Source organism: Bombina bombina, chromosome 2 (genome assembly GCF_027579735.1).
Source record: "Bombina bombina isolate aBomBom1 chromosome 2, aBomBom1.pri, whole genome shotgun sequence".
Lineage (NCBI taxonomy): Eukaryota > Metazoa > Chordata > Amphibia > Anura > Bombinatoridae > Bombina > Bombina bombina.
The window spans coordinates 1,430,006,247-1,430,150,425 of NC_069500.1; the positions used below are offsets into that span (position 1 = coordinate 1,430,006,247).

At 38.9% G+C, this 144,179-nt stretch overlaps 1 protein-coding gene across 1 annotated transcript; it reads left to right on the forward strand.

Annotated features, from left to right (window-relative positions):
- The first annotated feature begins 11,635 nt into the window (after nucleotides 1-11,635).
- On the forward strand, nucleotides 11,636-109,071 carry LOC128647601 (vomeronasal type-2 receptor 26-like). The gene is made up of 3 exons (XM_053700357.1): nucleotides 11,636-11,668; nucleotides 13,999-14,122; nucleotides 108,164-109,071. Exons 1-3 carry the CDS (start codon nucleotides 11,636-11,638, stop codon nucleotides 109,069-109,071), a joined length of 1,065 nt encoding a protein of 354 aa, XP_053556332.1.
- Nucleotides 109,072-144,179: the final 35,108 nt, after the last annotated feature.

Sequence of the window (144,179 nt, forward strand, 5' to 3'; positions counted from 1 at the left end):
GGTAGATTGTAGGGTTAACTTTAGCTTTAGTGTAGAGATCAGTCTCCCACCTGACACATCCCCCCCTGATTCCTCCCTGACCCCTCACAAACAGCTCTATTCCCTCCCCCATCCCACAATTGTCACTGCCATCTTAAGTACTGGCAGAAAGCCTGCCAGTACTAAAATAAAAGCCTTTTTTTTTGTAAACATTTTTTTTAAATACATTCACATTCATAGTTTCTGCAGTGTAGGTTCCCCCCCTAAGCCCCCAACCTCCACAATCCCCCCCAAACAGCTCTCTTTACCTCCCCCTCTTCCTATTTGTGGCCATTTTAGGTACTGGCAGCTTTTTTTTTTTCATTTAACCCCATTTTTCTGTAGTGTAGCTGCGCCCCCCTCAATATAGTACCTCCTACCCCTCCCAGATCCCCTTTACAAAGAAATATTTCCCCTCTAACTCCCTCTCCCTCATCCCTCTCCCATAGAAATATGAGTGATCGTGCACTCCCCTCGTGCACGCGCATACACGCGCACGCAAGCCTTACACGCTCCCGCCCACCTTGCCGGAACTAGTCCAGGGATGGGCCGCCCACCCACCTCCCTGCAGCTGCTCCCACCCACCAACGATCGGCACCATTGCTGGCCGATGCAGAGAGGGCCAGAAGTCTTCATCGAATCCGGGCAGAAAAGGTCCTCCAAGCGGCAGAAGTCTTCATCCAAGCGGCATCTTCTATCTTCATCCATCCGGAGCAGAGCGGGTCCATCTTCAATCCAGCCGACGCAGAGCCATCCTCTTCAAACGACGTCCTAACACTGAATGACGGTTCCTTTAAATGACATCATCCAAGATGGTGTCCCTTGAATTCCGATTGGCTGATCGGAACAGCCAATAGAATGCAAGGTCAATCCTATTGGCTGATTGGATCAACCAATTGGATTGAACTTAAATCCGATTGGTTGATTGCATCAGCCAATCAGATTTTTTCTACCTTAATTCCGATTGGCTGATAGAATCCTATCAGCCAATCGGAATTCAAGGGACGCCATCTTGGATGACGTCATTTAAAGGAACCGTCATTCAGTATTAGGACGTTGTTTGAAGAGGATGGCTCCACATCAGCTGGATTGAAGATGGACCCGCTCCGCTCCGGATGGATGAAGATAGAAGATGTCGCTTGGATGAAGACTTCTGCCACGTGGAGGACCTCTTCTGCCCGGATTTGATGAAGACTTCTGGCCGGATCAGATGAAGACTTCTGCCTGGCTGGGTGAAGACGGCTCAAGGTAGGGTGATCTTCAAGGGGGTAGTGTTAGGTTTTTTTAAGGGGGATTTGGGTGGGTTTTAGAGTAGGGTTGGGTGTGTGGGTGGTGGGTTTTAATGTTGGGGGGTTGTATTTCTTTTTTTTTCAAGTAAAAGAGCTGATTACTTTGAGGCAATGCCCCGCAAAAGGCCCTTTTAAGGGCTATTTGTAATTTAGTTTAGGGTATGGAATTTTATTATTTGGGTTGGCTTTTTTATTTTATTAGTGGGCTTAGTTTAGGTGTAATTCGTTTAAAATTCTTGTAATTTTTTTTTATTTTTCTGTAATTTAGTGGGGGTTTTTTTTGTACTTTAGTTAATTTTAGTTAATTTTAGTTAATGTTAGGTAATTTTAGTTAATTCATTTAATTTATTTAATGATAGTGTAGTGTTAGGTGTAATCGTAACTTAGGTTAGGATTTATTTTACAGGTAATTTTATTTTAGCTAGGTAGCTATTAAATAGTTAATAATTATTTAATAGCTATTATACCTAGTTAAAATAAATACAAAGTTTCCTGTAAAATAAAAATAAACCCTAAGATAGATACAAATGTAACTATTAGTTATATTGTAGCTATTGTAGGGTTTATTTTATAGGTAAGTATTTAGTTTTAAATAGGAATAATTTAGGTAATAATATTAAATTTATTTAGATGTATTTAAAATATATTTAAGTTAGGGGGTGTTAGGGTTAGGGTTAGACTTATGTTTAGGGGTTAATTAATTTAATATAGTGGTGGCGGTGTAGGGGGGGGGCAGATTAGGGGTTAATAAATGTAATGTAGGTGGCGGCTTGATGTTATACATCATACAATGTATAACATCAAGCCTGATTGATAACTAGTTGGATGACAAAAAAAAATGGGGGCTGGATTAGTGACCAGTTCTTGTATGGCCGTTGTTGATAGGTGGCTTAGGAAGGGGATTTGTGTGCACGTGTCTGATTGGCCAAATATGATCTTCACACATATATGCTTATTATCCGTTTTTTCACAATATTTATGGCTCATTTTCAGTTAAACTACCAGTTGACAGTTGCCTCTCTGTGAACCCAGAATGTTGGTTTTGGTTTTATTTACACAAATTTTACACAAAGCTAACACCGTTCTGCTCATTTTCATTTACACTCATTGTATATATAATCACTTACGGTTTTTAGCCTATCAGGCGTGACTTAACAGAATCACAATCCTATCAGGAGACTTGTTTCTTCTGTCCTCATACACTGATCACATCCATTGGTTCACAAGACAGGGGAGGGTTTCACTTGCCTTTATAAGGTTGCCATTTTTGATTGTTGTTTGTCAGAGGAAGGGACTGTTTGGTTGCCTCAAAACGTCACAAATAAATTATTTTTTTCACAGATGACTGAAGCCCAGTGAGTGCTTATTCTATTTTTGAAACTATATATATATATATATATATATATATATATATATATATATATATATATATATATACATACATATATATACACACACACTATATATAATAGTACTAAATATCTAAATAGAGGAGACAAGGAATGAAGCTAGTAATCCAATGTTCCACAAGGGAGATATAAAAAGTAAAATGTGACAGTAAATCAGAATCTCAAAGATGCTCACTGTCTTGTCGAAATACAAGAGGAGTATCTTCCGATATAACACAGGGTGGGCCCCAATACGGCAGATCTTCTATAATGTCTGGCCACAAACTCGAAAACTACAAAACAAATAAAATATAATGCGCCTCATAGGGTAGACCAACCATACAAATGGAAAGTTAGTTCAGCAGGTGGTAACTATACTCACATAGAGGAAAGAACACTCAGCCCATCTCCAGTGATTACACTGCCGGTAATACTTCCAGGCTTCCTCAAGAAGAAAACAGATGGAGCACAATCCACATTAGGTGCTTTTCAGAATGAATTACAAAAGCCCTCAAAAGGTCCTTTTGTATAGCATTTCCCCAAAGTGATCTTAGCTGTCTTTTGTTTTGTTTTTTAAAGTTACAAAACCCCCCACCTACTTTAAAGTAAATCCCAAATAACAAAATCCAGCTAAAAACACCTAGCTTACAAAATAAACCCTATCTAACCACAAAAGTTTTACTCTTGATCTGACGTTGGGCCCTCATTATCCAAGGTTCAGGTGACAGGGGCCCATTTTCAAAGCAGAGGCAGATTTCCGCTGCCATTTCCATCACCTCCACTCTGCAAATCTTCTGTACTTTTGTTTTATTTTTTATTTTTTTTTATAAACCAACTTTATTGATTGTCCAAATTGGTCAAAGTACAATGCCATTAATTTTGAGACACGGCTCAATAAATATAACAGACTTCACACAGTTATTTTTCACAAACAATAATACCTAATTTGTGGTTATATATCTGGATGTGTAAACATAAAAAAGGAAAAAAAGAAAGGAAAAAAAAAAATCAACCGGTTCTCCTGGGAGTCATGGGGAAATATTAACCCCTTAATGACCAGACCATTTTTCAATTTTCTTACTCTTAATGACAAAGGCTATGTTTACATTTCTGCTGTGTTTGTGTTTAGCTGTAATTTTCCTCTTATTCATTTACTGTACCCACACATATTATATACCGTTTTTCTCGCCATTAAATGGACTTTCTAAAGATACCATTATTTTCATCATATCTTATAATTTCCTATAAAAAAATTATAAAACATGAGGAAAAAATGGAAAAAAACACACTTTTTCTTTGACACACTTTGACACCCAAAATCTGTTACACATCTACAACCACCAAAAAACACCCATGCTAAATAGTTTCTAAATTTTGTCCTGAGTTTAGAAATACTCAATGTTTGCATTTTCTTTGATTTTTTGCAAGTTATAGGGCAATAAATACAAGTAGCACTTTGCTATTTCCAAACCATTTATTTTTTCACAATTAGCACTAGTTACATTGGAACCCTGATATCTGTTAGGAAAACCTGAATAACCCTTGACATGTATATATTTTTTTTAGAAGACATCCCAAAGTATTGATCTAGGTCCATTTTGGTATATTTCATGCCACCATTTCACAGCCAAATGCAAGCAAATAAAAAAAAAAATCATTTTTCACAACTTTAGGTTTCTCACTGAAAGCATTTACAAACAGCGGCCTAGATTTAGAGTTCGGCGGTAGCCGTCAAAACCAGCGTTAGAGGCTCCTAACGCTGGTTTTGGGCGCCCGCTGGTATTTGGAGTCAGTGATTAAAGGGTCTAACGCTCACTTTTCAGCCGCGACTTTTCCATACCGCAGATCCCCCTACGCCATTTGCGTAGCCTATCTTTTCAATGGGATCTTTCTAACGCTGGTATTTAGAGTCGTTTCTGCAGTGAGCGTTAGAGCTCTAACGACAAGATTCCAGCCGCCTGAAAATAGCAGGAGTTAAGAGCTTTCTGGCTAACGCCGGTTTATAAAGCTCTTAACTACTGTACCCTAAAGTACACTAACACAAATAAACTACCTATGTACCCCTAAACCGAGCTACCCCCACACCGCCGCCACTCAATTAAAATTTTTAACCCCTAATCTGCCGACCGCCACCTACGTTATACTTATGTACCCCTAATCTGCTGCCCCTAACCCCGCCGACCCCTGTATTATATTTATTCACCCCTAACCTGCCCCCCACAACGTCGCCGCCAGCTACTTACAATAATTAACCCCTAATCTTCCGACCGCAAATCGCCGCCACCTACGTTATCCCTATGTACCCCTAATCTGCTGCCCCTAACCCCGCCGACCCCTATATTATATTTATTAACCCCTAATCTGCCCCCCTCAACGTCGCCGACACCTGCCTACACTTATTAACCCCTAATCTGCCGAGCGGACCTGAGCGCTACTATAATAAAGTTATTAACCCCTAATCCGCCTCACTAACCCGATCATAAATAGTATTAACCCCTAATCTGCCCTCCCTAACATCGCCGACACCTACCTTCAATTATTAACCCCTAAACTTCCGATCGGAGCTCACCGCTATTCTAATAAATGGATTAACCCCTAAAGCTAAGTCTAACCCTAACACTAACACCCCCCTAAGTTAAATATAATTTTTATCTAACGAAATTAATTAACTCTTATTAAATAAATTATTCCTATTTAAAGCTAAATACTTACCTGTAAAATAAATCCTAATATAGCTACAATATAAATTATAATTATATTATAGCTATTTTAGGATTAATATTTATTTTACAGGCAACTTTGTAATTATTTTAACCAGGTACAATAGCTATTAAATAGTTAAGAACTATTTAATAGTTACCTAGTTAAAATAATAACAAATTTACCTGTAAAATAAATCCTAACCTAAGTTATAATTAAACCTAACACTACCCTATCAATAAAATAATTAAATAAACTACCTACAATTACCTACAATTAACCTAACACTACACTATCAATAAATAAATTAAACACAATTGCTACAAATAAATACAATTAAATAAACTAGCTAAAGTACAAAAAATACAAAAGAACTAAGTTACAGAAAATAAAAAAATATTTACAAACATAAGAAAAATATTACAACAATTTTAAACTAATTACACCTACTCTAAGCCCCCTAATAAAATAACAAAGCCCCCCAAAATAAAAAATTCCCTACCCTATTCTAAATTAAAAAAGTTACAAGCTCTTTTACCTTACCAGCCCTGAACAGGGCCCTTTGCGGGGCATGCCCCAAGAATTTCAGCTCTTTTGCCTGTAAAAGAATAAATACAATACCCCCCCCCCCCCCAACATTACAACCCACCACCCACATACCCCTAATCTAACCCAAACCCCCCTTAAATAAACCTAACACTAAGCCCCTGAAGATCTTCCTACCTTGTCTTCACCATCCAGGTATCACCGATCCGTCCTGGCTCCAAGATCTTCATCCAACCCAAGCGGGGGTTGGCGATCCATAATCCGGTCCAGAAGAGGCTCCAAAGTCTTCCTCCTATCCGGCAAGAAGAGGACATCCGGACCGGCAAACATCTTCTCCAAGCGGCATCTTCGATCTTCTTCCATCCGGTGCGGAGCGGGTCCATCTTGAAGCAGGCGACGCGGATCCATCCTCTTCTTCCGATGTCTCCCGACTAATGACGGTTCCTTTAAGGGACGTCATCCAAGATGGCGTCCCTCGAATTCCGATTGGCTGATAGGATTCTATCAGCCAATCGGAATTAAGGTAGGAATTTTCTGATTGGCTGATGGAATCAGCCAATCAGAATCAAGTTCAATCCGATTGGCTGATCCAATCAGCCAATCAGATTGAGCTCGCATTCTATTGGCTGTTCCGATCAGCCAATAGAATGCAAGCTCAATCTGATTGGCTGATGGGATCGGCCAATCGGATTGAACTTGATTCTGATTGGCTGATTCCATCAGCCAATCAGAAAATTCCTACCTTAATTCCGATTGGCTGATAGAATCCTATCAGCCAATCGGAATTCGAGGGACGCCATCTTGGATGACGTCCCTTAAAGGAACCGTCATTAGTCGGGAGACATCGGAAGAAGAGGATGGATCCGCGTCGCCTGCTTCAAGATGGACCCGCTCCGCACCGGATGGAAGAAGATCGAAGATGCCGCTTGGAGAAGATGTTTGCCGGTCCGGATGTCCTCTTCTTGCCGGATAGGAGGAAGACTTTGGAGCCTCTTCTGGACCGGATTATGGATCGCCAACCCCCGCTTGGGTTGGATGAAGATCTTGGAGCCAGGACGGATCGGTGATACCTGGATGGTGAAGACAAGGTAGGAAGATCTTCAGGGGCTTAGTGTTAGGTTTATTTAAGGGGGGTTTGGGTTAGATTAGGGGTATGTGGGTGGTGTGTTGTAATGTTGGGGGGGTATTGTATTTATTCTTTTACAGGCAAAAGAGCTGAAATTCTTGGGGCATGCCCCGCAAAGGGCCCTGTTCAGGGCTGGTAAGGTAAAAGAGCTTGTAACTTTTTTAATTTAGAATAGGGTAGGGAATTTTTTATTTTGGGGGGCTTTGTTATTTTATTAGGGGGCTTAGAGTAGGTGTAATTAGTTTAAAATTGTTGTAATATTTTTCTTATGTTTGTAAATATTTTTTTATTTTCTGTAACTTAGTTCTTTTTTATTTTTTGTACTTTAGCTAGTTTATTTAATTGTATTTATTTGTAGCAATTGTGTTTAATTTATTTATTGATAGTGTAGTGTTAGGTTAATTGTAGGTAATTGTAGGTAGTTTATTTAATTATTTTATTGATAGGGTAGTATTAGGTTTAATTATAACTTAGGTTAGGATTTATTTTACAGGTAAATTTGTTATTATTTTAACTAGGTAACTATTAAATAGTTCTTAACTATTTAATAGCTATTGTACCTGGTTAAAATAATTACAAAGTTGCCTGTAAAATAAATATTAATCCTAAAATAGCTATAATATAATTATAATTTATATTGTAGCTATATTAGGATTTATTTTACAGGTAAGTATTTAGCTTTAAATAGGAATAATTTATTTAATAAGAGTTAATTAATTTCGTTAGATAAAAATTATATTTAACTTAGGGGGGTGTTAGTGTTAGGGTTAGACTTAGCTTTAGGGGTTAATCCATTTATTAGAATAGCGGTGAGCTCCGATCGGAAGTTTAGGGGTTAATAATTGAAGGTAGGTGTCGGCGATGTTAGGGAGGGCAGATTAGGGGTTAATACTATTTATGATAGGGTTAGTGAGGCGGATTAGGGGTTAATAACTTTATTATAGTAGCGCTCAGGTCCGCTCGGCAGATTAGGGGTTAATAAGTGTAGGTAGGTGTCGGCGACGTTGTGGGGGGCAGATTAGGGGTTAATAAATATAACATAGGGGTCGGCGATGTTAGGGCAGCAGATTAGGGGTACATAGGGATAACGTAGGTGGCGGCGTTTTACGGAGCGGCAGATTAGGGGTTAAAAAAAATATGCAGGGGTCAGCGATAGCGGGGCGGCAGATTAGGGGTTAATAAGTGTAAGATTAGGGGTGTTTAGACTCGGGGTACATGTTAGGGTGTTAGGTGCAGACGTAGGAAGTGTTTCCCCATAGGAATCAATGGGGCTGCGTTAGGAGCTGAACGCTGCTTTTTTGCAGGTGTTAGGTTTTTTTTCAGCTCAAACAGTCCCATTGTTTCCTATGGGAGAATCGTGCACGAGCACGTTTTTGAGGCCGGCCGCGTCCGTAAGCAACTCTGGTATCGAGAGTTGCATTTGCGGTAAAAATGCTCTACGCTCCTTTTTTGGAGCCTAACGCAGCATTTGTTTTAACTCTCGATACCAGAGTTAAATTTATGGTGCGGCCAGAAAAAAGCCCGCGGAGCGTTAACAGCCCTTTTACCGCCGAACTCCAAATCTAGGCCAGCTTGTGCTATTATGGCACAAATTGTTGTAAAAGCTTCTTTGGGATCCCCTTTGTTCAGAAATAGACTTATATGGCTTTGGCATTGCTTTTTGGTAATTAGAAGGCAGCTAAATTCTGCTGCGCACCACACGTAAATTATGTCCAGCAGTGCAGGGGTTAATTAGGTAGCTTGTAGGGAGCTTGCAGGGTTAATTTTAGCTATAGGGTAGAGATCAGCCTCCCACCTGACACATCCCAAACCCTGATCCCTCCCAAACAGCTCTCTTCCCTCCCCCACCCCACAATTGTCCCCGCCATCTTAAGTACTGGCAGAAAGTCTGCCAGTACTAAATATAAGGAGTTTTTTTAATAAAAAAAAATATTTTAGCTATGATGGACCCCTGCCTTAGCCCCAATCTCCCTGCCCCCCCCCCCAGCTCTCTAACCCTCTCCCCTACCTAATTGCCGCCATCTTGGGCACTGGCAGCTGTCTGCCAGTACCCAACTTGCCCCAAAAACAAAAGTATTTTTTTTTCTTTTGCAATTTGTAATGTTTTCTGTAGTGTAGCAGCCCCCCACAATACCCCATCCCCCTCCCCCTTCCAGATCCTTTTATATTAAATTTTTTTAAATCTTTTTTCCCCCTCTTTCCTCCTCATTGGTGTCAGTGGCTAATGCGCCCGCGTGCGCACACACTCATGCACGCGTGCGCGCCCCCCGCACGCTCCCGGGACCCGGCGTGCACATTGCATTTACAGGAACCGGATGCTGGGTAGCGATGGGCCGCCCATCCGCCTCCCTGTTACACTCCCACCCACCAACGAACGGCACCATCGCTACCGGTGCAGAGAGGGCCACAGAGTGGCTCTCTCTGCATCTGAGTCTTCTAAAAAGGTATTGCAGGATGCCTCCATATCGAGGCATCACTGCAATACCCTGAGAGCTGCTGGAAGCGATTGCGATCACTTCCAGCACTCTGTTAGACAACTGACGTACCAGGTACGTCTATTGTCATTGACTGGTTGTTTTTGCATGACTTACCTGGTACATCAGTTGTCATTAAGGGCTTAAGCCTTATTCAGCCACTGTTGTGGAAACACCTCTTCAATAATCAAAATCCTTAACGGTACCAAATGCTGAAAAGGCATTATGAATTGATTCTAGGTTGCCGCTGGCCAAGCTTGTATTAATTTTAACCACTTAGAAAAAACTTTCTAAGATGTCTTTCAATAATGAGTTTACATTTTGCCTCTCAACCATCTTCTGTGGTCTCATAGTCTGCATAAATTCAGATATAGTGGGAGGATAGGATGACTTCCATTGTTTAAATATTAAATTTCACGCTGCCATGATCAACATATTAACCTTATGTTGATCACCGAAACCTGTATAGTCCATATACAAAAAAAAATAAAAAATGGTTTGAGCTCAATCCTGATTTGGAGGACTTTGTTCAGCCAGTAACTTATTTTTCCCCAGAATTGCATTATTTTTGGACATGATCATAATCAGTGTAGGATGTCTGCCTTTTCTGCCTTGCATTTAAAGCATCTACATTTTTTTTTTATCTGCTTGGGCCCATTTGTTGATTCTATCTGGGATAAAATAGTAGTTACTTATCAATTTTACATGTGATTCCTTCCAGACAATAGTTCCTGTTGCGGATTCTGCCACAGTTATACTTTTAATAAAGTCTCGATCCTGTATATTCGTGAAATATCTCTGAAGGTTCTCCTTTAAATTGCTTATGTGTTTGCAGCCCAGCTTTGTATATAAGGCTCTATACCAATGTGAAATTGATCTTAGACCAGCATCATAAATTCTAAGGATTGACTCTACTTCCTGTAAATCCCAGACAATGGGGCCGATTTATTAAGCCCCGTTTGGAGCTTGATGCCCCTGTTTCTGCGCGAGCCTCCAGGCTTGCCGGAAACAGAAGCTATGAAGCAGAGGTCTAAAGACCGCTGCTTCATAACTTGTCCGCAAATCTGCAGGGGGAGGCATTGCACAAGCAGTTCACAAGAACTGTTGGTGCAATGATAAATGCTACATCGTATCATGTCCGCTCGCACTATGATAAATCTACCCCATCATCTCTAGTAGGACAAATTTGTAAAAGATAACTTCTCGTCTGTAAGTATGCATAAACATTTTTTGGAGGCAGATGATATGTATTGGAAAGTTCTTCATATGTTTGTATTACATTTGTATTCTCATGTATCAATTGTGAGAAATACATTTTTCCTCGATTTTGCCATTCTCTAAATACTGCATTGTGTAAGCCAGGAGTAAAATCTGGGGTTCCCACAATTAGCAGGAAACAAGATTTTTGAAAGTCTACTCCCATTATCCTACGATACTTTTGAAAGGCGAATATAATGTTTGAAAATGTCAATAACCATCTGATATTATGAGGGTAATTTGCTAAACATGTGGTGTAAAGCAGCTTTTAAACTAAGTGGTGCTGTTAAATCTGATTCAAGTGATATATTCCGATTCTGTTACCCAATTTTAGCTAATGTTATCCAATTATAGTATTTTAGGTTAGGTAATGAGAACCCACCGTATCTTTTGGGTATGAATAACTTTTCAACTGCTAACCGAGACAAAGAAAATCCACACATGCTCTATTATATCTGTTGATATCTTGTTTCAATATAAATAATGGTAGATTTTGTAATAAAAACAAAGGGAAGAATATTGTTTTAATCAGCATGATTTTTGCTGAGAGAGATAAGGAGTATATATTCCATCTATTCATTTCAGAAGGCAAGTTTGTGAAAAATTCAAGATAAGTCTCTGGACTAGAGGATGTATACAGAGGATAGTTAATACAATGATATAATACCTTTTGCTGCCACTACACTACCGCTATTACTAGGATTACAGTTACAGGGAAAGCAGTTACTGGTGGACAGAGCACACAGGATAGAGCCTAGCAGGCCAGTATCTGATAGAAACACTCGCCCTAGAATGGTCATGATTAAATACTTACACTTTCAAGATAAGTTGATGATCATGAGGCAGTATAGGAAAAATAATTTGATAGCGGTAAATGATAAACAGATCCTTTTATTTCAATATTATTCTTCAGAAACATCTGCTAAAAGAAAATAAATGGCCCCATATTGTACTGGCTTGATTAAAGCTGGGATGAAGGCTAACCTAAGATATCCAGCTAAAATAGTAACTGAGGATAGTGATGGGTCTTTTACATTAAACTCTGCAGCAGAGGCTAAAGCTTTTTGTATAAAAAATAACATCAAGATATGAACTCTCTGCAGGCTGATGTGTATTACATTAGGAGACATGGGGCCCTTGTGCGTGCTATTAGCACAATTTATATAAATAATGTTACACTTTTTTTAATCTGTATTGCTACAGTATGTATAACAATGATGATAGATGGAATTTTCCCCATTTTGTTTTCTCTCCCCCTTGCCTTCTCTTCTGGGGGCCTGTCGGTACTGGAAAGTACATTTTATTTAGATTTTAAATAAATGAATATTAATTTTAAAATAATTTATTGGAAAGTGGGTGGAATAACTTCCAAGATTAAGCGTAAACGTATCTTAAAGAGGCTCATAACAGTAAACCCAGACATAATCTTCTTACAAGAATTACACTTGAAGAACAAGAGATTGCAAAATTAACAGCTAATTGGTATTGAAAATAATAGCTACTCTATGTATAAATAGGAAATGGGGAGTAGCGATACTTTTTTTTTCCCTATAACAACAATCCCCACACTATCCATATCTCACTATCCCTTCTCTCATCCACTATTCTGTCCTTTCATCTACTACTATGTTTCTATAGAAACACTTTCCCCCTCTAACTCTCCTGTGTCTAGTCATATGGGCTCCTACAAATCTCACTCTCACTGCTACTACTGCTTGCTGCTTTTGACGTCTCTCCTAACCCTGGCCCTGCAGCAATCACCAAACTTTTACACTGTTGCTCTGTCTCCCACTGCAAAAACTCTAGGTCAGGCAATACCAGCAATCTCATCTCCATTAACACACAGCGCTTATCCCCTCTCTTTTCTTGTGCCCTCTGGAATGCTCGCTCCGTCTGTAACAAACTTACAACTGTTCACGACCTGTTTGTTTCCAACTCTTTCAACCTGTTAGCTATTACTGAAACCTGGCTATCTTCCTCTGACACTGCTTCCATTGCTGTTCTCACACACGGTGGTCTTCACTTTAGCCACACACCTAGGCCAGGTGAGAGACATGGTGGTGGTGTTGGCATCTTATCTCCCTCCTGCTCCTATCAGTACCTATCTCCATTTCCATCTCTCTCCTTTTCTTCTTTTGAAGTCCACTGCATTCACCTGTTCTCCCCCCTCTCTCTATCGCCCCCCGCCCCCCCGGGCCAACCTCCCAATTCCTTGTCAACTTTGCTGCCTGGCTTCCTTACTTTCTCTCTACAAATACACCTACTCTAATTCTGGGGGACCTCAACATCCCCATTGACAACCCATCTGCCTCTGCTGCCTCTAAACTTTTAGGCCTTCAGCCTCTCACAATCCACCCTATTCCCTACCCACCACGATGGACACTCTATTGATCTGGAATTCTCCTATCTCTGCTCTTTCGCTCTGATGTTGCCTGTTGCCCATTTCAAATTTAAGACCACAATCTACTCACTATTAATATTAATATACAGGCTAAACCTGCTCCCCCCCCCTCGCCCCCACACCTGTAGAAATCTGCACACTGTGGACCCTCCCCAACTCTCCAACCTTATTCTGATACGACTCCCCCACCCTTCCACGATACCCTGCCTTGACCGTGCTATAACCCACTATAACAATACTCTCTCCTCTGCACTTGACACTCTCGCTCTGCCCCAACTTCACAAAGACCCACATCATCAGCTCCAGCCCTGGCAATCCCAGCAAACATGCCACCAACAAAAATGCTCCCGCACTGCTGAACATGCCTGGAGGAAATCCCGCTCTGAACCTGATTTTATACACTGTAAGTTCATTCTTTTCTCTTAAACCTCGGCTCTTCACTTAGCTAAGCAAACCTACTTATCTTCTTATATATCCACTCACTCCTCAAACCCTAAAAGACTCTTCTCCATTTTTAACTCTCTCCTCTACCCACCTGCACTACCCCTCTCATCTGCATTCATTGAATTCTATAGGGGAATACGTGAAAATGCACGCAATATTCTAAGTTCGTCTTTTCGTGCTCTTCAGGTTAGCGCAAGAGCAAAAACAGTTTACTTTAAGATCATTAAATGAGTGCAACCCAATGTGCACAAAAGCTTACTTCTAGCGCATGTAACGCTCTAGCGGAAGTGTTAATTAGCGCTGCATTTGTAATCTGGCCCATTGTGTTTTATGTCTATTATTTTTTTCTGTTTAGATTCCAGTCTCCAAATGCTCAGAAAACTGTCTTCCTGGTTACAGAAAAGCTCAGATACGTGGTCAGCCAGCGTTCTGCTATGACTGTGTCCCTTGTGAGAATGGAGAGATTTCCAATGAAACAGGTGGCAATCAGTTTGTAATGCTCTGTCTCTCTATCTGAAAATGAGCTCCTGCACTGATCTAAGTATTAGCAATAACTGTGTAGCGTGAAGCAGCATCCGGCAAATTGCTGTATACTTAATAATAGTATTTATCCTATAATTAAAACAAATGTATCTGTTACTTTGTTGCAGATGACACAAAGTTATCTGTAGGTTTATACTCACCTATAGTGCGCTGGGGGAGCCGCACTAATCCTTACCCTTCTTTACAGAGTGGGGGCCGTAATAACAGGAGGCTGAGTGTGGCTGGATACCAGAGCCTTCTTCTTTAGCGCAGGCACTGGGATCTGCCTCACTAATCCTCCTATTAGTGCGGCCCTGGACTCTGGGAAGAAGGGTTGGTATTTGCTCCCCCAGTGAGCTATACGTTAGTTTATTTCCTCTAAAAGCTAATTTAAAGGGTAGTGAATATAAACTAATGAATGCCATTTTTATATATTTGTTTTTCTTTATATTATCAGATATTTGTTTAGTCACAAAAAAAGCATTTGTAATGCAGCACACGTCTGGTTCCTGATTAGTGATAACATATTTATCATTTTCATAGGAAGTCATTGCTGAAGGGTTTTATACATTCAACAGCCAGCTACGGGCTGGATTACCAGTGGTGTGCTATTTAGTGCTGTTGCTCGAGTGCTAACACCACCATTAGTAAAGATTTTGCGCACATGTGTTAGCGAGCGAATTACAAGTTAAAAGTAAAACTTTTTCTTTTGAGCAAAACAAGATGATCGCTAACTTTAGGACATCACAACCGTGCTAACTTATTCTCCCCATAGATTTCAATAGAGAGCGCTAACCTGACAGGAATTATTAATATTTCACATTACAATGTTCTTCACATACAGGAATATTTTATTTTTATTTTAAATAAATATTTTGATGTTTACCTATATATCTATTCGTATAGTTATATAGGTATAAATATATATTTTACATTAACATTATCAGATATAAAGAAATATATATTTTACATTAACATTATCAGATATATAGAAATATATATTTTAAATAAAAACTTTTTTTTTTATGAGAAATATGTGGAATGGTTTTTGGGCCAGATTGTGAGTGGTGCATCGACAGTTACACACAAGAAAGAAGGGTTTTATCGCGGGTGCTTGCACGTGTCGGGGTTACCGCTCATATTACAAGGTGAAAGCAAATGTAATCGCTTGAGCACAATTGTGATTTACGCTAGAATGAATACAGCATCCATCCTCAGAGTGCTGGTTAAATGACAAAAATAGTAGCGTAAGGAGCTGAAAACTCCAGTACTAACTAAGGGGTGCTCCACTTATGAACAATTTTCCTATATTATGATTGAATATAAATTATTATATAAAAGTATAATTACAGCTTTTCAAAAGATGGTTAACAGCTAGATATAAACAAATATCATACAATATGAATATAATCAAATTGAATTTGTAGTATATACAGTAAATACCAATCCCAAATGATTTATGCAGTACACAGTCTCTTTAAATACTCCAAGGAGATCAAAATTGATGGCACAAAAAATACTTCACGGCTGCTCTCTGGGTAAGCTCGTCAAATATCCTGGAATTTCCCTGGAAGTAGGAAAAATACAGAGGCGCCTCTAAGTGTAGTAACATCAACACAACATTGATTCAGCAAACAAAGCTCTATGCCAATGTACTCACATTTAGCAAAGTACACTGTAGTGCAAATGGGGCAGACTGAGACTTCTGAGACGCTCGGCTGACTCTAAATCAATGGTATACACAGCAGGCTGATGTGACGTATTCTCCTCGTAGTGATCCACTTGTTAGACCGCCCAAGGGAGATTCAACATACAGGTGCCGATATTGTAAGGTGCAAGGTGTAGTGACTTCCAATTAGTCAAATATACAGTGGTAGAAAGTATAAAATGCTTTAATTAAAATACTTATAAAAACATCTCAGACAGTGACGCGTTTCTCGGTGTGCAACGCCGTTTCCTCAGACTGTATTGTTAAAAACTACTGCTGACCATTTAAACCTATTATGACCAATCAATGAATTCCTAGAAGCTGACCACACCTCCTTTATGACATCACACAATTGTATCACATGATCAATGTTTCCAATAAATGGATACTAAAATATATATATATATATATATATATACACACACATTGTGCCATAGTATAATACATATACAGTATATTGCATATACTTAAAAAACACAGCCATAAGCATAATATATTCACAGTGTATTCTATATACAGTCAATTGCGATGTCAGTATATCAACATCTATTTAAATACGGTAATCATTAGTTCCTAAACAATGTGCTCCTAAACAATGTGTTCAGCACATCTTAATATTGACAGAACCACATTCATGGTTTGTAAACATGTATATATTTATGATGATTATCTGAAGTTCAAAGATATATATATATATATATATATATATATATAACAATTGATGTCTCAATCGGTGAAACTGATATCCATCAACAAATACATGTGTCAAAATCACACGCTGTGTTCACAAAAACTCCAACCTATAATAAGCCATAGGGGAACTCTCGTTTATAGATATCTCATATTCTAAACAATATATAAATATAGATATAAAATATAAATAAGAACACACCAGTGATACCCTATAAATTATCTATATATAAAAAATAATAACTAACCTCAAATACTGATAAATAATATTATCATCCATGGTGAGGTTATCAACCTCAAATGTGTATAGTGAGAAAATATAAATAATTTAATAATCTAAAGTGTATTCACTCTATGTGTGCATAAAGAGTATATGTACGCATATATGATGGAATAAATTACCTCAAACATTAATAACTTCCCACATAACAAATTATAGGGTATCACTGGTCATTGTTATATATATATTTATATCTTTGAACTTCAGATAATCATCATAAATATATACATGTTTACAAACCTTGAATGTGGTTCTGTCAATATTAAGATGTGCTGAACACATTGTTTAGGAGCACATTGTTTAGGAACTAATGACTACCGTATTTAAATAGATGTTGATATACTGACATCGTAATTGAGTGTATATAGAATACACATTGTAAATATATTATGCTTATGGCTGTGGTTTTTGAAGTATATGCAATATATATGTATTATACTATGGCACAATGTGTGTGTATATATATATATATATATATATATATATATATATTTAGTATCCATTTAATGGAAACATTGATCATGTGATACAATTGTGTGATGTCATAAAGGAGGTGTGGTCAGCTTCTAGGAATTCATTGATTGTTCATGATAGGTTTAAATGGTCAGCAGTAGTTTTTAACAATACAGTCTGAGGAAACGGCATTGCCCGCCAAGAAACGCGTCACTGTCTGAGATGTTTTTATAAGTATTTTAATTAAAGAATGTTATACTTTCTACCGCTGTATATTTGACTAATTGGAAGTCACTACACCTTGCACCTTACAATATCGGCACCTGTATGTTGAATATCCCTTGGGCGGTCTAACAAGTTGATCACTATGAGGAGAATACGTCACATCAGCCTGCTGTGTTTACCATTGATTTAGAGTCAGCCGAGTGGCTCAGAAGTCTCGGTCTGTCCCATTTGCATTACAGTGTGCTTTGCTAAATGTGAGTACATTGACATAGAGCTTTGTTTGCTGAATCGATGTTGTGTTGATGTTATTACACTTAGAGGCGCCTCTGTATTTGTCCTACTTCCAGGGAAATTCCAGGATGCTGGTTAAATGTTTCACAAAACAAAAAAAGTATAAAAAAAACACATAACAAATTCATTACAAGCAAGCTTACAATCATAAAAACACTAATAAAATGTATTTTAAAAAATATTGCACAACATTGTTATAAGGGCTCAAAGATATGAGGTCTCATGTGTTAGAAGAAAAGGGTACGAAGGGCTTTAACATAGAGATATATACATATAGATGGCTAAATATGTATATATGTACCTGTATATATAAATGTGTGTGTTTATATGTGTATTAATGTATTTATATGTGTGTATATGTATTATTAGGCTATATCTGAATATCCCACTTGCAATAAAATTCTATCAGATGTAGTAGAGAAATCCTCTGATGAAATTGTACAAATCAAACATACAACGTTTTTGAGAGATTGGACTGATTACCAAACAAATAATATACATATATGGCAGATAAAAGATAGGCTCAATCGTAACAACAATGGAAGGAATTTCAGACGCAGAGGTAAAAACTCTAAAAGTAAAAAAACTGTAACCTTTTCTGATACAGAAGCTGAATCCACAGATGATAATAGTGGTGATAATGAGACACACGTTACAGAGGTGCTAGCAGGTCCCACGACTAATAGTAGCACTAATGTCTCACATGTGTAATCAGCAACTGTTAAGAAAAATAGTTTTTCCAAAAAAAATGCATTACACATGTGTGATAAGCAAGAGAAAACAGAAGATGGAGCTAGAAATAGATTTGATGAGGCTTTTTTAGTCCCAATGACAATATTAAAACAACCACCAGGCAATGCAATACAGCATGGAGTGAGAGGGAGGGGAAAAACTCAACCTCAACTAAACAGGTACACTCTAAGAACAAAAAAGGACTAGGGGCTAAGAGTAACAGGATAGTGATCAATCTCTCAGATGTGTGCCTTACAAAAGATAAAGTGCTTAATTATGGTTTAAACGTTGTTCCTAGTGCTGGATTCAATCTCTTTAGCACAATTGTGGATGTGAACAGAATGGTGAGGAATATCACGGTTAAGAAACATTTTTTTTACCAGTAAAGGGGAGATTGAACCTAGTACTATGCAAAACAGAACAGCTACCTCTTTACAACATATAGATTTTTCAGATGCTTGCACTAGAGAAACACTGTTAACAATACAGAGTCAAGAACTTCCAGAATCCCTAGGAGAAACTGTATCCCATAAAGGTTTTAGAACAAAGTCCTCTTTTTATCCAGTGCAATCTATAGGTGAGGTTTTGAACTTTTTCAAGAAAGGATGTAAAGTATTTGGAGACTTTGTATTCGGATAAGAAAAAACAACGTTCTAATAATCTCTCTTATAGAGAAAATCGAGCAATGAATGAATTAGAGGAGAATCCCAATATAGTTATTGGTAAATTTGATAAAGGGGGTAGTATAGTTGTGCTTAACAGGGTACACTATGACAAAGAGATAAGACAAGTTTCAGATACCAACACATATGCTAAATTGCCCAAAAATCCTATGAAAGACTTTAAGCTACAATTGTCACACCTATTAGATGAAGGATTACATAACGGTTTCATAGACAAATCTACATATGAATTTTTATGGGTTACTCATCCACAAAACCCAGTATTTCATGTGTTTCCGATATTTCACAAGAGCTTAACTAATGTTATAGTCCATCCCATTGTGTCTGGGATTGGTTCCCTACTTGAGCCTCTGTAATGATTTAGTAGAGAGTGAGGATGGATCACAACTGCAGAGTATGCAAAATAAATGATTTGTATCACTTTTGGCAAATGGACTATTGAACAGCATAGACCAAGCTGCTTTAAGTGAAGTTGTTATTCTCAAGTAATTGAATTGCAGATCAGAAACTTGTCTGGCAACGAATGATGTAAATCACATATGCTGTTGAATGTCACAGCAATAGTATAAACATAAACAAAGGCTGGATCAGAAGAAATGTAAAAAATAAAACAATTTCTTAGTAGCAAACTTTAGTGTTCAGCTAGCTCCCAGTATGATAAATCTTGATAAAGAAAAGCAGAGTTCCAGAAAGCAGGTAGTGTTGCTATTAGTGCTGGAGTAAGATATAACAGTTCAGTGTGAAGTGTAACTCTCAGTTTTAGACACTGTTAGTTAGTTTGTCTCAGAATGGTATACACATGTGCTGATAGTCTTGCGGTCAGTAGAGCAGCAGGGAAAAGCAAAGTTCAAGGTTTATTTGTACAGCACAGCTTAAAGTAACTACAGTGCTTACCCCCAGTCACCGGATGGTGTGAAATAGAAGCAGAATTAATTCTGAGATGTCCTTGTACTTAGTCCGTGGGAGGTTGTTTGTAGATGAGTTGCACTGTGTTGCAGTGGAAGAGAGATTGAAGTCCGCTGTGTGAGAAAAGCTTCAGTGGCTCAAATGAGATAGCAACTCAGAGGGAGAAGGCAGCAAACACACTGCAGTATGAAATAAGTCTCTGTTGTAGCGTGCACGCTTAAAAGAAAAACTCGCCTCTGTAAAAGTTTATGTAGGCAAAATGAGCATATGAACCGGCAGTAAAAATAAGTAATCCCAAGGTAGTAGCTGGTTCAGAAATTGGAAGAAAAGCAGACTGGTTTGTTTTCAGAAAAAACACACAGCAAGTGGAAAACAGACAGACTTCAGAGCTAAGAAAAAGAGAGAATGGCACTAGCACTACACTAATGTTAATACAGGGTTGCTCGAATTAGATTAGATTAATATGTGTTTGTGTACGTATATATTTATCTATGCATATGCATATATCTGTACACGTGTTCAAATCTGAATCTATATCGATCTTAATAGTGTAGCTTGTGGTGAGCTGGGGTGCTTGTGCACAATAACAACTTTTAGGATTGAGTCTAGAGCCCAAAAGAAGGGATCAAGACTGGAAATAGTGCACTTGAGTAGCACTCCCGTCCCTGATTTGAGTGAATAATAATAATGAACTCGCATTCAGGACCAAAAAGTTTCTATTCAAAAAGGATTTACTTAAAACATAACTTTTATTGGACAATAACTATAAAATCAATATGTGTGTGTGTGTGCTTTAAAAACACATAGGAACTGGATTGTAAATATTGGCTAATGGTCAATTTGGCAACCTAGTTATACTGTTGTAAGGGGCACCTCTAAGGGGTCCCGCTTTATTTATATATATATATATAGGTGCTTGTTTATATTCCGATTTACTAAACAAGCCGACACCTAACTCTAATAGATACTGTTTGTGTGTGGTTTCACAATTTACTTAATTCTATAAGTTGGCAATCCGGCAAAGATCAATGTATATATATATAGTCACATTGGCTACAGATACTGTTTGAGAATCTCTACAAGACTCGTATCACGCTATTTCAGCATACAGCATTCCAAACAGTACGAGTGCTATATGATATCAATATCAAGTCAATGCTAACTACAAACTTAACTAAGCATATTGTATTCAAGTAATCGTACACTGACCCCTATGGTATTCTGACAATTGTGCTACACGCCAGTGATATAATAGATGTAAAGGACACACAAACTTGAACTGGAATTTAGATTAAATTTATTACCAACAAGGCCAAAATAAGGCCTCTCTCAAGACACAGTTTCTTCTTTTCCCATTATTTCAGAAAATTAACATATAAGCTAAACAGCCACCTAGACCAGTTATAACACGCACAGACAATTACTGCAAGATTTAGCTGTAATAATAATGTATCTTTAATTCAAAAACAGCTAAACAGATAAAGGGTATTGTATGTGGGTAATCTGAATTAAGCCACATTTATGAGGTGAATGTCAGGTGATGTCACACAGACTTAACCTGTAAGCACACTTGCCAAAATAAGGCAATCACTAAATCGCCTATACAAAAATAAAGAATTTTAAAAAATTAAAAAATAAAAAAATAAAATCATTACAGTTTTACAACAGTCAAATACAAGACTTAAAATCTGAAATTTCACACTAAACACCCTAAGATGTGGATTAAATAACAGGTCATTTCAGATCATATATGTTAATAGATATCAAAACCAGAAATTGATACATAATACACAAAGAAAAAAGAAGGAAAAATATATTGCACCAAGCAAATTCCAGTTTAATCAAGTAAATTCAATCCTTCATCTTAAAATGTATATGTCTTACAGCTGTAAATAAGGCACAACGTAGACCCTGTGTACCATTTGGAAGCTAGTATTATAATTATTCCAACTAAATCTGCTATCAAACCCATTGGTATTATTATTAACTGACTGCACTTGAAATAAAAGTGACAAAGACCTCTAGGCACCATCAGTATTACATGCCTTAACAAGTTGTAAAAGATACTCCAATTTAATTCCTGGCTCATATATCTCTACCCATAAGACATAAAGTCTAAAAGTATTCTATGAGATATTAGGGCACTCACAAAAGCCTAATAACCAACGTATAATTTATCATATTACCAGAGAGTCTGAAGTCAAATATACTAAACCAGACCGGAGTAGAAGGTCTGGAAAAAGTCAATTTGACAACTATTATATCAGACATCCCATATGCAAAACCTGAATTATACATTTGACTAGCCTAACCACAAACCCAGTAAGTGCCATATACAGCACCTAGGTGTGAACTCATCGTGAAACACTCCAATCCACCCCTAGCGTATGATACAAAATATAAACAAGCACCTATATATATATAAATAAAGCGGGACCCCTTAGAGGTGCCCCTTACAACAGTATAACTAGGTTGCCAAATTGACCATTAGCCATTATTTACAATCCAGTTCCTATGTGTTTTTAAAGCACACACACACACATATTGATTTTATAGTTATTGTCCAATAAAAGTTATGTTTTAAGTAAATCCTTTTGGAATAGAAACTTTTTGGTCCTGAATGCGAGTTCATTATTATTATTCACTCAAATCAGGGATGGGAGTGTTACTCAAGTGCACTATTTCCAGTCTTGATCCCTTCTTTTGGGCTCTAGACTCAATCCTAAAAGACTTCAGAGCTAGTCTAGAAACTTAATAATTAAGCACCTGTCTGCAGTCAGCTGATGCCTTAAGTACAGGTAAGGCTGAAGTCAGGTGAATGGGAAAGGCATAGGTAAAACATGGAGTGGAATCCATACATAAGGTGAATGGGAAAGGCATAGGTAAAACATGAAGCGGAATCCTTACATACGCCCCCCTTCAAGCAAGACGATCCTCGGCTTGATGTTTAGGTCTAAGAGGATATTGTCTGTGGAAACGGGAGATGAGTCTAGGTGCATCTATATTGGTATAAGGCTCCTGTGTCAATTATAGCTTCTTTCGTCATGCGATTGCTGTCCCACTGTAAAGAGAGGGTTAAAGTACAGTGAATTGGTTTATCATGTTCAATCATTGAAGTCAAATGTAAGAGAGACTTATTATTTTTATTTTTACGTAGGGAGGGGCATTCGCGGATAGGATGGTTTGGACTTCCACAATACATACACAGTCCTTTTGATTTTCTTCTAAACCTTTCTTCAGAGGTCAATGGACCCCTCCTAAAGCCTATATCCATAGGTTCAGGCACACTTGATGAAGAAGCAGTTGGAGGAGGATGGAATGATCTCTTGTAAGAAGAATCCCCAATTTGACGCTCTGACTTCCTTTCGCGAAGCCTTCTATCTATTTGCATTGAGAGCTTCATGAGGCCGTCTAAGGAGTCAGGGAGATCAGTTCGGGCTAGCTCATCTTTAACTGCTTCCGAGAGTCCTAGGCGAAATTGGTTTCTTAAGGCAATCACGTTCCATTGGGAATCAATGGCATGTTGTTTAAACTCCCTTATATAAACTTCAACAGGACGGTTGCCTTGCTTTAGTTTCCGCATCTTGCTTTCTGCAGTCAATTGTAAATTTGAGTCTGAATAAAGTTCATCCATGACTGCTAGAAAAGACTGTAGGGATGATAGAATAGGATCGTTGGTTTCAAAGAGCATGTCTGCCCAGATTCGGGGTTCACCCCGTAGATAGGTAATCATTGTGAGCACTTTAATCTTATCATTAGGATATGTGAGTGGCTTAAGGTTGAAAGTGAGGAGGCAGGCATTCCTATATTGGCGATAGAGACTCCTATCACCATTGAACAAATCAGGTGCTGCAATCTGTGGTTCCACAATAGATTCAGCAGCTTTTGCTTTGGGAGGAGTTGTCTCTCTTATAACCTTAGTTAAAGTCTCATTTTCAATCTTTAGATCTCTAAGGCCTTGACTGAGTTCATCTACTCTTTTAGACAGGTTGTAAACGAATTGGGGCAAATCTGCTGGATCCATATTTTTTAGGCTTAATTATTCTGTAATGATTTAGTAGAGAGTGAGGATGGATCACAACTGCAGAGTATGCAAAATAAATGATTTGTATCACTTTTGGCAAATGGACTATTGAACAGCATAGACCAAGCTGCTTTAAGTGAAGTTGTTATTCTCAAGCAATTGAATTGCAGATCAGAAACTTGTCTGGCAACGAATGATGTAAATCACATATGCTGTTGAATGTCACAGCAATAGTATAAACATAAACAAAGGCTGGATCAGAAGAAATGTAAAAAATAAAACAATATCTTAGTAGCAAACTTTAGTGTTCAGCTAGCTCCCAGTATGATAAATCTTGATAAAGAAAAGCAGAGTTCCAGAAAGGAGGTAGTGTTGCTATTAGTGCTGGAGTAAGATATAACAGTTCAGTGTGAAGTGTAACTCTCAGTTTTAGACACTGTTAGTTAGTTTGTCTCAGAATGGTATACACATGTGCTGATAGTCTTGCGGTCAGTAGAGCAGCAGGGAAAAGCAAAGTTCAAGGTTTATTTGTACAGCACAGCTTAAAGTAACTACAGTGCTTACCCCCAGTCACCGGATGGTGTGAAATAGAAGCAGAATTAATTCTGAGATGTCCTTGTACTTAGTCCGTGGGAGGTTGTTTGTAGATGAGTTGCACTGTGTTGCAGTGGAAGAGAGATTGAAGTCCGCTGTGTGAGAAAAGCTTCAGTGGCTCAAATGAGATAGCAACTCAGAGGGAGAAGGCAGCAAACACACTGCAGTATGAAATAAGTCTCTGTTGTAGCGTGCACGCTTAAAAGAAAAACTCGCCTCTGTAAAAGTTTATGTAGGCAAAATGAGCATATGAACCGGCAGTAAAAATAAGTAATCCCAAGGTAGTAGCTGGTTCAGAAATTGGAAGAAAAGCAGACTGGTTTGTTTTCAGAAAAAACACACAGCAAGTGGAAAACAGACAGACTTCAGAGCTAGTCTAGAAACTTAATAATTAAGCACCTGTCTGCAGTCAGCTGATGCCTTAAGTACAGGTAAGGCTGAAGTCAGGTGAATGGGAAAGGCATAGGTAAAACATGGAGTGGAATCCATACATAAGGTGAATGGGAAAGGCATAGGTAAAACATGAAGCGGAATCCTTACAGCCTCTGTCTGAAAGAGTTGATTCCATTTAACAACCTTTGGTCCTTGAACTAGCGAGTTATCTGAGAGACTCAAAACAGTTAATACAGTTACTAGAGAATCAAAAATGGACTACCTTGTCCAGATGGGTCACTATGGATGTGGTGTCCGTTTACAGTTGTATACCCCATGATAAGGGATTACAGGCAGTTGGGTATTTCTTGTCACATAGAAGTAAGCTTAGTCAGAACATGCAGGAATATGTTTTGAAAGTTTTTGAATATCTTTTGACCCATAATTATTTTTGTTATGTGGGTGATTGTTATCTCCAGAGATGCTGCACAGTGATGGAGGCAAAGTTTACCCCCTCCTACGCCAACCTCTTTATCGGGTGGTGGGAGCTGTGCTGCATCTTTGGAGATGACAATCCTTTTAAACAGCATATCTCAATGTTTAAACTGTACATTGACAATCTCATTGTCATATGGGAAGGAGATGAGATAGAATTAGACAATTTTCCAAACTATATTAAAACCACAGATAGTGTGATAACATGCACACATTAGTCTCAAAACACATGTATTGATTATTTGGATCTAACACTTGTGGGAAACATTGACAAATTAAACATTGAAACCAAATTGTATAAGAAACCTATTTTAAAAAAAATGTTATTACATACAAAAAGTAATCATCCTATCATACATTTAAAGCAATTGCAAAGGGTCAACATCTCCATGTTAAACAGAGTTGTACTGATTCATTGGTTTATACCAAAGAGGCTACACAATTAGACAGAGAGTTACGAGAGAGAGGATACAGTATCTATGTGATTAAGGATGCACGTCTCTCAGTGGCCAAAATGGACAGGAAGGATTTACTTAAATATAAGGGAAAAAACAACCACAGACACAAACAAATAGAGAGTAAGGACATCCAGTTTGTTACCGAATATTCTAATCAATACAAAGAAGTGTGTGATATTATTAAAAAAACAACTTCCTATTCTATCTGCAGAAGAATGTTTTCGACATAATTCCCAAAAGCATGTACGTTTCTCCTATAGGAGAGGTCAAACAATTGGCAACATTGTGTCACCATTTGCTCCAGCTACCCCAAAGAGTCAGTCATCTTGGTTACAGGTTAAAGGGTTACATAAATGTGGCTTTTCTGATTGCAAAGCCTGTAAACACGCAACAGTTGGTAACACTTTTATCTCCGCTTCAAAAGGTGATACGTTCAATATTGACAGCTATGTTAGTTGTAGGACTAAAGGGGCAATATATTTGATAGAATGTCACCAATGTAATTTACAAGTAAGGACCCATATTAGGCGCGAAGTGACTCCATCTTCAAGACATCCGGCGTGGAGCATGCTCTTCTTTCGACGTCTTCTTCCGAATGAAGCCAATAGAATCCAAGCCCAATCCAATCAGCCAATAGGATTTTTTCAACCTTAATTCCCATTGGCTGATAGAAATCTATCAGCCAATCGGAATCTAAGGGACGCCATCTTGGATGATGTCATTTAAAGGAACCTTCATTCAGAAGAAGACAACATCGAAAGAAGAGGATGCTCCGCGCCGGATGTCTTGAAGATGGAGCCACTTTGCGCCGGTTAGATCAAGATAGAAGATGCCGTCTAGATGAAGACTTTTTAGATTAGGTTTTTATTTGGGGGGTTTGGTTGTGTGGGTGGTGGGTTTTACTGTTTGGGGGTTGTTTGTATTTTTTTTACAGGTAAAAGAGCTGATTTATTTGGGGCAATGCCCCGCAAAAGGCCCTTTTAAGGGCCATTGTTAGTTTATTGTAGGCTGCGGGGGGGGGGGGGTATTTTTGGGGGGCTTTTTTATTTTCATAGGGCTCTTAGATTAGGTGGTGTAATTAGTTTAAATATTTCATACTTTATTGTTTATTTTGTGTAACTTAGTGTTTATTTTATTTTGTAACTTTGTGTTTGTTATTTTGTGTAACTTAGTTGTTAGTTTTTTGTAACTTTGTAATTTTTTATAGTAGATTTAAATTATTTGAGTAGGGTTAGGTTTTTAACTATATAATATATTTAATTTAATTTAATTTAATTTGTAGTTTAATGTAATCTTAATATAACAGTTAGGGTAGATTGATTAATAGTTTAATATAGTTTAAAATAATTGTAGGATAAGAGTTAGGGTAGATTAATTTATAGTTTAATATAGTTTAATTTAATTGTAGGATAATAGTTAGGGTAGATTAATTAATAGTTTAATATAGTTTAATTTAAATCTAAAGGTAAGTTTAAATTTATTATAAGATAGGGATGATGTAATATTTAATGTAAAGTTAAGGGGTTGTTAAGTTTAGGGGTTAATAGCTTAATTTAGTTTATGGTGATGTGGGGGGCTGGTGGTTTAGGGGTTAATAGGTTTAGTAAGTGGTAGTGATGTGGGAGGCCAGGAATTGTATTTAGTTGCGGTGGGCTCCAGGAGCGTCGGGATAGGGGTTAATGCATTTATTTAGTTGCAGTGGGCTCCGGGAGTGGCAGGATAGGGGTTAATACATTTATTTAGTTGCAGTGGGCTCTGGGAGTGGTGGAACAGGGGTTAATAACATTATGTAGGTGGCGGCGATGTCGCAGCGGCAAATTAGGGGTGTTAGGACTCGGGGGAACATGTTGGGTGTTAGGTGTAAACATAACTTTTATTCTCCCATAGGAATCAATGGGATATCGGGCAGCAGTGAACATAGCTTCCGCTGCTTTCAGACTCCCATTGATTCCTATGGCATCAGCTGCTTCCAGGGCTGTGGATTGAAAAGCAAGTACCCTGGGCCGGAATAGTGGCGAGCGTACCTGGTAGCAGTTTGATAACTAGCAAAAGTAGTTAGATAGTTCCGAATTTGCATCCAAGCCGGCAGAAGTCTTCATCCAGACGGCATCTTCTATCTTCATCCATCTGGCGTGAAGCGTTGCAATCAGCCAATAGGATTGAGCTTTCATCCTATTGGCTGATCCAATCAGCCAATAGGATTGAGCTTGCATTCTATTGGCTGAATGGAATAGACAATAGAATGCGAGCTCAATCCTATGGGCTGATTGGATCAGCCAATAGGATTTTTTCAACCTTAATTCCGATTGGCTGATAGAGATCTATCAGCCAATCGGAATCTAAGGGATTCCATCTTGGATGACATCATTTAAAGGAACCTTCATTCGGAAGAAGACGTCAAATGAAGAGTATGCTCCCTGCCGGATGTCTTGAAGATGGAGCCGCTCCAAGCCGGATGTATGAAGATAGAAGATGCCGTCTGGATGAAGACTTCTGCCGGCTTGGATAAAGACTTCAGCCCGCTTGGATGAAGACTTCTGCCGGCTTCTATGAGGACTTCTGCCACTTCATTGAGGATGGATGTCGGGTCTTCAGAAACTGTAAGTGGAACTTCGGGGGTTAGTGTTAGGTTTTTTTAAGGGTTTATTGGGTAGGTTTTAATTTTGGATTAGGGTCTGGGCAGTAAAAGAGCTAAATACCCTTTTCAGGGCAATGCCCATACAAATGCCCTTTTCAGGGCAATGGGGAGCTTAGGATTTTTTAGATTAGGATTTTATTTGGGGAGTTTGGTTGTGTGGGTGGTGTGTAATTTAGTGTTTATTTTTTTTGTAATTTATGGCAAGATTACGAGTTTTGTGGTAACAGGGGTGCGTGGCTAATGAGTAGTTTATGCTCACCGCTCACTTACATACAACGCTGGTATTACAGGTTTTTATAAACCCGGCATTAACAGACAAAAAGTGAGCGTAGAGCAAATTTTTTCTCCACACTTCACTCCAATACCAGCGCTGCTTAAGTCAGTGGTGAGCTGGTCGTACATGCTTGCGCACGATTTTCCCATAGAAATCAATGGGGAGAAACACCTGTAAAAAAGCAGTGTTTAGCTCCTAACGCAGCCCCATTGATTCCTATGGGGAAAATAAATTTATTTCTACACCTAACATGAACCCAGAGTCTAAACACCCCTAATCGTACACTTATTAACCCCTAATCTGCCACCCCCAACATCGCCGACACCTACATAATGTTATTAACCCCAAATCTGCCGCTCCAGACACCGCCGCCACCTACATTATACTTATGAACCCTTAATCTGCTGCCCCCAACATCTCCGACACCTACATTATATTTATTAACCCCTAATCTGCCACCTACAATGTCACCGCAACCTATCTAAATGTATAAACCCCTAATCTGCCGCCCCCAACATTGCTGCCACTATAATAAACATATTAACCCCATAAACCGCTGAACTCCCGCCTCACAAACATTAGTTAAATATTATTAACCCCTAATCTGCCATCCCTAACATCGCCGGCACCTACCTACATTTATTAACCTCTAATCTGCCGTCCCCAACGTCGCCGCCACTATATTAAAGTTATTAACCCCTAAATCTAAGTCTAACCCTAACACCCCCCTAACTTAAATATAAATTAAAGAAATCTAACTAAAAATTCCTATCATTAACTAAATTATTCCTATTTAAAACTAAATACTTACTTGTAAAATAAACCTAACATAGCTACAATATAATTAATAGTTACATTGTATCTAGCTTAAGGTTTATTTTTATTTTACAGGCAATTTTGTATTTATTTTAACTAGGTAGAATAGTTACTAAATAGTTATTAACTATTTACTAACTACCTAGCTAAAATAAATCCAAAAGTAACTGTAAAATAAAACCTAACCTAAGTTACACTAACACCTAATACTACACTATAATTAAATAAATTAACTAAATTAAATACAATCACCTAAATTAAATTAGCTAGAAAAACAAAAAAAAATCAAACACTAAATTACAGAAAATAATAAACAAATTACAGATATTTAAACTAATTACACCTAATCTAATAGCCCTATCCAAATAAAAAAAGCCCCCCCAAAATAAAAAAAACCCTAGCCTAAACTAAACTACCAACAGCCCTTAAAAGGGCCTTTTGCAGGGCATTGCCCCAAATAAATCAGCTTTTTCCTGTTAAAAAAAATACAAACAACCACCCCCAACAGTAAAACCCACCACCAACACAACCAACCCCCCAAATAAAATACTAACTAAAAAAACCTAAACTTCCCATTGCCCTGAAAAGGGCATTTGGATGGGCATTGCCCTTAAAAGGGCAGTTAGCTCTTTTGCAGGCCCAAAGTCCCTAACCTAAAAATAAAACCCACCCAATACACCCTTAAAAAAAACCTAACAATAACCCCCTGAAGATCGACTTACCGGGAGATGTCTTCATCCAAGCCGGGCGAAGTCCTCAACGAAGCCGGGTGAAGTCTTCATCCAAGCCAGGTGAAGTGGTCCTCCAGATGGGCAGAAGTCTTCATCCAGACGGCACGGAACGGGTTCATCTTCAAGACATCCGACGCGGAGCATCCTCTTCATCCGACGACTAAAGCTGAATGAAGGTACCTTTAAGTGACGTCATCCAAGATGGCATCCCTTAGATTCTGATTGGCTGATAGAATTCTATCAGCCAATCAGAATTACGGTAGAAAAAATCCTATTGGCTGATGCAATCAGCCAATAAGATTGAGCTTGCATTCTATTGGCTGTTCCAATCAGCCAATAGAATGCAAGCTCAATCCTATTGGCTTATTGGGTCAGCTAATAGGATTTTTTCTACCGTAATTCCGATTAGCTGATTTAATTCTATCAGCCAATCGGATGGATGAAGATAGAAGATGCAGTCTGGATGAAGACTTCTGCCCGTCTGGAGGACCACTTCGCCCAGCTTGGATGAAGACTTCTCCCAGGTTCGACCCGTCTTGGATGAAGACTTCTCCCGGTAAGTCGATCTTCAGGGGGTTAGTGTTAGGTTTATTTAAGGGTGTATTGGGTGGGTTATATTTTTAGGTTAGGGACTTTGGACCTGCAAAAGAGCTAACTGCCTATTTAAGGGCAATGCCCATCCAAATGCCCTTTTCAGGGCAATGGGGAGCTTAGGTATTTTTAGTTAGTATTTTATTTGGGGGGTTGGTTGTATGGGTGGTGGGTTTTACTGTCAGGGGTGGTTGTTTGTATTTTTTTTAACAGGAAAAAGAGCTGATTTCTTTGGGGCAATGCCCTGCAAAAGGCCCTTTTAAGGGCTATTGGTAGTTTAGGCTAGGGTTTTTTTTTTATTTTGGGGGGCTTTTTTATTTGGATAGGGCTATTAGATTATGTGTAATTAGTTTAAATATCTGTAATTTGTTTATTATTTTCTGTAATTTAGTGTTTGATTTTTTTTGTTACTTTAGCTAATTTAATTTAATTTAGGTAATTGTATTTAATTTAGTTAATTTATTTAATTATAGTGTAGTGTTAGGTGTTAGTGTAACTTAGGTTAGGTTTTATTTTACAGGTACTTTTGGATTTCTTTTAGCTAGGTAGTTATTAAATAGTTAATAACTATTTAGTAACTATTCTACCTAGTTAAAATAAATACAAACTTGCCTGTAAAATAAAAATAAACCTATTAGTTATATTGTAGCTATCTTAGGTTTATTTTACAGGTAAGTATTTAGTTTTAAATAGGAATAATTTAGTTAATGATAGGAATTTTTATTTAGATTTATTTAATTATATTTAAGTTAGGGGGTGTTAGGGTTAGGGTTAGACTTAGATTTAGGTGTTAATAACTTTAATATAGTGGCGGCGACGTTGGGGACGGCAGATTAGGGGTTAATAAATGTAGGTAGGTGGTGGCGATGTTAGGGATGGCAGATTATGGGTTAATAATATTTAACTAGTGTTTTGCGAGGCGGGAGTGCGACGGTTTAGGGGTTAATATATTTATAATAGTGGCGACGATGTCCGGTTCAGCAGATCAGGGGATAATATTTTTATTATAGTGTTTGCTATGCGGGAGGGCCTCAGTTTAGGGGTTAATAGGTAGTTTATGGGTGTTAGTGTACTTTTGAGCACTTTATTTAAGAGTTTTATGCTACGGCTTTGTAGTGTAAAACTCTTAACTACTGACTTTAAAATGAGGTACCAATCTTGACAGGAGAGGGTCTAACGCTCACTTTTTGGCAGACTCATAATACCGGCGTTATGCAAGTCCTATTGAAAAAATAGGGTACCCAATTTACGTAAGTGGATTTGCAACATTTCCAAGTCTGGCCAAAGCTTACCGCAAAACTAGTAATCTAACCGTTAGTGTTTGTTATTTTGTGTAACTTAGTTGTTAGTTTTGTGTAACTTTGTAATTTTTTTATAGTAGATTTAAATTATTTGAGTAGGGTTAGGTTTTTAACTATATAATATATTTAATTTAATTTGTAGTTTAATGTAATCTTAGTATAACAGTTAGGGTAGATTAATTAATAGTTTAATATAGTTTAATGTAATTGGAGGATAAGAGTTAGGGTAGATTAATTAATAGTTGAATATAGTTTAATTTAATTGTAGGATAATAGTTAGGGTAGATTAATTAATAGTTTAATATAGTTTAATTTAAATCTAAAGGTAAGTTTAAATTTATTATAAGATAGGGATGAGGTAATATTTAATGTAAAGTTAAGGGGTTGTTAGGTTTAGGGGTTAATAGCTTAATTTAGTTTATGGCGATGTGGGGGGCTGGTGGTTTAGGGGTTAATAGGTTTAGTAATTGGTAGTGTTGTGGGAGGCCAGGAGTTTAGGGGTTAATACATGTATTTAGTTGCGGTGGGCTCCGGGAGCGGCGGGATAGGGGTTAATACATTTATTTTGTTGCAGTGGGCTCCGGGAGCTGAGGAATAGGGGTTAATAACATTATGTAGGTGGCGGCGATGTCGGGGCGGCAGATTAGGGGTGTTAGGACTCGGGGAACATGTTAGGGTGTTAGGTGTATACATAACTTTTATTCTCCTATAGGAATCAATGGGATATCAGGCAGCAGCGAACATAGCATTCGCTGCTTTCAGACTCCCATTGATTCCTATGGCAACCGCGGGCTCCAGGGCGGTGGATTGAAAAGCAGGTACACTGGGCCAGAATAGTGGCGAGCGTACCTGGTAGCAGTTTGATAACTATCAAAAGTAGTCAGATAGTGCCGAATTTGCATTCGGAACATCTGAAATGACGTAAGGATCAATCTGTGTCGGACTGAGACCGACGGATCTCAACTTTTGCCAGTCTGTAGGCTTTGATAAATGAGGCGAATCAGGCTTGCCACAATTACACTGTGGAATTCCAGCGTATTTGCGGTTGACGGCTTGATAAATAGGCCCCAAACTCTTAAGCAAAAGAGAAGTATATTGAATATACCGCTTAAAAACTAGAACACCAGGGGGTTTCAATTCTAGATTTGACTTAATCAATTACTGGCAATAGTTTACCTTCAACAATAATTGATTATCTTTTTCTTTTCTTTTCTTACACCTACCTAAATCTAGGAATAAAACCTAAATCAGACATAGCCCGATAACAATTTGATGAAAGAATCTTAAGCCCCTTAACAATATACATTTTAATATTAAAATCCATTATGGATTCATATGAACAGAAGTTTGTCTGATTGTAAAACAGTATATTACCCCTTATGAGTATTACATAGCCCATGACTGGATATAGGTGGTCCTTTTTGGACCATTGTATGGGTTTTCTTTTTCTTTAGGGATTCTTTATTTTGATTTTTCTATTCCCCATTAGCATCAACTAGCATGATAGCCAAAAAATAATGAATCTTTATATTCTGGATTGTTTAATCTAATGTTCATATGTCATGTGAAAACATTTATGGGTACTATTAATAATAACGTTTTACACATACCTTTTTCATACCGTTTGGGCTTTTACCCATAATATCATAATTAATATATTTTTGGTGTTTTTTAGGCACTTGTTGTAATGCTCGTGGAATACTTCTCTATCAGACCTAACTCGGCCAGTAGTCTTGTTATCCCGGCGTCGAGCCATAAAGATAGGGAATATCCCAGAGCAGAGAAAGTTAGCAAGATAAGGGAAGTAGCACTCACCCCAGTCAGGGTAGTCTTCAGCGGCAATGGTAGAGCAGTCCAAGGTAAACCACTAGAATGGTCAGACAGGCAGGGTTTGGCAACAGTAAAGCAGTCCAAGGGCAAACCACTAGAATGGTCAGACAGGCAGGGTTTGGCAACAGAGAGACAATCCAGAATAATAGGGGTTAATAGGCAGAGTAGTCAGGTGAGCAGAGTTCAGCAGCAGTAAATCGATCCAGCAATTTAGGGGTTAACAAGCAGAGTAGTCAGACAAGCAGAGTTCAGCAGCAGTATATCAATCAAGCAATTAAGGGGTATAACAGGCAGAGTAGTCAGACAGGCAGGGTTCAAACACAATAAGGCAATATAGCAGTAACAATCTATTACACCCAGGAGCACACAAAGTAACACCTATACTTGGGCAGTGATAGATCATTTTGAAAATACTTAAATAGGCGCAGGATTCACGCCAAAGGTGTCTGGACTGGCATTAGTGAAAGAAGAGTGTGCAGCAATGACATCAGTGCCACACGCAACCGGACCTGACACATCCCCTGGCAACTAGCAGGGAAGGAGACGCCATGCCCCTAGCAACGGCTAGAGTGGCGTGGCGTGACATAGCCCCCTTCTCAAGGGTTCCCTCTGGGAATCAGAGCCGGCCTCAAAGGATGAGCAGCATGGAATATGGAGACCAAAGATAGAGCATGCACATCACGGGCAGGAACCCAGGAATGATCTGCCACAGAGTAACCCTTCCAATGTATCAGATACTGCATTTGTCTGTGCCTGTATCTGTAGTCTAGGATCTTAGCTACCTCATATTCAGGGTCACCACGGACCAGGAGTGGAGGAGGAGAAGCTTGGAGCCGGGTATATCTATTCTTTATGTAAGGCTTGAGTAGTGAGATGTGGAAGACTGGGTGTATGTGCAGGGTTTTGGGTAAGGCCACTTTGTAGGCAATAGGAGACAGTCTTTTCAGGACCTTGTAAGGGCCGATAAACCTAGGTCCCAATTTGTGACAGGGTTGACGTAGACGAATATGTCGAGTAGAGACCCAAACACGTTCACCCATTGGCTCTATGACGATCAGCAAACTTTTTACATCTAGAGACAGCTAAATTTAGCTGAGAGCAAATATCTTGCCACTGAGTGGTGAGTTCAGTAACATGTCGTTCTGCAGCAGGAACCCCAGTGCACAGAGCAGAAATAGGGAAGACACGAGGTTGATACCCTGCTGTGGCTTGAAATGGAGAATATCGAAGAGAAGAGTGCCAATGAGTGTTTCTTGCCAGCTCAGCTAGAGGTAACAACTTAGACCAGTTGGTATGGCGAGCATTGACAAAGGCTCTAAGGTAGGCTTCAAGATCCTGGTTTACTCTCTCAGTTAGTCCATTGGTCTGAGGATGGTAGTCAGAAGACAAGGAACCAGTGGTTCCAATCCACTTACAAAAGGCTCTTCAAAATGTAGAGATGAACTGTGGACCTCTGTCAGAAACAATATTCACAGGAATGCCATGAAGTCATACCAGATGCAAGAGAAAAAGAGACGATAATTCTTGGGCAGAAGGCAGTTTGGTTAGGGGTACAAAATGAGCCAGTCTGGAAAAGTAAAGAGATCCACCACAACCCAGATAACTGTATGGTGGTCAGAAGGAGGAAGGTCCACAATGAAATACATTGTTACGTGTGTCCATAGTTGTATGGGGAAGGACAATGGTTGGAACAAGCCAGGAGGCAATGATCAGGGAGTTTTGTTGGCAGCACAAGTTGTGCAGTTGTGATCAAGGGAATGGGATAGCGATTCTTGATAGTTATGTTGTTCAAGGCCCTGTAATCTATGCAGAGCCTGAGCCCACCATCCTTCTTACTGACGAAAAGGAAGCCTGCCCCAGCAGGAGAGGAGGGAGGGATGAATGAAACCTTTAGCTAGGTTCTCTTGGATGTACTCCTTCATGGATTTGGTTTCAGCTTTGGAGAGTGGATAAGTCCTCCCTTTAGGAAAGAGGTCAATTTTGCAGTCATAATGACGGTGGGGTGGCAGCAGGTCGGATGTTTTTTTCTCAGCAGTGAAGTCCACGTATTCTGAGGGAAGGTTTGGAGGAGTCTGTATACTGGCTATGGGGATGCAGAGCAGAGGAGTGACTTTAGCAAGGCAGAAGTGGAAACAGGAGGTACCCCAGGAGGCCAGTTGTGTATCCAAAGCCAAGGAAGACCAAGGATGACAGGCTGTGCTGGGGAATGAATGACCTCGAACTGCAGCTGTTTGGTATGAAGGACTCCCACAGTCAGGGTCAGGGGTGCTGATTTAAAATGGATCAACCCTAAACCAAGGGGGTTGCCATCCAGAGTAGTAATTTTAAGACAATGTTTAAGAGGCAAGCCAACTTGAATCATAAAATGGTGATCCAGAAAGTTTCCAGCTGCTCCTGAATCAATGAAGACTTGAATGTGGACTGTATTCTGAAGGAAGGTAAGGGTTACAGGTACCAGAATTCAAGTGGAATGAGGGGATTTAGTAGTGATCATGCTTAGAGGTACCCCAGTGTTATCTCCTAAGCATTGGCTTTTCCCAGATGAATGTCACAGTCCTTTATTTGGTGGGAGTTGGAACCACAATAAAGGTATAGTCTCAATCTTCTTCTTATCTGTCTTTAAGACTCTGTGGGTTTGAAAGAGGAAAGACCCATGGGTTCCTCTACTGGGGTGGCTAGAGAAGTTGAAGGGGTAGAGGATACTGCCGAAACCGGATGAATAGGAGAACGGGAGGGAAGGACCCTCCTAGTTCTGTCTCTTTCGGCTTGTCTCTCTTGAAAGCGAGAGTCCAGACTGATACAAAGCATTATAAAGTTATCCAAAGAAAAAGGAACATCACGATAAGTGAGTTCATCTTTGATGCGTTCATGCAGACCCCTCCTATAGGCCGCCTTGAGAGCACTGCCATCCCAAATGGTTTCAAGTGCCAAGGTGCAAAACTTGATGGCGAATTGTGCCACAGTTCTATTGCCCTGGCGGAGGTCCAGGAGAGAAAATTCTGCAGCAGAGGTACGGCCAGAAGTCCTAAACACAGAAGATAATGCAGAAACAAAATCATCAGCACCATGCAGGAGTGGAGCGTTCTGTTCCAAAAGGGGAGAGACCCAGGCTAGGGCCTTGTCCTTCAGTAAGGAAATGATAAAGGTGACCCTTGACGGGTAAGACTGAAAGGTGTGAGGATCATTGTGGAAGTGCAGCCTGCATTGGTTAAGAAAATCCCTGCAATCAGTAGTACCTTCGTATTTGTCAGGCAATGGTATATGGGGTATACTTCCAGAAGCAGAGGAAGAAGCCACAGTACTAGGAGTAGAGACTGGCAGTACAACAACAGGAGCAGAATTCCTCGCCGTAACTAGTAAGGAGAGTTGAGTGGTAATAGCCTCTAGTTTGGAATCCATATTCTGCAACTGTGTGGTATGGGTTCCCAACATCTGTCCCTGAAGATAAACTGCTCGTGCCACCTCATCTGGCTCAATGGCCGAAGTATAATGTAATACTTGTGGGATACTCTTCTATCAGACCGATCTCAGCCAGTAGGTTTGTTATCTTGATGGAAAGATAGGGAATATCCCAGAGCAGAGAAAATTAGCAAGATAAGGGAAGTAGAACTTACCACAGTCAGGGTAGTCTTCAGCGGCAATGGTAGAGCAGTCCAAGGTAAGCCACTAGAATAGTCATGCAGGCAGGGTTTGGCAACAGAGAGGCAATCCAGAATAATAGGGGTTAATAGGCAGAGTAGTCAGGCAAACAGAGTTCAGCTGCAGCAAATCAATCCAGCAATTTAGGGATAAACAAGCTGAGTAGTCAGACAAGCAGAGTTCAGCAGCAGTATATCAATCCAGCAATTCAGGGGTATAACAGGCAGAGTAGTCAGACAGGCAGGGTTCAAACACAATAAGGCAATATAGCAGTAACAATCTATCACACCCAGGAGCAAACAAAGTAACACCTATACTTGGGCAGTGATAGATCATTTTGAATAGACTTACATAGGCGCAGGATTCCCGCCACAGGTGTCCGGACCAGCATCAGTGAGAGAGGAGTGTGCGGCGATGAAGTCAGCACCACATGCATCCAGACCCGACACAGCCCCTGGCAACAAGCAGGGAAGGAGACGCCGCACCCCTAGCAATGGCTAGAGCATCGCGGCATGACATGTGTGATACATTTTTAGGATCTAACATAATTCTTTAGTAAGGCTATTTTGTAACTTTGCAATTATATATTCTTTACAGCCAGAATTTTCCATACCATTTAATTGATTACTAGGAAATGGTTAAACATGATGTTTTTTGCTGATTACAAATGTTTTTAATTAATTAATGAATGTGTATAAATAGGCTATTAAGACAGAGCATCCATAGGTCTATGAGTACGGCTCTGATGAGCTGAAACATGTCAGACTTGGATGTTACTGTCAGCATTTTTAACCTTGGATTACCCTGGCTTGTATGCCGTTGATTTTAGGTTTGTTAAGAAAATGTACCTTTTACTGGAACTCTAAATACTCTTTCCTTTGTTTGCTTGTTAACAGACATATATACACAAAGAAACAAATACATACATTTGAATGTATTTGTAGATATAGATATATATAGGTGCATTAGAGCCCTTTACACTCAAGTAGATGAAAATATGAAAAAACATAGTTATGCAATTTATTTAATAAAGTGTTATGCTGTGTATTTACTGAAATTATTTCACATTACAATGTTATCCACATAGAAGAATATGTTCTATGTATCTTTAAATAGATATTTATATATGTATCTCTATATATCTAGACCTATATATGATTACATATAAATATAGGTATAGATATATAACTTACCATAATACCATTGCACAGGGGGGTGCATTGTTTGGGCAGTATGCATTGTCATAATAGCATACTATATGTTCACATTTTTAAAGTGAACATTTTATAAGTGAGGCACTCAGATAAAAATTATACAAGATTTGTACTCTCTATTCATGACAGTGCTGATTATTAAGACAAAATTCTGCCTATTGATATCTGCTGAAGAAATTCATACTACTAGAAACGAATAGACAGCAAAAAAGACTGACAGATCTAAATAAAGTCTTCAACACAAATCATTCAGTGACATCGGGTAGTAACAAAGATCAAATGGAACAAACACTGAGAGATATTCATAAATTATTCTATAACCAAGACAAAGTTTGGTGGAATAAACACTTTTTTGATAAATATATAGAAAGGAAATTGATTCCCAGAGGTTTGCGAATCCAACTATTTCCCGCGTATGAATTTAAAAATCCTGAACACAGTAAAGAATGGGAGGATGCCCTCTCAGAGTGCTCACACAAATTGATAAAAATGCTAATTAAAAGTGATACTGCCCAATATGACAGGTTAGAAGCAGAAATAGAAGAACTGTCCACTAAACTTAAAACTTTTGAAAACTTCTCAGAATTTGAAGTAAGATATAAAAAGTACCAATCAGAATTAGACAAATATGAAGCAGAAATAAAACAAAACAAACAAGTAAAGTTGAATACAGACATTGCTGATTTCAAAGAAAACAAAGTGTACAAATGGGGAAATAGGTTCAATAAAAATCCTTTAAGAAACACCAGAGTACATGTGATAGACAGTGATGCATCAGATCTAGAAGGTTGTGAATCAGATACCACTGACACAGAAAATAACACACCAAATACTTCCAGTCACATGATAACAAGACAGGAAAAGAAGAAACGTAAGGATTTTTTAGGGGACAATATTTCTGGACAAGAAGACCCTCCAGAAGAGGGGGCAGACACAAATCCAAAAACAACAAAGATCACAAACAAACAAAAACAGGGCAACAAAAGGTGGAAACCCTACAAAAGACCACCAAGCCCTTTCTCGAGGATGAAACTAACTTAATGCAGGTGATCAATTTATCGGACAAAATCCTGTCCACAGAACACAAATAAGTCCTAAAAAAGGGCCTTTCTTTTTGTCCCTCAGGCCATTTAGACAAATTTGAAACAATAAAAGACATTTAACTTTACCTACGTAAAATACTACTGAAACTTCAATTTACTAAAAATAATGACCCTACATGTGAAATGCCAGCTATTAACACCAATTGGACAGCAGAAGAACAAAAAAAACATTCAAATAATGCAAGATCTATTAGAAGACCTAAAGATTCAGATTGGAGAGAATTAATAAGAAATAAATCAAAATATATACCTCAGTTTAATCAATCTAGACATGCAGAAATCTTGAATGAAGTGGTAGCTAAAGAAATCTCAGAACTCCATTTGAATCATCCTGATAAAAACTTGACCAAGTCAGATACAAAAGCATTACATGAAATACAAAAATGGGAAGAGGTGTTAATTAAAAATTCGGATAAGGTGTGAAATGTGGTGATTTGGCCTAAGGACATGTACCTTCGTGAAATAAATAAACAACTAAGAAATAAAGATTGCTACTCCAGACTTCTATTGGATCCTACAAAAAAATTCATGGAACAATACAATAGAATTATTAATACTGCGTTGAAAGACCAAATTATAACATCTAAGGAGTACAAATTCTTATCAGTACAGAAACCGAAAGTTGCTACTTTTTATGCAATTCCTAAAATCCATAAAAATCCAACCACCCCTCCTGGACGACCTATAGTCTCGGGTATTAACAATCTTACAGAGAAGGCAAGTCAATATGCTGACTTTAGACTAAGGGAGTTTGTAATTCAACTACCCTCATTTGTTAAAGATACAATGGAGGTTCTTCAATATGTTGGCGAGATACATCTTTCAGAAAGTAGTATTCTAGTGACTGCTGATGTAAAAGCACTCTACACAAGTATTGACCATCATTTGGGAATTAAGGCTGTACAATTCTTCCTAGAATCTGCATCTAAGGATGAAAAAGCACATGATCAATTTATTTTAGATCTACTTCAATTTATTCTACAGCATAACTATTTTGTCTTTGACCAACATTTCTACCTACAAATAAGAGGAAAAGCAATGGGCACAGCCTGTGCACCAACCTACGCAAATCTTTTTCTAGGCTGGTGGGAACAGCAAATGGTATTCTCTGATGATAATGAAACATTTACAAATCATGTCCCTCTATGGTTAAGATACATAGACAATGTGTTCTTCCTGTGCGACGGACCCTTAGACATGTTGAAAGAATTCCTAACAAAATTTAACAAAAACAATTTAAATATCAAACTTACATATGAATACAATACCACAGAAGTGACATTCCTAGATCTAAAAATATTCAGAGGTGAATTAGGAAAATTAAAAACTGACCTATTCCATAAAAAGACGGCAACAAATAACATCTTACATGCTACTAGTGGTCATTCACCAAACACAATTAGAGCTTTACCTATAGGTGAATTTTTACGAATCAAAAGAAAATGTTCAGACGAGAAACTATACAAACAACGTGCAGATGAACTACAACAACGATTAAAACAAAGAGGTTACAACAATCGTAGCATCAAAAAAGCCAGACAAAGAGCTAATCAGACAGACAAACAAAATCTGTTACACAAAAAGAATAAGAATAAAGATGGTACTACACGTCTGATCCTCACATATTCTGCACATTCCTATGAAGTAATCCGTATTTTACATAAACACCTACATATTCTACAATCTGACCCAAAACTCAAAAACATCATTGGTGATCATATACCAATAGGTTATAGACGAAGTAAAAATCTTAAGGACATGCTTAGTCCCAGTCACTTTGAAAGGAAAAAAACAAAATGTATCCCAATAGCGGCAGGGAATTTTAAATGTAGAAGCTGTTCAATCAGCACACATTTATTGCCTGTAAAATCAGTAACAGATAGATTTGGTCACATACACAAAATACAAACACATATAAATTGCAATACAGAAAGTATTATATATGCAGTTACATGCAGTTGTGACCAATATTACATTGGAATGTCTTCCAGGAAACTACTCATTAGGATGCTGGAGCGCCTCAGCAATATAAGAAATGCTGAAAGAGATTAAAAAAATCACAAGAACATTACAACTGTGGCAGCTCACTTCCTAAACCATCATCAAGGCCAAACATCAGCATTTCGCTGTTTCGGTCTAGAAAAAATATCATTAGGTATTAGAAAAGGAAATTTAGAAGAAATGCTTCTAAAAAAGGAAAGTCGATGGATATATTTGATGAACTCAATCTCTCCTTATGGCATGAATGAGAATATTAATTTCTTCCCATACTTGTAACTTGACACATTCGTAAAGAAAAGTAAAATACAGGGAGTGCAGAATTATTAGGCAAATAAGTATTTTGACCACATCATCCTCTTTATGCATGTTGTCTTACTCCAAGCTGTATAGGCTCGAAAGCCTACTACCAATTAAGCATATTAGGTGATGTGCATCTCTGTAATGAGAAGGGGTGTGGTCTAATGACATCAACACCCTATATCAGGTGTGCATAATTATTAGGCAACTTCCTTTCCTTTGGCAAAATGGGTCAAAAGAAGGACTTGACAGGCTCAGAAAAGTCAAAAATAGTGAGATATCTTGCAGAGGGATGCAGAACTTTTAAAATTGCAAAGCTTCTGAAGCGTGATCATCGAACAATCAAGCGTTTCATTAAAAATAGTCAACAGGGTCGCAAGAAGCGTGTGGAAAAACCAAGGCGCAAAATAACTGCCCATGAACTGAGAAAAGTCAAGCGTGCAGCTGCCAAGATGCCACTTGCCACCAGTTTGGCCATATTTCAGAGCTGCAACATCATTGGAGTGCCCAAAAGCACAAGGTGTGCAATACTCAGAGACATGGCCAAGGTAAGAAAGGCTGAAAGACGACCACCACTGAACAAGACACACAAGCTGAAACGTCAAGACTGGGCCAAGAAATATCTCAAGACTGATTTTTCTAAGGTTTTATGGACTGATGAAATGAGAGTGAGTCTTGATGGGCCAGATGGATGGGCCCGTGGCTGGATTGGTAAAGGGCAGAGAGCTCCAGTCCGACTCAGAATCCAGCAAGGTGGAGGTGGAGTACTGGTTTGGGCTGGTATCATCAAAGATGAGCTTGTGGGGCCTTTTCGGGTTGAGGATGGAGTCAAGCTCAACTCCCAGTCCTACTGCCAGTTTCTGGAAGACACCTTCTTCAAGCAGTGGTAAAGGAAGAAGTCTGCATCCTTCAAGAAAAACATGATTTTCATGCAGGACAATGCTCCATCACACGCGTCCAAGTACTCCACAGCGTGGCTGGCAAGAAAGGGTATAAAAGAAGAAAATCTAATGACATGGCCTCCTTGTTCACCTGATTTGAACCCCATTGAGAACCTGTGGTCCATCATCAAATGTGAGATTTACAAGGAGGGAAAACAGTACACCTCTCTGAACAGTGTCTGGGAGGCTGTGGTTGCTGCTGCACGCAATGTTGATGGTGAACAGATCAAAACACTAACAGAATCCATGGATGGCAGGCTTTTGAGTGTCCTTGCAAAGAAAGGTGGCTATATTGGTCACTGATTTGTTTTTGTTTTGTTTTTGAATGTCAGAAATGTATATTTGTGAATGTTGAGATGTTATATTGGTTTCACTGGTAAAAATAAATAATTGAAATGGGTATATATTTGTTTTTTGTTAAGTTGCCTAATAATTATGCACAGTAATAGTCACCTGCACACACAGATATCCCCCTAAAATAGCTATAACTAAAAACAAACTAAAAACTACTTCCAAAACTATTCAGCTTTGATATTAATTAGTTTTTTGGGTTCATTGAGAACATGGTTGTTGTTCAATAATAAAATTAATCCTCAAAAATACAACTTGCCTAATAATTCTGCACTCCCTGTATTACTGTAAATATGGCATCAATGATTTTTTACAAATAGGATCTGTATTTAGGGAGCAGAACATCTATCTTGCCGATTTAATTTGCCATACATTTTTATACAACAACAAATTAGAAAGTTATAACAAGTTATAAAGTTGGTGTTCTCTTATAGCAATACTGAAAATAAGAACTTATCCTTTAACGTTAAAGATGCTATAGTATTTACTACTGCCTATTCTAAACAATATGATGAGGTGGTTAAAATATTAAAAAAAACATTTGCATATCTTGTCAGGTGATGAGGTTTTAAAAACATTTATTAATAATATTAGGTTTGTGCCTAAAAAATCCATGACCTTAGGACAAAAATTGTCACCAAGTTTAGTAACTAGAAGCAACAAAATTGGCTATACAAAACTGGCAATTTCAGATGTAGAAAACGTAACTGCCATATGTGTGCACATATACAGGAGGGTAGTCAGTTCTCTAGTAGTAGCACAGGGGATGTTTATAATACACACTTTTATGCAAACTGTGGCACCACTTTTGTGGTTTACTTGCTCACCTGTAATTTATGTCAGTTGCAATATACAGGTCAAACCTCCAGGGAGATCCGCAAAAAGTTTAATGAACAAGGGATGTCAAGAATTACAATAAGAGTTCAGCAGTTGCCAATCATTTCAATGGATATCACTTTACTAATGTAGCAAATATGAACATAAAAATAATTGATGTTGCCACTATTCCTATTAGAGGAGGAAACAAATTCAAAATGTTGGAAAAGAAAGAGTTGTCTTGGATGCTTAAGTTGCATACTTGTTCCCCATCTGGTATGAATCGTGATTGCGACTAGGGATGGGCGAATGTGTTTATATCCGAATTCGAATGTTAGAACAAATGTTATTGTAGAAATTCGATTTACATAATAGAATGTTGATAAGAACGAATATTCTTAAAAATGTGATTTTTGAATGTTATTTACAGTTTTCAAATGTCACATTCGAATCCGAATATTACATTTATAAAACACAATTGTAGACTAGAAACACTATTTTGAATGTCACATTCGAATCGAATATCACATTGGAATCGAATGTCACATTCAAATTCGAATTTTACATTTATAAAACACAGTATTAGACTAGAAATACTATTTCGAATTTGAATGTCAGATTCAAATCGAATATCACATTCAAATTGAATATCACATTTAAAACACAGTGTTAGACTAGAAATACTGTTTCAAATTCGAATGTGACATTCAAATTCGAATGTAGCATTCAAATTCGAATATTACCTTTATTAAACACAGTTGTAGACTAGAAATACTATTTCAAATTTGAATATCACATTCGAATTCGAATATTACATTTCAAAATCGAATGAATACATACAAATTCTATTATTCAAACGAATATTTTCGAATTTTATTGAAAAATTCAAAAATGAAAATTCGAAAATAGAATGTTAGAATGTTATATAAACATTTAAAATTCGATTTGAATGAACGAATGTATCAAAATTCATTTTAAATTTCAAATTTTTAGAAACATTTGCCCATCCCTAATTGCGACATCAATTATTTTATAGACATCTAATAGTTCTTGTATCCATGTTTATTTTTGTCTGTTTTTTTCATTATTTTTTGAATATTTTTGTATGTTATTTATTTTGCCCCTTTTTTCATATATTACTATACATATAGGTGGTATTAATTTATTTATGTATATTTTTTGTGGTGCACACTTATCCATGTTAAGACATTTATTAACACTTTTATTATGTCTCACTGCAAAATATATTGTAATGTTTATATAGGTTAGGTTCCTTTTGTTTTTAACTTATATTAGTGGGTGTGTAGTATAGGTGGTTTAATTAAGGTCTATATAAGAAGCAGCTGTTGGCTTAAAATGAGTATATTGATTAATTAATCATGAGCTGGCTTCCCCTTTTTAAAGTATCCACCTACCACATCCCATATGTCTATGAATAAGCGTCGTGGGAAGAGGACGTGAAACTAGTCAGACATCAGTGTCAGTTTGTCTACCTGCCTTGTTCACCCTTTTTTTTTGTGCACTCAGCGTATGTAGCTGCTTTTTGTATTTTTTAATCTTTTGTCATTAAAAATCTTTTTTTTTTTTTTTTTTTTCCAAGAAGCAAAGTTTTACTTTTCAACAAAATTTTTTAACAAACAAATATATGAACCTTTATAAACAGAAGATTCAAATTAAAAACGACCCGCACACACCGGGTGTAAGGAATAAGAAAAACGTGTTTTCTAGGAGGGGGGGGGGGGGAGAAAGGGTCTTTAAGGGGGAGACAGAAGGTAGAGGGGGAAGAAGAAAGAAAAAAAAAAAAATTCCCTAATCATGTAGAGGTTAGGTTTTTACTTAAATGTCAATAATTATATAGTCTACTGAGGGGGGGGGGGGGGTGGGTTCCAGATGGTCATCATCATATCGTATGTGACCATCTGGTTGCTCTTGATGTAGTGCAACTTTTCTAAAGATAGTAGCTCATCTACAGCAGATCACCACTCTAAAGGGGAGGCACGTCCCTCGATTTCCAGAGTCTGGGAATAAGCCTTTTTGCTCCTGTAAGCATGATCAAAAGAAGGGCCCGTTTCTGCCTGTCCTCAACCTCGGGAAGGTGCAGGAATAGGATGGTTTCGGGTGTAACTGGAATATGTGTGTTTAGTTTGTCTGACATCTCCCCAAGAACAGTCGTCCAATAATTCAAAAGTCTAGGACAGTCCCACCATATGTGAATGAGTGTACCTACTTCTCCACATCCCCTCCAACATGTGGCAGAAGCCGTTGGGAAGATTTGGTGCATTCTAGAGGGTGTGTAATACCATCTGGTAAGTAATTTGAGTTGTATTTCCTGGACAGTTGCTGATACAGAGGAGCGTTTAATCAATCGTAAGGCTTTGAGCCATTCCTCTTCCTCAATTGCATTATTGAGGTCCCTGTTCCATGCCCTGGTGTATGTCGGTAACTGCATGTCTGGTGGTGTGATTAGCAGTTTGTATATTTTTGAGATTAGTCTCCTTTGAGGGGTGAGTCCCGTGCACAGGGTTTCAAATGGGGTGAGTTCTCTAAAAAAGTTGCATTTGTTTTTGTGGTGCATTAGAAAGTGGGATAGTTGGTGGTATCTCAACCAAGAAGAGAAAATGTCCCCAAACTGTTCCGCCATTTCTTGTTGTGGACGCAGTCTGCCCCCGGCGAGTGCAAAGTGCAAAGTACCTAGTCTCAAGCTATATGAGTTGCATGTACGTTTGTTCATTTCATAATAAGGTATTTCGGGGTTTTCTAGGATTGGGATCAATGGTGAGGTGATTTTAGAAATATGCGTGCTGGTGGAGATTGTTCTGTCCCACTCCGAAAGAGTTTCGGTTATTAAGTGGTATTTATACAATATTTTGGGACGCTTAGTTATAGGGATCCAGGCTAGGGAAGCCACATTATTGAGATGAAGTATCTGACCGTCAATCCTGACCCATTGCTTTTGTGTAGTGTTATGCAACCATTCAGTTAATCTCTGTAAGAGTATGGCCCTTCTGTATAATGCTAAATCAGGAAAGCCCAGCCCCCCCCCCCCTGTCTCTGGGTAGATAAAGTGTTTTTTTGGGGTATTCTAGGTTTCACACCTGTCCAGACGAACCTTTCCAAGGTCACCTGAAGGGCAGGAAGGGAATCTGTAGGTAGGTGAATAGGGACAGTTTGCATTACATATAGTATGCGTGGTAAAATATTCATTTTAATTAGTCCTATTCTTCCCAGCCAAGATAGAGACTTATTCCCCCACGAGGAGAGATCATTAATTATTTCTTTCCGTAGGGTAAGGTAGTTATTTTTATAAAGTTCAGATAAGTTTGCAGACAGGTAAATACCTAGGTATTTCAATTTGGTGGGTGCTATGGGGACTTTGTAATAAGATGCTAAGAATTGAATATGTTCAGGGGAGGAATTGATGTTAAGGAGTTCAGATTTTGAAAGATTTAGATGGAAATTAGAAAGTTGTCCATAATCCTTAAGTTCTGTGAGAAGCTCTGGGATCGATGAATCAATGCTGGACAGAGTGTATAGAACGTCATCAGCGTATAACGCCTGTTTGTGTTCTACATCACCAATTCTGACTCACCTGATGTTAGGATTAAGACGTATCTTTTGTGCAAGTGCTTCAATTGAGAGGGCGAAAAGTAATGGGGACAACGGGCACCCCTGTCAGGTCCCGTTTGATATAGAGAAAGTGTTTGACAGGGTTCCATTAATTCTAATCCGGGCGTTTGGGGCCGAGTAAAGAGCGAAGACCATATTAAGAAAGGGATCTCCAAAATTCATGGCCTTCATGACCTGACGCAGAAAAAGCCAATCGACCCGTTCGAAGGCCTTCTCTGCGTCGGTCGAGAAGAGTGCCATTGGCACTCCCTCAGCTTGCACAAAATTTAATATCTGGATCACCTTAGTGGTATTGTCGCGTGCCTCCCTGTCCGGCACAAAGCCTACTTGATCAGAGGAAACAAGACTTGGGAGATATTTGTTGAGGCGGTTTGCTAATATTTTGGCCAGAATTTTAATGTCCAGATTTAATAAGGAAATGGGTCTGAAGTTTGCTGGGGAGTTGGGGGGCTTTCCCGGCTTGGGCAAAACTGTGATATGCGCCTCTAGCATTGTGCCAGAGAGTGCTGGTTTTTCTATCAGGGAATTAAAAAGTTGAAGCATCAATGGCCCCAGTGTGTCTTTAAATGACTTATAGTACTTTAGGGAGAACCCATCTGGGCCTGGGCTTTTTCCACTAGGAAAATCCTTAATGGCCTGCATTAATTATTCTGCAGTTATGTGTGCATCCAGACTATCTCTCTGCGCTGAGTCAAATTGTGGTAAGGCTAGTGCCGCTAGATATTGGTCTATCTGTGGCTTCCTAACAGATGTACCTACATGGTGGGCCAATGAGTCAGAAGTTTGGCCTATATTATATAATGTCTGATATTAGGAATGGAATGAGTTAGCTATTTGTTTGCTGCTTTTACATTCAGAGCCATCTGGGTTTTGTATTAGATGTATGTGCGTTTTTAATTGTTTTCTGCGTACAGCCCTGGCCAGCAGTTTTCCGGGTTTGTTGCCTCCCTCGTAGTATTGCTGCTTTATATTTAGAGTTTTACGGTGGTAGGCTTCTAAAAGATGTGCTTTAAGGTCTTTTCTAGCGGTATCTAGTAATTTCTTGGTATCTATGTCTAATGGGTTTCCCTTATGCTTCTCTTCTAAATGTGTAATAGTGTGTAGTAGATTGGCATGCTTTAATCTGTATTGTTTGGTAAGACGCGCTTTGTGTTTGAGAAATTCTCCCGGTATGACACATTTGTGTGCTTCCCAGACATTTATGAATGAAGTGTGTAGTGGGCTATTATGCGTTAAGTAATCATCCAATGATTTTTGGATTTCTAGTTTTATGATAGGGTCATTCAGTAAAAAATCGTCTAGTCTCCAGGTATATGTCGTGGGGGGAAGGTCAGGCCATTGGACCGAACATGTGACCGGTGCGTGATCTGACCAGGTTATGGGTCCAATAGAGCAGTCGGTGATCATGTCCAGTCCGTTTGAGTCTGTGTAGAATTAATCTATACGGGAATATTTGTTGTGTGGTGGGGAGAAGTATGTGTAGTCCTTATGCGTCGGGTGTAGAGTGCGCCAAATGTCATGGAGTTGGAGGTTAAGAATTGTATTTTTAACAGATTTAATTACTTTGGTTGAGGTGCTAGCAGTGTTGTTCGACGTGTCTAATTGGGCATCCATAGCTAGATTAAAGTCACCAGAAAGGAAAACCGGGCCCTTCGCAAGATCCAAAAGAAGCTTTGAGATTTTAGACATAAAAGTATGTTGTTCAGTATTTGGGCTATATAAGGTGGCAAGCGTTATTGGGTGCTCATATAGGAGACCCGTTACAATCAAGTATCTGCCTTCCGGATCCCTCTCAATGTGAGAGATCTTTAGGGGTACTGAGTGATGGATTAGAATGCCTACGCCTCCTTTTTTAACTTTCCCAGAGGCAAATAGGGCCGTAGGGTATTGTGAATTAAACCATTTCGGTTCTCTTCCCTTTCGAAAATGTGTTTCTTGAAAAAACAATACATGGCTATACAAACTTTTTAGCGCCTTAAAGGCTATTGACCTTTTACCTGGGTTGTTCAGACCTTTGGCATTAATAGTGGTCAACGTCAGACCGTGAGAACCAAATTTGCTCGTTCGTCTATACATCCAAAAAAAAAGGTTAAAGGAGAAGGGGAGAAGGGGAAGAGGTAAGTAGGAGGAGGGGAAGAAAAGGGTGGGGAGGGGAGAGTATAGGGGGGGAATAGGTAGAAGAGGAAGGGAGGGGATAGGCAAAGGAGGGTGAAAGGGAGGGGGGTGGAAAGGATAGGGTAGGAGGGGGAGAAAATGGGAAGGGGAAGAATGAGGAAGGAAAATAGAGGGGGGGGAAGGGGAGGAGGGGGGGAGGGGGGAGGGGAGGAGGGTGGGAGGAAGAGGGTAAAGAGGGGGGAAGGGGGGAGAGGGGGAGAACGGGTGAGAGGAGAGGGGGAGGAAGGAAGGGGAGGGAGAGGGGGGAGGGGAGGGGTGAGGAGGGGAAGAGGGGAAGGGATGCAATGGTAGGGGGTGGATGGTAAATGAAAGGGGGAAAGTTGACTTATACAGGGTGTTGTCTAAGCGAAATATAGAGCCTCGGGCCCTCATGTGAAAACCTGTAAGGGAATCATTATTAGAGCAGCCGTGTAGTAAGTACAGAAGGCAAAACATGAAAAACTTTTTAGAACAATAAAACTGAGAAAAGTTAAAAGTTCGTGGTAACTGATGTCAACATCATGAAGAGTAACTACATTACCCTGGCGAAGCAGCAGTACAGTCTGTGACACAGTGAACAGTCAATTATTTAAAGAGTAAGTGTCTTTGATTTTTTTTTTTTCCCCCTGTAAACTCATTGCAACTCCCATATTCGATGAGTCTTTCAGTTCTGCAACCACACCCACACCCACGGCCTCCCGTAAGTGCGGAGGTAAGTGCACTTATGTATAATGACCAACCTGCACTACATAACAGTTTGCTAAACTATACTTAAAAGGATACAGCGGGAAACCGTCCAGACAAGGAACCTTGAAGTCCATTTGGTAGGGATGCGTATAAGAGCTGCAGTTTATTTTGGACTAAGAGTTGTGGGGGGGGGCACATTCTTGGGTCTCTCCCAAGGGGATCCCGCATTATCATTGTGCCAAGGGGTGGTCGGCTTTTATGGGAGGGTGCCCAAGTGGAGGCCAGTGCATATGCATTGGCACGCAGCCGATAGTCCCCAGAAAAGTTCTCGGGCGCAGTTCAACAGAAAAAAAAGGATACAGTGGTGACCTTTCCCAGTTGAGGGTCTTGATGTTTTCCATGGCGAGTTAGTCTCCAATGTCAAATGTTTGTTCGTGAGTTTGAGAGAACATTATCAGGAGCTGTGTTCCGGCAGGAGTGATCTTCATCAATTGAAAGTCCTGAGTAGAAGGCCCGTTCGTCTGAGCCTGGGTGATAGACTGCAGATTTGTTCTGATGTGTGGCCACTATTGATATGGGGAAGCCCCAGCGGTACTGGATCTTATGTGCTCTTAGTTTGGCGGTAATGTGGCCCAGTTCCCTTTTTTTCTGGAGGGTAGTAGGTGATAAGTCAGAGAATATTTGTATCTCTTCTCCTGCGTGATGTACTGGGTGTTTGAGACGTGCGTGTCTGAGGATCTCTTCCTTGTCTTTGTAGTTTAAAAATCGAACGATGATGTCTCTGGGGGGGGGGCCTTGGGTGAAGGTTTTGCTCTAAGCACTCTATGTGCGCGTTCCAGAATTATATCTGGAGAGGAGGGAGAGTCCTTCAGGGTACGGAACAGGCTTTGTAAATATCCGTCTATAGCTGGGGGATGAACAGATTCTGGTACCCCTCTGAAGCGTAAATTGTTTCTTCTGCCCCAATTATCTAGGTCTTCGATTTTGTCAGTTAGCTGTTGTATTTTGAACCTCTGTGATGATTGCTTTTTCTGAAGCTGAATGCTCTTGTTGTTTAGCTTCTACCTGCAAGACTCTCGTGTCTAGGGCTGATATATCCCTCCTGAGTTCGTTAAATAGGTTGCACATTTCTTGGACTGCGTCCCTAATGTCTTCCTTAGAAGAGAGATGTTTTAGATCTTCTTTTGTAATTAACTGTTGAGCTTGTGTATCTACGCCTTTTTGATGTGTATTATCAGCCTGTGGGTTGATTTCCATGTTGTCCGGTGTCGCTGGGGGGGTAGGGTCTATCTGCTTCAGGTATTTGTTAATCGTGCCTGCAGGGATATTTTTTTCTGCTTTTTGCTGCCTTTTGAAAGGCATCCCTTAGCTCTCTCTCCAGTAAGTGGGTAAAAAGTCAGTGAATGTGGCCTTGTAGTGGGTTCATCACTTCTCAGGTGTAACTTTATGTGAGTATCAGTGAGGTGGGTAGGAACGGCAACACCAGGGTGATTTTGTGTTTAAGGTGGATAGGTATTTATAAGGCACGAAGCTGCAATATATCAGATGTTATGTCCTGCAGCAAAGTGGCCAATTCAGTCCCAATTTGGATGTGTTTGGAATGTGTCCTTTATATAGTTACTTATCCATGTGGGTTCCTAAATGTGGAATCATCACCCCCCGCAGACCTCTGTGTTTGTTTTGCAGAGGTTGCTATAAAGAGTGGATATAGTCCGTTAAGTGAATTAGAAGTCTGAAAGGAATGCCCAATATAACCCTAGAGACTGAGCTTGTTGTTGATATTTATGGAGTTACGGTCTTTCTCCCCCCTTTCTTCAAGTCACAGCCCTGAGTGTCGCCCCCTCCCTGTTCAGATTAGACTGCGGTGCTTGGTATCTTTATTATATTCGATTCTCTATTGCCCCTGATCTCTGTGTGTTTCTGAGGGGGCCCAGACACCTAACACTTCTTTAGGTAAGGTCGCGCTGAGTTATAGCGACCCGGCGTATGTTTTTTTTTTGTTTTTGTATTGTACATGAGCGGAGTGGTGTGTGGCGCACTTAGGCCTAACTGCTTGTACTGTGTTACGGGAGCCCGTGTGGGCAATTGGCTTACCCTGCTTGTTACCGGTATCTCCTCGGGCTCCCAGTTGGGTCTAGTAGCAACTGGTGAGCGGTTCCTTGCTTCTGTGTGGCAGCGGGTTAGGAGGGTTTGGAAAAGGCTGCCGCTTTGTGAATACAGGTTCTCCGTCTCTGTGTTAGTAACGGGTATGGCGCTACTACCGCTTCTGCTTTTGTGTCCTGGTTAGGGCTCTTGCGGTTTTTATCCAGGCTTGGCAAGGTGAAGTGGGATGCTTCAGTGCTCCATTAATTAGATAATATTAAATAAAAAGAAAAAGGAGTATTATTGTGACTTTTAAATATAACGTACAGCTTGAGGGTTGAAGAGCTCTAATGAAACACAGCCATCTGCCTGCGTGGCTTGGCTCTGCCCCCCATTAAAAATCTTTTTATCTGGATTCCTGTGTGCAGAACCTGCCTCTCTCCTTTTGCACTAAGAACTTATCCTTATCTGAAGAACACTATGTATAGTAAAGATTCTATAAAACCTACATATTTTAAATTGTTACATTGAATTACACAAATTATGTTTACATAAAACATTAAGTAGATTTCATAACTATTAAAGTCTAAAATGTAAGCATCAAGATAAACTAAATATATTTATATATCAGTATAAATAACCTAATAAAATGTAGTATATTAGGAGTCTATTCAATAAATATTTACTTTAAATTAAATAAATTAATAATTTATCACAGTGTACTAATTTACTATTATAATTTAATTTTCACCGTTTTCAAGAAAACCCTCACCTTTTGTCCCTTCACTTCACCCTTCCCTTCCTCTCAAGGATCAGATTAAAAGACAAAAACACAAGAGAGGCGCCCAAATGTGTGTATCCGTAGCAAACTGTGATATGAAGATGCGATACGTTTTAACACAAACTACTCACAATTTGAAAGAGCACACTTATGTGCTTGTAGTATCAGGCTGGCTATCTGAGCTACCCAGCTGGCTCCCTCCGGTCTCCACTCACTCCCAGTCTGTAAATACAAACACGCCCAAATGTGTGTATCTGTGATAGTATAAACAATTAGCACCAAACTTTCCACACAGGGTACTCACAATTTGTTAGAGCACACCTATGTGCTTGTAGACGCAGGCTGGTTATTTAGAGCTAACCAGCTGGCTCAACTACCTGCATAATCGTGTGCACAGCTGATCTGAGCTCCATTGATGCGAGCATTCTTTACATATAATGCTAGGCGGAGCTATGTTACCTTTATATCCGTGGACTATGTCCCGTATGTTACTGGTATACCATTTTCTCGTGTATGGCTCATATATATATATATGTGTACATGATCATATATAAAATTTATATACACATATATATATATAAATATAGATATGTTTACATCGCTCCTAGCTTATTTAAAAATGCTAAATTTAAAATTAATAATAAATAACTATAATTATAAATAGCTAAAATAACTCTAATATAAAAAATTGTATATCTGTAGACAATTGCTATACTTGAAGGGTCAAGAGTCTATATTTCAATTTCACCGATTCTGAAGGCTAATAAGTGTAATGTATGTATATGTATCCTTGTAAAGATGTGGTCACTAATTTCCTAGTTTGTATATTGCTGCGTGACCTTTACGATAAAACTAAAGGATTTAGTTATTGACCTATTGCGCCTTAATTTCTAACCTAGAAAATGGACGGCCCATATTACTTTTAATATGTATTATTACTAATGATATACTATGCACTATATAGTGCTGATCCATGAATTTACAGTATTAGCTAATGTACCTTGCTTTTCTGTATTTTAACGTAACTGTTGTACCTTACTTATTCTTTCTTATTATGCTAATATATATACAATATTGTTATAACGATGAATATTACTTGTGGTTTGGTGTAGAATATATTATCCCTTACTAGGTGATCTTGAAGTGTATTACACCATTTTGTGAATAGTGAGTTTAAGAAGTGATGTTAAAACATTTAAAATCCCTAATACTACTGCATAGTGACCTCGAATATACTAAATGTACTTGCAATATTTAATCTATGTGACTCTATATTTTTCCTAATGTGAATACCTATAGTTATGAATATTATATTCGGGACATTCCTAATATAAATACCTATAGTCATAAATTCTATACATTGTCATTATAGTGTAAATCATAATGTAAAAAGTATTTAATAGTGTGTTAATGATTAATACAATCTTTAGCATGTGAACTAATGATTATGGTGAATAGATATGTGCAGTGATACTACGTAAATGAAGTTAACTTCCTTTATTAGTGAGAATTGATAAATAATAATGATAGTGATCCTAATTTTGTGTGATATTAGAACAAATTATATTCCCATGTGTGGCTGTGATTTTGGTCTGATTATTATTTTTATTTTTATGATACTCTATGCTCTATCCTAATAGTATTAAATGGTATTAAGGTGGTATTGGACCAATACCTTCATCTAATATTCAATAGATAATCGTATTAAGATATATCTACTATATAACCTAAGGGGATAACCCCCTTTAATGATGCCATTTTTAGGACTAAAATTACTTATATATATAGGTCTATATCTTCCTTTCCTAACATGTCTATCCATGAGGTTTTAATACAATATATCTATTGAAATGTATCTATTTAAAAGGCTGCAGAATCAATCACTTCATTGAGCCCATTGGGGAACAATGTACCAAACTTATAAATCCAAAAGGTTTCGCGTTGGCGCAACTTCGTGAATATATTATATTTATTGGACCCTGGAATGCTTTCTATTGGTGTGATGTTAAATGTGCACTTTTCACGTTTGTGTTCTAACATAGAATGTCTTGACACACTGTGTTTGTCTGATAAATTCTTAATATTCCGAAGATGCTCACTCCACCTCATACGTATATTTCACGTCGTGCGTCCCAAATATTGTATCCCACATCTACAGGACAGCACATAAATTACAAAGTTGGAGCTGCAGTTCAAATATGCTCCAATCTGGAATATTTCTCCAGTGCTATGGGCCTTGATGCTTTTAGTGCCATGTGTTATATATTTGCACATAAAACATCTAGTTTTTCCACATCTATAAGTGCCTATCCTCCCCTTGTTGTTCTTGATGGAATTATTTACAATGGCTTTTTTTGAAATTACCACTTTACTAGGGGCTAAGGTCTGTTTTACCGTGGGTGCCCTTCTGAAAATTACATTTGGTGAATTACTTAGGTTTTTCTTTAGGATGGGATCCCTTAATAGAATCGGCCAATGTTTATGAAGTACTTTTTTAATGGATTTATGATTAGAGTTGAACTGGGTTACAAAGCAAGGTTGATCCATCTTGTTGTTTGTCTTTCTGTTACCCAATTCATCTGACTTCTTTTTGCTTACAAGTAGAGAAGATCTATCGATTGTACATGCTTTTTTATATCCCTCTGTAATTATTTCTAGAGGGTATCCTTTTTCCTTAAATCTTTCTATCAGTATCTCAGATTGTTCACGGAATTTGGCATCTGTACTGCAATTTCTTTTTATTCTGCAGAATTGACTATACGGTATTGTATTCTTCCACTGTCTATGGTGATTGCTTGTATAATGTAAAAATTTTTTGCAATCAACTGTTTTGAAATACGTTGAAGTACAGATGTTAAAATCCTCGTCTGTAGTTAGAATTAAATCTAAATATTCTATAGATTTGGTTTGTATATTGTAGGTAAATTGGATCCCCATTGAATTATCGTTAAGGAAAGAACAAAAATCAGTGGCTTCTTCTCGTGTCCCTTTAAATATAAACAACAAATCGTCTATATATCGGCCATAGAACGCCAGGTTGCCCCTCCAGCTAGAGTTATATATATATTTGTTCTCAAAATAACCCATAAATAAATTTGCAAAGCTGGGGGCAAACCTGGTGCCCATGGCCGTACCCTTGGTTTGCAAGTAAAAATTATCTAAAAATTTTAAATAATTATGCTTTAAAATAAACTCAATTAGTCTTAAAATATATTCTTTTTTGTAGCGGAGGCATGTATATGTCCTCTTCCAAAAAGTGCCTAACAGTGAACAGACCTAATTCATGAGCTATATTTGAGTACAATGCACTAACATCTGCAGATACCCAAATCATATCTCTTTCACATTTTATATCTTTTAATTTATATAGTAGATCTGTAGTATCTCTAATAAAAGAAGGTAGGTTTTGGACATATTTCTGTAGAAAACTATCAATGTATTCAGAGAGTTTATCAGTAAGGCTATTTATGCCTGCAATAATAGGTCTACCCGGCAACCTGGTGTTCTATGGCCGATATATAGATGATTTGTTGTTTATATTTAAAGGGACACGAGAAGAAGCCACTGATTTTTGTTCTTTCCTTAACGATAATTCAATGGGGATCCAATTTACCTACAATATACAAACCAAATCTATAGAATATTTAGATTTAATTCTAACTACAGACGAGGATTTTAACATCTGTACTTCAACGTATTTCAAAACAGTTGATTGCACCAATTTTTTACATTATACAAGCAATCACCATAGACAGTGGAAGAATACAATACCGTATAGTCAATTCTGCAGAATAAAAAGAAATTGCAGTACAGATGCCAAATTCCGTGAACAATCTGAGATACTGATAGAAAGATTTAAGGAAAAAGGATACCCTCTAGAAATAATTACAGAGGGATATAAAAAAGCATGTACAATCAATAGATCCTCTCTACTTGTAAGCAAAAAGAAGTCAGATGAATTGGGTAACAGAAAGACAAACAACAAGATGGATCAACCTTGCTTTGTAACCCAGTTCAACTCTAATCATAAATCCATTAAAAAAGTACTTCATAAACATTGGCCGATTCTATTAAGGGATCCCATCCTAAAGAAAAACCTAAGTAATTCACCAAATGTAATTTTCAGAAGGGCACCCACGGTAAAACAGACCTTAGCCCCTAGTAAAGTGGTAATTTCAAAAAAAGCCATTGTAAATAATTCCATCAAGAACAACAAGGGGAGGATAGGCACTTATAGATGTGGAAAAACTAGATGTTTTATGTGCAAATATATAACACATGGCACTAAAAGCATCAAGGCCCATAGCACTGGAGAAATATTCCAGATTGGAGCATATTTGAACTGCAGCTCCAACTTTGTAATTTATGTACTGTCCTGTAGATGTGGGATACAATATTTGGGATGCACAACGCGAAATATACGTACGAGGTGGAGTGAGCATCTTCGGAATATTAAGAATTTATCAGACAAACACAGTGTGTCAAGACATTCTATGTTAGAACACAAAGGTGAAAAGTGCACATTTAACATCACACCAATAGAAAGCATTCCAGGGTCCAATAAATATAATAGATTCACGAAGTTGCGCCAACGCGAAACCTTTTGGATTTATAAGTTTGGTACATTGTTCCCCAATGGACTCAATGAAGTGATTGATTCTGCAGCCTTTTAAATAGATACATTTCAATAGATATATTGTATCAAAACCTCATGGATAGACATGTTAGGAAAGGAAGATATAGACCTATATATATAAGTAATTTTAGTCCTAAAAATGGCATCATTAAAGGGGGTTATCCCCTTAGGTTATATAGTAGATATATCTTAATATGATTATCTATTGAATATTAGATGAAGGTATTGGTCCAATACCACCTTAATACCATTTAATACTATTAGGATAGAGCATAGAGTATCATAAAAATAAAAATAATAATCAGACCAAAATCACAGCCACACATGGGAATATAATTTGTTCTAATATCACACAAAATTAGGATCACTATCATTATTATTTATCAATTCTCACTAATAAAGGAAGTTAACTTCATTTACGTAGTATCACTGCACATATCTATTCACCATAATCATTAGTTCACATGCTAAAGATTGTATTAATCATTAACACACTATTAAATACTTTTTACATTATGATTTACACTATAATGACAATGTATAGAATTTATGACTATAGGTATTTATATTAGGAATGTCCCGAATATAATATTCATAACTATAGGTATTCACATTAGGAAAAATATAGAGTCACATAGATTAAATATTGCAAGTACATTTAGTATATTTGAGGTCACTATGCAGTAGTATTAGGGATTTTAAATGTTTTAACATCACTTCTTAAACTCACTATTCACAAAATGGTGTAATACACTTCAAGATCACCTAGTAAGGGATAATATATTCTACACCAAACCACAAGTAATATTCATCGTTATAACAATATTGTATATATATTAGCATAATAAGAAAGAATAAGTAAGGTACAACAGTTACGTTAAAATACAGAAAAGCAAGGTACATTAGCTAATACTGTAAATTCATGGATCAGCACTATATAGTGCATAGTATATCATTAGTAATAATACATATTAAAAGTAATATGGGCCGTCCATTTTCTAGGTTAGAAATTAAGGCGCAATAGGTCAATAACTAAATCCTTAATTTTATCGTAAAGGGTCACGCAGCAATATACAAACTAGGAAATTAGTGACCACATCTTTACAAGGATACATATACATACATTACACTTATTAGCCTTCGGAATCGGTGAAATTGAAATATAGACTCTTGACCCTTCAAGTATAGCAATTGTCTACAGATATACAATTTTTTATATTAGAGTAATTTTAGCTATTTATAATTATAGTTATTTATTATTAATTTTAAATTTAGCATTTTTAAATAAGCTAGGAGCGATGTAAACATATCTATATTTATATATGTGTATATAAATTTTATATACGATCATGTACACATATATATATATGAGTCATACACGAGAAAATGGTATACCAGTAACATACGGGACATAGTCCACGGATATAAAGGTAACATAGCTCCGCCTAGCATTATATGTAAAGAATGCTCGCATCAATGGAGCTCAGATCAGCTGTGCACACGATTATGCAGGTAGTTGAGTTTAGAGCTACACACACCCAGTATAACTGGTGAATCAGAGCACAAGGTACGAACATAAGAGATAGGGATTGGTTAATTACTCCACACACCCTTGTTTTGGGGGAGGTTTCTTTTATGCAGGATGTATGGTAATTACGGCTATAAAAGCCGAAGAGTGTTTGATTTAAAATATGCCTGATGAAACGGCCGTCAGAGCCGAGAAACGCGTAGCATATTTCTTTATGCCCACCCATACAAAGTATTGTATCATAGCCATTATTGTTACAAGAATAAAATACTTTGTTTTTATCTATTGACTTGGATACTCATTGGGTGAGCCCAGTATTACCATGCACCTGCAGTGGAGGAGTTCTGAGACCGGAGGGAGCCAGCTGGTTAGCTCTAAATAACCAGCCTGCGTCTACAAGCACATAGGTGTGCTCTAACAAATTGTGAGTACCCTGTGTGGAAAGTTTGGTGCTAATTGTTTATACTATCACAGATACACACATTTGGGCGTGTTTGTATTTACAGACTGGGAGTGAGTGGAGACTGGAGGGAGCCAGCTGGGTAGCTCAGATAGCCAGCCTGATACTACAAGCACATAAGTGTGCTCTTTCAAATTGTGAGTAGTTTGTGTTAAAACGTATCGCATCTTCATATCACAGTTTGCTACGGATACACACATTTGGGAGCCTCTCTTGTGTTTTTGTCTTTTTAGAGCTACTACCACACAGTGGAGGAAGGGAGAGAGCAGCCTGGGTGTTCGGTATACAAGCCCCAAAGTGTGAAACCAACTCTGCAATTTGGACTTTGAAACAAGACTTTGGGCTTTTTTTACCATAAACTGGACAGATTTAATTTCCTTGAGGGATATTGTATGTATTTAGCATATATATTTGTATGTTTTTTGTGATTTAGGGTTATATAGGAATCTGTGTAAAGCTCATAGTGCCCTCTGGTGTATGGCCTAGGTTATACACCATCTGGTTAAGGATCAGATTAATTAGTTTTTATTTTAATTTAATGTTTAGTTTCATAACTTAATATCAATGTACACAACCTATTATGAATCACTACAATAACACCAACTTATAAAATCTGTATGGTAGAAAATACATAGTGACGATATAAAAACCGATCCAGGTTTACTATATCAACGTGCTCTATTATTCTGATCAAGTTAAGATACAGTGTTATATCACTTTGATCAAATTATAATATACTAGTCCTAAAGCCCATTCACACGGGCCATTTTTTTGCAGCACAGCGGTCCCACCCCTTGCTCTCTCTTTCTCCTCCATCTCTTTTGCACTCTCTCTCCCCCTCTCTTTTGAGCTCTCTCTCTCTCCCCCTCTATTTTGAGCTCTCTCTCTCCCCCTCTTTCTCTCCCTCTCTCCTCTCTCTCTCCCCTCCTCTCTCTCCCCCTCTCTCTCCCCTCTCTCTCTCTCTCTCTCCCCCTCTCTCTATTGTGCTCTCTCTCCCCCTCTTTTGCTCTCTCTCTCCCCTCTCTTTTATGCTCTCTCTCTCCCCCCCTCTTTTGCGCTCTCTCTCATCCTCTCTTTTGCGCTCTCTCCCCCTCTCTTTTGCGCTCTCTCCCTCCTCTCTTTTGCTCTCTCTCCCCCTCTCTTTTGTGCTCTCTCTCTCCTCCCTCTTTTGCTCTCTCTCTCTCTCCCCCTCTCTTTTGCTCTCTCTCTCTCTCCCCCCTCTCTTTTGCACTCTCTCTCTCCCCCCTCTCTTTTGCGCTCTCTCTCTCCCCTCTCTTTTGCGCTTTCTCTCTCCCCCTCTCTTTTGCGCTCTCTCTCTCCCCCTCTCTTTTTCGCTCTCTCCCCCCTCTCTTCACACTCTCTCCCCCCTCTCTTTTGCTCTCTCTCTCCCCCATCTCTTTTGCGCTCTCTCCCCCATCTATTTTGCTCTCTCTCCCCCTCTCTTTTGAGCTCTCTCTCTCCCCATCTCTTTTATGCTCTCTCTCCCCCTCTCTTTTGAGCTCTATCTCTCCCCCCTCTCTCTCCCCCCCTTTCTCTCTCCCTCCCCTCTCTCTCTCCCCCCTCCTCTCTCTCTCCCTCCCCTTTCTCTCTCTCTCTCTCTCTCTCTCTCTCCCCCTCCTCTCTCTCTCTCCCCCATCTCTCTCTCCTGCCCCTCTCCTCCCCTCTCTCTCTCCCTCCCCTCTCTCTCTGGCTCCTCCTCTCTCTCTCCCCCTCCTCTCTCTCTCTCTCCCCCCTCCTCTCTCTCTCTCCCTCCTCCTCTATCTCTCTCCCCTCCTCCTTTCTCTCTCTCCCCCCTCCTCTCTGTCTCTTCCCCCTCTTGTTTGCGCTCTCCCCCCCTCTCTTTTGCTCTCTCCCCCCTCTCTTTTGTGCTCTCTCTCTCTCTCCCCTTCTCTTTTGCGCTCTCTCCCCCTCTCTTCACGCTCTCCACCCCCTCTATTTTGCTTTCTCTCTCTCCCCCATCTCTTTTGCGCTCTCTATCCCCCTCTCTTTTGAGCTCTCTCTCTCCCCATCTCTTTTGCGCTCTCTCCCCCTCTCTTTTGTGCTCTCTCTCTCCCCCCTCTTTTGCTCTCTCTCCCCCCTCTCTTTGCGCTCTCTCTTTCCCCCTCTCTTTTGTGCTCTCTCCCCCCTCTCTTCTCGCTCTCTCCCCCCCTCTCTTTTGCTCTCTCTCTCTCCCCCATCTCTTTTGCGCTCTCTATCCCCCTATCTTTTGCTCTCTCTCCCCCATCTCTTTTGCGGTCTTTATCCCCCTCTCTTTTGAACTCTCTCTCTCCCCATCTCTTCTGTGCTCTCTCTCCCTCTCTCTTTTGAGCTCTCTTCCCCCTCTCTCTCTCCCCCTATCCTCTCTCTCTCTCCCCTCCTCTCTCTCTCTCTCCCCTCTTCTCTCTCTCCCCCTCTCTCCCCCCTCTCTCTCTCCCCCTCTCTCCCCCCTCTCATCTCTCTCTCCCCTCTCTCTCCTCTCTCCACTCCTCTCTCTCCCCTCCTCTCTCTCTCCCCTCCGTGCCCGACCACGCCCCCTTCATGCTTGGCCACGCCCCCTTCATGGCCATTCCCGCCCGCTCTTTCCCCCCTCTCTTCGTGCTCTCTCCCCCCTCTCTTTTGCTCTCTCTCTCTCCCCCATCTATTCTGCGCTCTCTATCCCCTCTCTTTTGCTCTCTCTCCCCATCTCTTTTGCGCTCTCTCTTCCCCTCTCTTTTGAGCTCTCTCTCTCCCCCCCTCTCTCCACCTATCCTCTCTCTCTCCCCTATCCTCTCTCTCCCCCTCTCTCCCCCCTCTCCTCTCTCTTTCTCCCCCCTCTCCTCTATCTCTCTCCCCCCCCCCTCTCTCTCTCTCTCTCCCTCCCTCTCCTCTCTCTCTCCCCCCTCTCCTCTCTCCCCCCTCTCCTCTCTCCCCTCCTCTCTCTCCCCTCCTCTCTCTCTATCTCTCCCCCCTCTCTATCTTTCTCCCATCACTATCTCCTGACCGCGCCCGGCCACGCCCCCTTCATGCTTGACCACGCCCCTTTCACAGTCATTCCACCAGTCATGCCCCCTTCACGTCAGTCACGCCCCCGTTCATGTCCGGCCACGTCCACTTCTGCCAAGGCGGAAGATCAGCTAGTTAGGGAGCAGGACTCAAAGGCCAGGTGTGTTTGTCCTCGTGCTGTCTCTACTGCGCATGACAGCTTCGGACAAACACACTTGGCCTTTTATATAATAGGATAGAACATTAACCTGCATTGATAACCGCTATTATTTTAACACTATAATACAATCATAACAAGTACTGGCATTCTGTTACGGTAAAATATGGCAAGTAAACCTCATAGACAATTTTAACCATAGATGATCCAAATGTAACAGTTAAAGTAACACTCCCAGTTAGTAGTAAAATTACAAGTATGAACAATATCAGACATAGAAGGATACACAGTATAAACAGATAATATGAGAGTGATCTGAAGGCACAAGATGTAACAACATAATGATGACTGAATCAATACACTCTGTCATTTCCTTACTGTTTAGAATTTGGTTAACGGAGACCTTCAAAACTGCTGCAATACTATCACAAAAGATCATGTAAATTCCCAGAGTGCTATACATCGGTAACAGGATAACACTAACATATGCCTCTGACACTGTATTTGTAATGACACGACTCAATGATTTTATAACCATTATTAGAATCAATTGTGATACAAAGGATGAAAGTATAACAGCACATATGTTTATTATAGATATACAGTATATAAACTCTACGTAGTACACATATGTTTATTATAGATATATATAAACTCTACGTAGTACACAAATGTTTATTATTGATATATATAAACTCTATGTAGTACACATATGTTTATTATTGATATATATAAACTCTACGTAGTACACAAATGTTTACTATAGATAAATATAAACTCTACATAGTGCACAAATGTTTATTATTGATATATATAAACTCTACGTAGTACACAAATGTTTATTATAGAAATATATAAACTCTACGTAGTACACAAATGTTTATTATAGATAAATATAAACTCTACTTAGTATACATATGTTTATTATTGATATATATATAAACTCTACGTAGTACACAAATGTTTATTATAGAAATATATAAACTCTACGTAGTACACAAATGTTTATTATAGATAAATATAAACTCTACGTAGTACACAAATGTTTATTATTGATATATATAAACTCTACGTAGTACACAAATGTTTATTATAGATAAATATAAACTCTACGTAGTACACAAATGTTTATTATAGATAAATATAAACTCTATGTAGTATACATATGTTTATTATTGATATATATAAACTCTACGTAGTACACAAATGTTTATTATAGATATATATAAACTCTACGGAGTACACAAATGTTCCAAGACATCTACATTAAGAAATGAGAAACTTCATAATGGTCTATGATCCTGATTAGACAACAGATCAGGGAGTAATCTGATTTGCCAATTCAAATAGATAGGTGTGATAACATATCATAAAAAGTCGCCAAACCGCAGCGCCCCCGCCTTTGAAAAAGCCGGAGTTGCCGGCGAAACATATCAGGGGAAAGGGCTCTTGGGACTCTTCAATTTTAATGTTCTAAATGCAGTATAAGTCTAATAATTATTGATGTCTGTGCTGACGCTTGTGTATACTCAGACTTCGTTAGCAAGCAATACATTCAAGATACAACTAACGGACAGAAACTGTCAGTTTCATTAGTGCCGTGTATATAGGTTGTATAACTGATATTCACAACTATACTGTCAGTTTCATTAGTGCCGTGTATATAGGTTGTATAACTGATATTCACAACTATACTCTCAGTTTCATTAGTGCTGTGTATATAGGTTGTATAACTGATATTCACAACTATACTGTCAGTTTCATTAGTGCTGTGTATTTATGTTGTATAACTGATATTCACAACTATACTGTCAGTTTCATTAGTGCTGTGTATATAGGTTGTATAACTGATATTCACAACTATACTGTCAGTTTCATTAGTGCCGTGTATTTAGGTTGTATAATTGATATTCACAACTATACTGTCACTTTCATTAGTGCCGTGTATATAGATTGTATAACTGATATACACAACTATACTGTCAGTTTCATTAGTGCCGTGTATATAGGTTGTATAACTGATATTCAAAACTATACTGTCAGTTTCATTAGTGCTGTGTATTTAGGTTGTATAACTGATATTTACAACTATACTGTCAGTTTCATTAGTGCTGTGTATTTAGGTTGTATAATTGATATTCACAACTATACTGTCATTTTCATTAGTACTGTGTATTTAGGTTGTATAACTGATATTCACAACTATACTGTCAGTTTCATTAGTGCCGTGTATTTAGGTTGTATAACTGATATTCACAACTATACTCTCAGTTTCATTAGTGCTGTGTATATAGGTTGTATAACAGATATTCACAACTATACTGTTAGTTTCATTAGTGCTGTATATATAGGTTGTATAACTGATATTCACAACTATACTCTCAGTTTCATTAGTGCCGTGTATTTAGGTTGTATAACTGATATTCACAACTATACTGTCAGTTTCATTAGTGCTGTGTATATAGGTTGTATAACTGATATTCACAACTATACTCTCAGTTTCATTAGTGCTGTGTATTTAGGTTGTATAACTGATATTCACAACTATACTCTCAGTTTCATTAGTGCTGTGTATATAGGTTGTATAACTGATATTCACAAATATACTCTCAGTTTCATTAGTGCCGTGTATATAGGTTGTATAACTGATATTCACAACTATACTGTCAGTTTCATTAGTGCCGTGTATATAGGTTGTATAACTGATATTCACAACTATACTGTCAGTTTCATTAGTGCCGTGTATTTAGGTTGTATAACTGATATTCACAACTATACTGTCAGTTTCATTAGTGCTGTGTATATAGGTTGTATAACTGATATTCACAACTATACTGTCAGTTTCATTAGTGCCGTGTATATAGGTTGTATAACTGATATTCACAACTATACTGTCAGTTTCATTAGTGCTGTGTATATAGGTTGTATAACTGATATTCACAACTATACTGTCAGTTTCATTAGTGCCATGTATTTAGGTTGTATAACTGATATTCACAACTATACTGTCAGTTTCATTAGTGCTGTGTATATAGGTTGTATAACTGATATTCACAACTATACTGTCAGTTTCATTAGTGCCGTGTATTTAGGTTGTATAACTGATATTCACAACTATACTGTCAGTTTCATTAGTGCCGTGTATATAGGTTGTATAACTGATATTCACAACTATACTCTCAGTTTCATTAGTGCCGTGTATATAGGTTGTATAACTGATATTCACAACTATACTGTCAGTTTCATTAGTGCCGTGTATATAGGTTGTATAATTGATATTCACAACTATACTCTCAGTTTCATTAGTGCCGTGTATATAGGTTGTATAACTGATATTCACAACTATACTGTCAGTTTCATTAGTGCTGTGTATTTAGGTTGTATAACTGATATTCACAACTATACTCTCAGTTTCATTAGTGCCGTGTATATAGGTTGTATAACTGATATTCACAACTATACTGTCAGTTTCATTAGTGCCGTGTATATAGGTTGTATAACTGATATTCACAACTATACTGTCAGTTTCATTAGTGCTGTGTATTTAGGTTGTATAACTGATATTCACAACTATACTCTCAGTTTCATTAGTGCCGTGTATATAGGTTGTATAACTGATATTCACAACTATACTGTCAGTTTCATTAGTGCCGTGTATATAGGTTGTATAACTGATATTCACAACTATACTCTCAGTTTCATTAGTGCCGTGTATTTAGGTTGTATAACTGATATTCACAACTATACTGTCAGTTTCATTAGTGCCGTGTATATAGGTTGTATAACTGATATTCACAACTATACTGTCAGTTTCATTAGTGCTGTGTATATAGGTTGTATAACAGATATTCACAACTATACTGTCAGTTTCATTAGTGCTGTATATATAGGTTGTATAACTGATATTCACAACTATACTGTCAGTTTCATTAGTGCCGTGTATATAGATTGTATAACTGATATTCACAACTATACTGTCAGTTTCATTAGTGCCGTGTATTTAGGTTGTATAACTGATATTCACAACTATACTGTCAGTTTCATTAGTGCCGTGTATTTAGGTTGTATAACTGATATTCACAACTATACTGTCAGTTTCATTAGTGCCGTGTATATAGGTTGTATAACTGATATTCACAACTATACTGTCAGTTTCATTAGTGCCGTGTATATAGGTTGTATAACTGATATTCACAACTATACTGTCAGTTTCATTAGTGCCGTGTATTTAGGTTGTATAACTGATATTCACAACTATACTGTCAGTTTCATTAGTGCCGTGTATATAGGTTGTATAACTGATATTCACAACTATACTCTCAGTTTCATTAGTGCCGTGTATATAGGTCGTATAACTGATATCGACAACTATACTCTCAGTTTCATTAGTGCCGTGTATTTAGGTTGTATAACTGATATTCACAACTAAACTCTCAGTTTCATTAGTGCCGTGTATATAGGTTGTATAACTGATATCCACAACTATACTGTCAGTTTCATTAGTGCTGTGTATTTAGGTTGTATAACTGATATTCACAACTATACTGTCAGTTTCATTAGTGCTGTGTATTTAGGTTGTATAACTGATATTCACAACTATACTGTCAGTTTCATTAGTGCCGTGTATATAGGTTGTATAACTGATATTCACAACTATACTCTCAGTTTCATTAGTGCTGTGTATATAGGTTGTATAACTGATATTCACAACTATACTGTCAGTTTCATTAGTGCCGTGTATTTAGGTTGTATAACTGATATTCACAACTATACTGTCAGTTTCATTAGTGCTGTGTATATAGGTTGTATAACTGATATTCACAACTATACTGTCAGTTTCATTAGTGCCGTGTATTTAGGTTGTATAATTGATATTCACAACTATACTGTCACTTTCATTAGTGCCGTGTATATAGATTTTATAACTGATATACACAACTATACTGTCAGTTTCATTAGTGCCGTGTATATAGGTTGTATAACTAATATTCAAAACTATACTGTCAGTTTCATTAGTGCTGTGTATTTAGGTTGTATAACTGATATTCACAACTATACTGTCAGTTTCATTAGTGCTGTGTATTTAGGTTGTATAATTGATATTCACAACTATACTGTCATTTTCATTAGTGCTGTGTATTTAGGTTGTATAACTGATATTCACAACTATACTGTCAGTTTCATTAGTGCCGTGTATATAGGTTGTATAACTGATATTCACAACTATACTGTCAGTTTCATTAGTGCCGTGTATTTAGGTTGTATAACTGATATTCACAACTATACTGTCAGTTTCATTAGTGCTGTGTATATAGGTTGTATAACTGATATTCACAACTATACTGTCAGTTTCATTAGTGCCGTGTATATAGGTTGTATAACTGATATTCACAACTATACTGTCAGTTTCATTAGTGCTGTGTATATAGGTTGTATAACTGATATTCAAAACTATACTGTCAGTTTCATTAGTGCCGTGTATTTAGGTTGTATAACTGATATTCACAACTATACTGTCAGTTTCATTAGTGCTGTGTATATAGGTTGTATAACTGATATTCACAACTATACTGTCAGTTTCATTAGTGCCGTGTATTTAGGTTGTATAACTGATATTCACAACTATACTGTCAGTTTCATTAGTGCCGTGTATATAGGTTGTATAACTGATATTCACAACTATACTCTCAGTTTCATTAGTGCCGTGTATATAGGTTGTATAACTGATATTCACAACTATACTGTCAGTTTCATTAGTGCCGTGTATATAGGTTGTATAATTGATATTCACAACTATACTCTCAGTTTCATTAGTGCCGTGTATATAGGTTGTATAACTGATATTCACAACTATACTGTCAGTTTCATTAGTGCTGTGTATTTAGGTTGTATAACTGATATTCACAACTATACTCTCAGTTTCATTAGTGCCGTGTATATAGGTTGTATAACTGATATTCACAACTATACTGTCAGTTTCATTAGTGCCGTGTATATAGGTTGTATAACTGATATTCACAACTATACTGTCAGTTTCATTAGTGCCGTGTATATAGGTTGTATAACTGATATTCACAACTATACTCTCAGTTTCATTAGTGCCGTGTATATAGGTCGTATAACTGATATCGACAACTATACTCTCAGTTTCATTAGTGCCGTGTATTTAGGTTGTATAACTGATATTCACAACTAAACTCTCAGTTTCATTAGTGCCATGTATATAGGTTGTATAACTGATATCCACAACTATACTGTCAGTTTCATTAGTGCTGTGTATTTAGGTTGTATAACTGATATTCACAACTATACTGTCAGTTTCATTAGTGCTGTGTATTTAGGTTGTATAACTGATATTCACAACTATACTGTCAGTTTCATTAGTGCCGTGTATATAGGTTGTATAACTGATATTCACAACTATACTCTCAGTTTCATTAGTGCTGTGTATATAGGTTGTATAACTGATATTCACAACTATACTGTCAGTTTCATTAGTGCCGTGTATTTAGGTTGTATAACTGATATTCACAACTATACTGTCAGTTTCATTAGTGCTGTGTATATAGGTTGTATAACTGATATTCACAACTATACTGTCAGTTTCATTAGTGCCGTGTATTTAGGTTGTATAATTGATATTCACAACTATACTGTCACTTTCATTAGTGCCGTGTATATAGATTTTATAACTGATATACACAACTATACTGTCAGTTTCATTAGTGCCGTGTATATAGGTTGTATAACTAATATTCAAAACTATACTGTCAGTTTCATTAGTGCTGTGTATTTAGGTTGTATAACTGATATTCACAACTATACTGTCAGTTTCATTAGTGCTGTGTATTTAGGTTGTATAATTGATATTCACAACTATACTGTCATTTTCATTAGTGCTGTGTATTTAGGTTGTATAACTGATATTCACAACTATACTGTCAGTTTCATTAGTGCCGTGTATATAGGTTGTATAACTGATATTCACAACTATACTGTCAGTTTCATTAGTGCCGTGTATTTAGGTTGTATAACTGATATTCACAACTATACTGTCAGTTTCATTAGTGCTGTGTATATAGGTTGTATAACTGATATTCACAACTATACTGTCAGTTTCATTAGTGCCGTGTATATAGGTTGTATAACTGATATTCACAACTATACTGTCAGTTTCATTAGTGCTGTGTATATAGGTTGTATAACTGATATTCAAAACTATACTGTCAGTTTCATTAGTGCCGTGTATTTAGGTTGTATAACTGATATTCACAACTATACTGTCAGTTTCATTAGTGCTGTGTATATAGGTTGTATAACTGATATTCACAACTATACTGTCAGTTTCATTAGTGCCGTGTATTTAGGTTGTATAACTGATATTCACAACTATACTGTCAGTTTCATTAGTGCCGTGTATATAGGTTGTATAACTGATATTCACAACTATACTCTCAGTTTCATTAGTGCCGTGTATATAGGTTGTATAACTGATATTCACAACTATACTGTCAGTTTCATTAGTGCCGTGTATATAGGTTGTATAATTGATATTCACAACTATACTCTCAGTTTCATTAGTGCCGTGTATATAGGTTGTATAACTGATATTCACAACTATACTGTCAGTTTCATTAGTGCTGTGTATTTAGGTTGTATAACTGATATTCACAACTATACTCTCAGTTTCATTAGTGCCGTGTATATAGGTTGTATAACTGATATTCACAACTATACTGTCAGTTTCATTAGTGCCGTGTATATAGGTTGTATAACTGATATTCACAACTATACTGTCAGTTTCATTAGTGCTGTGTATTTAGGTTGTATAACTGATATTCACAACTATACTCTCAGTTTCATTAGTGCCGTGTATATAGGTTGTATAACTGATATTCACAACTATACTGTCAGTTTCATTAGTGCCGTGTATATAGGTTGTATAACTGATATTCACAACTATACTCTCAGTTTCATTAGTGCCGTGTATTAAGGGATAAACCTCCTATTACGTCCTACGTTCTAATAATAAAATAAAACACAACACAACTGCTTGGGGAAAAGACCAGTCACGGTCGCGTTTATTAAATAAACCAAATTTAATTCTGCCTAAATTAGCCAATACTTAGGCAGCAAATTTCAACCTCTGAATGAACTTGTAACAAGTTCATTCCAGTTGGTGGCGGCATCTTCTTCTAACTAACTAACCCCTACTGATTGCCGGTCAAGGCCCCTCCGATGTCTGCAGCGTGGCACAGGGTTGCGCACGCTCATTGGTACAGCGAGAGAGATTCGTTACAAAGAGCTCTTCGGCCTGCAGCTCTTTAAAGGGAGAGGAACCCCTAAGCCGGCACTTAGTGGGCGACACCTCCCCCTGTGTTCGGGCCGTCACTCTGCTCTCTCTGTACCCGCTCCCAGGGCCTTGACCGACCGCCAGCTAGGGCACAATTTTACCAACCCAGTAAGGCGTCCCCTCCCAACGAGTCGTCCAACACGTTTGAGAGAGGTGGTTGACTATCTTAAAACCTCGGGCTTATGGGGCTGGTTCAACTAAACCTACCCCCGCCGAGGGCAGACTTACCCATAACCTAACTGCCGCCACATACCTTCATCCAGGGTCGGGCGGGCGGGGAAAATTCTCGTCGAAGTCTGGAGGCAGGAAGAGGCCGGATCCACTGGAGCAGGACCCTATAAAGGCAAGAGGTACACCCGCCCACCCACTTGCAACATTGTAGCATACACACACTCTAGAAACCTCCAGACTTCAAGTCAGCTATCCCTTAATTTTGCTACAGGCCCACTAGAGGGCCCTCCACTTCCATAAGGGATAAACCTCCTATTACGTCCTACGTTCTAATAATAAAATAAAACACAACACAACTGCTTGGGGAAAAGACCGGTCACGGTCGCGTTTATTAAATAAACCAAATTTAATTCTGCCTAAATTAGCCAATACATAGGCAGCAAATTTCAACCTCTGAATGAACTTGTAACAAGTTCATTCCAGTTGGTGGCGGCATCTTCTTCTAACTAACTAACCCCTACTGATTGCCGGTCAAGGCCCCTCCGATGTCTGCAGCGTGGCACAGGGTTGTGCACGCTCATTGGTACAGCGAGAGAGATTCGTTACAAAGAGCTCTTCGGCCTGCAGCTCTTTAAAGGGAGAGGAACCCCTAAGCCGGCACTTAGTGGGCGACACCTCCCCCTGTGTTCGGGCCGTCACTCTGCTCTCTCTGTACCCGCTCCCAGGGCCTTGACCGACCGCCACGAGAGAACATTAACTCTCGCCGCCACCCTTAACCAACATAGCCCTTAAACAACATCAACCATATAAAACTCAGAACAATTATATAAAAAATTTTTTTTTTTTTTTACATAAATAACCACGGTCAGATACCAACCGTAGCCTGAACTTCAACTAAGTTAACTATTGAAATTGACAACTTCCAATTTAAACAACCAATGAGATGGCTTTCTTAAGGTAAGCCAGAAAAATGTCCAACCCAGCGTCCGCCAGGTGAACCCCATCCGGTCGGTAAAGGGCCTTCTTGTCGGCCGTGATAGTGTCATGTCTGATGACAAAACCTCCTACGGCCGTGACCGCTCTTCCCACTTCCCTGTTTACTTTCTTGCGGACGTTATACGCTGCCCTCTGCGTGACGATGTGACGCCACCGCAGCCGTGCAACCACGTTAGACCATCCAATCCGCACGTCCTTGAGCCACGTACACACCCATTTTATGTCCGCAATCATAATCCGTATCAAATCCAACACTGGGATGGATCCCAGGTCATTTCCCCCCCAAATGCACAACAATCACTTGAGGCTTTCCCCACCTCCTATGCGCATCCTGTAACAATGAGGGAAGTTCGCTCCAATTTAAACCCCTGCGGCCGAGCCAGCGGATGTTAGCCCTGGAAGTCGCCACTCCTAGCTGCTGCCCGCCCGGGGATTGATGTGCCCTGATAGCCGCCCAGTGGATAAAGGAATGCCCAATAATCCACACGCGCACTGGGGTCCTTACTTTACCTAAAACAACATGGATGGGGACAATGAAATGCTGCCATATGACCACAGTAGGCCTCCCCCGCCTCCCCCCCCTCCCGGCCGGGGAGGTGACAGAGAGGACCAACCAACCCCGCCCCCAACCACTAGTCCTTCAGAGGGCGAATGTAGCCCCTATAGCGTTCTGACTTCCACCGCCCCAGTTTCTTAATGACCGCCTTAGATGACCCACTAGCCGCTGCGCTAGTCGCCGCCCCGATCCGAAACGAATGCGGGGCGATCTTAGAAGGATCTAATCCCACTGCCGCTGCCACCTTGGCTAGCACTCTGCGGAACTGGAATGCCGAAAGTGAGCTACCATCCTCGTGAATGAGAAACTGATGCGCTCCCTCCGGGCGAATGCGGCAATACTCCGCCACGCTCCGAACCGGACAGCAGTCCTGGAATTCGTGCCTGGCTAAAGGTAACCAAGCCCCCTTTCCCTCTTGATCCGTCTTGGATCGTGGAATGAGCAGAAGGACACCGTCTTCGGAGGCCCTCACATGCTCCATTTTAATACCGCCCCCCTCTGCCTTTGTAGAAGCGGAAACGACCTCCCCTATTCTGAGTGCCCCTGCGAACGCCAGCGCGAAAGCCGCCCGAAACAAACACGCCTCATAGGCAGAGCGGCATACGGCCCCCAGCTTGCCTACCATCAACCGCAACCTATCAGACGTGATTGGTTCCCTCTGATCCTTGAGAGGTGGGGCCAGCCGACCCCACCCCTTCAAGATCTGCCTTACTAAGAAAGCACTAGTGTAATCTGCCAAGCCCAAGGCTTTGTTGAAAAACGACAAAGCCGCTAACCTGCTGAGAGTTGACAACCTAGACACACCCTCTAGCTTCAGACACGCCAACCATTCTAAAACGTGTACCTGAGACGCCTGATGGACTGAGAAACCCTTCTGTTCACTGAAGCGCTCCCACGCCTTCCAGTGCGACATGTACGTCGCCCACGTCTTAGGAGCGAGTGACGCCCTGATTAGGGGGAGAATGGTCTCCCAACCTCCGCCAGCTGCCAAAGAAAAGGAGGGCATGTTAGACCCTCCGCCGCTGCCCTCGGGGCCACCCTCCTGAACTGATCCCATTGAAATCTAGATAGTGCATCAGCTATAACATTGCTAACCCCTGGCACGTGCCGAGCTGTGAAGCGAACATTAAGCTGCAAGCACCGCAAGACCAGGTGTCGTAGGTAGGTTGCCACCACCGGCTAAGCTGCAGACAACCTGTTTATGGCGTACACCACGCTCATGTTGTCTGACCAGAATATTACCGACCGATTGGCCAGTCTCTCCCCCCTCAGCTCGACTGCAACGACTATGGGGAAAAGTTCCAGCAGTGCTAGATTACGCGTGAGACCTGAGACAAACCAATTCTCTGGCCATGCTTCCGCGCTCCAATCCCCGTCCAGATAGGCCCCATAGCCAAACCCCCCAGCTGCATCCGTAAACAGGTGCAGGGATTGGTTAGAGATGGGCCCAGCCCTCCAAAGGCAGACCCCGTTAAAATGAACCAGGAACTTCTCCCAAATTCTTAGGTCGTCCCTCATCTGGTCCGTCACCCGGCGTCTATGCCTGAACCCCCGAGGCCCTTTCAATTGGGCCTCCAGCCTGCGATTGAAGACCCTCCCCATGGGAATGGCCCTGCCTGCGAAGTTAAGGAGGCCCAATAGTGATTGCAGCTCCTTGATGGAGATGTACTCCGCGCGGCACGCCGATTGAACCGCCTCCAGGAGGCGGTCGACTTTATCCTTCGGGAGCCTGCATAGGGATTCTACTGTGTCGATCTCTATGCCCAGGAATGTCAGGCAAGTGCATGGGCCTTGGGTTTTCTCTCCCGCAAGAGGGACCCCAAAATCGGCCGTAACATCCTGCATTACCCTCATCAACCTGGCGCACTCGTCGCTACCGGCCCCCCCTACCAGCAAGAAATCGTCTAGATAGTGGGCCACCGCCCCACCCCCAGATGCCTCCAGTACCACCCAGTGTAAGAAGGAGTTGAAGCACTCAAACAGGGCGCACGACAATGAGCAGCCCATGGGCAGGCACCTGTCAATGAAAAATTCGCCTTCGAACTTCATTCCCATCAACCTGAAGGAAGAAGGATGAAGCGGGAGCAAGCGGAAAGCCGACTCGATGTCCAGCTTAGCCATTAGCGCCCCCCGACCCCGTGACCGAACCACCTCCAGTGCATCATCGAAAGATTGGTAGTGCACCGAGCTGAGGTCTGGGTCTATTGCGTCGTTCACTGACGCCCCTTTGGGAAACGAAAGGTGATGGATAAGCCTGAACTTACCCTGCTCTCTCTTGGGCACCCCTCCCAAGGGAGAAACCACCAGATCCGGTAGAGGCCGCTCTCTGAACGGCCCCACTACCCTCCCCAGTCTCAACTCCTTCGCCAGCTTTTCCCTCACCACGTGGGGGAATTCAGAAGCCGACTTCAAATTGCGGTGTACGCATGACCCGGTTACCGGGGTATTAACTGGAATCCTGAAACCCTCCCTTAGCCCTGACGATAGGATCACCGCCGCCTCCCCATCAGGGTATAGCGCCAACCAAGGCGCCATCCTCTCAATTCTAAGTGGAGTTGGGGCCCTTGACCCCAGCCCCCCCTCTACTATTCTGGGAGGGTGCACTAGAGTCCCTCCTTTTTGCGCACTCTGACCCTGGGTGTGGTCCGCTGCAAAATTTGCAGATGTGACGAAAGGAGCAATTCGCTCCCCTGTCACACTGTTTGTCCTGGAATTTCCAGCACTCCCTCCCGCGTCTCTTCTGGCAGGGTAAGGACCGCTGGGCTCCAGGCCTAGCCACCGCTGGTGGCGAGGTGGACCTCTCGCGCCCCAATTTGGACCACAGGTGCATATCCTGCGTCCCAAAATGCAATATAGGATTGCCGACCATTTTCTTGCGGAATGCTACATCGTAATCCCGCCATGCGCCTTCTTTAAATCTCTTGTAAATATCGCCAATAGTGTCTTGATATTTAAAGAGGTTATGCCCCTGAGTCGGCCACCTATCCACGTAGCAAGACGCCAATACCCTATAACCTGCTTGCCATTCCTCGTACGTCTCCTGACGCCGCACCTTTTTGGGGCCAGAGCCATCGGCCGCCCTCTCCTTGGCCCTGCAAGCTTCTGGAGAGAGCTCGTAGATATTCACATATCTACCTTCCTGTATCTTTTTGATAACTTTCGCTTTCAGGTGCCCGTATAGCGAGTGGACAAGACACAGGTACGAGTCCCCGTGCACCACCACTTTCCGAGGAGCTACCTGGCCTGCGGCTACTACCGCTGCCTCTGAAACCTGGGTTGCAGAATCGCCCTCAACTACGCCCTGCGCGCCTGCTTTTGCCTGAACCTGAGCTGCCACCAACTTCTTTATCATCCTAAACATCTGCTGCTGTCCCTTTCCCACTAAACCCAGCCCTGCCTCACTATCAGAGCCTGAGTCACTAGAGGAAGAACCCATGTTCGTGTGTGTGATGTCAGTGATGGTGCACTCACTGGCCTGTGGTAGCGTCAGCGATGCGCCCTCCGATGATGGAAGCTGCACTGTACTAGAAGGTGTTGAAGGACCAGCAACTGCTGCGGATGTAGAAGACCCCCCAACGGCTCCAGAAGCTGCCATCTGACTACTTGTGCCAGCCTGCATCCTGCGTTCCTCAACCGTAGGGACCTGTGAAGAAAAAGCAGACTGGGGAGTACTCTGAGCGGCAATGAGGGCCCCAGATGGGGAACAGCCCTCCCCTTCACCAACCCTTGCCCTCTCCTGCACCCCCAATGCAGACGCCACAGCTCTCCTAATCAGGTCCTCCTGAGCCCCCAGCGCCTGACTCACACACTCTCTCACTTCCCGCTGCACAGTCGCAGCAATTTGTGCGCCATCCATGCTAACAATCACACCCCTTGCTTGGCTCTGCTGCATATTCGCTGAGTCACTGGACCCACTTGATCCCTGGCCATTCATATTAGTCTCCGGCCTTGTTGCCAAATTCTGACCCCTGCCAGCACCTAGCCTGTCTTCTGCTTGTTGCCTAGTGCCCAGGAGGCCCATGTCCTGAGAGGTACTGGCGTCATTTGCGCCCCCATTCTGCCCTCTGTTCCTGTTCATGCCCTGACTAGGCCCTGGCCTTACCGCCTCCCTAGCCACAATGATGTCGGCGTCATGTGCGCCTATACCCCTCAATCTAGATAACTCTGCTGCCCCAGCCTGCCTGAAAGGTTGCTGCCCAGAGCCGTGAGCTAAAATAACCCCTGCCTGAGTGGCCCCCGCTTGAATGCTGGAGATCGATTGCTGCCCTGGGCCCTGGGCCCGATTGACCACTACTGTATTGACCCCTGCGGTGACGTCATCTGCACCCCCGCCTATAGCACCTCTCCGGTCTGCTTGCTCCCGCCTCATGCACACTTCTCGCTGAACTGCCGGACCCTCACCCGCCCCCCTGCCCCCTGCGACCGTCGTCGCCACCCGGAGTCTCCCAACTTACTTGGAGCAACTCCGGTCGGCGTCCCCGGTCTTGAAGCAGGGCAGCGTCTGACTCGCGTGCGACCGCGCTCCTCACCCACAGAAGATCCGTCAGAAGGGGAGGAGTCGCGTCGCACGTCACGTGCGGGGGCGTGGCCACGCCCCGCTGACGTAGAAGGCCCAACGCTCATTTGGCCTGGCAAGCCACAGCTACCACCGGACCCCCCAGCCCCATCCCGCCCCTGCAGCGCATCGCCCGGCCCCATGTTTGAAGCCAGGGATTGCGCAAGGGACAGAACGGCGGCTAGAGCACCCGGCGGGAGCGCCGGAACCTGCTGCAGCCAAGCTGCCACCTCACTCTCCTGAGTAGACACGGTCCTCTCGCCTGTCAGAGCCCTAGCAGAGGCCTGGGCTAATCCAGTGTCAACCCCTCCCCGCGCAGCCCTAGGCTCACTCCCCCCGGCCCTAGTGCCAGCCCTAGCCCCACACCTGCTCTTAGGGGGAAAACTCAACTCCCTTCTAGCAGCCTGCTTAGCAGCAATAGTGGGCCTATTGGACACCCTATTCTGGGGCTTTGGGGGTACCACATTTTCAGGATCTGATGTTCCTTTTTCTCCTCCAGGTCTCTTCCTCCTTGAAGGCTCCACCACAGCATCCCTGTATCTCCTGGGAGGCAAAGAAGTTCGCCTAGCACGCTTCATGACAGCTGAGGCCTAAGTGGAAGAAGACCAGCTCTGCAGAAAATTCTCGTCGAAGTCTGGAGGCAGGAAGAGGCCGGATCCACTGGAGCAGGACCCTATAAAGGCAAGAGGTACACCCGCCCACCCACTTGCAACATTGTAGCATACACACACTCTAGAAACCTCCAGACTTCAAGTCAGCTATCCCTTAATTTTGCTACAGGCCCACTAGAGGGCCCTCCACTTCCATTAGGTTGTATAACTGATATTCACAACTATACTGTCAGTTTCATTAGTGCTGTGTATATAGGTTGTATAACTGATATTCACAACTATACTGTCAGTTTCATTAGTGCTGTGTAAATAGGTTGTATAACAGATATTCACAACTATACTGTCAGTTTCATTAGTGCTGTATATATAGGTTGTATAACTGATATTCACAACTATACTGTCAGTTTCATTAGTGCCGTGTATATAGGTTGTATAACTGATATTCACAACTATACTGTCAGTTTCATTAGTGCCGTGTATATAGGTTGTATAACTGATATTCACAACTATACTGTCAGTTTCATTAGTGCCGTGTATTTAGGTTGTATAACTGATATTCACAACTATACTGTCAGTTTCATTAGTGCCGTGTATTTAGGTTGTATAATTGATATTCTCAACTATACTGGCAGTTTCATTAGTGCCGTGTATATAGGTTGTATAACTGATATTCACAACTATACTGTCAGTTTCATTAGTGCTGTGTATATAGGTTGTATAACAGATATTCACAACTATACTCTCAGTTTCATTAGTGCCGTGTATTTAGGTTGTATAACTGATGTTCACAACTATACTCTCAGTTTCATTAGTGCTGTGTATATAGGTTGTATAACTGATATTCACAACTATACTGTCAGTTTCATTAGTGCTGTGTATATAGGTTGTATAACTGATATTCACAACTATACTGTCAGTTTCATTAGTGCTGTGTATATAGGTTGTATAACTGATATTCACAACTATACTCTCAGTTTCATTAGTGCTGTGTATATAGGTTGTATAACTGATATTCACAACTATACTCTCAGTTTCATTAGTGCTGTGTATTTAGGTTGTATAACTGATATCCACAACTATACTGTCAGTTTCATTAGTGCTGTGTATTTAGGTTGTATAACTGATATTCACAACTATACTCTCAGTTTCATTAGTGCTGTGTATATAGGTTGTATAACTGATATTCACAACTATACTGTCAGTTTCATTAGTGCCGTGTATTTAGGTTGTATAACTGATATTCACAACTATACTGTCAGTTTCATTAGTGCTGTGTATTTAGGTTGTATAACTGATATTCACAACTATACTCTCAGTTTCATTAGTGCTGTGTATATAGGTTGTATAACTGATATTCACAACTATACTGTCAGTTTCATTAGTGCCGTGTATTTAGGTTGTATAACTGATATTCACAACTATACTGTCAGTTTCATTAGTGCTGTGTATATAGGTTGTATAACAGATATTCACAACTATACTCTCAGTTTCATTAGTGCTGTGTATATAGGTTGTATAACTGATATTCACAACTATACTGTCAGTTTCATTAGTGCTGTGTATATAGGTTGTATAACAGATATTCACAACTATACTCTCAGTTTCATTAGTGCTGTGTATATAGGTTGTATAACTGATATTCACAACTATACTCTCAGTTTCATTAGTGCTGTGTATATAGGTTGTATAACTGATATTCACAACTATACTCTCAGTTTCATTAGTGCTGTGTATTTAGGTTGTATAACTGATATTCACAACTATACTCTCAGTTTCATTAGTGCTGTGTATTTAGGTTGTATAACTGATATCCACAACTATACTGTCAGTTTCATTAGTGCTGTGTATTTAGGTTGTATAACTGATATTCACAACTATACTGTCAGTTTCATTAGTGCCGTGTATTTAGGTTGTATAATTGATATTCTCAACTATACTGTCAGTTTCATTAGTGCCGTGTATATAGGTTGTATAACTGATATTCACAACTATACTGTCAGTTTCATTAGTGCTGTGTATATAGGTTGTATAACAGATATTCACAACTATACTCTCAGTTTCATTAGTGCCGTGTATTTAGGTTGTATAACTGATGTTCACAACTATACTCTCAGTTTCATTAGTGCTGTGTATATAGGTTGTATAACTGATATTCACAACTATACTGTCAGTTTCATTAGTGCTGTGTATATAGGTTGTATAACTGATATTCACAACTATACTGTCAGTTTCATTAGTGCTGTGTATATAGGTTGTATAACTGATATTCACAACTATACTCTCAGTTTCATTAGTGCTGTGTATATAGGTTGTATAACTGATATTCACAACTATACTCTCAGTTTCATTAGTGCTGTGTATTTAGGTTGTATAACTGATATCCACAACTATACTGTCAGTTTCATTAGTGCTGTGTATTTAGGTTGTATAACTGATATTCACAACTATACTCTCAGTTTCATTAGTGCTGTGTATATAGGTTGTATAACTGATATTCACAACTATACTGTCAGTTTCATTAGTGCCGTGTATTTAGGTTGTATAACTGATATTCACAACTATACTGTCAGTTTCATTAGTGCTGTGTATTTAGGTTGTATAACTGATATTCACAACTATACTCTCAGTTTCATTAGTGCTGTGTATATAGGTTGTATAACTGATATTCACAACTATACTGTCAGTTTCATTAGTGCCGTGTATTTAGGTTGTATAACTGATATTCACAACTATACTGTCAGTTTCATTAGTGCTGTGTATATAGGTTGTATAACAGATATTCACAACTATACTCTCAGTTTCATTAGTGCTGTGTATATAGGTTGTATAACTGATATTCACAACTATACTGTCAGTTTCATTAGTGCTGTGTATATAGGTTGTATAACAGATATTCACAACTATACTCTCAGTTTCATTAGTGCTGTGTATATAGGTTGTATAACTGATATTCAGAACTATACTCTCAGTTTCATTAGTGCTGTGTATATAGGTTGTATAACTGATATTCACAACTATACTCTCAGTTTCATTAGTGCTGTGTATTTAGGTTGTATAACTGATATTCACAACTATACTCTCAGTTTCATTAGTGCTGTGTATTTAGGTTGTATAACTGATATCCACAACTATACTGTCAGTTTCATTAGTGCTGTGTATTTAGGTTGTATAACTGATATTCACAACTATACTCTCAGTTTCATTAGTGCTGTGTATATAGGTTGTATAACTGATATTCACAACTATACTGTCAGTTTCATTAGTGCCGTGTATTTAGGTTGTATAACTGATATTCACAACTATACTGTCAGTTTCATTAGTGCCGTGTATTTAGGTTGTATAACTGATATTCACAACTATACTGTCAGTTTCATTAGTGCCGTGTATATAGGTTGTATAACTGATATTCACAACTATACTCTCAGTTTCATTAGTGCTTTGTATATAGGTTGTATAACTGATATTCACAACTATACTCTCAGTTTCATTAGTGCTGTGTATATAGGTTGTATAACTGATATTCACAACTATACTGTCAGTTTCATTAGTGCTGTGTATTTAGGTTGTATAACTGATATTCACAACTATACTGTCAGTTTCATTAGTGCCGTGTATATAGGTTGTATAACAGATATTCACAACTATACTCTCAGTTTCATTAGTGCTGTGTTTTTAGGTTGTATAACTGATATTCACAACTATACTGTCAGTTTCATTAGTGCCGTGTATTTAGGTTGTATAACTGATATTCACAACTATACTGTCAGTTTCATTAGTGCTGTGTATATAGGTTGTATAATTGATATTCACAACTATACTCTCAGTTTCATTAGTGCTGTGTATATAGGTTGTATAACTGATATTCACAACTATACTCTCAGTTTCATTAGTGCTGTGTATTTAGGTTGTATAACTGATATCCACAACTATACTGTCAGTTTCATTAGTGCTGTGTATTTAGGTTGTATAACTGATATTCACAACTATACTCTCAGTTTCATTAGTGCTGTGTATATAGGTTGTATAACTGATATTCACAACTATACTGTCAGTTTCATTAGTGCCGTGTATTTAGGTTGTATAACTGATATTCACAACTATACTGTCAGTTTCATTAGTGCTGTGTATTTAGGTTGTATAACTGATATTCACAACTATACTCTCAGTTTCATTAGTGCTGTGTATATAGGTTGTATAACTGATATTCACAACTATACTCTCAGTTTCATTAGTGCTGTGTATTTAGGTTGTATAACTGATATCCACAACTATACTGTCAGTTTCATTAGTGCTGTGTATTTAGGTTGTATAACTGATATTCACAACTATACTCTCAGTTTCATTAGTGCTGTGTATATAGGTTGTATAACTGATATTCACAACTATACTGTCAGTTTCATTAGTGCCGTGTATTTAGGTTGTATAACTGATATTCACAACTATACTGTCAGTTTCATTAGTGCTGTGTATTTAGGTTGTATAACTGATATTCACAACTATACTCTCAGTTTCATTAGTGCTGTGTATATAGGTTGTATAACTGATATTCACAACTATACTGTCAGTTTCATTAGTGCCGTGTATTTAGGTTGTATAACTGATATTCACAACTATACTGTCAGTTTCATTAGTGCTGTGTATATAGGTTGTATAACAGATATTCACAACTATACTCTCAGTTTCATTAGTGCTGTGTATATAGGTTGTATAACTGATATTCACAACTATACTGTCAGTTTCATTAGTGCCGTGTATTTAGGTTGTATAACTGATATTCACAACTATACTGTCAGTTTCATTAGTGCCGTGTATTTAGGTTGTATAACTGATATTCACAACTATACTGTCAGTTTCATTAGTGCCGTGTATATAGGTTGTATAACTGATATTCACAACTATACTCTCAGTTTCATTAGTGCTGTGTATATAGGTTGTATAACTGATATTCACAACTATACTCTCAGTTTCATTAGTGCTGTGTATATAGGTTGTATAACTGATATTCACAACTATACTGTCAGTTTCATTAGTGCTGTGTATTTAGGTTGTATAACTGATATTCACAACTATACTGTCAGTTTCATTAGTGCCGTGTATATAGGTTGTATAACAGATATTCACAACTATACTCTCAGTTTCATTAGTGCTGTGTTTTTAGGTTGTATAACTGATATTCACAACTATACTGTCAGTTTCATTAGTGCTGTGTTTTTAGGTTGTATAACTGATATTCACAACTATACTCTCAGTTTCATTAGTGCCGTGTATATAGGTTGTATAACTGATATTCACAACTATACTCTCAGTTTCATTAGTGCCGTGTATATAGGTTGTATAACAGATATTCACAACTATACTCTCAGTTTCATTAGTGCTGTGTATTTAGGTTGTATAACTGATATTCACAACTATACTGTCAGTTTCATTAGTGCTGTGTTTTTAGGTTGTATAACTGATATTCACAACTATACTCTCAGTTTCATTAGTGCCGTGTATATAGGTTGTATAACTGATATTCACAACTATACTGTCAGTTTCATTAGTGCCGTGTATATAGGTTGTATAATTGATATTCACAACTATACTCTCAGTTTCATTAGTGCCGTGTATATAGGTTGTATAACAGATATTCACAACTATACTGTCAGTTTCATTAGTGCCGTGTATTTAGGTTGCTTAACTGATATTCACAACTATACTCTCAGTTTCATTAGTGCTGTGTATATAGGTTGTATAACTGATATTCACAACTATACTGTCAGTTTCATTAGTGCTGTGTATATAGGTTGTATAACTGATATTCACAACTATACTCTCAGTTTCATTAGTGCTGTGTATATAGGTTGTATAACTGATATTCACAACTATACTGTCAGTTTCATTAGTGCTGTGTATATAGGTTGTATAACTGATATTCACAACTATACTCTCAGTTTCATTAGTGCTGTGTATATAGGTTGTATAACTGATATTCACAACTATACTGTCAGTTTCATTAGTGCCGTGTATTTAGGTTGTATAACTGATATTCACAACTATACTCTCAGTTTCATTAGTGCTATGTATATAGGTTGTATAACTGATATTCACAACTATACTCTCAGGAGATACTATGACTTCTTAGGCTGCAGTAATTTTCTCATATAATAAAACTTAGATACATCAGAGGATCTTTATATTTGATGGGGTAGTTTAAGCTAAGCACTATAACACCTGCTGGATACCTAGATATGCAGTAACTACTAACGCATATTTACACTTGATTTCAACAGGTTTCGTATACTACAAATGCATGTTATAATTTGGATAGCATATTAGTATGTAGCCCCACAACAGTGAAGAACGATAACTGTTAGTGGGAGAGTGTTTAATGATTACTTGGATATTTAGCCTCTTACGGTAAATCCACCAAATATATATGTACAAGTTTATATATTCATGAACGCTCACCACTCCAATATGGTTACTGCTACCTATAACTAAGTTTCCCCTTAGATAGGTTGTAATAAATGTGTGCAATACTACAGTGAATTAATCTAAATAATTTTACCTCTAATAATTCCAACAAGGGATGGTTACAAAGTGATTCAGATTTCTGTTCCTCTTCTATCTATCATTAGTTATACAATACTACCATCTAGTGGTAAATAATATAAGTGCAATACAACCTATCATTTATACAGGCTGAACAACAGATACTGATTTAACTAAAGTCATGTAAGATGCTGCAACATACAGCAGTTTAATTCACAAGAACCTGGGAAATATACATATAACCCAATTACAAACCTATAGTGATCTTATTCAAACATCATTAAGATTAACTCACAAGAGCTTGGGAATATATATACAACTCAATCATAAACCCATAGAGGTTCTATACAAACACTATTAATACATTTACTGTTACACACACTATGGCCTAGATTTGGAGTTTGGCGGTAGCCGTGAAAACCAGCGTTAGAGGCTCCTAACGCTGATTTTGGGCTACCGCCGGTATTTGGAGTCAGTCAAAAAGGCTCACTTTTCAGCCGCGACTTTTCCATACCGCAGATCCCCTTACGTCATTTGCGTATCCTATCTTTTCAATGGGATCTTTCTAACTCCGGTATTTAGAGTCGTGGCTGAAGTGAGCGTTAGAATTCTAACGACAAAACTCCAGCCGCAGAAAAAAGTCAGTAGTTAAGAGCAAGAGCTTTCTGGGCTAACGCCGGTTCATAAAGCTCTTAACTACTGTGCTCTAAAGTACACTAACACCCATAAACTACCTATGTACCCCTAAACCGAGGTCCCCCCACATCGCCGCCACTCGATTAATTTTTTTTAACCCCTAATCTGCCGACCGCCACCTACGTTATCCTTATGTACCCCTAATCTGCTGCCCCTAACACCGCCGACCCCTATATTATATTTATTAACCCGTAATCTGCCCCCCACAACGTCGCCGCCAGCTACCTACACTTATTAACCCCTAATCTGCCGAGCGGATCTCACCGCTACTATAATAAAGTTATTAACCCCTAATCCGCCTCACTCCCGCCTCAATAACCCTATAATAAATAGTATTAACCCCTAATCTGCCCTCCCTAACATCGCCGTCACCTAACTTCAATTATTAACCCCTAATCTGCCGACCGAATCTCGCCGCTATTCTAATAAATGGATTAACCCCTAAAGCTAAGTCTAACCCTAACAGTAACACCCCCCTAAGTTAAATATAATTTAAATCTAACGAAATAAATTAACTCTTATTAAATAAATTATTCCTAGTTAAAGCTAAATACTTACCTGTAAAATAAATCCTAATATAGCTACAATATAAATTATAATTATATTATAGCTATTTTAGGATTAATATTTATTTTACAGGTAACTTTGTAATTATTTTAAGCAGGTACAATAGCTATTAAATAGTTAAGAACTATTTAATAGCTAAAATAGTTAAAATAATTACAAAATTACCTGTAAAATAAATCCTAACCTAAGTTACAATTAAACCTAACACTACACTATCAATAAATTAATTAAATAAAATACCTACAATTAAACCTAACACTACACTATCAATACATTAATTAAATACAATATCTACAAATAAATACAAAAAATAAAAAAGAACTAAGTTACAAAAAATAAAAAAATATTTACAAACATAAGAAAAATATTACAACAATTTTAAACTAATTACACCTACTCTAAGCCCCCTAATAAAATAACAAAGCCCCCCAAAATAAAAAATGCCCTACCCTATTCTAAATTACTAAAGTTCAAAGCTCTTTTACCTTACCAGCCCTGAACAGGGCCCTTTGCGGGGCATGCCCCAAAGAATTCAACTCTTTTGCCTGTAAAAAAAAAACTTACAATACCCCCCCCCAACATTACAACCCACCACCCACATACCCCTAATCTAACCCAAACCCCCCCTTAAATAAACCTAACACTAAGCCCCTGAAGATCTTCCTACCTTGTCTTTACCATGCCAGGTATGACCGTCCATTCCAGGCTCCGATATCTTCATCTAAGCCCAAGCGGGGGCTAGACATCCATCATCCGACGGCTGAAGAAGTCCAGAAGAGGCTCCAAAGTCTTCATCCTATCCGGGAAGAAGAGTAGATCCGGACCGGCAACCATCTTCTTCCAAGCGGCATCTTCTATCTTAATCCGATGAGGACCGGCTCCATCTTGAAGACATCCACCGCAGACCCATCTTCTTCCGATGACGACTTCCAGATGAATGACGGTTCCTTTAAGGGACGTCATCCAAGATGGCATCCCTCGAATTCTGATTGGCTGATAGGATTCTATCAGCCAATCGGAATTAAGGTAGGAAAATTCTGATTGGCTGATGGAATCAGCCAATCAGATTGAGCTCGCATTCTATTGGCTGATCGGAACAGCCAATAGAATGCGAGCTCAATCTGATTGGCTGATTGAATCAGCCAATCGGATTGAACTTGATTCTGATTGGCTGATTCCATCAGCCAATCAGAATATTCCTACCTTAATTCCGATTGGCTGATAGAATCCTATCAGCCAATCGGAATTGGAGGGATGCCATCTTGGATGACGTCCCTTAAAGGAACCGTAATTCGTCGGGAAGTCGTCATCGGAAGAAGATGGGTCCGCGGTTGAGGTCTTCAAGATGGAGCCGGTCCTCATCGGATGAAGATAGAAGATGCCGCTTGGAAGAAGATGGTTGCCGGTCCGGATCTACTCTTCTTCCCGGATAGGATGAAGACTTTGGAGCCTCTTCTGGACTTCTTCAGCCGTCGGATTATGGATGTCTAGCCCCCGCTTGGGCTTAGATGAAGATATCGGAGCCTGGAACGGACGGTCATACCTGGCATGTTGAAGACAAGGTAGGAAGATCTTCAGGGGCTTAGTGTTAGGTTTATTTAAGGGGGGTTTGGGTTAGATTAGGGGTATGTGGGTGGTGGGTTGTAATGTTGGGGGGGGTATTGTATGTTTTTTTTTACAGGCAAAAGAGCTGAATTCTTTGGGGCATGCCCCGCAAAGGGCCCTGTTCAGGGCTGGTAAGGTAAAAGAGCTTTGAACTTTAGTAATTTAGAATAGGGTAGGGCATTTTTTATTTTGGGGGGCTTTGTTATTTTATTAGGGGGCTTAGAGTAGGTGTAATTAGTTTAAAATTGTTGTAATATTTTTCTTATGTTTGTAAATATTTTTTTATTTTTTGTAACTTAGTTCTTTTTTATTTTTTGTACTTTAGTTAGTTTATTTCATTGTAGTTATTTGTAGATATTGTATTTAATTACTGTATTGATAGTGTAGTGTTAGGTTTAATTGTAGGTAATTGTAGGTAGTTTATTTAATTAATTTATTGATAGTGTAGTGTTAGGTTTAATTGTAACTTAGGTTAGGATTTATTTTACAGGTAATTTTGTAATTATTTTAACTATTTTAGCTATTAAATAGTTCTTAACTATTTAATAGCTATTGTACCTGGTTAAAATAAATACAAAGTTACCTGTAAAATAAATATTAATCCTAAAATAGCTATAATATAATTATAATTTATATTGTAGCTATATTAGGATTTATTTTACAGGTAAGTATTTAGCTTTAAATAGGAATAATTTATTTAATAAGAGTTAATTAATTTCGTTAGATTTAAATTATATTTAAGTTAGGGGGGTGTTAGTGTTAGGGTTAGACTTAGCTTTAGGGGTTAATACATTTATTAGAATAGCACTGTGAGATGAGACCGGCACAGGGCAATGCCTTCCTAGGCTTTGGTGCAAATTGGTCAAGCTGGCGACCTCCAGCTCCACAATGTAAAACAAACAAAACTGTCCACAGCACCAGTGTAGTAAAAGGAATCTTCTTTATTGAATGTTTAAAAGCATACAAGACAGGTATGCGACGTTTCGAGACCGCAGTCTCTTAATCATGCATACACAGTAATGCACCTGTCTCTTAATTTAAAGGCAGTGTCAACCAATCACATTCAGGATCCAAAGTAACACACCTTGTGCTTGGATTAACCTTTTCATCTCTTGTTTATACATATATATACAATTGTGATTTAAGTATGTAGATTCTGCCATCCATAGATAGAGACACAAAAAAAAACAATATATTTACACAAAGAACAGGTAAATTACAAAACACAGGTAAAAAGCAGATGTACACTTACAGAAATATAATTACATCTCGATTTTGCAACTCTTTTAATTTACAGCCTTTAAACAAAATACTGTTATTTTTTACAATGTATAAACTCTTTATTTTAATACTACAGAGAACGAGATATAAAAATTATCCTGCATAAACTATTAATTGATTTATAACCCTAAACCTTAGGGATATACTCATGATAGAACAATCAAGAGTATAAGTAGAGGGGAACTCAGACTTAAAATAAGAAGATTTTTAACATAATATTGCCAGAAGAGGATTTAAAAGTGAGTTTGCTCAGAGGAAGACCGACAGATCCCATTCTCTATTTAACCCCTTAGGGTACATAGAATCCAACCTGTGGATCCAAAATGCCTCTCTTTGTTTCAGAAACATTTCTCTGTCACCTCCTCCTCTGAGCACTCCCACTTGATCTATGATTTGCCAACGTAGTTGGCTAATTTGATGGCCAAATTCCACAAAGTGGCAAGCTACTGGAGCCTTATCGTCATTCTTTCTAATATTTGACTTATGTTGATTGAGTCTATTTCTCATGCTTTGGGTCGTTTCACCTACATAGATACGGGCACATGGGCATTTAATTATGTATACCACATATGTGGATTCGCATGTGTAATGTGATTTCAACTTAAATTTATGACCATTTATAAGGTGTACAAATTCCTTGCCCTTGATAACAGAATTACAATTACCACACCCTAAACATGGATAACAACCTACATTCCTCTCAGTGATATACCTTTCTTTATTTGGTCGTTTAGATCCTAAGTCAGATTTTACTAGAAAGTCTCCAAGATTTTTAACTCGCTTGTGGGCCATAATGGGTTTGTTCTGCAATACTTTTATTTCTTTACACATGCGAATCCACATATGTGGTATATATAATTAAATGCCCATGTGCCCGTATCTATGTAGGTGAAACGACCCAAAACATGAGAAATAGACTCAATCAACATAAGTCAAATATTAGAAAGAAAGACGATAAGGCTCCAGTAGCTTGCCACTTTGTGGAATTTGGCCATCAAATTAGCCAACTACGTTGGCAAATCATAGATCAAGTGGGAGTGCTCAGAGGAGGAGGTGACAGAGAAATGTTTCTGAAACAAAGAGAGGCATTTTGGGGGGGCGGAGCAAGCCAGCGCCCAAAATGGTCGCAGGTGTTTAGAGCTCCGAAGTAAGGTCGGCTCTATCGCAGAATAAGCCCTAAGAAAATGTGAGTGTGGGGCAAAGAATACTGGCACTCGATCCCTGACACCTCCTAGCACTCCCGGTAACTGCCGTTAGGACCCGGGAGAACAGAGGACTCAGCCACAGCCCAGCGCGGCCTCCCGTGGCTTCTTTGGGGCCTAATTGTACCTACGCAGTAAGCCCACGCACATGCTTTAAGGGCCGCCAGAGGAGTACAACAGCTCAATTCCTCCCCTCATCATGCAACAGAGGATTGCATCTATCAGCTGATGACCAGGTGGAAGTGGGTTATCGCACCGCACGGGACTCGCAGGGTAAGTGTGAAGGGGCGGCCTGCAGTGAAACAATGCATTGCAGCGTGGCAGACATTATGGGCTAACCCCTCACAGACCATAAACTATGCCCGCATAAAGAGTTATCAGACCTGCTTGTGAAGCACCCCACTTGGCTACAGCATAGATAACCACATGGCCTAAGTACAGCCTACATACCACCTTCTATGAGATCCGCTATCCCTGCTTAGACTGTGTCCCACTAAAGAGCCTTTACTTACATCAAGCAGTTACCCCCACAGGAAAAGCATATTACTCGCAGAGGAAGCCTCATACACAGACTTACCCTTTTTCACCAGGGACAAAATTTCGTATAGTTACAGCTGCTCCCTCACGCATCAGCGCTCTCACACAGGGGCAGAATTCTCTCTCAATATGACAACAAAAAGGGCCCCCAGGGCTGACAAGACAAGTAAGAGCAGCTCCTCTGTAACCCCCACAGTACACAACTTTTTTAAAGCGGTGGAGTTGGCTACAACTGAGCAAGCTGATGATAACATGAAAGTGCCATCTCCACCCCCAGACCTTGCACATGAAGGGACCCCAGAGACAATGATAACCAAAGCAGACCTACAGACCCTCCCTTCAAAAGAGGACTTTAATAAATTCATAGGACAAGTCAGCTCTATGATAAAAACCAGTCTATCTGAGGTCAGGAGGGAGATTAGTGAAATTGGCTCCAGAATAGCTCAAATAGAGGAAGATGCGGAACACACAGACAGAATATTAGACAACCAGATCCGCCATGTGACACAACACTCCACTATCATAAGTCAACTGCAGGACCAGGTGGAAGACATGGATAACAGGGGGCGGCGTCAGAACATTAGAATTAGGGGGGTCCCTGAGCACATCAAGACCTCAGAACTCCTCCCATATCTACAAGTTCTATTCAATACCCTGATGGACAATGACGAGGCAGTGGAATACCCTCTAGACCGCTACCAAAGAGCTCTGAGAGCCCCCCCAAAAGATTCAGCCCCCCCTAGGGACATTGTAATTAAATTTACAAGCTTTAGGGACAAAGAGAATATCCTTTCAGCTGCCAGGAAAAAATCCCCCATTTCACATAATGGGTGCACCTTACAAGTTTATGCAGACCTCAGCCAGCTGACCCTGGGTAAAAGAAGGGAGGCCAGGTATCTTACACTACACCTAAGAGATCTCGGGATCCCCTATAGATGGGGTTTCCCCTTTAGCTTAAGAGTGTTGAAGGACAATACCACTGCGGTTTACAGGACAGCGGAGGATCTGGAGGACTTTTGCTCGCTCCTTAAAATTCCGAAACCCAGCCTTCCAGCCCTTCAGGAGAGCCCAAAAGAACAGTGCACATCAAACTCACGGAGACAGGAGTGAACTCAGGTCCCCTACAGGAGGAAAAACAGACCATCAGCAAAGAATCCTGATAACCAGGAGGTGACCACTTGACTCGTGGAACTTTTCTGCCAGTAGCTTTTTGCTGCATCAGGCCCGCAGATTGGCGAGGCTTTCTCCCTCTTTATCGTGTCCCTCACTGGACTTATGAAGGGAGGACATGAAAGAACTTTCACCGTTTACCTTACCCTTTACACTACTGGAATATGTAATGTATAGTTTTTACTTATATACTTTAAGTTTGGTTGTTATACAAAATGTATGCTCAAACAATGTTAGGTTGTTCTGTGTTTTGTAGCCATTGGGGGGGGGGGGTGTAGTATGCCAGAAAGAGAAATAAATATTTGGCTTAGTTTTACGCAATAGGGGTACTGATGCAGTTAAATGTAAATGACGCCATAAGGCTATGTTACTACACCTAAGACAATGTAACTGGAACATTAGTCCCAAGAAACTAAGACTCTATTGCCGACTTGCTACCACAAGGTGTAGCAGTTACTTATTCCCCTCATCCTCTAGTTAGTCATCAGAAGCATAGGATGCTTCTAGTTAGTGCTCAAGTTTTACAGTTAAAATATGTTTATGTTTATGTTTGTATGGTTTTTGTTAATTGTGCATCTTACCATTGCAGATATACTCTTTCCAACCCTTCCCCTTTGGACCCTCCGCCCCATATCCCTCATCCCTGGCCCGGCCGGAGCCAAAGACCCCACACAATGGTTCACTGTCAGGTAATCCATTCAACCACCACATTTCACTGGAACACAGCCACCACACCCATCAGACCACAATCATGCCTAAGGCTCCACTCACATAGCAGAATAGTATGGCTTCATTAGGAAACCAGAGAACCCTCCACGCGGGACAACACAGCATTAAACTTGTCTCTCAAAACACAAAGGGACTGAACTCCCCCACAAAGCGGTCCGTCGCGCTCTCTTGCTTTAAAAAGGCCAGAGTGGATTTGGTTTTTGTGCAGGAAACACACTTTTTGAGGGACAACTCCCCCAGGTTCACAAATAAGGATTACCCTACTACATATTTAGCTTCGCAAACAGATAAACGGGGGGGAGTGGGAATCCTGATCCATAGGTCGTTGCCGTTCCAGCTGTCCACTCTGGAGGTGGACACTGGTGGTAGATGGCTTATCCTCATTGGCCTCCTATATAACCGACCAATTACTTTGGTCAATGTATATGCCCCAAACCTGAAACAGGCTCAATTTTTCAAAAAGATAACAAACAAGATACTGCAGGTTCAGAAAGGATCATTAATTATAGCTGGCGACTGTAATGTGGCACTGGAGCCGGAAGTAGATTGTTCCCAGGGTCGAGGCAGCATCCCCATTAAAACCCTCCAAGACATCAGATCATTCACTCATAAACTTGCCCTGATAGATATATGGAGGGTTAAGCACCCGAGCCAGCGAAATTATACTTTCTTCTCTAACCCTCACAAGCGCTATTCGCGCATTGATTACATCTTCACAGATCAAAGCACCTATAGTTTAGTGAAAGACGCTGATATTGAGCCCACTAGTTGGTCGGATCACGCTGCAGTGTCAGCAACCTTAAATTGGTCCGATAAACCCCTAACCCCATATACATGGAGATTAGACGAATCCCTGTTAAAAAAAACAATTTTTTCTAAGCATATAGCAGAAAGGATAAAAGAATATTTCGCTCTCAATAGCACCCAAGATATTTCCCCGCACACACTATGGGAAGCCCACAAATGTGTCATTAGGGGGGAAATGATCAAACATAAGGCAGGTCTAACTAAGCGGTACCGGGAAACCTATAACTGTATGATACAAAAGATCAGAGAGATAGAACAACGCCACAGGGTATCCCCGGTGGATGGGTCCATAACAGACGAGCTCAGAAGGGCCAGAAACGAACTAAATAGCCTAATGTATAAAGAAGCCCAATCTAAAGCACTATACCTTAAGAAAATGTATCTAGCCAACTCCAATAAGATAGGGCCTTCCCTGGCGAGATCCCTTAGGGAGCAGAAGCTTAACTCATATGTACACAGCATAACTGACTCGGCCGGCCACCAAGCCTTAGGCAGCCACCAAATCGTAGAACAATTCAGAGCGTATTATAGCAAACTATATAACCTGCCGCAACCGCCACTAGCAGCGAATCCTATGGCGCGAGAACAATACATAGCGGAGGCTGACCTCCCGGCCCTCTCAGCAGAACAATCGCAGAAATTAGAAGCTCCCATCACGTCCTCAGAAGTGCTCTTAGCAATAAAATCCCTTCCCCCACGCAAAAGCCCTGGCCCTGACGGGTTTACAAACTTATACTACAAAAATTATAGACAGCTCTTGGCCCCGCACTTAACATCCATGTTTACAGCAATAGACACAAAACAATCGTGGCCCAAGTGTAACTTAGAAGCTCATGTCATAGTCCTGCCGAAGGCGGATAGGGACCCCCAAAAAGTAGAGAATTATAGGCCTATATCTTTGCTCAATTCTGATATTAAGATTTATGCAAAAATTTTAGCAACCCGCCTGAATTCAATTCTCCCTCAAATAATCCATGTAGACCAGACGGGGTTTATCCCAGGGAGGGAGGCGCGGGATAACACCATTAGGGTAATCCAACTAATAGAGCACGCCAGCCGGTCGGAAACTCCTTCTATATTAATATCCACTGAAGCGGAGAAAGCTTTCGACCGGCTGGACTGGCAGTTTCTGCGCTCGTGCCTGTCCGTCTTTGGCTTGGGCGACCTAATGACCAGTAGAATCCTTAGTTTATACACCCAACCTTCAGCGAAAATAAAGGTGAATGGTGTCCTATCTGATAGCTTTGGAATCGGTAATGGCACGAGGCAGGGTTGTCCCCTGTCCCCGCTCCTCTTTGCCATATCCATGGAGGTGCTGGCCTCTCATATCCGACGCAACCCAAGAATAACTGGCATAACATTGGGCCCTAACACCTATAAGCTAACCCTTTACGCGGATGATGTCCTCGTACTCTTGACATCCCCAAGCACATCACTTACTTACTTACTAGAAGAATTTGATCATTTTAGTGCACACACAAATTTCCTTATTAATGCGCAGAAGTCAGAAGTCCTAAACATTAACTTAAAAAAACAATCTTACGAAGCCCTACGCCTCTGTTGCCCATATAAGCTTAACCATGACAAACTTAAGTACTTAGGGATACAGCTCACGCCAACATGCAACAAACTATTTAAGCACAATTACATTCCTCTCATGCACAAAATCAAAAAGGAACTTGACAATTGGCAACATAAACCAATCTCGTGGTGGGGCCGGATAAAGGCTTTCAAGATGACTGCCCTCCCGCAGATTCTCTATATATTACAAACTGTACCAATACACTTACCCCATACTTACATAAGCCAAATACAGACAATGCTAAACTCCTTCATTTGGGGAAACATTAAACCGCGTATTAGCAGGAAACTCATCACAGCCCCACTGGGAGGGGGAGGACTTGGAGTCCCGTCAATACTGGCATACCACCAGGCTGTAGTTATGCAGAGGGTAATTGAATGGCACAATACAACAAACACTAAGGCTTGGGCATCCATTGACTCTTTCCTCTTAAAGACACCAAGTATTGGCCCACTTAGCTGGGTTAAAAACACGGCCAGACCCCCCGTGGTGGGGCAATCCCTGCTCTATGGCCACTTATTTATAACTTGGGACAGGATCCGCTCCAAAATAAAAGGCATTTCGTCCCCCATCTCTCCAATGTCACCAATATCATATAATGCAGAGATTGTGGGGGGCTTATTGGCAGAGAAACCTAACCTGGTGGGAGGAGAACACACAACACCATTTGTTAACCTGGTATCTAACAACAAATTAAAGACCCGCACACAACTCGCAGAAACAGCGGGCGGAGCTTTGTCGGGATGGCTCAAATACGCACAGCTCACACACCTACTAAATATATCACCCTATAGGGACAGTTTACTTAGAAACCTAACACAATATGAAAGGCTTTGCCTGACCGGTATTACGCCCCGCGGCTCCCTGTCAATGTCCAAAAAGATGCTCGACGCGGCACTTACACCGAAACTCCCTTCGTGTAGATTGCACTGGCAGAGAGAACTAGGCACAGAATTTTCCGAGGAACAATGGCAGGATATCCTACTCCACACAGCTAAGTCTTCCTCATTGCCCAGGTCCCTGGAGCTTAACCACAAAGTCCTTTTCCGCTGGTACCTCACACCAGAGAGAATAAGGCAAATCTATCCGGGCGCGGGGGTGACCTGCTGGAGAGGATGTGGATCCGTTGGATCGATGTCCCATATCTGGTGGCAATGTGCCTCTATATCCCCATTTTGGAGAAGAGTAGAGATGGAACTTAGGGAACTACTGGGGGCATCATTTAATTTATCACCTTCCCTTGCCCTTTTAAATCTAAAACCGGGAAAAATATGCAAATATAAATGGAAATTAACACAAATCAGTTTAAATAGCGCCAGGGCCCTGGTTGCTCGACACTGGAGATCTGCACACATCCCTGAGATACAGGAATGGATCTCCCTCACTTCAGAACTTTTAGCTGCGGAGGAGTACTCCTATTATCGGACCGGTAACTTAACTTTTTTCCACAATGTCCAGTTTTACTGGGACTGCCTTTCCAAAACCCTCCAGTCACCGGAGGTCCCCGTTTTTTCGGACACGCCGTAACTTAATAGGGCGCCCCGGCCGGGCATTCCCTCCCCTCTCCTCCCCCCCCTCCCCCCACCCTGCCCTTTCCTTCCCCCACTTCCCATCTTTGCACAACAGGTTATGACTCTTTAGGGGATGTAGATGTAGATATTTGCATGCATGGTATAGACAGTTAAATGCAGTATGTTATGTATATTTGCACTGGAGAGAAAGGACTTCAGTTTTACAGCATTTATTGATATCAGCCTTTTTCCAGGACTTTGCATACAGGAACAGAGACTGGAGAGAAAGGACTTCAGTTTTACAGCATTTATTGATATCAGCCTTTTTCCAGGACTTTGCATACAGGAACAGAGACAAGGCAGAGGAGACCTTTCCACGATGTATCTCTCCATGGGCCACCAGTACAACCCCCTTTTCTCAAAATTGACTCTCACACATGCGTGAACTATTGTGAATGTGGCCACCCTTTTGAACCATTATGCATCTCTTGGACTGTAATAATTCATTGTAGTCTCTGAGTCTTACATAGATTAACATGCTGTAATGCTTCTGTTTTTCAATAAAAGTTAAAAAAAAAAAAAAAGAGAGGCATTTTGGATCCACAGGTTGGATTCTATGTACCCTAAGGGGTTAAATAGAGAATGGGATCTGTTGGTCTTCCTCTGAGCAAACTCGCTTTTAAATCCTCTTCTGGCAATATGATGTTAAAAATCTTCTTATTTTAAGTCTGAGTTCCCCTCTACTTATACTCTTGATTGTTCTATCATGAGTATATTCCTAAGGTTTAGGGTTATAAATCAATTAATAGTTTATGCAGGATAATTTTTATATCTCGTTCTCTGTAGTATTAAAATAAAGAGTTTATACATTGTAAAAAATAACAGTGTTTTGTTTAAAGGCTGTAAATTAAAAGAGTTGCAAAATCGAGATGTAATTATATTTCTGTAAGTGTACATCTGCTTTTTACCTGAGTTTTGTAATTTACCTGTTCTTTGTGTAAATATATTGTTTTTATTTGTGTCTCTATCTATGGATGGCAGAATCTACATACTTAAATCACAATTGTATATATATGTATAAACAATAGATGAAAAGGTTAATCCAAGCACAAGGTGTGTTACTTTGGATCCTGAATGTGATTGGTTGACACTGCCTTTAAATTAAGAGACAGGTGCATTACTGTGTATGCATGATTAAGAGACTGCGGTCTCGAAACGTCGCATACCTGTCTTGTATGCTTTTAAACATTCAATAAAGAAGATTCCTTTTACTACACTGGTGCTGTGGACAGTTTTGTTTGTTTTACATTGTGGAGCTGGAGGTCGCCAGCTTGACCAATTTGCACCAAAGCCTAGGAAGGTTAGGGGTGTTTAGACTCGGGGTACATGTTAGAGTGTTATGTGCAGACGTAGGAAGTGTTTCCCCATAGCAAACAATGGGGCTGCGTTAGGAGCTGAACGCGGCTTTTTTGCAGCTGTTAGGTTTTTTTTCAGCTCAAACAGCCCCATTGTTTCCTATGGGGAAATCGTGCACGAGCACGTTTTTGAGGCTGGCCGCGTCTGTAAGCAACTCTGGTATTGAGAGTTGCAGTGGCGGTAAATATGCTCTACGCTCCTTTTTTGGAGCCTAACGCAGCCATTCTGTGGACTCTCAATACCAGAGTTATTTTAAAGGTGCTGCCTGAAAAAAGCCAGCGTTAGCTACGCGGGTCGTTACCGACAAAACTTTAAATCTAGCCGTTTGAGATTCACAGTAATGTATATAGAGGAACACATTGCTTCATTAATGTGCTCATATTTGTAACATCACCGCTCAAATTATTTTATAACTAAATCCATCACTGATATAAGACCGGTTTCCTAATTACTCCCTTGTATTGCATCAGGGTTCTTTTTGAGAGTATTTAGTTTTTATTGAACTTACTAAGTCAGAGTATTGTTTATGACACTTCACAATGACTGAATGAGAAATATCTGTACAAGAGCCCCCCAGTCTTGGTCAAATTGACGAATTAAGTTATACAATGTGCCTAATATGCATCAAGCTCTATCACCTTCTTTGCTAACCAATATCACTAACTGTGTTTCTCACATCTCTGCCTGGATGTCATCTTACTACCCTAAGTTAAATCTCTCCAAAACTAAGCTCCTTATTTTTATTCCTTCTAAAAACTCCACCCCCCCCATATCTCTTTAACTGTGAACAACTCCATCATTACCCTTACCCCTCTCTCTCTCCCCACTCTCTATCTCCCCATATCCTCTCTCTCTCTCCCCTCCTCTCTCTCTCTACCCTCTTCTCTCTCTCCCCCTCTCTCCCCCCCTCTCATCTCTCTCTCTCCCCCTTCTCTCCTCTCTCCCCTCCTCTCTCCCCTCCTCTCTCTCTCCCCTCCTCTCTCTCTATCTCTCCCCCTCTCTATCTCTCTCCCCTCTCTATCTCCCGACTGTGCCCAGCCACTCCCCCTTCATGCTTGGCCACGCCCCCTTCGTGGCCATTCCCGTCCGCTCTCTCCCCCCTCTCTTTGCGCTCTCTCCCCCCTCTCTTTTGCTCTCTCTCTCTCCCCCATCTCTTCTGCGCTCTCTATCCCCCTCTTTTGCTCTCTCTCTCCCCCATCTCTTTTGCGCTCTCTATCCCCTCTCTTTTGAGCTCTCTCTCTCCCCCATCTCTTTTGCGCTCTCTCTTCCCCTCTCTTTTGATCTCTCTCCCCCCTCTCTCTCTCCCCCTATCCTCTCTCTCTCCCCTATCCTCTATCTCTCCCCCCTCTCTCCCCCTCTCCTCTCTTTTTCTCCCCCTCTCCTCTCTCCCCCCCCCCCCCCTCTCTCCTCTCTCTCTCTCTCTCTCCCTCTCCTCTCTCTCTCCCCCCTCTCCATTTTTCTCCCCTCTCTATCTTCATGAACGCTCACCACTCCAATATGGTTACTGCTACCTATAACTATTAGAGTTTCCCCTTAGATAAGTTGAAATACATTTGTGCACTACTACAGTGAATTCATCTAAATAATTTTACCTCTAATAATTCCAACAAGGGACCATTATGAAGTGATTCAGTTTTCTGTTCTTTTTCTATCATTAGTTATACAATACTACCCTCTAATGGTCAATAATATAAGTGCAATACAACCTATCATTTATACAGGCTGAACAACAGATACTGATTTAACTAAAGTCCTTTAAGATGCTGCAACATACAGCAGTTTAATTCACAAGAACCTGGGAAATATACATATAACCCAATTACAAACCTATAGTGATCTTATTCAAATATCACTAAAATTTACTCACAAGAGCTTGGGAATATATATACAACTCAATCACAAATTCATAGAGGTTCGATACAAACACTATTAATACATTGACTGTTACACACACTATGAGATTCACAGTAATGTATATAGAGGAACACATTGCTTCATTAATGTGCTCATATTTGTAACATCACCGCTCAAATTATTTTATAACTAAATCCATCACTGATATAATAAATAAGACCGGTTTCCTAATTACTCCCTTGTATTGCATCAGGGTTCTTTTTGAGAGTATTTAGTTTTTAGTGAACTTACTAAGTCAGAGTATTCTTTATGACACTTCACAACAACTGAATGAGAGATATCTGTACAAGAGCCCCTCAGTCTCGATCAAATTGACAAATTAAGTTATACAATGTGCCTATCAGACATCAAGCTCTATCTCCTTCCTTGCTAACCAATATCACTAACTGTGTTTCTCACATCTCTTCCTGGATGTCATCTCACTACCTTAAGTTAAATCTCTCCAAAACTGAGCTCCTTATTTTCATTCCTTCTAAAAACTTCACCCCCCCATATCACCCCGCATTCCCAGTGCATTGGGGTCACATTTGAACTCAGATCTTTCTTTCACTCCTCTAAGATTTTAATCCATTCTCTCATCCTTTCTTGCCTTGACTACTGCAACTCCATCCTCTCTGGTCTCCCTAGCTGCCGCCTAGCTCCTTCTAACAATCCATTATGAATGCCTCTGCCAGGCTCATCTTCCTTACACACTGCTCTTCATCTGCTGCACCTCTCTGCCAATCCCTTCACTGGCTTCCTCTTGCCTCCATGATTAAGCACAAAATTATGACTCTGACATACAATTCCCTCAACTGCACTGCTCCCCTCTATATCTCAGACCTTGGCCTCTAGTTATCAAGCTGTCTACTTACCTGCATTCGCCGGCCCCAATACGCTAGCCTAAACTTACCTAACATCGCCGCCGCGGACCTGAATACGTTCGCCACCTTAATACGTTCACCAAAGTTATCAAAAAAGCTGTCAAGAAGCCGCGCACCAAGTACGGAGCGATGAGCAGCGGACTGTTGTTAACTGACAGTCATCGATCTCGCTGCTCATCGGCTTCTTCGCAGCTTTCTTACTAGCCTGTCACTAAGCACCCACACTATACTATACTGTTTTACCCCCTAAATAAACTAATTACCCCCTAAACCGCCACTCCCGGACCCCGTCGCAACTATAATAAATATATTAACCCCTAAACCGCAGCTCCCGGATCCCGCCGCAACTATAATAAATATATGAACCCCTAAACCGCAGCTCCCGGACCTCACCGCCACCTACATTATACCTATTAACCCCTAATCGGCCACCCCTATACCGCTGCAACCTACATAAAGTTATTAACCCCTATCCTGCCCCCCTACACCGCCGCCACCTACAGTACATTGATTAACCCCTCTTCTACCCCACCCTACACCGCCACCAATATATTAAATTAATTAACCCCAAAACCTAAGTCTAACCCTAACACCCCCTAACTTAAATATTATTTAAATTGTTCTAAATAAATATTCCTATAATTAAATAAATTAATCCTAATTAAAACTAAAAACTTACCTATAAAATAAACCCTAAGATAGCTACAATATAATTAATAATTACATTATAGCTATTTTAGGGTTTATTTTTATTTTACAGGCAACTTTGTATTTATTTTAACTAGGTACAATAGCTATTAAATAGTTAATAACTATTTAATAGCTACCTAGTTAAAATAATTACAAATTTACCTGTAAAATAAATCCTAACCTAAGTTACAAATACACCTAACACTACACTATCAATAAATGAATTAAATAAATTATCTACAATGATCTAAATTAAAATACAATTAAATAAACTAAACTATATTACAAAAAAAACCCACTAAATTACAAAAAATAAAAAAATATTACAAGAAGTTTAATCTAATTACACCTAATCTAAGCCCCCTAATAAAATAAAAAATCCCCCAAAAATAATAAAATTCCCTATCCTAAACTAAATTACAAATAGCCCTTAAAAGGGCCTTTTGCAGGGCATTGCCCCCAAAGTAATCAGATCTTTTACCAGTAAAAAAAAAAAATACAATACCCCCCCCAACATTACAACCCACCACCCACACACCCCTACTCTAAAACCCACCCGATCCCCCCTTAAAAAAACCTAACACTACCCATTGAAGATCACACTACCTTGAGCCCTCTTCACCCAGCCGGGCCGAACTCTTCATCCGTTCCATGCACAAGGGGTCCTCCAGCCGGGCAGAAGTCTTCATCCGATCGGGGCAGAAGAGGTCCTCCATCTAGCAGAAGTCTTCATCCAAGTGGAATCTTCTATCTTCATCCTTCTGGTGATGAGCGGCTCCATCTTGAAGACCTCCGGCGCGGAACATCCTTCTCGGCCGACGACTACCCGACGAATGGCTGGTCCTTTAAATGACTTCATCCAAGATGGCGTCCCTCGAATTCCGATTGGCTGATAGCATTCTATCAGCCAATCGGAATAAAGGTAGGAAAAACCCAATTGGCTGATTTAATCAGCCAATCGGTTTAATCAGCCAATCGGAGCTGATCCAATCAGCCAATCGGATTGAACTTAAATCCGATTGGCTGATTACATCAGCCAATCGGATTTTTCCTACCTTAATTCTAATTGGCTGATAGAATCCTGTCAGCCAATTGGAATTCAAGGGACGCCATCTTGGATGATGTCATTTAAAGGAACAGCCATTCGTCGGGTAGTCGTCGGTCTAGAAGGATGTTCCACGCCGGAGGTCTTCGAGATGGAGCTGCTCATCGCCGGAAGGATTAAGATAGAAGATGCCACTTGGATGAAGACTTCTGCTGGATGGAGGATCTCTTCTGCCCCGATCGGATGAAGACTTCTGCCAGGCTGGGGACCACTTGTGCCCGGATTGGATGAAGAGTTCGGGCCGGCTGGGTGAAGACGGCTCAAGGTAGGGTGATCTTCAATGGGGTAGTGTTAGGTTTTTTTAAGAGGGGATCGGGTGTGTTTTAGAGTTGGGGTGTGTGGGTGGTGGGTTGTAATGTTGGGGGGGTATTGTATTTATTTTTTTTACAGGTAAAAGAGCTGATTATTTTGGGACAATGCCCCACAAAAAAAGCCCTTTTAAGGGCTAGTAAAAGAGCTGATTACTTTGGGGCAAAGCCCTGCAAAAGGCCCTTTTAAGGGCTATTTGTAATTTAGTTTAGGATAGGGAATTTTATTATTTTGGGGGGCTTTTTTATTTTATTAGGGGGCTTAGATTAGGTGTAATTAGATTAAACTTCTTGTAATATTTTTTTAATTTTTTGTAATTTAGTGTTTGTTTTTTTGTATTATAGTTTAGTTTATTTAATAGTATTTTATTTTAGATCATTGTAGTTAATTTATTTAATTAATTTATTGATAGTGTAGTGTTAGGTGTATTTGTAACTTAGGTTAGGATTTATTTTACAGGTACATTTTTAATTATTTTAACTAGGTTGCTATTAAATAGTTATTAACTATTTAATAGCTATTGTACCTAGTTAAAATAAATACAAAGTTGCCTGTAAAATAAAAATAAACCCTAAAATAACTATAATGTAATTATTAATTATATTGTAGCTATCTTAGGGTTTATTTTATAGGTAAGTATTTAGTTTTAAATAGGATTAATTTATTTAATTATAGGAATATTTATTTAGATTAATTTAAATAATATTTAAGTTAGGGGGGTGTTAAGGTTAGAGTTAGACTTAGGTTTTGGGGTTAATTCATTTAATATATTGGCGGCGGTGTAGGGGGGTAGATTAAGGGTTAATTAATGTACTGTAGGTGGCGGCGGTGTAGGGGGGGCAGGATAGGGGTTAATAAATGTAATGTAGGTGGCGGAGGGCTCCGGGTGCGGCGGTTTAGGGGTTAAACAATAAATGTATTTGCGGCGGGGTCCAGGATCGGCAGGATAGGGGTTAATAACTTTATGTAGGTGGCTGATAGCATTCTATCAGCCAATCGGAATAAAGGTAGGAAAAACCCAATTGGCTGATTTAATCAGCCAATCGGTTTAATCAGCCAATCGGAGCTGATCCAATCAGCCAATCGGATTGAACTTAAATCCGATTGGCTGATTACATCAGCCAATCGGATTTTTCCTACCTTAATTCTAATTGGCTGATAGAATCCTGTCAGCCAATTGGAATTCAAGGGACGCCATCTTGGATGACGTCATTTAAAGGAACAGCCATTCGTTGGGTAGTCGTCGGTCTAGAAGGATGTTCCGCGCCGGAGGTCTTCGAGATGGAGCTGCTCATCAACGGAAGGATGAAGATAGAAGATGCCACTTGGATGAAGACTTCTGCTGGATGGAGGATCTCTTCTGCCCCGATCGGATGAAGACTTCTGCCAGGCTGGGGACCACTTGTGCCCGGATTGGATGAAGAGTTCGGGCCGGCTAGGTGAAGACGGCTCAAGGTAGGGTGATCTTCAATGGGGTAGTGTTAGGTTTTTTTAAGAGGGGATTGGGTGGGTTTTAGAGTTGGGGTGTGTGAGTGGTGGGTTGTAATGTTGGGGGGGTATTGTATTTATTTTTTTTACAGGTAAAAGAGCTGATTACTTTGGGACAATGCCCCACAAAAAAAGCCCTTTTAAGGGCTAGTAAAAGAGCTGATTACTTTGGGGCAAAGCCCTGCAAAAGGCCCTTTTAAGGGCTATTTGTAATTTAGTTTAGGATAGGGAATTTTATTATTTTGGGGGGCTTTTTTATTTTATTAGGGGGCTTAGATTAGGTGTAATTAGATTAAACTTCTTGTAATATTTTTTTAATTTTTTGTAATTTAGTGTTTGTTTTTTTGTATTATAGTTTAGTTTATTTAATAGTATTTTATTTTAGATCATTGTAGTTAATTTATTTAATTAATTTATTGATAGTGTAGTGTTAGGTGTATTTGTAACTTAGGTTAGGATTTATTTTACAGGTACATTTTTAATTATTTTAACTAGGTTGCTATTAAATAGTTATTAACTATTTAATAGCTATTGTACCTAGTTAAAATAAATACAAAGTTGCCTGTAAAATAAAAATAAACCCTAAAATAACTATAATGTAATTATTAATTATATTGTAGCTATCTTAGGGTTTATTTTATAGGTAAGTATTTAGTTTTAAATAGGATTAATTTATTTAATTATAGGAATATTTATTTAGATTAATTTAAATAATATTTAAGTTAGGGGGGTGTTAAGGTTAGAGTTAGACTTAGGTTTTGGGGTTAATTCATTTAATATATTGGCGGCGGTGTAGGGGGTAGATTAAGGTTTAATCAATGTACTGTAGGTGGCGGCGGTGTAGGGGGGGCAGGATATGGGGTTAATAAATGTAATGTAGGTGGCTGAGGGCTCCGGGTGCGGCGGTTTAGGGGTTAAACAATAAATGTATTTGCGGCGGGGTCCGGGATCGGCAGGATAGGGGTTAATAACTTTATGTAGGTGGCGGCGGTATAGGGGGCAGCAGATTAGGGGTTAATAGGTATAATGTAGGTGGCGGCAGGGTCCAGGAGCCGCGGTTTAGGGGTTCATATATTTATTATAGTTGCGGCGGGGTCCGGGAGCAAAGGTTTAGGGGTTAATAAGTATAAAGTAGGTGGCGGCGGTGTAGGGGGGCAGATTAGGGGTGTTTAGACTCGGGGTACATGTTAGGGTGTTAGGTGCAGACATTTCCCATAGAAATCAATGGGATATTGGGCAGCAGTGAACATGAGCTTTCACTGCTGTCAGACTCCCATTGATTTCTATGGGATCCGCTGCCTCCAGGGTACGCTGGCCCGGAATAGTGGGGAGCGTACCTGGTTGTTATTTGATAACTAGCAAAAGTAGTCAGATTGTGCTGAGCTTGTGTTCGGAACAACTGTAGTGACGTTACCATCGATCTGTGTCGGACTGAGTCCGTCGGATCGTATGTTATGTCACTAAATTCTACTTTTGCCGGGCTGTAGAGCTTGATAACTACAGCGAATCAGCTTTGCCACAAATACACTGCGGAATTCCAGCGTATTTGCGGTTGATGGCTTGATAACTAGAGGCCCTTGTCTCCAGATACTCTCCCTCCCGTCCCCTTCACTCTGCTCACAACCTCCTACTCTCCTCCTCTCTTGTTACCTCCTCACATTCCTGTTTACAGGACTTTTCCAGACTGGCTCCCATCTTGTGGAATTCTCTGCCTTGCTCCACAAGACTCTCCCCTAATTTTGAAAGCTTCAAGCACTCCTTAAAGACTCTTCTGTTCAGGGATGCATAAAACCTACCCTAACCTTTCCTAATACCAGTTCCTCTCCTCTATTACTATGCCCCATGAACCCCCTTAGCATGTAAGCCAAAGAGCCAAACTGTTTGCAGATCACCTTCATAAGAGCTGACTGCAACAGTGCGACTCTCGGCAGGGATACCTATAAATGTTACCTTGTATACAGCCTGTTTATAGCGCTGCAGAATCTGTTGGCATTGTACAAATAACCAATAATAATAATAATAATAATAATACCATCAGATATATATATATAGAAATATGTATTTATGAATACATAGAACATATTCTGCTATGTGAAGATCATTGGAATGTGAAATATTCATATTTTCATGTCAGGTTAGTGCACTTGAGAATATATGCGATCGGGTTTGTGCGTGAGTTGGGTGTTGCGTGTGTTTTTTTCCACTTTCATTGACTTCTATGGGAAAATACTTTATTGCATGCTCAATATTCCAAGATCGTCTTTTTAGCGCGCAAGCAAGAACAGTTTATTTTCAACTTGTAACTAACCCTCCACTTCGCTTTAGGTCTAACGCAGTGTTGGGTTAACTCACATGAATAATTAGTTATCATAGGGTGCATTATTAAATATGAAATATACAAGATTGAAAATAATTTTATTAATAATAATAAATAATAAGTTACCAAGGACTTTAACTCCTGATGTACAACATTTCTATACTTCCACTTCAACAACATCAAATTCCCCGCAACTTCAGTATTGAAAACCCTTACTTAAAACAACCAAGGCCTCCACCGATATAGAAATATCGTTCATTGTAGATAAAACTCAAGACCCCACAAAGCCCAAACACAACAGCACACACAAGATTTCAATTGCTCCTACGCTTTACTCTCATCTTTCAAAAATAATCTCTCTAAGATCATATATGGCAATCATTACCTATTTGTACAACAAACTTCTAAAATTAAGCAACACATAATTTCCCAAATCCCTGGCACACCAACTTCCAATGCTTAGTTACAAGATATCCACAAGTATCCTCATCCATCAGCAAAGTTTAACATCCACCATCCATGATTCCAGTGTTAATGCTCACCACCCACAGTAGTTGCAGGGCCTTTCCTTAAATTACATCAAAAACTCATAAACTTAGTTCTAATTAAAACTTTTATTCAAAATTAATGCAGGCTGAAACTATAGATATAATTTAACTCAGCAATAAGTCTAAATAGAAGAGATTAGCAAGTATTTTATATCATAAGTAGTTTATATTGTCCAATTCATTAATTATATTATCACAAATTACTAGTCAAATGTAATAAAATAATTAAATACATTTTAACTTTCTGGGCCCAATTGCACTCCTTACAATGTAATTACCAATTGTTTATTAGATCAATAAGGTAAAAGACCCAGCATTACTGAAATCATTCACTGGGCATTTTCTGATTGTCTTACAGATAGTGAAAATTGTCAGAAATGTCCTGATGATAAATGGCCAAATGAGAAGAAGGATAAATGTGTCCCTAAGATTATAGAATTTTTATCATACACAAATGACACTTCGGTCATTCTCTTTTCCCTTGTGTCAGTTACCTTGACTTTATTAACCATCCTTGTTTTTGGAGTCATTATTTGGTTCCTTGATACTCCTATAGTCAAAGCAAACAATCGTAATCTCAGCTTAGTTCTCCTTGTCTCTATCATGCTGAGTTACCTGTGTGTGTTTTTGTTCCTTGGCCATCCTGTGGATATAACGTGTATGCTCCGTCAGATTTTATCTGGAATAACCTTCTCAGTAGCTATATCTTCTTTGTTGGCGAAGACTATCATGGTTGGCATTGCTTTCAAAGCTACTAAACCTGGAAGCAGTTGGAAAAAATGGGCAAGCACCAAGCTGACCAATTCAGTAGCCATACCTTTGTCATCCATCCAGGTTATAATTTGTGTGAACTGGTTGGCAATTTCTCCACCTTTCCAGGAGTATAACATGCACTCTGAACCTGGAAAGATTATCATACAATGTAATGAGGGATCTACACTTGCTTTTTACTCCGTCCTGGGATATATGTTTCTTCTGGCAGCTGCAAGTTTCATCACAGCTTTCTATACCAGGACATTACCAGACAGCTTTAATGAAACAAAGTTCATCACCTTCAGCATGTTGGTGTTCTGCAGTGTGTGGATTGCCATGATCCCGGCGTATCTCAGCACAAAGGGAAAACAAATGGTGGCTGTGAATATATTTGCCATACTGGCTTCTAATACTGGACGTCTAGGCTGTATATTTTTACCAAAAGTTTTTATTATCCTGTTAAGACCTGAACTTAATTCAAGAAAAAATTTGCTTAGGAACAATCAGAAATGATTTTATAACATTGTGCATTTTATTCATTTTCACAGAATATAATCAAAACACTTTTGAACTTCAAATTAATAATTTTATAGCTATAACATAAACTGTACTTATATTTTACAAGCACGAGGAACATAACAATGTATGGATACTAACAACCGATAGCTACATCATAGTTATTTGGGCTTAAAAACAAAACAGCTCAAAACTGGTGACAATAAAGCTGAGGCAGGTTACTTACCCCTACACACAAAAACCCACATCATTAAGAAAGTGAACTAATGCCTTGACAATGATGACTTGGCTGCTTAGCCCTTAGGACTTTTGGAACCCGAATTAGTGGTCATGTTGATTAACGTTGTGCATATCCTTATTGGCACTCATATGTACCTCCTACTTTCTTACAATTTAAAATCTCGCCACAGAAAGGCTGACTATACTGGTATGGGTGAAATGGTGCTTCTAACAGGGAAGATAGTCTATTTAAAATGAGAAACTCCCGGCAATCTTTCTCCATTAAAAATCATCCTACTTCCTTGGAACACCAGTGGCTGTTTATATGGCTGTTTAAGACCAACATTTTTTTTAAACTTTAAATCATGAACCTGATACTTTGCTACATTTTATCTTACTAAGAGACCCTTAAGCTAGATTGCGCCTTTGTGATTGGATTTTTATAAGGGGCGCACCTCCATGCATGCTAAGTCCAAACACAGCCACAAGAGTGCATTTTGATGTGTCTGTACCTACATTAGGAACTTGTAAAATTAAATGAGCATTCGTGACTGTAAGCTCTATAATGTAGGCACAAGGTGCAATCTTGTTTAATGGTCTCATAGTAAGATACAATGCAGCAGGATCATGATTTACAGTTTAAATAATGTAAAAATATAGTAAAAGAAGATATTATGGGAGTTATTTAACAAAGCTTCAAATATGTTGCATTCGCGGGCGTCAATGCGCTCGGCAAACATCACCAAACATTGCGGCCGCGGATCTGAATACAATCTTTTTATTTATAAAAAAAGCCGTCAAAAACACGCGCGTCAAGTGCGGTGCAAAGAGCATCGGACTGGTGTTAACTAACATTCATCGATGTCGTGGCTATTTGTTTTTTTCCCAACTTTATTTATACCATTTTATTACTGTCCACGAACAAGCACATTTCTCTTTAGCACATTATTGTATATAGTGTAAATGTTGTAAATATAGCAAGTAGCGACATATTTGGTGCAAAGTAGATAGTGAATTCTAATTCTTTTTAATATTGGACATACATATTTTAGTATGTATATACGCAGACACACACACACACACACATATATATATACAGTATATATATATTTATATATATATATATATATATATATATATATATATATATATATATATAAACAAACAACACAGTATTGGCGCTGTGGCCGGATTTGACTAACACTGTGCTAGACCTGCATTATCTACTGGGAAAACAGCTAAGACTGTGCTAGTTTGCATATTAGAATTGCTATAAAATGTTTGATTAAAAACTATACCAACAGTAAGAAATACATTCTTTCAGAAAGACACTTATAACTTACTATACCGCATAGCTCCTTTACAATCCATTATGAATGCCTCTGCCAGGCTCATCTTCCTTACTCGTCGCTCTTCATCTGCTGCACCTCTCTGCCAATCCCTTCACTGGCTTCCTCTTGCCTCTAGGATTAAACATAAAATCCTTACCCTGACATATAAAGCTCTCAACTGCACAGCTCCCCCCTACATCTCAGAACTTGTCTCTAGATACTATCCCTCCCGTCCCCTCGATCAGCTCAGGATCTCCTCCTCTCCTCCTCTCTTGTTACTTCCTCACATTCACGTTTACAGGACTTCTCCAGACTGGCCCCCATCTTGTGGAATTCCCTGCCTCGCTCCATAAGACTCTCCCCTAGTTTTAACAGCTTCAAGCACTCCCTAAAAACTCTACTATTCAGGGATGCATACAACCAACACTAACCTTTCCTAATGCCATTGCTTTCCCCTTGAACCCCTTAGATTGTAAGCCTATGGGCCCAGCTGTTTACAGATCGCTTCATAAGAGCCGACTACAACAGTGAAACTCTCGGCAGGGCCCTCTACCCACTTGACCCCTACAAAAGCTATTCTGTACACCGACTATGTTTACAGCGCTGCAGAATCTGTTGGTGCTCTACAAATACCTGATAATAATAATAATTAAAAAATACTATAAATGAAAGATATATTTTAAATCTTTCATATACATCTCCTATACATAAAGGAGTGTAACCTTACATATATATTATATTAATAAAGGATGAATATAAATCTTTCATATGCTTATCCTGATTTTCTGTACTGAAACTAAAATGGAGGATTGTTTAACCTTGTATTAGAAAATCCTAAGATGGATGCTCATTGCAATAATTACAAGTGCATATGTCTAAACTCTTGTATAACAGATTTTCAAGGCCACTTTGTTGATGTACAAAACTGTTGATGCTAGAAAAAGCTAGACAAGTTTTTTTGATGTTATAATGATGCGCAAAATACATATAAAAAGAAAACAATAAATGATGATGTCATCCAAATAAAAAACACTATACATACACCTTGTTGTAAACATGAGGCAGGTGACTCTGACAGGATGTTATAGAGCATCTCTAAGGATAAGATTTGATTGCAAAGTCATTTTGAGTGGTATGTAAACAATTGTTATTGAACGCAAGTTTAACTGATAGTCTTTTAACTCTGTGTGTATTTTGGATTTAAATTAATTTAATTTTGTATTATTTCTGTAAGCTAATTTTTCTGTATAATAAAAATTTATTTTAAAACAATGTTTCTCTCTTAATACCATTTCTTATTATTATTGTACTCAGAAACTTTCTTTCTAAGAAATGAGACATTTTTCATTGGTATAATATGCACTGGAGATGCACTGGGAGCTTCAAAAAACAGATAAAAGGAAAGGAGAGGAGAAAAAGATTTTCCAGCAAAGGAAAAACAGCTAAGTTTGTAAAAAAGAATGCAAGAGAACAATATCCACAAAAACAAATTAAATTTAACCCTCCACCACCTTACTCCCAAGCACCTCCATCTTACACCAATAAGAATCAGTTTAAAACAATTCAGAGCAAATCTTCAGACATTGAGACCATTTATAAAAACTCCTGATCGTTATGGATTTGGAAATGGTAGTGTAAGATCTAGGGGAAAAGGTACAGGGGGTCAGGATAGATTTCAGGAGCGTGAAATTTGTTCTATTGAAAGGGGTGAAATTTCAGTTACCCCAGCTACTACTAAAAAAGTAGGGAAAATAAAGAAATCACTACCAGACATCCCAGAAGAGTCTAAAGATGAATGAAGTAGAATTAACAGTAGAATATGGGGGAGAGACTTATGAGGGGTATTTAAATACACAAGCAGAAATATCTTTAGTATGAACAAAAATCTTAAAAGAAGATGTATTTGGCAATATAACTATACAGACTTTAGAGGGGGAAGGTACTTATCCCTCATATAATGCACAAGTAAAAATAAATGGTAAAAGAGTGCACTTAGAATTAGTTCAGCATCCTAAGCTTGATTCCGCTTTTCTTATAGCTTATAAGGATGTAGCACATTTTATTGATTTACAGCAGGAAGATGAACTTCCTAACTACTAGAGTTGATGTGGAAGCATTCATGAAAGTGCAATTAGATAATACTGCAGTATCTGATGTTAGAAACTTATGGCTAGATTACGAGTTTTGTCGGTAAGGCTGTGCGGTGCTAACGCTCCTTTTTTTCTTACCGCTCCCTGTAAACAACACTGGTATTACGAGTTTTCTTTAAGCTGGCGTTAGCCTCAGAAAAGTGAGCGTTGAGCAAAATTTAGCTCCACATCTCACCTCGATACCAGCGTTGCTTACGGTAGCGGTAAGCTGGCTAAACGTGCTCGTGCACGATTTTCTCCATAGGAAACAATGGGGCTGAGCTGGCTGAAAAAAAAACCTAACACCTGCAAAAAAACAGCGTTCAGCTCCTAATGCAGCCCCATTGTTTCCTATGGGGAAAGAAAAAATATGTCTGCTCCTAACACCCTAACATGAACCCCGAGTCTAAACACCCCTAATATTACACTTATTAACCCCTAATCCGCCGCCCCGACATCGTCGCCACCTGCATTATACTATTAACCCCTAATCTGCCGCTCCGGACACCGCCGCCACCTACATTATACCTATGAACCCTTAATCTGCTGCACCTAACATCGCAGACACCTACATTATATTTATTAACCCCTAATCTGCCGCCCCCAACGTCGCCGCAACTATATTAAATTAATTAACCCCTAATCTGCCGCCGCCAACGTTGCCACCACTATAAAAAATGTATTAACCCCTAAACCTAAGTCTAACCCTAACCCTAACACCCCCTAATTTAAATATAATTTAAATAAATCTAAATAAAATAACTACAATTAAATAAATTATTCCTATTTAAAACTAAATACTTACCGATAAAATAAACCCTAATATAGCTACAATATAACAAATAGTTACATTATAGCTATTTTAGGATTTATCTTTATTTTACAGGCAACTTTGTATTTATTTTAACTAGGTACAATAGTTATTAAATAGTTATTAACTATTTAATAACTACCTAGCTAAAATAAGTACAAAATTACCTATTAACTAAATTAAATTAAACTAATTACAATTAAATTAAATAAACTAAATTACGAAAAAAAATAACACTAAATTACAGAAAATAAAAAAAGAATTACAAGAATTTTAAACTAATTACACCTAATCTAATCCCCCTAATAAAATAAAAAAGCCCCCCAAAATAATAAAATTCCCTACCCTATACTAAATTACAAATAGCCTTTAAAAGGGCTTTTTGCGGGGCATTGCCCCAAAGTAATCAGCTCTTTTACCTGTAAAAAAATGAATACAATACCCCCCAACATTAAAACCCACCACCCACACACCCCTACTCTAAAACCTACCCAATCCCCCCTTAAAAAAACCTAACACTAACCCCCTGAAGATCACCCTACCTTGAGCCGTCTTCACCCAGCCAGGCACAAGTGGTCCTCCATACGGCAGAAGTCTTCATCCGATCGGGGCAGAAGAGGTCCTCCAGACAGCAGAAGTCTTCATCCAGGCTGCATCTTCTATCTTCATCCTTCCGGCGCGGAGCGGGTCCATCTTCCATCCAGCTGACGTGGAGCATCCTCTTCAATCGAAGACCTAAAGAAGAATGAAGGTTCCTTTAAATGACGTCATCCAAGATGGCGTCCCTCGAATTCCGATTGGCTGATAGGATTCTATCAGCCAATCGGAATTAAGGTAGGAGAAATCTGATTGGCTGATGCTATCTGCCAATCGGATTGAAGTTCAATACGATTGGCTGATCCAATCAGCCAATGGAATGCGAGGTCAATCCTATTAGGGGTTAATACATGTATATAGGTGTCGGCGATGTTGGGGCAGGCAGATTAATACAATGTAACTAGTGTTTGCAAGGCGGGAGTGTGGCGGTTTAGTGGTTAATACATTTATTAAAGTGGCAGTGATGTCCGGTCTGCAGATTAGGGGCTAAATAGTTTTATTATAGGGTTTGCGATGTGGGGGGGCCTCGGTTTAGGGGTTCATATGTAGTTTATGGGTGTTAGTGTACTTTGTAGCACTTTAGTTAAGAGTTTTATGTTTCTCTCTTAATACCATTTCTTATTATTATTGTACTCAGAAACTTTCTTTCTAAGAAATGAGACATTTTTCATTGGTATAATATGCACTGGAGATGCACTGGGAGCTTCAAAAAACAGATAAAAGGAAAGGAGAGGAGAAAAAGATTTTCCAGCAAAGGAAAAACAGCTAAGTTTGTAAAAAAGAATGCAAGAGAACAATATCCACAAAAACAAATTAAATTTAACCCTCCACCACCTTACTCCCAAGCACCTCCATCTTACACCAATAAGAATCAGTTTAAAACAATTCAGAGCAAATCTTCAGACATTGAGACCATTTATAAAAACTCCTGATCGTTATGGATTTGGAAATGGTAGTGTAAGATCTAGGGGAAAAGGTACAGGGGGTCAGGATAGATTTCAGGAGCGTGAAATTTGTTCTATTGAAAGGGGTGAAATTTCAGTTACCCCAGCTACTACTAAAAAAGTAGGGAAAATAAAGAAATCACTACCAGACATCCCAGAAGAGTCTAAAGATGAATGAAGTAGAATTAACAGTAGAATATGGGGGAGAGACTTATGAGGGGTATTTAAATACACAAGCAGAAATATCTTTAGTATGAACAAAAATCTTAAAAGAAGATGTATTTGGCAATATAACTATACAGACTTTAGAGGGGGAAGGTACTTATCCCTCATATAATGCACAAGTAAAAATAAATGGTAAAAGAGTGCACTTAGAATTAGTTCAGCATCCTAAGCTTGATTCCGCTTTTCTTATAGCTTATAAGGATGTAGCACATTTTATTGATTTACAGCAGGAAGATGAACTTCCTAACTACTAGAGTTGATGTGGAAGCATTCATGAAAGTGCAATTAGATAATACTGCAGTATCTGATGTTAGAAACTTATGGCTAGATTACGAGTTTTGTCGGTAAGGCTGTGCGGTGCTAACGCTCCTTTTTTTCTTACCGCTCCCTGTAAACAACACTGGTATTACGAGTTTTCTTTAAGCTGGCGTTAGCCTCAGAAAAGTGAGCGTTGAGCAAAATTTAGCTCCACATCTCACCTCGATACCAGCGTTGCTTACGGTAGCGGTAAGCTGGCTAAACGTGCTCATGCACGATTTTCTCCATAGGAAACAATGGGGCTGAGCTGGCTGAAAAAAAAACCTAACACCTGCAAAAAAACAGCGTTCAGCTCCTAATGCAGCCCCATTGTTTCCTATGGGGAAAGAAAAAATATGTCTGCTCCTAACACCCTAACATGAACCCCGAGTCTAAACACCCCTAATATTACACTTATTAACCCCTAATCCGCCGCCCCGACATCGTCGCCACCTGCATTATACTATTAACCCCTAATCTGCCGCTCCGGACACCGCCGCCACCTACATTATACCTATGAACCCTTAATCTGCTGCACCTAACATCGCAGACACCTACATTATATTTATTAACCCCTAATCTGCCGCCCCCAACGTCGCCGCAACTATATTAAATTAATTAACCCCTAATCTGCCGCCGCCAACGTTGCCACCACTATAAAAAATGTATTAACCCCTAAACCTAAGTCTAACCCTAACCCTAACACCCCCTAATTTAAATATAATTTAAATAAATCTAAATAAAATAACTACAATTAAATAAATTATTCCTATTTAAAACTAAATACTTACCGATAAAATAAACCCTAATATAGCTACAATATAACAAATAGTTACATTATAGCTATTTTAGGATTTATCTTTATTTTACAGGCAACTTTGTATTTATTTTAACTAGGTACAATAGTTATTAAATAGTTATTAACTATTTAATAACTACCTAGCTAAAATAAGTACAAAATTACCTATTAACTAAATTAAATTAAACTAATTACAATTAAATTAAATAAACTAAATTACGAAAAAAAATAACACTAAATTACAGAAAATAAAAAAAGAATTACAAGAATTTTAAACTAATTACACCTAATCTAATCCCCCTAATAAAATAAAAAAGCCCCCCAAAATAATAAAATTCCCTACCCTATACTAAATTACAAATAGCCTTTAAAAGGGCTTTTTGCGGGGCATTGCCCCAAAGTAATCAGCTCTTTTACCTGTAAAAAAATGAATACAATACCCCCCAACATTAAAACCCACCACCCACACACCCCTACTCTAAAACCTACCCAATCCCCCCTTAAAAAAACCTAACACTAACCCCCTGAAGATCACCCTACCTTGAGCCGTCTTCACCCAGCCAGGCACAAGTGGTCCTCCATACGGCAGAAGTCTTCATCCGATCGGGGCAGAAGAGGTCCTCCAGACAGCAGAAGTCTTCATCCAGGCTGCATCTTCTATCTTCATCCTTCCGGCGCGGAGCGGGTCCATCTTCCATCCAGCTGACGTGGAGCATCCTCTTCAATCGAAGACCTAAAGAAGAATGAAGGTTCCTTTAAATGACGTCATCCAAGATGGCGTCCCTCGAATTCCGATTGGCTGATAGGATTCTATCAGCCAATCGGAATTAAGGTAGGAAAAATCTGATTGGCTGATGCTATCTGCCAATCGGATTGAAGTTCAATACGATTGGCTGATCCAATCAGCCAATGGAATGCGAGGTCAATCCTATTAGGGGTTAATACATGTATATAGGTGTCGGCGATGTTGGGGCAGGCAGATTAATACAATGTAACTAGTGTTTGCAAGGCGGGAGTGTGGCGGTTTAGTGGTTAATACATTTATTAAAGTGGCAGTGATGTCCGGTCTGCAGATTAGGGGCTAAATAGTTTTATTATAGGGTTTGCGATGTGGGGGGGCCTCGGTTTAGGGGTTCATATGTAGTTTATGGGTGTTAGTGTACTTTGTAGCACTTTAGTTAAGAGTTTTATGTTCCGGCGTTACCCCCTAAAACTCTTAACTACTGACTTTTAAATGCGGTAGAAGTCTTGACAGGATAGGGTCTACCGCTCACTTCTTCCAAGACTCGTAATACCGGCGTTAGGAAAATCCCATTAAAAAAAGATAGGATACGCAATTGACGTAAGGGGATTTGCGGTAGCCAAAAGGCACAGAAGAAAAGTGAGCGGTACACCTGTACCTGCCTGACTCGTAATACCAGCGGGCGTTAAAAAGCAGCGTTGGGACCTATCACTGCTGCTTTTTAAGGCTAATGCAGAACTCGTAATCTAGGCGTTAGATTTTTGCTTAAAGAAAAATTTTAAAATATTTCAGAAGTGGGAATATCAGGTTGGACATCATAAAGGTATCAGTCATCATATTGCTACAGGCACAGTAGTTCCTAAGAAATAGGCACAGTATAAAATCAATGGTGTAGCCATTCCCTATATGCTGAAAGTCATTGATGATTTACTTAAACAAGGGGTACTAAAAGAACAGTACAGTCAAATGAACTCAGCAGTCTATCCTGTTCCCAAACCAGATGGTACTTGGCGAATGGTATTAGATTATAGGGAAGCTAATAGAGTTACACCAAGAGTAGCAACACAAAATACACATGCACCTTCTATTTTACATAATTTGCGAAGGAAAACATTTAAGACAAAGTTAGACTTGGCAAATGGATTTTGGAGTCATCCTATTACTCCAGATAGTTACTGGATAACAGGTTTTACTTGGAGGGGCAAAACATTGGTATTTACCCGATTACCTCAGGGATTTTTGAATTCCAGTGCATTATTTATTTCAGAGTCGACGTAGTAAATTTATTATCTAAATTTCCAGAAGTTGAGGTATATGTAGATGACATATATTTTTCACATAATAGTGAGGAAGAACACATAGAGGTCTTGGATCAGATGTTGACTATATTACATGATGCAGGTTATGTAGTATCTCTTAAGAAATCTCAAATTGCAAGACATACTGTTACTTTCTTGGGATTTGAAATTTCTGAGAGGGGGAGAGGATTATCTGATAATTATAAAGAAAAAATAGCAGCTTTAACACATCCACATTTTCTAAAACAATTACGTAGTATAATTGGTTTACTGAATTATGCAATGTTTTTCATACCTGATTTCAATGTTTTAATTGCACCTTTGCATGCTGCAGTCTCAAGGGAGATAAAATCTGAAACAAAAAGACCAAGGATACCTTTTAAATGGGCTACTCAGGAACAGCATGCATTTAATGCATTATTAGAGGCAGTAAATAGAACAGAGTACTTAGCTCAAAGAGATAATACTAATGATCTATCAGTTTACATAAATGTATCACCAAATGCAAGCTATATAAGGTTGTATAATGCAAATGAGACAGTTCCAGTAGCACTTCTATCTTATGTATATTCACAAACAGAGATAAAATTTACTTTGATAGAGAAGTTTTTGGTAGCTGTTAATATAGCACTGTTAAAGTCAAGCCAGATTGCACAGGGGATATATATATATATATATATATATATATATATATATATATATATATATATATACATACATCAGTAGCCTGTAAGAATCTGACACCTCTAGATGATTTACCAGCTCCAAAGCAACCATCAAGTTGGAATTTGCAAACTTATCCAAATGATCACTACTCTGCTATATTTTACCCTGACGACTCTGCAGTAATTTCTAGTAAAGAGAAAGTAAATAAATCTGCTGGAGCAGGAATTGCAAAATATTCTCCCACTCTGACTTTGTTGTGTACATGGCAAATCCCTTTAGGGGATCATTCAACTCAATTTGCAGAAATTTCTGCATTAACATTTGCTATGAAGGAAGCATTGTTAGATAAAGGACCAGTATTAATTGTAACTGATTCTGCATACCTGGCAAGATCTGTATTCCAGGATTTACGAATCTGGAAATCTAATGGCAAAGAAAAAGCCATTACAGCATATTGTCAAATGGAAAGCAATTGCTGCTTATTTGGATATAAAGCTTGATATTGAAGTAGTACATGAACCGGCTCATAGAAAGCTAGGTTCTTCTTTGCATTTCGAAGGCAATACATTTGCAGATACACTTGCACAAAGTGTAAGTAAAAAATATGCAGTAAATGCAGTTAAAACTCGAATGACAGCAACCAGTAATCTTGACGCAAAGTTAAATGCTTGCTTGGATAAAACCAGACCTAATCCACCTGGTTATCCTAAAAAATATCTTTATGAATTAAAAGACAAACATTGTATGGTTAAGATTGGAGACAAAAAAATGATTATTCCCCCTGTCATAGACAGATGGAACATAACAGAAATGGCCCATTCTAGTATTGGACATCCTCATTTAGGGTGAGAAAAAGTCTTATTAACCTTAAGGTCAAAATATTGGTGGCCTAATATGAAGAAAATGGTCATAAGGAGTTATAGGGTATTGTAAAGCATGTCTCCTTGTTAATAATTCAAATCACCAGAAACAACCATACATTGTTAAAGAAATTCCTAATAAGCCATTTGATCTGATTTATTTAGATCATATAGGGCCTTTACCTCCTTCACATGGGTACAAATATGTTTTAGTATGTGTTGATGCTTGTACAAGGTTCACATGGTTATACCCTGTTAAAAGTGCCACGGCTAGTACCATGCTTGATAGTCTCAATTCCTTAGTAAGTATTGGTAAACCTAAAGCCCTACACTCAGATGCTGGATCAGCTTTTACATCTACTCAAGCACAAGAATGGGCTAAATCTTTTGATATAAAATGGGAAATCAGTGCACCTTATCATCCCCAAAGTAGTGGGGTTGTAGAAAGGAGAAATGCTGAGGTAAAACGATTGTTGACCAATGCCTAGATTATGAGTCTTGTGTTAGCCTTTAAAAGCAGCGTTGAGAGGTCCCAACACTGCTTTTTAACGCCCGCTGGTATTACAAATCTGGCAGGTATAGGTGTACCGCTCACTTTTTTCCCGCGACTCAAGAATACCGCAAATCCCCTTACGTAAATTGCGTATTCTATGTTTTCAATAAGATTTTCCTAACTCCGGTATTACGAGTCTTGGAAAAAGTGAGCGGTACACACTCTCCTGTCAAGACTCGTACCGCATTTAAAAGTCAGTAGTTAAGAGTTTTATGGGCTAACGCCGTAACATAAAACTTTTAACTAAAGTGCTAAAAAGTACACTAACACCCATAAACTACCAATTAACCCATAAACCAAGCCCCCCCCCCACATCACAAACACTAAAATAATTTTTTTAACCCCTAATCTGCCGACCGGACATCGCCGCCACTTCAATAAACATATTAACCCCTAAACCACCACACTCCCGCCTCGCAAACACTAGTTAAATATTATTAACCCCTAATCTGCCGTCCCTAAAATCGCCACCACATACCTACATTTATTAACCCCTAATCTGCCGCACCCAACGTCGCCGCCACTATATTAAATGTATTAACCCCTAAATCAAAGTCTAACCCTAACCCTTATACTCCCTAACTTAAAGATAAAGAAAATTAATACAATTAAATAAATTATTCCTATTTAAAACTAAATACTTACCTATAAAATAAACCCTAAGATAGCTACAATATAACTAATAATTACATTGTAGCTATCTCAGGGTTTATTTTTATTTTACAGGAAACTTTGTATTTATTTTAACTAGGTACAATAGTTTTTAAATAGTTATTAACTATTTAATAACTTCCTGGTTAAAATAAATACAAAAGTACCTGTAAAATAAAACCTAACCTACGTTACAATTACACCTAACACTACACTATAATTAAAGTAATTACCCAAACTAACTACAATTAATTACAATTAAATTAAATAAACTAAAGAACGAAAAAAAACAAAACACTAAATTACAAAAAATAATAAAATAATTAAAAGAATTTTAAACTAATTACACCTAATCTAATCCCCCTAATAAAATAAAAAATCCCCCCAAAATAAAAAAACCCTACCCTATACTAAATTATAAATAGCCCTTAAAAGGGCTTTTTGTGGGGCATTGCCCCAAAGTAATCAGCTCTTTTACCTGTAAAAAAAAAATACAATACCCCCCAACATTACAACCCACCACCCACACACCAAACCCTACTCTAAAACCCACCCAATACCCCCTTAATAAAACCTAACATTTACCCCTTGAAGATCACCCTACCTTGAGACGTCTTCACCCAACCGGGCAGAAGTGGTCCTCCAGACGGCCAGAAGTCTTCATCTGATCCGGGCAGAAGAGGACCTCCAGATGGTCAGAAGTCTTCATCCAGGCGGCATCTTCTATCTTCATCTATCCGGAGTGGAGCGGGTCCATCTTCAAGACATCCGACGCAGAGCATCCTCTTCCATCCGACGACTACGGCTGAATGATGGTACTTTTATCTGATTGGAACAGCCAATAGAATGTGAGCTCAATCCTATTGGCTGATTGTATCAGCCAATAGGATTTGTTCTACCTTTATCCGATTGGCTGATAGAATTCTATCAGCGAATCGGAATTGAAGGGACGCCATCTTGGATGACGTCATTTAAAGGTACCTTCATTCAGTCGTAGTCGTCGGATGGAAGAGGATGCTCCGTGTCGGATGTCTTGAAGATGGACCCGCTCCGCTCCGGATGGATGAAGATAGAAGATGCCGCCTAGATGAAGACCTGGCCGTCTGGAGGTCCTCTTTTGCCCAGATCGGATGAAGACTTCTGGCCATCTGGAGGACCACTTCTGCTCGGTTGGGTGAAGACGTCTCAAGGTAGGGTGATCTTCAAGGGGTAAATGTTAGGTTTTATTAAGGGGGTATTGGGTGGGTTTTAGAGTAGGCTTGGGTGTGTGGGTGGTGGGTTGTAATGTTGGGGGGGTATGGTATTTTTTTTACAGGTAAAAGAGCTGATTACTTTGGGACAATGCCCCACAAAAGGCCTTTTTAAGGGGGGCTTTTTTATTTTATTAGGGGGATTAGATTAGGTGTAATTAGTTTAAAATTCTTGTAATTACTTTATTATTTTCTGTAATTTAGTGGGGTTTTTTTTCGTACTTTAGTTTATTTAATTTAATTGAAATTAATTCTAGTTAGTTTAGGTAATTAATTTAATTATAGTGTAGTGTTAGATGTAATTGTAATGTAGGTTAGGTTTTATTTTACAGGTACTTTTGTATTTATTTTAACTACAAAGTTATTAAATAGTTAATAAGTATTGTACCTAGTTAAAATAAATACAAAGTTGCCTGTAAAATAAATATAAACCCTAAGGCCTAGATTTGGAGTTTGGCGGTAGAAGGGCTGTTAACGCTCCGCGGGCTTTTTTCTGGCCGCACCATAAAATTAACTCTGGTATCGAGAGTTCAAACAAATGCTGCGTTAGGCTCCAAAAAAGGAGCGTAGAGCATTTTTACCGCAAATGCAACTCTCGATACCAGAGTTGCTTACGGACGCGGCCAGCCTCAAAAACGTGCTCGTGCACGATTCTCCCATAGGAAACAATGGGGCTGTTTGAGCTGAAAAAAAACCTAACACCTGCAAAAAAGCAGCGTTCAGCTCCTAACGCAGCCCCATTGTTTCCTATGGGGAAACACTTCCTACGTCTGCACCTAACACCCTAACATGTACCCCGAGTCTAAACACCCCTACCCTTACACGTATTAACCCCTAATCTGCCGCCCCCGCTATCGCTGACCCCTGCATTATATTATTAACCCCTAATCTTCCGCTCCGTAAACCGCCGCAATTTACATTATCCCTATGTACCCCTAATCTGCTGCCCCTAACACCGCCGACCCCTGTATTATATTTATTAACCCCTAATCTGCCCCCCTCAACGTCGCCGACACCTGCCTACACTTATTAACCCCTAATCTGCCGAGCGGACCTGAGCGCTACTATAATAAAGTAATTAACCCCTAATCCGCCTCACTAACCCTATCATAAATAGTATTAACCCCTAATCTGCCCTCCCTAACATCGCCGACACCTAACTTCAATTATTAACCCCTAATCTGCCGACCGGAGCTCACCGCTATTCTAATAAATGTATTAACCCCTAAAGCTAAGTCTAACCCTAACACTAATACGCCCCTAAGTTAAATATAATTTAAATCTAACGAAATTAATTAACTCTTATTAAATAACTTATTCCTATTTAAAGCTAAATACTTACCTGTAAAATAAATCCTAATATAGCTACAATATAAATTATAATTATATTATAGCTATTTTAGGATTAATATTTATTTTACAGGCAACTTTGTAATTATTTTAACCAGGTACAATAGCTATTAAATAGTTAAGAACTATTTAATAGTTACCTAGTTAAAATAATAACAAATTTACCTGTAAAATAAATCCTAACCTAAGTTATAATTAAACCTAACACTACCCTATCAATAAATTAATTAAATAAACTACCTACAATTACCTACAATTAACCTAACACTACACTATCAATAAATAAATTAAATACAATTGCTACAAATAACTACAATTACATAAACTAACTAAAGTACAAAAAATAAAAAAGAACTAAGTTGCAAAAAATAAAAAATATATTTACAAACATAAGAAAAATCTTACAACAATTTTAAACTAATTACACCTACTCTAAGCCCCCTAATAAAATTACAAAGACCCCCAAAATAAAAAATTCCCTACCCTATTCTAAATTAATAAATGTAAAAGCTCTTTTACCTTACCAGCCCTGAACAGGGCCCTTTGCGGGGCATGCCCCAAGAAAATCAGCTCTTTTGCCTGTAAAACAAAACATACAATACCCCCCCCCAACTTTACAACCCACCACCCACATACCCCTAATCTAACCCAAACCCCCCTTAAATAAACCTAACACTAAGCCCCTGAAGATCTTCCTACCTTGTCTTCACCATCCAGGTATCACCGATCCGTCCTGGCTCCAAAATCTTCATCCAACCCAAGCGGGGGTTGGCGATCCATCATCCAGTGGCTGAAGAGGTCCAGAAGAGGCTCCAAAGTCTTCCTCCTATCCGGCAAGAAGAGGACATCCGGACCGGCAAACATCTTCTCCAAGCGGCATCTTCATCTTCTTGCATCCGGTGCGGAGCGGGTCCATCTTGAAGCAGGCGACGCGGATCCATCCTCTTCTTCCGTTGTCTCCCGACGAATGACGGTTCCTTTAAGGGACGTCATCCAAGATGGCGTCCCTTGAATTCCGATTGGCTGATAGGATTCTATCAGCCAATCGGAATTAAGGTAGGAATATTCTGATTGGCTGATGGAATCAGTCAATCAGAATCAAGTTCAATCCGATTGGATGATCCAATCAGCCAATCAGATTGAGCTCGCATTCTATTGGCTGTTCCGATCAGCCAATAGAATGCGAGCTCAATCTGATTGGCTGATTGGATCAGCCAATAGGATTGAACTTGATTCTGATTGGCTGATTCCATCAGCCAATCAGAATATTCCTACCTTAATTCCGATTGGAAGATAGAATCCTATCAGCCAATCGGAATTCAAGGGACGCCATCTTGGATGACGTCCCTTAAAGGAACCGTCATTCGTCGGGAGACAACGGAAGAAGAGGATGGATCCGCGTCGCCTGCTTCAAGATGGACCCGCTCCGCACCGGATGCAAGAAGATCGAAGATGCCGCTTGGAGAAGATGTTTGCCGGTCCGGATGTCCTCTTCTTGCCGGATAGGAGGAAGACTTTGGAGCCTCTTCTGGACCTCTTCAGCCACCGGATGATGGATCGCCAACCCCCGCTTGGGTTGGATGAAGATTTTGGAGCCAGGACGGATCGGTGATACCTGGATGGTGAAGACAAGGTAGGAAGATCTTCAGGGGCTTAGTGTTAGGTTTATTTAAGGGGGGTTTGGGTTAGATTAGGGGTATGTGGGTGGTGGGTTGTAATGTTGGGGGGGGGGTATTGTATGTTTTGTTTTACAGGCAAAAGAGCTGATTTTCTTGGGGCATGCCCCGCAAAGGGCCCTGTTCAGGGCTGGTAAGGTAAAAGAGCTTTTACATTTATTAATTTAGAATAGGGTAGGGAATTTTTTATTTTGGGGGTCTTTGTTATTTTATTAGGGGGCTTAGAGTAGGTGTAATTAGTTTAAAATTGTTGTAAGATTTTTCTTATGTTTGTAAATATTTTTTTATTTTTTGTAACTTAGTTCTTTTTTATTTTTTGTACTTTAGTTAGTTTATGTAATTGTAGTTATTTGTAGCAATTGTATTTAATTTATTTATTGATAGTGTAGTGTTAGGTTAATTGTAGGTAATTGTAGGTAGTTTATTTAATTAATTTATTGATAGGGTAGTGTTAGGTTTAATTATAACTTAGGTTAGGATTTATTTTACAGGTAAATTTGTTATTATTTTAACTAGGTAACTATTAAATAGTTCTTAACTATTTAATAGCTATTGTACCTGGTTAAAATAATTACAAAGTTGTCTGTAAAATAAATATTAATCCTAAAATAGCTATAATATAATTATAATTTATATTGTAGCTATATTAGGATTTATTTTACAGGTAAGTATTTAGCTTTAAATAGGAATAAGTTATTTAATAAGAGTTAATTAATTTCGTTAGATGTAAATTATATTTAAGTTAGGGGGGTGTTAGTGTTAGGGTTAGAATTAGCTTTAGGGGTTAATACATTTATTAGAATAGCGGTGAGGTCCGCTCGGCAGATTAGGGGTTAATAAGTGTAGGCAGGTGTCGGCGACGTTGAGGGGGGCAGATTAGGGGTTAATAAATATAATATAGGGGTCGGCGGTGTTAGGGGCAGCAGATTAGGGGTACATAAGGATAACGTAGGTGGCAGCGCTTTGCGGTCAGCAGATTAGGGGTTAATTATTGTAAGTAGCTGGCGGTCGATGTTGTGGGTGGCAGGTTAGGGGTTAATAAATGTAATACAGGGGTCGGCGGTGTTAGGGGCAGCAGATTAGGGGTACATAAGTAAAACGTAGGTGGCGGTCGGCAGATTAGGGGTTAAAAAAAATTAATCGAGTGGCGGCGATGTGGGGGGACCTCGGTTTAGGGGTACATAGGTAGTTTATGGGTGTTAGTGTACTTTAGGGTACAGAAGTTAAGAGCTTTATGAACCGGCGTTAGCCCAGAAAGCTCTTAACTCCTGCTATTTTCAGGCAGCTGGAGTTTTGTCGTTAGAGCTCTAACGCTCACTTCAGAAACGACTCTAAATACCGGCGTTAGAAAGATCCCATTGAAAAGATAGGATACGCAATTGACGTACGGGGATCTGCGGTATGGAAAAGTCGCGGCTGAAAAGTGAGCGTTAGACCCTTTAATCACTGACTCCAAATACCGGCGGTAGCCTAAAACCAGCGTTAGGAGCCTCTAACGCTGGTTTTCACGGCTACCGCCGAACTCTAAATCTAGGCCTAAGCTATCTACAATATAACTATTAGTTATATTGTAGCTAGCTTAGGGTTTATTTTACAGGTAAGTATTTAGTTTTAAATAGGAATTATTTAGTTAATTGTAGTAATTTTATTTAGATTATTTAAAATTATATTTAAGTTAGGGGGGTTAGGGTTAGGGTTAGACTTAGGGGTTAATAACTTTATTATAGTGGCGGCAATGTTGGGGGCGGCAGATTAGGGGTTAATAAGTGTAGTTAGGTGGCGGCGACATTTTGGGCAGCAGATTAGGGGTTAATAATATAATATAGGTGGCGACTATGTCGGGGGCGGCAGATTAGGGGTTAATAAGTGTAATATTAGGGGTGTTTAGACTCGGGTTCATGTTAGGGTGTTAGGTGTAGACATAACTTTTATTTTCCCATAGGAATTAATGGGGCTGCGCTAGGAGCTGAACGCTGCTTTTTTGCAGGTGTTAGGTTTTTTTTTCAGCCGAATCTGCCCCATTGATTCCTATGGAGAAATCGTGCACGAGCACGTTTAGCCAGCTCACCGCTACCGTAAGCAATGCTGGTATTGAGGTGAGATGTGGAGCAAAATTTTGCTCTCCGCTCACTTTTTTGCGGCTAACACCAGGTTTAAAAAACCTGTAATACCAGCGTTATTTGTAGGTGAAAGGTGAGCATAAACTGCTCGTTAACACCGCACGGCTTTACCGACAAAACTCGTAATCTAGCCGCAAGTTACTAACTAACTGCCCAAAACAGTGGTATCCCCTGTTAACTTATGTACAAGTAGGTTTAAACAATATACCTTACGTTATTTCTGGGACAACACCTTATGAATTGTTATATGGTATACCTATGAATACAATGTTTAATAGTGAGTACCTTTCTGCACCAGGGAGATTAGAGCAATTATCTATTTTACAAGAAATATGTGATTGTTTTGCACGACCTGCTTTTACACCAAACCTTTTATCAGCTTGGACACCACAGGTTGGTCAGTTTGTCCTGGAAAGAGTTCAATCAGCAAAACCTTTACGGCCAAGGTGGAAACCTCCTACAAAGGTAAAAAGTGTCATTAACTCAAGGACTTTGGTTATAGAAGACAAACAAGGCAAAGACAGAATTGTCAGCATTGATAACTTAAAACCTGCTTCGAAATCTGAGTTAGAAGGTGGCAAACCCTCTGACTTACTCTCAGTGGGTGACTCTGAATGAAGCAAACCAGATAAATAATCAATTTCAAATGATGCCATTTTCTTCAAACCCAGAGACTATAACACCTTTTTATTATGATGTTGAAGAAGGTGAGCAAATAAATGAAGTAGATTAATTTGATACACCAACACCAGTTACAAGATCTAATCCTGTTTTTACCTATCATAAATACTATGCTATCAGCACGAACACTGATACAACAAGGTCTGAAAATGTTTAAGAACTTGTTCTATTATAACAACCTCAAAATATTGGGATATACAGTACTGATACTTTTTATACTTCTCCTTATCTTGATATCAACCTGCATGGTAGTTTTTCGTCTACAGTGGAATAATCTTGCAAAGAGACCTGGAGCTGTTCTGGAATGGAATCAAACTAGAGCTCAAAGGGATGCTGTACCAATGATATCAAGAATAAAAGAGCTGTACATTACAATCTGCAACCTGTAGAAATAAATATGAATGGGCTACCACAAGGAATTTATTGGAAACCAATTCCAAAACCTATAATCCAAAGATAAAGAGTATTAGGAATATCTCAAGTGGTATTGATAGATTCAACAGTAATATCAAAGAAAGCAAAGATCACAACTCATATGGGAAGAAAATTGGTAAAAGATTACATAAATGGGCAAATGGAAATGATACAAGCAAAGACTTTGGAATATGATTTGCCTTTGCAAGAATACTTGAAACAAAAGACATACAGAGAAAAAATGTGTTTTTCAACATTTGCACATTGCTATTATGTGGACTTTCAAGGGACAAGGAGATGGCCTGCAAAAGAAATAAAAGCAGACCAATGTCTACGTCCTGGGATTACAATTGACAAAGTCAGATATAAAGAATAAAAATTAAATATATTTAATTATAATACCCGAGATTTTCCTTACAATATAATGAATTAAATTAACACTATCTATAACAGGATTTTTTGTATTTATAGGTGAATTAGATTCCTATACTATATAAATTAGATTATAGGGACAAGTACATATAAAAATTTGGCCTATACTTAACTAATAAAAATCTTAAATAAGGACTTTAAATACAATAACTGCTAATTTATAATTAAATCATTTTTATACTTCACCAAATGTTTGCTCCTCCAAGCCTTGGGTTATCAAAAATCACTCTGTTTCCTCTGCATCCAGTCTCACAAAATATCCTAATCCACAAGAAAAATATGCAAAAAGTTTCCAAGGATATCCAAAAATATGAGATGGGTGACCAGGATTCAAAATTCTGTTCAGAGGACAGCACTTCGCCCTGACTTTCATGCAACCCTCAGCCCCATATTAGTGCTCAGTGATCCAATTTATCCTGAACTACAACACTGCCCCAATCTCCAACAGCCATTCACAGATGTGTGAGGATATGTAATACTTTGATTGGCTGAATCCTAATTAGCCCCTGGGAATAATTCTCTCAATGCTAAGTATAGCTGGCTGTACTTTCACTAATTCACCACAAGATGGTGCTGTAAAATGGTGTTATAAAAGTGAACTAATTCTTACATTTATTTTGTTCAGCACTCATTCTTCATATATAATTTGTCATATATCATATATATATATATATATATATATATATATATATATATATATATATATATATATATATATATATATACTTATACATAGCACACACACACACACACATATATATAACATCACTCCTACACATAATTTCAATCATAAGGATAGGTCCTACTTTTATCCAGTCCAGGCTAGAAGCACCAGTATAGAATTATACCAGGAAACAGTACTGAGAGACATCCTTGCACTAAATGATTCCTTGAAAGGGACAAACACATTGAAACATAACATCACACTACAAGAAAAGAATGCACTTGTAGAACTAGAAGAAAACCCTAATATAGTAGTGACCCAGGCAGACAAGGGAGGGGCGGTGGTTATCTTAAACACCTCAGATTATGTGGAAGAATTAAAAACACATCTTGACAATTCTAACACCTACACCAAACTCAGCCATGACCCCACACTAAAGTTCAGCCAGTAACTACTTTCATTTTTGGACACGGCACTGGAAGAGGGGCACATCTCTCAGGAGGTAAAGGAATATCTGTCTACTCAAGACCCTTTAGTCCCCACTTTCAGGGTCGTGCCCAAAATCCATAAAACTCTCACAAAACCCCCTGGGAGGCCCATTGTGGCCAGTATAGGGTCTCTGTGTGAGCGACTTGGAGCCTGGCTGGATTCTGTACTCCAGCCCATTGTAATGGCCCTCCCTGGCTACATTAGAGATAGTGCCCATCTACTCCTCCAACTGGAGAAAATACACTGGCAACCCACTTTCCAATGGCTGACCATTGACGTGACAGCCCTATACTCGAGCATACCCCACCAAAAAGGCCTGGAGGCCTTGGGAAATATGCTAAGACGGTACACTGATTTCTCTGACAACTTTATAGAATTTGTAGTATCTACAACTAACTTTTTATTGACTCACAACTACTTTGTCTCTGGGGGGGAATTCTACTTACTAAACTGCGGCACAGCCATGGGGGCCAAATTCGCCCCGGCCTATGCTAACTTATACATGGGCTGGCTGGAAATTAACACCATCTATGCCGATGACTTCCCCCTCAGAGACAATGTGGTTGTGTATGGCCGTTTCATAGACGACCTGATAATTGTCTGGAACCCCATTGATCAAAGAGAAGCCCAACACTTGGTTGACTTATTAAATACCAACCCCTTTAACTTGAGTTTTACATATAATGTCCACCCTAGATCTATTGCCTATCTAGACTTACAGTTGATCATAGATACTAATAACAACATAGTATCCTCTATCCACAGGAAGGCACTAGCACGTAACACAATATTGAGGGCAGATTCATGCCATGTAAAACATACCATAAGGGGCATACCGAAGGGCCAATATATAAGAGCCCGGAGGAACTGCTCTAATTTCTTACAGTACCAAGAACATGCTGATCAAATTACTGCCCGGCTTGTGGAGAGAGGATACAACAAGATCACTCTGACAAAAACAGCAAAAGAGGTTGGTAAATTAGACAGACATACATTATTTGCCAACACAAATAGGAAAAATAAAAACAAATACACCAGTGACAGACAGAACATACTGACTAGAGAAATTGTTTTCTCCACCCAGTATAGTAGACAGTATGATGAAATTTGCAAAATAATACACAAATACCTGCCCATCCTACAAAGTGATCATAAACTTAAAGACATAACCAAACAGCAAATAAAATGTGTAGCCAAAAGAGCTCCCACAGTAGGAGACAAAGTAAGAAAAAGCTTCACCTCAAAACCTCAACACAATACAAACTGGTTAACCCCACATCCAGGCTTTTTCAAGTGTGGACGCACATGCAAAAGCTGTAATTATACCCAGAAGAAAGATCAGTTCACTTCTTCAAATACAGGCAGGACCTTTCCAATCAAACAAAGAATAGATTGTACTAGTCAATTTGTAATTTATTTAATTACATGCCAACAGTGTTCCCTACAATATGTAGGCCTCACCACACGCCCCCTTAAGGACCGCATTAGACAACATCTATTATCACTTGAAGAGGAAGTCCCTAGAACACCTGTAGCCAAGCATTTTAGAACACATGGCACACACATCAAACATCTATTCTCATTTTTAGGTATTGATCATATAGGAAAGGACATTAGGGGAGGTGACAGAATCAGCAAATTGCAGAGGAAAGAAGCCTTTTGGATCTTTACCTTGCAGACAAAAAGCCCAAAAGGCATAAATATGAGACAAGATCTGGATCTATTCATAGATTAATCTACAAGTTTTCCATCAACTGCTACCAAAGCAATATTATTTGTATGCAGCATTTTTTCTTCTCTCTAACTAGTATAGTAAGTAAATTCCATTGCCCCTTGGCACATATATATATAAATATGAATTAATAAACAACGACCAAAGAGTGTTCATCGGTTTTATAGATAAAAAAAAAATTAAAAAAAAAAAAATATATATAATGTGTTTTTTTAAAAATAAAAATTCTTTTAGATATATAGGTTTATTCTAGGCCACATCACCCATCAAAATGATTTTATCATTTTATTATTACCAGTTCACTAATAACAACATCTCACTCCTTTGAGGCTCCCTCCCCCAATAGCAACTATCTCAGTATATAAATTCCTAATCATATATATTGGACCTATAGGATGTCACCACCATCATAGGCCCAACAGGTGTGTAAAACACATATTTGGGTAAATACCTGGGTGCCACACAGATAGGATCACCTAGGACTGAGTTCAACAGGCAATTTACAAGTATTTACTATATATACGCCAAACGAATGTTGTCCCCAACAAACATTTACCCACATCACACACCCTACTACACTTATTTATACCATTCTGCTATCACCTAGGATCCCAACTTCCAATTAGATATCTTTGTACAGGATAGTTGATACCTGGAGCAATTATTTTGCTACCTAGGATAGCAGGTACATTATATCTCATATTTGCATAATTACTACACTCATCATGTCCAGCAATACAGCCACCATAAATCTAAAATATATAATAATAACTGCTTGGCAATGGACAGTGTGGAATATTAGGCATGAGCAAGAAAAGCTCTTTAGTTCACAAACAATAGAGTTGCTATCTTTACCCTTTCCCACCTGCATCTTCTTTCTTCTTTTTCCTCATGTTCATTCTCATTCTTATCTTTTGTGCCCAACTACATATCTTCCATATATAATGTGAGTCTTGATATAAGTTCTTGTTCTTATACCCCTAGAATACAACTCTGTCTATCACCGCGGTGATAGCTAGACCATGTTGTGCTTACATTCTCATGCACAGCACAACCCCTAAAAAGCCAAACTCCAGCACTTAGCTCTTAGTAATATGTCACTATCACAAATAAATACAAAACCACGTTTATTATATTTATTTTATTATATCGTTTTGACTACATGCACAGCCTACCTAATCATTGTTCAATAACACTGTTTTCTTTTGAGAGTTTCACATTCAAGATTTTCCTTTTTCTGCACCAAATAATTGCACACCAGGTTTGATTCACACAATAACAATTAGGCTTTGCTTACACACTATTGGCTAACACCAGTATTTAATCTGACAGCAGGTGAACACCACTAGATCTCTGATGAAGCGCATGTGAGCATGCGGGAAACGCGTCAGATCCAACCCTGCACACTGTGACTGTGTATTCTACTTGACTGTTCATTAAAATAACCACTTTGGAAACAGAGTCTGCAGTGCCTCGTTTTTCTCTTTCCTAATACTATATATATATATATATATATATATATATATATATATACTTATACATAGCACACACACACACATATATATACATATATATATATATATATACTTATACATAGCACACACACACATATATATACATATATATATATATATATATATATATATATATATATACTGATACATAGCACACACACACACATATATATACATATATATACATATATACTTATACATAGCACACACACACACATATATATATATATATATATATATATATATATATATACATATATATACATATATACATATATATACATATATACTTATACATAGCACACACACATATATATATATATATATATACATATATATATATACATATATATATATATATATATATATATACTTATACATAGCACACACACACACATATATATATATATATATATATAATTATACATAGCACACACACACACACATATATATATATATATATATATATATACTGTATATATATATATATATATATATATATATATATATATATATATATACTGTATATATATATATATATATATATATATATACTGTATATACAAAGAGTGCAGAATTATCAGGTGTGCATAATTATTAGGCAACTTCCTTTCCTTTGGCAAAATGGGTCAAAAGAAGGACTTGACAGGCTCAGAAAAGTCAAAAATAGTGAGATATCTTTCAGAGGGATGCAGCACTCTTAAAATTGCAAAGCTTCTGAAGCGTGATCATCGAAGACAATCAAGCGTTTCATTCAAAATAGTCAACAGGGTCGCAAGAAGCGTGTGGAAAAAGCAAGGCGCAAAATAACTGCCCATGAACTGAGAAAAGTCAAGCGTACAGCTGCCAAGATGCCACTTGCCACCAGTTTGGCCATATTTCAGAGCTGCAACATCACTGGAGTGCCCAAAAGCACAAGGTGTGCAATACTCAGAGACATGGCCAAGGTAAGAAAGGCTGAAAGACGACCACCACTGAACAAGACACACAAGCTGAAACGTCAATACTGGGCCAAGAAATATCTCAAGACTGATTTTTCTAAGGTTTTATGGACTGATGAAATGAGAGTGAGTCTTGATGGGCCAGATGGATGGGCCTGTGGCTGGATTGGTAAAGGGCAGAGAGCTCCAGTCCGACTCAGACGCCAGCAAGGTGGAGGTGGAGTACTGGTTTGGGCTGGTATCATCAAAGATGAGCTTGTGGGGCCTTTTCGGGTTGAGGATGGAGTCAAGCTCAACTCACAGTCCTACTGCCAGTTTCTGGAAGACACCTTCTTCAAGCAGTGGTACAGGAAGAAGTCTGCATTCTTTAAGAAAAACATGATTTTCATGCAGGACAATGCTCCATCACACGTGTCCAAGTACTCCACAGCGTGGCTGGCAAGAAAGGGTATAAAAGAAGAAAATCTAATGACATGGCCTCCTTGTTCACCTGATCTGAACCCCATTGAGAACCTGTGGTCCATCATCAAATGTGAGATTTACAAGGAGGGAAAACAGTACACCTCTCTGAACAGTGTCTGGGAGGCTGTGGTTGCTGCTGCACGCAATGTTGATGGTGAACAGATCAAAACACTGACAGAATCCATGGATGGCAGGCTTTTGAGTGTCCTTGCAAAGAAAGGTGGCTATATTGGTCACTGATTTGTTTTTGTTTTGTTTTTGAATGTCAGAAATGTATATTTGTGAATGTTGAGATGTTATATTGGTTTCACTGGTAAAAATAAATAATTGAAATGGGTATATATTTGTTTTTTGTTAAGTTGCCTAATAATTATGCACAGTAATAGTCACCTGCACACACAGATATCCCCCTAAAATAGCTATAACTAAAAACAAACAAAAAACTACTTCCAAAACTATTCAGCTTTGATATTAATGAGTTTTTGGGTTCATTGAGAACATGGTTGTTGTTCAATAATAAAATTAATCCTCAAAAATACAACTTGCCTAATAATTCTGCACTCCCTGTATATATATAGTTTAAATAGTTAGAGAGAAAAAAGTAATCCCCTGGCCTGGATTTCACTACCAGGTAATTGGTGTTCAAAATCCTCAATAAAGGGAATCCTCAATAAAGGGAATGGTGCAGGCCCTAGTAAAAATAACCATTTATTAAAGAAGTATTATAGGAGAATATTTCACTCCTTATTTTAAAGAAAGGGAATTCAGCACTATCTTATATCAAACACCAAGGGCCCGATCCGATATGCAGCGTCGCCCGCAAAAGCCAGCGACGCCAGATTTTGCACGATTTTGATATTACATATACAGTGTAGCATACAAGTTACATGCGTATATTTCCCCCTTCGGCCGTATTTTTTTTAGCCATAGACTAACATAGAACAGACACGCAATTTGGTATCCAATATACAGCGTAAGGACTTACGCACGCAGAATTCAGAAAATCTACTCCATTCTCAACTCGCCACAAATTGCAGGCGCAGCAACCCTTGCACTGATTAAAAAACCAATGAAACTCCCTGGAAGCCTTAACAAACACATACATTTAAGCAGCATCTCAAGGTTAAATGATATTATTTTTTTTATAGGTTTATATGTGTATTTGAAATAGTTTGAAGCCACAACATAATCAAATGGATTGAGCTTGTAGGTACTTTATCACAGTGTGGACATATACGTGCTTATTTACTTTAAATTGTATTACCTTCATCTCTTTAGAACCCACTGGAGTGTAATTTATTCTAATGCTAACGCAGTTTGGCACTGATGCCAAAATATATAAAGGGACAGTCAAGTCCAAAGAAAACCTTCTTCTTTTAAATAGGGCATGTTATTTCTAACTACTTTCAGATTTAATTAGAACACTTGCTTTGTTCTCTTGGTATTCTTAGTTGAAAGCAAAACCTAGGATGGCTCATATGATAATTTCTAAGACCTTCTTGAAGGCTGCCTCTTTGCAATTTTGTCAAACCAATCACAAACACCACAACCTCTCACCTGCAGACTTTAAACACCTGATAATGCCCACCCTATCAGTAACATCACTACTATATATACCAATGTGTCAATTTATATTGGATGTGAGATACATTGATTTACATCTTAGAAGTGAATATTACTATATGTACCCTTCAGAAACAACTATTGTGGATGTGAGTTATAGTACAAGAATATGTCATTAACATGATAATATTGCCTTTTTGGGGCCATTTCCACACAGGGCTTATTATATGTTTAAACAATATTAGTGTACTAAAACACACCTCACATGGATGGGGATGACATTTATATGGTAAATAACAGAGTACAAGATATATGGTGAACTATAAGAATATTTATTTATTTTTAGGCTTCTTGGATGAGGGGGCAGAGGTGACTGTAGTGGATTTCCTTGTTCTCCTGGTTTGAGAAGATTTAGATGTTTCTGCTGGAGTGCTGGCCACAGATGATAGGCTGGAGGCAGTGTCCTGCTGGTGTGTATAGTGCTCAACCAACACACACAAGAGTTGATTTGCATCTGCATATCAGACATAATTTGCATCATCTGTGACTGGTTTTGAACAATTCCACTTAATGATGCTGCCATGTCCCTCTGCAGCTCTATGCTACGTTTGTGTAACCTCTCTTGGCTCCTGAAGAACCTCTCTTGGCTCCTGTGAAACCTCTCTTGGCCTCTTTGTCTGCTCTCACATCTTGTTATGAGCCTCCTCTGGAGTGCAATGTATTCCTCACCCAGGGGAGAATACAATGCATCCACAGGCTCTTGAGCAGCAGGGCTTCTAGGTGCTTGAGGTGCAGGTTCAGCTGCACCTGCTGATTCCTGTGGGACATTTTCAGCTGCATCTGCTGGTGCTTGAGGTGCAGGTTCAGCTGCATCTGCTGGTGCTTGAGGTGCAGGTTCAGCTGCATCTGCTGGTTCCTGTGGGACATTTAAAGCTGCATCTGCTGGTGCTTGAGGTGCAGGTTCAGCTGCATCTGCTGGTGCTTGAGGTGCAGGTTCAGCTGCATCTGCTGGTGCTTGTGGGACATTTTCAGCTGCATCTGCTGGTGCTTGAGTGACATTTTCAGCTGCAGCTGCTGGTGCTTGAGTGACATTTTCAGCTGCATCTGCTGCTGCTTGAGTACTTTCAGCTATATGTTCCATCTTTTCTTTCATCCGCCTCTTGAAGTCATTCCACCGCTTTTTCAGGCCCTCAACAGTCCTCCTCTGAGGGGCCACACTGTTGACGGCATCCTCTACCGCCAACCATGCTGTTTTACGCCTTTTGGCAACGCCTTTGCCCTTCTCCTGGCCAAACAAGGCATTGTGATTGTCCATGATGGCCTGGACTAGGGCAACATTCTCATCGAATGAGAAGTTTGAACATCTCATCCTTTCATCCTCCGTGGACACCTGGCTTGCTCCCTGTGATGTCCCTGGTGTGGGTTCCTCCCTATCCTCTCCCTCCTTCCCCCTTCTGTCCCCATGTGCACCCTCTGTCCCTCTTCTAGATGTGCCTGGTCTCTGGGGCTCTTGGGCATCTCCCCTCCCATCATCCCTTCTAGCTCTCCCACTCCCCACTCCACTTACTCCCTGACGGGGACCCCACTGCTCCTCCTGTCCTCTACAATACTCCTCTCCCTGCCACTCCTCTACCCTCCTCCCTACCTCTCCCTGCCATCCTCACACTACACACACTCACACACTCACACTCACTCCCAGTTCAATCACACACAATCACAACCAAACACCAACCTATCACACTGTAAAATTGAAATAAAATGTGTGAGGTGTTTGAAAAAAAAAGTGTGGTGTATTTGTATATGTATGTATGCAATATGTGTGCAATATGTAAACATATGTGTAAGTGTACAAGCTTAATCAACCAACAATGCGACCTAACTAACTCCTCTGTTTGCGCCTCTCTCTCTACTCTGACTAATCCTCCACTCCACTGTAGTGTGCTGTAGCTCAACGAACCATCCAAACACACTGAAGAAAATGCCGGCTGCGCATGGGTTTATATATGACTTTTGAATAGCGTAATTACGTGTCGCATTTTTAGATGGAGTCGCTGTTCATTTTTATGAGTGTTAGCCTAATTTGCATAAAACTACTCTTTATTGAGACTTTACGTGGGCAAAATACAGGCGTAAGTTACTTGCAACGACTAAAATGTGTATTTGCGCACTTTTCGAAAGATCGCCAGTTTTTCATACTTATGCCAGTTTAGCATCTAACGGCGCAGTATATGTAATACCCTGATGTGCAAGGTGAAATTACGGGTGGCGCGGGTACCCATGCTTGCGCTGAAAACTACGCCGTATATCGGATCGCACCACAAATCTTTATTCATAATGAACACAATTTAAAAAACATCAAAATAATCTCTTTGCCACAAATTCTACAAAAAGCATTGCAAACCCTAATCTAATATACCATATACAAAAGGATATATGTATATATGCGCTAATAAGTAACCATATACAGACAGATATATGTATATATGCGCTAATAAGTAACCATATACAGACAGATATATGTATATATGCGCTAATAAGTAACCATATACAGACAGATATATGTATATATGCGCTAATAAGTAACCATATACAGACAGATATATGTATATATGCGCTAATAAGTAACCATATACAGACAGATATATGTATATATGCGCTAATAAGTAACCATATACAGACAGATATATGTATATATGCGCTAATAAGTAACCATATACAGACAGATATATGTATATATGCGCTAATAAGTAACCATATACAGACAGATATATGTATATATGCGCTAATAAGTAACCATATACAGACAGATATATGTATATATGCGCTAATAAGTAACCATATACAGACAGATATATGTATATATGCGCTAATAAGTAACCATATACAGACAGATATATGTATATATGCGCTAATAAGTAACCATATACAGACAGATATATGTATATATGCGCTAATAAGTAACCATATACAGACAGATATATGTATATATGTGCTAATAAGTAACCATATACAGACAGATATATGTATATATGCGCTAATAAGTAACCATATTTGTAACAATATATTTTGCACTGTTAAAGAAACACAGATCAAATGAAACAAACATCCTTCATATCTGGGTAGGTTAAAACAGGTAAATAAGTGTCCCGGTCAAATAGTTAACAGCTATAACGTGCAGTTCACAGCATTAATGCCCATATGTTCCGGTCTGTACCGCGGTTTGCACCGCACTCAAGGTTATGACTGGATAGTGTAGATGCAAGCAAAGTCATAAGTGGAGGCTTACGTGACTTGAACAGTGGATATGGCTTAGAGCTCTAACACTTTGGAGATAAATCACTTGAAAGAAATAGGTGATAAAGTGCCCAGAGGCTGTGGTTTTTTAACAGCATTGTTTGTATCAAAGGCAAGCTTGTGCTGGCTAACACAGGAGTATGCTTACAAGGTACAGAGTGACGTCAGAGGAAATGGCTTAACAGATTAATCTGAAATACTCGTTTGTGCACGAGCTCCTGTGAAAAGGGAGTCCCAGGAGGGGAATATAAGCCATATCCACTGTTCAAGTCACGTAAGCCTCCACTTATGACTTTGCTTGCATCTACACTATCCAGTCATAACCTTGAGTGCGGTGCAAACCGCGGTACAGACCGGAACATATGGGCATTAATGCTGTGAACTGCACGTTATAGCTGTTAACTATTTGACCGGGACACTTATTTACCTGTTTTAACCTACCCAGATATGAAGGATGTTTGTTTCATTTGATCTGTGTTTCTTTAACAGTGCAAAATATATTGTTACAAACATGGTTACTTATTAGCGCATATATACATATATCTGTCTGTATATGGTTACTTATTAGCGCATATATACATATATCTGTCTGTATATGGTTACTTATTAGCACATATATACATATATCTGTCTGTATATGGTTACTTATTAGCGCATATATACATATATCTGTCTGTATATGGTTACTTATTAGCGCATATATACATATATCCTTTTGTATATGGTTACTTATTAGCGCATATATACATATATCTGTCTGTATATGGTTACTTATTAGCGCATATATACATATATCTGTCTGTATATGGTTACTTATTAGCGCATATATACATATATCTGTCTGTATATGGTTACTTATTAGCGCATATATACATATATCTGTCTGTATATGGTTACTTATTAGCGCATATATACATATATCTGTCTGTATATGGTTACTTATTAGCGCATATATACATATATCTGTCTGTATATGGTTACTTATTAGCGCATATATACATATATCTGTCTGTATATGGTTACTTATTAGCACATATATACATATATCTGTCTGTATATGGTTACTTATTAGCGCATATATACATATATCTGTCTGTATATGGTTACGTATTAGCGCATATATACATATATCTGTCTGTATATGGTTACTTATTAGCGCATATATACATATATCTGTCTGTATATGGTTACTTATTAGCACATATATACATATATCTGTCTGTATATGGTTACTTATTAGTGCATATATACATATATCTGTCTGTATATGGTTACTTATTAGCGCATATATACATATATCTGTCTGTATATGGTTACTTATTAGCGCATATATACATATATCCTTTTGTATATGGTTACTTATTAGCGCATATATACATATATCCTTTTGTATATGGTTACTTATTAGCGCATATATACATATATCTTTTTGTATATGGTTACTTATTAGCGCATATATACATATATCTTTTTGTATATGGTTACTTATTAGCGCATATATACATATATCCTTTTGTATATGGTTACTTATTAGCGCATATATACATATATCTGTCTGTATATGGTTACTTATTAGCGCATATATACATATATCTGTCTGTATATGGTTACTTATTAGCACATATATACATATATCTGTCTGTATATGGTTACTTATTAGCGCATATATACATATATCTGTCTGTATATGGTTACTTATTAGCGCATATATACATATATCTGTCTGTATATGGTTACTTATTAGCGCATATATACATATATCTGTCTGTATATGGTTACTTATTAGCGCATATATACATATATCTGTCTGTATATGGTTACTTATTAGCGCATATATACATATATCTGTCTGTATATGGTTACTTATTAGCGCATATATACATATATCTGTCTGTATATGGTTACTTATTAGCGCATATATACATATATCCTTTTGTATATGGTTACTTATTAGCGCATATATACATATATCTGTCTGTATATGGTTACTTATTAGCGCATATATACATATATCTGTCTGTATATGGTTACTTATTAGCGCATATATACATATATCTGTCTGTATATGGTTACTTATTAGCGCATATATACATATATCTGTCTGTATATGGTTACTTATTAGCGCATATATACATATATCCTTTTGTATATGGTTACTTATTAGCGCATATATACATATATCTGTCTGTATATGGTTACTTATTAGCGCATATATACATATATCTGTCTGTATATGGTTACTTATTAGCGCATATATACATATATCCTTTTGTATATGGTTACTTATTAGCGCATATATACATATATCTGTCTGTATATGGTTACTTATTAGCGCATATATACATATATCTGTCTGTATATGGTTACTTATTAGCGCATATATACATATATCTGTCTGTATATGGTTACTTATTAGCGCATATATACATATATCTGTCTGTATATGGTTACTTATTAGCGCATATATACATATATCTGTCTGTATATGGTTACTTATTAGCGCATATATACATATATCTGTCTGTATATGGTTACTTATTAGCGCATATATACATATATCTGTCTGTATATGGTTACTTATTAGCGCATATATACATATATCTGTCTGTATATGGTTACTTATTAGCGCATATATACATATATCCTTTTGTATATGGTTACTTATTAGCGCATATATACATATATCTGTCTGTATATGGTTACTTATTAGCGCATATATACATATATCTGTCTGTATATGGTTACTTATTAGCGCATATATACATATATCTGTCTGTATATGGTTACTTATTAGCGCATATATACATATATCTGTCTGTATATGGTTACTTATTAGCACATATATACATATATCTGTCTGTATATGGTTACTTATTAGCGCATATATACATATATCTGTCTGTATATGGTTACTTATTAGCGCATATATACATATATCTGTCTGTATATGGTTACTTATTAGCGCATATATACATATATCTGTCTGTATATGGTTACTTATTAGCGCATATATACATATATCTGTCTGTATATGGTTACTTATTAGCGCATATATACATATATCTGTCTGTATATGGTTACTTTTTAGCACATATATACATATATCTGTCTGTATATGGTTACTTATTAGCGCATATATACATATATCTGTCTGTATATGGTTACTTATTAGCGCATATATACATATATCTGTCTGTATATGGTTACTTATTAGCACATATATACATATATCTGTCTGTATATGGTTACTTATTAGCGCATATATACATATATCTGTCTGTATATGGTTACTTATTAGCACATATATACATATATCTGTCTGTATATGGTTACTTATTAGTGCATATATACATATATCCTTTTTGTATATGGTTACTTATTAGCACATATATACATATATCCTTTTGTATATGGTTACTTATTAGCGCATATATATATATATATATATATCCTTTTGTATATGGTTACTTATTAGCGCATATATACATATATCCTTTTGTATATGGTTACTTATTAGCGCATATATACATATATCTGTCTGTATATGGTTACTTATTAGCGCATATATACATATATCTGTCTGTATATGGTTACTTATTAGCGCATATATACATATATCTGTCTGTATATGGTTACTTATTAGCGCATATATACATATATCTGTCTGTATATGGTTACTTATTAGCACATATATACATATATCTGTCTGTATATGGTTACTTATTAGTGCATATATACATATATCCTTTTTGTATATGGTTACTTATTAGCACATATATACATATATCCTTTTGTATATGGTTACTTATTAGCGCATATATATATATATATATATATCCTTTTGTATATGGTTACTTATTAGCGCATATATACATATATCCTTTTGTATATGGTTACTTATTAGCGCATATATACATATATCCTTTCGTATATGGTTACTTATTAGCGCATATATACATATATCCTTTTGTATATGGTTACTTATTAGCGCATATATACATATATCATTTTGTATATGGTTACTTATAAGCTTATATATACATATATCATTTTGTATATGGTTACTTATTAGCGCATATATACATATATCATTTTGTATATGGTTACTTATTAGCGCATATATACATATATATTTTTGTATATGGTTACTTATTAACGCATATATACATATATCATTTTGTATATGGTTACTTATTAGCGCATATATACATATATCCTTTTGTATACTGTATGGTTACTTATAAGCTTATATATACATATATCCTTTTGTATATGGTTACTTATTAGCGCATATATACATATATCCTTTTGTATATGGTTACTTATTAGCGCATATATACATATATCCTTTTGTATATGGTTACTTATTAGCGCATATATATATATATCCTTTTGTATATG

Bases quoted from the DNA above. Each gene is read 5' to 3' on its own strand.
- LOC128647601 (XM_053700357.1), top strand. From the start codon at position 11,636: ATGAGGCAGTATAGGAAAAATAATTTGATAGCG. The intron at 11,669-13,998 runs GTAAATGATAAA...TTTTCTGTTTAG, and splicing joins GGAAAAATAATTTGATAGCG to ATTCCAGTCTCCAAATGCTC. The intron at 14,123-108,163 runs GTGGCAATCAGT...ATTGTCTTACAG, and splicing joins AGAGATTTCCAATGAAACAG to ATAGTGAAAATTGTCAGAAA.